Here is a 137,059-nt window from a genome sequence, read left to right on the forward strand (position 1 = left end):
AGTGGTTCCGCGCTTCTTGTAACTGACGGAGTCGCGTAGGATTTGCACATGTGCTTCAGAAGCACAGCTGGGAGTTCCCATCGTGGCTCAGTGGTTAACAAACCTGACTAGTATCCATGAGGTTGCAGGTTCGATCCCTGGCCTGGCTCAGCGGGTTAAAGATCCAGCGTTGCCGTGAGCTGTGGTGTAGGTCGCAAGCTCCGATCTGGCGTTGCTGTGGCTGTGGTGTAGGCCGGCGGCTGAAACTGATTTGACCCCTAGCCTGGGAGCTTCCATATGCCTTGGGCGTGGCCCTAAAAAGACCAAAGACAAAAATATATATATATCTATCTATCGGCACAGCCGTTACTGGGTCCAGGGGGTCTTGAGGCCCCGGGGTTGTCCTGCCAAGTCTGTGGGAAGGAGCAGCGATGTACCGGCTGGGAGGTGGCTGCGGGTCTCGCCCCTTCTGAGAGCTGGTCACCCCTCCCCCGGATGTGATCCAGGGTGGGGGGCGTCCATTCCCGTGGGTCTCGGATTCCTTCTCCTTGGTGCCTCTGAGGCGTCGACACGTGGCCCCTGGCTTGGTGCCCCCAGATCCAATGGCAGATTTTTGCAGGGTCTTCAGTGCCAGGGCCAGTGGGCCAGGGATCACCCCTTCCGGCGAGAAATTAGGCAGAGTTCCGGGGCAGCGCTGCCCGGTGGGCCCTGTCCCTGGCGGGCAGGTGAGCGGTCAGACATTGCTCTGGAGCTGGAGGGCCGAGGGGGCTCCCTGAAGGTCTGGGGGATTGTCGGAGGCCGAGGACTGGCTGGGCAGAGAGGCTTCCAGGCCGTCCGAAGCCTGCGACAGGGGCTTGTAGAAGAGGCAGGCAGCGGCGAAGAAGACGAAGCCCAGGACCTGGGGGGGAAAGCAGCTGCTGGACCTTGATGGAGCCGCCGCCGCCGCCGCCGGGGCCCCGCGCCCTCCCCAGGACCCACCCGTCCTGCAGAGCTGGCGCCCAGCGGACCCCAGTATTATTACGGGGAACGGAAGGTACAATCGGACTGGGTGGAGTGGGGGGCTGGTCAGGGGCTGCCCAGCATCCGTCCAGGGTACGTGACCACATCACGACCCCCGGGGGAGGACTGTGAGCGGGGCCTTCACTTGGAAACAGCGTCCCTGGCAATGTGATGAGGTGAGGGGTGAGAGGTCAGTCTGGCTTGGGGGGACTCAGGATCCCGAAAGGGGGGCAGCCACGGGCGACGCAGGCAGAGAAGGGGCGGGTCCCTACAAGCCCAGGAGCCCCAAGGATGGCCGGAGAGGCACAGGACACAGTCCCTCAGGTCCCGAGGGAGAAGGGACACCACCAACACCTCGCCGGGGGACATCTGGCCTCCCGAATGAGAAAGAATGAATTCCTGCTGTTTGAGCGCCTGGTGTGGGGGCCTCACGCCAGCCGCCCCAGGAACCTGAGCCGGAGCTGGTCAGCAGTGGCGGTTACATCGCTACAGCCGCTGCACTGACCCCCCCCCCCAGTCACGACAGGGTCACAGGCGGTCTGAGGACCACAGGGTGGGCTCGCACGCCAGCCTCTGCACACCCGAGTGTGTGTGTGTTTAACGCATAAACGCTGGGTCTTCACGGGACACCCACTGTGTTTCCTGAGCACCCCCGGCTGTTGTGCCTGAAGCCAGAGTACGGAGAGGCTGCTTCTGCTTGGTGGCCCTGTGACCGCAGGGGATGTCGCTTAGAGGGTCCACGCATCTGCCCCCCACGGACATGAGCGCTGACTGCGGGGGCCATGCTAAGCGCTGTGCCGAGGTCGGGGGTCATCCTGGCAGACAGCCACCCCGGGGCCAGCCCGCTGCTCTGGCCGAGGGACCGGACAACCCAGGGACAGAGTGAGGGCCAGCTCCCCGCACAGGGCGCGTCACTTTAAACCGACCTGTCGCTCTTGTTCAGAGCCACACAAACCGCCTTCTCACGCGTGGCTCTGTCTGAGCTAGTCTGTGAGGAGACAAACCCGAGCATCACTGGGAGTCGCCTGTCTTGGCGGCTCTTCCCGAAAAGGCTCAAAGGCCAAGCCCACCCTCCACCCTCCACCCGGGGACGGAAACCACGACGTCCTCAAGGCCGGTCCCAGGACTCCGTGTGATCTGGGAAGGTCCGTGCCTTCTCCTCCCATGGGGGGACATTCAGAGTATAAGTGTGCTGCCTCTCCCCCGGTGACACAGGCCAAGGGAGCAGCAGGACGCCTCTCTTAAAGGCTGGAAAGCGGAGGGTTGGGCCAAGAGCAGGGCATAACTCGAGGCCCACGGAGGAAGGAAGGAGAGGGCCCAGCAGCCGCCCTTGGGGAGGGCGGTTTGGTTTCTCCAAAGCCTTAGCGGACCAGGGCCCCGGGCACACCAGCCAGCCCAGCAGTGAGGACCCCGGGAGGCAGGGGAGGGGGAGCGGCTCCTGGGGTCCAGAGAGGGAGCCCCGTGACCGGGCCTGCCGTCCCCCAGCTCCTTCCACTGGCATTGCTGTCATGGTCCCAACCACAACAGCTTCAGACGAGGAGCCTGCTTCTGGAAACTGGGCTACAGGGGGGACCTGGGGTCCTGGCAGGGGTCTGAGCTGTCGGAGACCCCAGGGCCGTGCCCGACCTCCGTGGGAGCAGACTCACCTTGTACAGCAGCCCCATGATGAGCATGTACTGGCTCATGGCCGAGTTCTGGTACACGAAACAGGAGCCCTGCTGGCCGCACTGGTCCTGCCAGAGCAGGCACGACTTGTCAATCACCCAGCCGAAGGCGATGGGCCCCGGGATGCCACCTGTGGGGAGAAGCGCCTCAGCACACGGACACGGCTGGGCCGCCAGGGCAGTGGGCAGTGCCCGAAACCCAGACCGCGCGGCCTCCCAGGAAGGTGGCATCGGCCATTGGGGTTTTCAGGGGATGCAAAGGGGACTTGCCACCATGCAGGGAAAACTCCCCAGGACTCTAGCGGAGCCTCTGTGTTAACGCGGAAGGGGTTCCCTCTGGGCAAATAAAGGACCACGGGTCCCCCTAGCGGACTGTTAGGGAATGGCGCCCTTCCCTGCTGGGGAGACGCACGCACACCAGCTTGGTGAGGAGGCGCTGGGCATATGCCCTTGTGCAGTGAACACACCGCACAACTGTACATGGCCCCTTCCACAGCACAGTACCTAGCGTTCGAACCACGATCCACTGGATTCCCAGGGCAAAGGATCTCTGCCGGTCACAGACGCACCTGCCACGGAAAACCGATGCATCAACGCCCGGGGAGGCGCGGCTGCTCGCCAAGTCTCACCCCCGTGCCGGTGGCCGAGTCCTGGGTGAGCCCCGGGCCGCATCACCACCTCCCCAGGTGGCAAGCACCTCACAGAGGCAGCGCTTTCCTGCCACAGCTTTCTGGGGCCTGGCACGTACCCCACGGGGAGCTGCTGAGAGCTGCCTTAGCTGCAAAGGGAAGGTTCTGGACCAGAGCAAACCCAGGCCCCAGGCTTACCGTAAAGTCGCCGTTAGTGCAGGAATGCTGCTGAGGAATGTAAAGATAATTACAACGAATATGAAAACCAGAAGGAGGGGCTTTCTTTGACAAGTTGAAGTGCATTTCCCTGCAGTAGCATGGCCAAACCCAGAGGACAAATTCTGAGGGACACAGCTACAGTCCCGGTACACCTGGGAGCACACAACAACAGCACTGATTACAGGAGGAAGGGGCGGGGCCTCCCAGGGTCCAGTGCGGCTGACGTGGGCGGTGGCCAAACTCACCTTCTGGCCGCCCGGGCGGGGCGGGGCCGCCTCAGAGCATCCCGCGTGGCAGGGCGAGTGGTACATGAGGCCGTCGGAGCCACACACGGGGGTGTAGTGTCCTGCCCAGCAGCCGCAGTGGGCGTTGCAGGCGGCCGTCAGCTCCAGGTGGCCTTCAGGCAGGAGGCTGCGGGCAGGAGATGAGCAGTGGTGGGGTGGAGGCCAGGGCCAGGCGGGCGCCCCGGGGACACGGGGACAGCCTTGGATCTGGTTCCCCTGGGCCCACGGCTGCGGGTTAACAAACTTGCTGGGTTTGCTCCACCCAAGGAATGGGGCTTCCCGCATGGCCCTCTGCTCCTGGAATCGCTGGACGTGCTGAGCACAGAGCAGATCCAGAGTCCTCCCATCACGCACCTCCCGGCCCGGCTTGTGAGGGCAGAGGCGGCGCGGTCGTGGGGGCTCGAAATGCGACACCGCATGCGGGCAGGTACGAACAAAACCCTCTTCTGGCACCGGCCGCGGCGCCACAGCGGAGGCCACTACACGTGGCCCAGATCATTCACCCGCACACACAGCCACAACCACAGACACACTCCTTGCTCGCCTCCTCGGCTCGGTGCTCTCTTGGAGCTGCCGGGACCCCAGCTCCCTACGTCCGCAGCACAGGGCCCTCTGCTCTCCACCAAGCCTTCTGCACTCTGGCTGTTTCTGACTCTCGCCGTCCCCCAGACGGCACCCTTGCACGCTGCTCTGACACTCTCATCCCCGTGAGGAATTCTTGGGAGGCAGCCGCCAGGCCCAGGGCCAGGTAGCCGGTCTGTTTCAGATACTCCCAGGCTGCGACCCCACGCGCTGTGCCCCTCGTGGTCCCGACGCAGCGACGTGTGGGGGCTGGCGCTGGGCCACTTTCCACGACAGCGCGCACAGAGGACACAGGCAGCTGCCGTACCGTTTTATAGCTGGGGACTGGGGCTCGGTGTGCGCGTGCCCAGTGTCCTTGCTGTTATGACGTCTCCAAGGACGCCACCCCCTCCCCCAGGGACCGCTGGTGACCCCAACAGGCATGCCACCTGGCTCGTACCTCCCATTGTAGCTGACAGTCACGCCCGCCATGGGCACGTTGGGGCAGTGTGTGAGGAAGGCCAGGGTGGTCAGCCCGCTGGCCAGGGTGCAGAGCAGGCAGAACTTGATGGTGCCCGAGCCACGCAGCTTGAGCTTGTTCACAAAGAAGCCACCCAGGAACGTGCCCCCGCCGCCCGCCGGCACCACCAGGTACCCTGCGCAGAGGGAGGGGCTCAGTGACGTCCTCAGAGCCGCGGCAGCGGGGCCACCCACGCGCGCAGGGTCTCGTCTCCACTTCACAGGTGGAGCGCTGGGCTCTGCACCCAACGTGGGGACCCTGACCAGGCCTCCCGGGGGCCACTGGGGGAGCCTTGGCCCTGGGGCCTGGGGTGGCCACCGGGTCAGCCACTCAGAGGCCCAGGGATGGGCGCACGGTGGGCAGGACAGGAAGAGGAAAGGTCACTGCCCCGCTCGGGAGGCCCCAGGACGTCGTCCTCCCTGGCCCAGCACAGCCTCTGCAGAGTCCAGCCCTGAGGGGTATTCGGAGAAGCTGGTGGCTGTCACGCGTAGCGAGAGGGACTCGTGGGTGTGTGGCTTCCAGGCCACCCCGGGGGAGGGTGCAGATGGGGTGGGGTCTCCAAGGAGTCGGGGAGACCTCAAAGCCCCTGGGCTCAGTGAGCCCCTCTCCCCAGATGGAGACAGCTTGGCGGGGCGGGGGGGGGGGGGACCCAGAGGCCATGGCCGGTCGGAGAGGGGCTGCTGGGGGAAGGGGAGGCAGCTGTTGTGGATGGGTCTGGGTGGGGCGGTCAGTCGAGAGCCAGCAAGGAGGGGTGAGTGGGGACATTGGTCGCAGGGTGGCCCCTAATCTGCGGCTGTCCTCCCATGCAGGACACAGAGCCCAGGGGGCCGGGATTGACCCCATGTCCAGTGACCACCTCCACGTACCTCCTGGCTGGGGACGGCCAGGCCTGAGGGAGCCCGGCGGGAGTCGCCAACCAAACCCTTTCCGCCAGGAGCCAGAGATGACAAAGGCCCAGGCTCTGGGGGGTGGCTCCGGGGCCTGCGGGGCGTGGTCAGCACGCTCCAGTCCGCGCTTCCCAACCGCCCTTGGGAAGGACTGCGCCGCCTCCCATGGGGGCCGGCCTTGGCGAGCGTGAGCAGAGCTGCTGTGTGAGAGCCAGAGGCCTCCGCTGGGGTCCCCGCCTGGGGGATCCCACGCCCAGCGCTGCCTGGGCTCCCCGAAGAGGCTCCCTCAGCCCCTCGGTCTGGAGAACCAACCAAAAGGCGGGGGACCCCTCCCAGGCTCGGGGGTGTTCTCACCGAACAAGGTGGCGGCTTCCGAGGCGCTCAGGCTGAACTGGGACTCGAGGAACTTGGGGCCGAACGTGGACATGCCGGCAATGAGCGTGGCCTCGGTGGCCCCGGCCAGGCAGAGCAGGATGAACGTGGGATTCTTCAGGAGCAGCCAGATGGACCTGGAGGGAGAGGGGAAGGGCGCAGGGAGAAGAGACAGGGGCCGAGTGGGCCAGAGCCAGGACGCGAGGAGGCCGGAGCTCCTGAGGCCACGGCCCTTCCCACCTGAGCACAGAGCCTGGTCTCAGAGGGGAGTGGAGTAGGGTGCGGGGAGCCAGGCACCCCGCCCTTACTCTTGTGAGGCTGGGCTGTGGCGGGCGGAGCGCGGGCGCCAGGACCCGGAGCCTATGGGCTTGCTGCGAGAGCTGCTGTCCAGAGTTCTGGCTCTGGCCCGGGGAGAGCCCCGAGTGACCGTGACACTGTTGAGTCACCGGGGGCAGCTGCGAGGACCGGCAGAGGGGCCTGAGTTGGGAGCGGAGGCTGGGGGAGGCGACTGTCCCCAAGTCCAGCACGGGGACCCCTTCTCAGTCACTAGCTGGTGAGGGGGGTGACGGGAAGCCCTGCAGACTTGGACCAAGAGGCCCCTCCAAGGAGCCCCTGGGTGGCCTTGGCTGGCTCCCCGGCTTCCCTGGGTGTGACTTGGGGGGCTGTGGCCAGTGGGGTCCCGGCAGTGCCCCTCGCACCTGCCTGACAGCTCCCCAGGGAACCCGGCCTGGCCCTTTCTGCACGGCGCTGGGAGGAAGGGCCTTGGGCTCAGTGTCGGGGTGGGGACCCTCTGTGCCCCAGAGGCCATGGCTGACCCTGCACAATGGGTTTCAGGAGCGTCGGGCGTGGGCTGTGACCCCATCACCCGTGTCATCCCTGCGGCTCTGCGGGGAGGCGACCCCCACCCAGTGTCGCAGCGGAGGTGCGGGCATGGCGCCAGGCGCTCACAGCAGCCCGTCCGTGGGATGAGCACAAAGGTTCTGGAGGCCCACACTCGGGGTGAACCGGGTCCTGCGTCCCTTGGGGTTGGGGGCCTAAGCCGTGCTGACGCCTGCGTGTACTGTTTAAAAGGGCCAGATGCCAGGGGCTGTTAAAATGCCATGTGCAGCACAGAACAAAACAACAGCAGCAAAACAAACTCCTTTCTGGGCCATGAAGGGGCTGAGCTGAGACCAGGACATGGGGGCGGGCTGCAGAGAGGCCCAGGAAGGAGCTTGGCTCTGCCCTTCCCCACCCAGCCCCTCTCAGCCCCAGCCGGCAGGTCCTGGACCCCTGGGCACAGTGTTCTCCGGAGCCTGGGGTCCTGGCCGGACGGGCTCCCGCTTGGGCGCGAGACAAGGCACAGCCTGATCACCAGCGACTGGCCGTGGTCTGATCCGATCACAGCAGCTCTGACAAGGGCCACCTTTGTCCCGTTCTCTGTGTCTTCAGCAAAAGGCGTCATGAGCCCCCCGCCCCCGTCCCCCTCCCCACAAACCCCATGATCATCCTCCAGCAGGAGAGAGCCCCCCCCCGACCGGGTCCAGCCGTCTGCGCTGACGCCTGCCCGCACGTGTCAGAGCAGCTGGCACACCTTGACATCCAAAGGCCCGTCCTTTGGAGGACGCAGCCCGGCGGCACAGTGGATTCTGCACAAGTAGGTGCCTGGGGAGGGGAGCACGATTAGCCTTTGTGTCCCAGCAGGGGGAACCCGGGCTAATGAAGTCACCCCCACACCACGGCGTCTCAGGGTGACCTCGGAGCCTCGTCCCCATCCTGACTCAAAGGGGCACCTGAATCCTTCAAAACTGACTTTCAACCTCAAGGACTGAAAAGGCTTCTTTCTGGTCCACAGCCCGAGTCCGGCATCCATGAAGAAGTCTCAGAGGCAACACTGTCCCTCATGGGCGCTGGCGGTCGGGGCTTTCAGGCCCTGGGGAGGGGCGGGGTGGAAGGGGGTGGAGGGGGCCCCGGGTGTGGCCAGTCCCTGCCTGGACCTGCCCAGGTTGCTCGGCGAGGCCCGCAGGAGGTGACTGTCCCCAGAAGTACATGAACTTCCCATTTCTTAATCTCAGCCGACAGGCTGCTCAGCTGAAATCCCATATTGAGTTTGCTCGGGGAGCTAGTCCCGCCCTTGACAGAGGGCCCGTGTCCTAGGGTTTATTTATCAGCAGTTGGTTTGGGGAACCAAGCCTGAGCATAAACCGCCTCATCTTGGCCTTCGTCCAGGTCCACGGGGGACCAGGCTACTGCCGTCCTCGGCGCTGCTCAGAGGGGACGGGGGGCCCTGCCCTGCCTGGGGCAGCTCCACTGCAGGTGTCAGGAGGTGGGCCAACTGCCCTCGCACGGAAGCCCCCGCACCCTGGCCGCGTGGCCCCGCCAGGCTCAGAGGCAGCTTCCGAGTGGGCGGCTGTTCAGGGCAGCCAGGGGCCTCCCTGACGCCACGCCGCCCTCCCCATGTTGAAGAGAGACAGCGGGGGCTCCTACCTGCCACTCACAGACCCCGCCCCGCATGGCCGGTTCCAGGCTCAGGAAACTCCAGGGGCAGGTAGGTGGGCGTTTGCCGAGGCCGAGGATTTGGGGGTTGGGGGGGAACCATCCAAGCTCCTCCACCTGCCTGGGAGAGCCCCCCACCGAATTGCCCGAAGAGGGGCACTGACCCCCCGCGGCCCCCAGGCCCTATACTGTCCCCCTGAGACCCTAGAGGCCCAGCCTCTGTTTGTCCCAACCTGCGCAAAGCAAGACCAGGTCCCACACGAGGGGAGGAGGGGTGGAGCCCCGTCGGCACCTGCTGGTGCCGCCTAATGGGGGGCAGCTCATGGGGAGTGGCCTGGGGGGTCAGTCTTGCCCTGGGAACCCTGGGCACGCTGGCTGCGCTCAGGCACGGGGATTCGCTCCGTGACCACAAGGCGCCAGGTGCAGCCGCCAGAGCCTGCCATGTGGGGGCGCAAAGAGGCCCCGGTGTGCTGGTGGCCGGCGCAGTGGGCCGGGGGGTGGGGGGCAGGTGCCGCCGGGCTGAGGCCCGGTTTCCCGTCAGAACCACCGTTAGTGGCCCTGAGAGGAGGCTCTGTCCCCTGCACCTTAATCTCGTTGCCCAAGTTTGGGGGCCAAGACCTGAAGCTCTGGGGTCAGAAGGAAGGTTAGGGGCTGTGTGCGCCCCTGATGTGGCCCAGGAGGGGGTCACAGGATTCTCCCAGCTCAGGATCAAGAACTCAGCGTACATAGGGCCCTAAAGGGTCTTTGGGACACAGACACAGACGCGAGCCCCCCACCCGGGTCCTTACAGAGGCAGGTCTCTGATGGTTTTCCCGAAGTCAGGGTTGCTGGCTGCCTTGTGGCTGCTGTCCTTTAACTGGTGAGTTTCAGATGCTCTCATGACCACGTAGCGCTGGGAGCCTGGGAGGACCAGGATGTTGGCGGGGGACAGAGGCCAAAGGCCCCAAGGGGCCCCCCGCCAGGTGTGGGACCAGCTGCAGGACAGGGTGCCTGGCCAGACATCCCTACTGAGGCACCGTGGTGACGCGCTGGCAGGGATCGGGGGTGGGAGAAGCCCCCGGGCTCAGCCTGAGACCAGAGGGAAATGAAGGGATGGAAAGGCCCCGCCTCCATTGAAACAAGCCTCTTCTGTGGGTCTCTGAGCTGGGAGAGGCCACAGGGGCCGAGGGGGCCCTTGGGTCGGGCCGCCCCGCAAGAAGGCAGCCCCGCCCAGGAGATGAGGGTCCCAGCCACCCGCCCGCCGCCCCAGGACCCGGAGGAGGAGCAGGGGACAGTGTCCTGTCTCCCACAGGCCCGGGACGCGAAGCTTACCTGGCAGCTGCCGTGGGTACCCGAGAATGGGGACTGCGATGAGGAAAGCCGCGGCTCCGGCGCCCAGGAAGCCGACCCACCAGGCGCCAACCCAATGCGGGCTCTCCGTGGTCAGCTCTGTCCTGCAGGAAGAGGCACTTGGGATCAGAGGCGCTTAGCGCCTGGAGCGTACGAACCCTCTGCCCACCAGTCGGAGAGAGGCCGAGACCGAAGGCTCTGCCTGAGGCCCTGCCCTTATGCCTCACCGCCACCCGGTCTGGGGCTGGCCGTGGGCGGAGGGCACCCGGACCAACGTGGGGTGGGGAGGATGGCAGCTTGGCCACCGGCTGCCAACCCTGAGCTGCCCGCCCAGCCCTTGCTCTGGGGCCCAAGAGGCTGCCTCCCCTGGAGGCCACAGCGGGGGGCCAGGCGGGGCAGGCACACCTGAAAGAGTAGGAGGCACCTGCCCCAAAGCTGGCAGAGGTGGCACCTGGCCTCCTGAAGCTCAGGGGGCAGAGCGGGGGCTTGCCCGCCACCCCAACCTGCACACAAGTGCATTTTCCAAAGCAAAGGTAAGTCGGGAAAAGCATGGGTGGGCAGCCGCGGTGGATGGGAGCCTGGGGCAGGGCGGAGGCAGCCGGAGGCCTGGGGGGGTATACAGGGGATCAGGGAGAGCCACTGCCCAGCCCAGCGCGGCCCCAGGCGGGGTGGGCCAGACGGGATCCTCTGCCTGACCCCTTCATGCCCAGCGGCCCAGGTCCCAGAGCAGGGAGGGATGCGGCCCACCTAGCCCTCTGCACAGAACATGCCCCTGGACACTGATTTTCGCCAAGCTGAGGCCACCCCGACGCGCGGGCAGCCCTCTGCCGAGAGAGTCCGGAGCTCTAGCCACGTCCCCGCATGTCCCCGCAGACAGTTAGGAGAACCGCCCCGACGGAGATGCTGAGACACCCCCTCCCCACGGAGGACGGAGGGGTCGGCCCCCAGAGCCTGGCCCTGAGGGAAGGACCCCCCCTGCCCCTGTCCCTGCCCCTGTCTCTCTCCTGCTCAGATGTACGAAAACTGGAATCATGAAAGGTGAGAGGAAACGGAAGAGCCACACGTGACAGGATGAGAAACGTGCTCTCGCCGCTCCTCCAGGTCCTGACACGGTGCCTGAGCCCCCTGAGCGTCCTGGGGGATGGGAGGGTCTTTGGTTCAGTGAGGCCCCTCTTGGCGCACCCCCGCAGGTTCCGACGGGGCCCGGTCCTGTGATTAGGAGCCTGGAACTTCCAGTCCCACCCCGACCCCTGGGGGGTTGTGGTCAGCGATGGCCGATGATTAATCAATCCTGCCTAAGCAATGAGGCCCCCCAGAAACCTAAGGACAGGGTTCAGAGAGCTTCCAGGGCGACCGCATGGAGGTGTGGCAGGGAAGGCGCCCAGAGCGGGCCCAGAACTCCAGGCCTTGCCCCATTGGGTTGTCCCTGGGTGTGAGGAACTGGCCCTGGGCGGGTCGTGCTTTCCTGAGTTCTGTGAGCTGCTCCAGCAGATCGCCGGGAGGCGGGCCACGGGGCTCTCCGATTTGCAGCCAAGTTGGGCAGGAGAGTGGGTGGCAGGGACCTGCCCCTGGGGGGGGGGGGGCTCTCCTGGGACGGCCCCTCACCTCTGGCCTCTGAGCTGACCCCAGAAAGTCAGCGTCAGAATTTGGCTGCATCTGGGACACCCGGCTGGGTCCCGAGGGGGCGTTGGAGCCCTGCTTGGTGTGGGCCCCTCCTGGCCACATGCCCTCCTGCCCCCCGCAAAGAGGCTCATGTTGGTGGCAGGAGAGTCCACAGTTTGTTGTGGTCTTAGCCCCAGGAGGCCGTCCGTCCACGCTGCCCCCCTCAGGCCGTGCTCCCCATGCGCCCACAAGTCCCAGGTCCAGCAGAGCAAGGCCGGGACCGGGACCTGCCCCTGCTCCCCCGCAGTCCCCCTGCGCCAACGGTGGGGTGGGCGTTTTCTCCGCTTGACATGACACGAACCCGGGGATGGAGCCCAGGGCACTCACCGTGTGCCTATTTCGGTGTAAATATTCAGCAGGGCACCTCCGACCAGGTAGCCGGCTGCGGGGCCGAGGATGGCTGCGGTGTAGAAGGTGGCTGGAAGGGAAGCAGAGCCGTTGGGGATGCGTCACGTCCTGCTCCGCCGCCCCGGGGCCCATGGGTGGCTGACACTCCGCAGCCCCCCACCCCCGGGGAGAAGCCCCCTGCATCTCTGCACCTACACCCCAGCTGGAGCACGAACCCCTTTCAATCAGGGTTTTGTCGGGTCTGATGTCGGCTGGTGCCAGCCTTTCCAAGGGGCCGCTCAGACACCCCCCAGAGCCGCTGCAGGCGTGTTTGGGCTCTTTCCCGCCCCAAGGACCAACGATCCTGAGAACTTAACTTACGGGATGCGGGCGGCACCCATGCGGTGCTGCAGGCTCACCTGGGGCCCCACGCCCTCCCCCCCCCACTCCCAAGCCTGTCCCCAGAACAGCAACCAAGGGATGTGGACGGGCTGCTCCAAGGTGGACGGAAGGCAGGGGCAGCTGACAAAGCCTGGCTGGGCTGGAGCACCAGCCCCGGCCCTCGGCTGACCCGAGTGCCTTCCCTGGCAGGACCTCGCAGGAGGGGCTTGGGGAGGCAGCCGGCACAGGCTGAAAACTCAGAAATCCCACCCGAGATGTGGGAGAGGGTCTCCGGGGCAGCGTGCGGCTCAGCCCCGCGGGCAGCATGGCAGCAGCACCCAGCACGGGTCACCAGCCAACCCTACGCCTAACGTCCCCTGGGCTCTGGGCCCCACGAGGTGTGCTCAGGGGTCAGGCTGCGGCCGGCCAGCACCACCTCCCTCACCGGAGGCGTCCAGGTGACACGCAGGGCAGGGCTCGCCTGCCACCTCACCTGGGAGCACCTGGGGCCACCCGGGACCCTGTGAGCCAACAGGGAGATGCCCGTGGGGGGCTCGGACGGGGCCAGGCTCCGAGGAGGCGCCCAGCCCGCGCCACTCACCGAGGTAGACTGGCGAAGAGCTGGACTTGACGTTCTCGTCCAGGTAGGTGACGCCCAGCGTGTAGAGCGGCGTGGCCCCCACGCCGTGCAGGAACTGGCCCAGCATGAAGACCAGCCGGTAGCCGGACAGGCTGGACGCGCGGCCCCCGCACGGCGTGCTCTGGTTGGCGCGGCAGGTGCCCACGACCTCGTCCCCCTGCACCTCGTAGGGGCCGGTCGTGAAGTGGGGCAGCGCGAACACCAGCGAGCCGGCGCCCATGACCAGCACGCCCCAGCCCAGCCAGCGGGGCTTGTGGCCGTGGCCGCCGAAGTAGCTGACGAAGGTGAGGCAGAGGCAGGCGGCCACGTCGTAGGAGCTGGCGGTGAGGCCGCTCTGGTAGCTGTGCAGGTCGAAGCGCCGCTCGATGGACGTGATGACCGAGTTGATGAAGCCGTTCACCGTCATGCCCTGCAGGAAGGAGGCCGCGCACAGGAACAGCAGGAAGCCGCAGGGCGTGTTGAAGACCTGCAGGCACGCGGGCGCGAAGGCCCGCCAGCCGCACGCCTCGCCCGGCCCCGCCGCCGCCACGTAGCGCACCTCCCGGGCCGCGGCCTGCGGCCCGTGCTTCTCGGGCTGGCACAGCGGCTGGCTGCTGGAGTCCAGCGGGCCGTGGGCGGCCGCGCGCAGGGCACCGGGGCTCAGGGGCGAGCCGAGCGACGCCCGCCTGACGGGGGGCGTGTGGTCACAGCCGCCGTTGGCAGCCAAGGGGGGCCTGGGGAAGACTGGCTGCGGCATCGAGACGAAGGGCTTGTCCCCCGCTGAGTGCTGGGGCATCTCGGAGGAGGCGCGGCAGCGACGGCAGTGCAAGAGGACAGGCGGTGCTCCGGCGGCGGGTCGATCTGCGGGAAGGGGTTCTGTGAGTTTCCCCCGTCCCCGGGGGCCTATGGCTCTGCCTGCGGGGTTCTCAGCCTGGCAGAGGTGGCCTTCCTGACCAGCCCCCTCCCCGAATCCAGACTCACGCACGCAGGGCAGCCCCCGTCTGGTCGCAGGGCAGAGCTGGCCTGGGTGAGGCCGTAGAGCAGGGCTGATGCAGAGACACAGCGGGACGCCCAGGAGGCCGCACGCTCCCCTGGATCATGCGCCCCCCACTTCCGCCACGGCCTCAGCTTGGCCGGCGAGAGCTGTGTGCTCTCTGGTGCTGACCACCCAGCGCAGCCTCAGTTCTTCCTTAAACCCACGCCGTGCCCTCCCGGTGCTCCTCAGCAGGAAAGGAACTGCGTCTCAGTCCAGAGTGTGGCGGGTGTGGGGCATGAGGACGGGGACGCACGGCTGGCCCACCCTGTGCCCCCAGGATCGCCGCCGTGCTGGGCTGGCATGGGCGGGAGGGTGAGCCAGCGCTGGGCCTCACTCGCAGTGAGCTGAGTCTCTTGATGCAGAAATGGCTGCAGTCTGCAGCCCTGTGGGCAGGTTGAAGGGAAGTTGTGCCAACACGCCTCCTTCTGCAACCTGCCCCAGCCTGTTCCTGGTGCCCGCTCTGGGCCCTTGCTGCCCACTCCTTCCCCACCGACCAGAGGAAGCTGGGCCGGGCTGAGAAATCGCTGCATCTCCAGGCTCCTGGGGGCTGCCCTGCCCCCCCCAACACCCCCAAACCTGAGAAAGGGTGGCACCTACTGCCGGGTAAACGGGTCCTCTGGTTGCCCCGAGGCTGCCTGGGAGCCCAAGTGGCAACAACCACACTGCATGTTAAGAGGAAAAATGCTGATTTTCCCACCCGGAATAAAGAGCCGGCACACGCCGGGTTGCCGGGAAGGAAAACACCGGATCTTGGTTGTCCTCACAGCCCCTGGGCCCACGCGGGGTCCGCTGCTGACCCCATCACTCCTCCCGGGGTGCCTCTCGCCATGGGCTGAACTGTCTCCCCAAGGAAGACGCATTGGAGGCCCCAGCTCCTCAGGATGTGAGCGACTCAGAGGCAGGGCCTCTGAAGCGGTCAGAGTGGGCCTGGTCCACTCGGGCCAGTGTCCCTTTCAGAGGGGGCCCTGGACACAGACACGCCCTCGGGAGGACACACGGTGGCCACTCAGGGCCCAGAGGTGGCCGCAGACCAGACACCCACTGTGCAGCCACCGCACGGGGGACACTGGGTGGCAGACGCCGGGAGGTGCTGCTGCAGGGGCGTTGGCGCTGCCCCACAGCTGCCTCAGGTTGAGTCTCGCGGACTGAGTCCTTCAGGCACTGATGTGCTGGGCCCCGGACGGGGACAGCCGCGGTTCCCACCCCGAGGGTGAGCTTATTCAGGAACTGTCCTTGCACGTGTCACCCGAGATTGAGATGGGGTCACCTGGCTTGGGGCAGGCCGCAAATCCAGGGTCTGTCCTTAGGAGAGAGGCCAGGTGGCCACAGAGACTGGATGATGTGGCCTTGAGCCAAGGACTCCGGGGCCACCAGGAGCAGGGGATACAGGAAGGACCTGCCCACCCCCGACCTCGGGCTCCGGCCACCAGAATTGGGGAGAAAGCTGTGCTGTCTTAGGCCCCCGGCTTGTGGCCCTTTGTTCCAGCAGCTCCAGGACCCTCCGCAGCCCCTGGGGAGGCCTGGCCTTCGGGAGGCTGCAGGCCTGGAGGGAGGGGCAGTCTGAGCTTAGTGGACACTCAGAGCAGGACGTGAGCCCAGCTGGTTCTCCCCCTCCCTGGCCCACGGGGCGTTGAGGGGACCTCGGGGGTGGCCTGGGGGAGCTGTACCTGGCATGGGCCTTGCTGGCAGAGAGCAAAGAGGGCTCTTCAGCCATCGTGGCCACAAGCGCCTGGGTGGGTGCTCAGACGGAGGATTTTTGGCTTGTTGGCTGTTTGTTTGTAAACAAAAGACTGGCTTTCTCTTGTGTTAACCACACCCAGGTCCCGGAGGCAGATTTGTGTTTGGAGGGGATCTGGCTGCACCTCCACCCTGCTCCCCTGACACCACCGCTTCGAGCCTCAGAGGCCAGGGCGCCCCAGCTTTCTGCCGGACCTCGGCCTGCTCCTCGGCCCCCTGGGCACAGCCATCTCACTGAGGCGGCCGGTGGGCTGGTGGCCGCTACCGTTCCCGGTGCAGGCTGGAAGGGCGCGCCTTCCGAGCTAATCTCAGCCTCAGCCGGGCTCCTCTCTGGCTGCCCCCGGGCGATGCCTCAGGAGGCCCCCCCGGCGATACCTGTGCTCCACGCTCACGCCAACATCACGAACGTGCAGGCTGCGGGCATGACGCTGCTGCACCCTTGGCCACAGCCCACGTAACAGGCGGCGGAAGCCGGCCCAGAGGGGTCAGTGATTTTCCCAAGGCCGCGCAGCCGGCCAGGGCCAGTTAGGACGAGGCCACATGGTCCGGCCAGAGCCCACGTGTGCAAGTCACAGTTGTCCTGGCCAGCATGGTACTCAGAGAACCGTGACCGACTGTGTGGCATTTACACACGGGCCGACTGTTTACTTTGGAAACTGGCACTGCCAGGCTCTCGGAGGCCTGATCTTGAGGCCGAGCGTGGAGAGAAAAAATTCCACCTCAGCCGTTCCCCTGGGGCCCAGGGCCACGCCCGGAGCTGTATTTATAGAGTGGCCGCCTCCGTGTACCCTGGTGTGCCAGGCTCTGCGCAGAGAGCTGGAAGGAAGGCGCCTACAGAAGGAGCAAAATGTCCATGCTGTGAGAACAGCGCCAGGAATTCCGGGGGCAGAGCAAAGCCAGACAGCGGCACCTGTCTGCAGACCGGCCCCGAGGCCCTGTGCCCAGATTCTGTCCAGCGCACACACTCGATGCGGGCGATCGGGCCTCGTGGCACAGCTTGGAGGGCGAGAAGCGTGGGCCCTGGGACAGGACGGCTCTGCCTCCCACCAGCCCGCAGGGCAGACGGGCTCAGGAGACACAGGAAACGGAGACTTCGCCCAGAGGCCGCCACGTCGTTGTGCTGTGGGGGGGAGTGCCCCCAGTGCTTTGTCTCCGCACATGGACACGGGCACCCGCGCCAAGACACCTGCGTGTGCACCGACCTGGGATGGAGCCAAAGGGAATGTGCCCAGGCAGGTGCTCAGAGAGGTCTGTCTGGTGGCCCGTGGGGACAGGGAGTCAGTACTGGGCTGGGGCGTGTCACTGGTGGGCGGGTCTTCCCAGGAGAGAAGCCGGCACCTGCTCACCCTGCCCCCGGGGGCCCTGAGCTCGCTTAAACGCCCCCAGCCTCCCACCCCGCACAGGAGAAACACAGGGGACCCGGCGGGAGGATGGAGCCCACAGCAGGGCTTAGGGGACCACGGAGGTGGAGTTTGTGCGGCTGGGAACAGCCACGAAGAAATACTGTCCTTCCTCTTTGAAGAGAAAGCCCTTAGCAAGACCCCACCTCCGGGCGGTGGGCCGTCCAAACAGCTCCACGTCAGCAGGAAAGTTTATCTGAGCCAAGCGCTCAGGTCTCTGACACAAACACACAAAGCTCAGTCTGCAATCGCACGCGTCACACGCTCGGCACCTCCCAGACGGAACAGCCTATTTTAGGTATTGGCCAGGGACCAGCGGCGCTCCCCACCTGCACAGGATGAGAGTCTGCAGGTGTCCTCACCTGAAAGCCCCGACGGCATGGAACTCCCGGCGTCTCCCGGCACCCCCACCGTCCCCGGCCCGTCCCCCACCCCACGGGAGATCAGAGCCTGCGGGTTAGGCAGGATGATTAGCGGGGGATAAAGTGCACCCGAGGGCCTCTGGCAGCAGCCGCGCACCTGGGGCTTCGGCGGGCGGGAGAGGGTGCCCATGTGTGTGTGCATGTGTGTGTGTGCACGCGCACTTGCGTGTGTGCACGTGTGCGTGGCTGTCTTAGCCCAGGTTTCCTCCGACTCCTGAGCTGGCCTGGCCCATCGGCTGAAGTGTCTGTGCAGAAGGCATCCAGGCCCTGCTCCCCTTCCCACCCCCCTCCTGCTCACATCCTCACAAGCCCCCCACCGCACTGTGGGAAGTCGGTGGCCCCACTGCGGGCGGCTGGGCACGGCCCCGCCTGGGGGACCTACGGTCCCAGTCTCAGGAAAGCATGAAACGGCTTTGCTGTTCACCCGCTGCCCGCTGCCCGATCCTCCCTGCAGGGCTGCGCGGGCGCGGTGCATTTATGCCGCCGAAACCGAAGACTGTCTGCAAAGCGTAGCGGGACACAGGGTCACTGAGAGTAATGGCTAAGCCTCCGGTGGTGGCCCTGGAGCCCCTGGGCCTGGCCCCCCAGAGAGTCTGGCTGCAGCTGGAGCACGCGTCCCCGGGAGGCCTGAGACTGGGGGTCGGCGGGCGGGGCCCTTCTGCAGTCAGGAGGGCTCCCAGGCTCCATCGCAAGCCCTCGGGGAACTGGCAGCCAGGGGAGAGACTCAGGTTTCATTTCTCCTTCCTCATGCTCCAGCCAGCAGATGCCCTGACCTGTCTGGTCCGAGGCCACCAGCCACAGCCACGCCGCTGTGACACGCCCCACACCCACAGGGCAGCCCCATTGAACTCCTGCGCCACAGCCCCCTGGGCCATCCTCCTCCCTCCTTGCGTCCCCAGCCCTGGCACCGGCCGGCCCCCCTGCCCCATGAGCCTTGGGACTCTCCAGGCCGCTGCATCCCCCACCCCCAACCCAAACTGCTCTCTCTTCCTCTGAGGGGGTGAGCAGAGGGGCTTCTCACTTCTTGAAGATGAGGCTCCAAGCTATTGATAGAGCAGGCCCAGGTGGCAGGGCCTGGGGAGACCACTGCTGTGCCTGGTACACCCCACTTTGCATGCCAGGTGAGCACACACAGGTAGGTGGGCAGGAAGCTGGCTGCTTTGCATGGAGGCTGACAATGAAGGCTTGTCTGGGGAGACCCAGGAAGACCCCACCCTCAGGGCGTGTCCTGGGTCTTAGCGTGGACATTCCTAGTCCCGCCCTGTCCCCGTGGCCGAGCGGGGTGTGGGAGGGCGGGGCGAGCAGACTCGCAGAGGCCTTTGTGGGTTTGGGGGTACAGGGGAGCAGGTTCTGGCCACATAATGGGTCTGCTGTGCCCATGGGCCCGAATACTAGGCTTGCAGCATCTGCCGAGAGGTGGACCCAGGGCAAAACATGGGGGGCCCAGGGCAAGCCCGGGAGGGAGGGGCGCCCCCAGCTGATCCCAAGCCCTCTGTGCTTTGGATGGAGGGCGATGCCTCAGGCATCCCCAAGGCCGGATGAAAAAGCCACTGAGGAAAGGCAGCCCCGTGGGAGAGAGGACCGGCTAGAAGCCCCAGCGCCGGAGCGGCGACTGTCTGGACACTGATAAGGGGACCCAGCCTGGCCTCGGTCAGCAGGCCCTGCCCAGCGCTTGGACTTCAGCCCAGAAGCCCCACCGGCCCCGCCGGCCGCCGCCTGAGTGAGCAGCTCCCGAAGAAGCCATGTGGTTTGTGAAGACATCCTCCCGCCCCCGGAAATACAGCCCAAGAGGCTAATTCTGCACCTGCTGGTGGGAAGGGGCTGTCCCGTGGCCGCCAAGAGGAACAGAGGCGCCTGAGGGAAGCGTGACGGCCAAGCCAGGGCAGCGGCCGGGGGAGCCCCCGAGGCGGTCCACAGGGAGCCGCATCCCGGGCCCAGCGTGCCGGCAGCTGGGCTGGTCCCCCTCCTCCAGCAGGGCCAGCTCCACAGACTCGCTCGAGAGCCCTGGTCACCCGAGGCCTGAGTCGGTGTCCCCCTCTCGCTCTTGGGGCAGAATCCCAGCCGGCCTGTTGGGTCACCCGCCACGCTGATGGGCCCGATGTTGGCGCCCATGCCTCCCGGACACTGCCGAGGCTGCTCGGCCGCCGAACGTCCAGGAACAAGAGTGCCTGAGGCCTGAGGATAATTTTTATGTCCCTCCAGAAGCAGACGAGGGCTCTTCCTCTGAGGACAGGGGGCTTGGGGGGACACTTTCGTGGCCTCTGTCCACACCCTAGCGGGACAACATGACTTCAAGACTGACAGCTCAGTGGGTGAACGTGGATTTCAGGGTGAGCGGAGGATACCTGTGCTGTTCGGAAGACAGACGTGGCCTGGGGCCTGAACTGCAACCGTGGTTTGTCAACCAAGCGTCCCTCAGCGGCCGGGGAGGGCCAGGCTCTCTGAGCTGTCACCGTAGTCGGGCTCTTGAACAGGACAGGACGCCGAGCCCTAGACCTCTATGCGCACGGCCCTCGGCCAGCCTGACCTCCAGGTGCCCGGCCACCTCACCATGGTGGTGGGGAGGGACTTGGTTGGGACTGTCTCCCCCGCCTCCACAGGGGCCGTGCCCAGGGAACCATGGATTAGGTCACAGCCACAGGAGGGAAGCAGAGCACGGGGGGGCAGGCACAGGGGACTGGGCCTGACCGAGAGGCCGCTCCCTCCCCTCGTCCTGCAGCACGTGGGAAAGCCGGGCCCTGCAGGCCCACAGGCACCTCCGGCCACCCTCGGGCGCGGACTACCCTGGCCACATGCTCAAGTCCCCTTAGGTGCAGTCCGTCTTTGGGGACCCTGCTCGGTGCCAGGCCTGCTCACCGGGTTTCCTTCTTCCCCAGGGACAGAGCTATGAAGTGTCTGGAATCCCAAACGGGAGGTCAAGCCGCGGCACCGCGTTCTGCCTGTGTGACCTTGGGCAAGGCACTTCGCTGGTCAGTGCCTCCCCTTCCTCATCCGTAGAATGGGGTGAGGGTAGCTCCCTCGCGGAGGGGGGTGAGCGTACAAGGCGGTGATGCTCAAGGCACGAAGCCCAGGGCCTGCCCTTCTAAGGGCTCCGTGAACAGCCTCTTGTCATCATGACCACTGCTAGAGTTCCTTCATCCCCGGACCCGCGGAAACCAGGGGCCCTCTCTCCTCTGAAGTCCCTTTGTCCCAGGCTGCACAGAGAAACTTTCGCAGCACTGCTGTGCTCACGGTTCACTGAGCCCTGCTGGCTCCCGAGAGCCAGTTTCTGATTAGACAGAGGAAACCCAAGGTCCCAAAAGCACCATGAGGAGTGGCCACTAGGAAGCTGGTTCCCTCACTGTGGAAAATTACTACCATTCCTAGAGGCTCCAGGCAGAAACCAGCACCATCACCAAGTCTGACCTTGGCAGAGGGAGCCTCCAGCCTCCCACGGGGTGGGGCCGGGCCTGTCTCCCCTCGTGGCACTGACCCCACTGCCTGGCAGTCTTTCCCCACTGGGTTCCGCATTACCCAGGCTTGCTTGTGGGGTGGGAATCACAGCATCGGCCTCTAGTGTCCCCAGTCTCGGGACAGGTGTCTCCACCAGAAGCCAAGGGTAAGCCCGGACCATGTTTCCACCCTCCTTTGCCCTCCGCCTGCACCCCGGCAGCGTGCCTGGTAACCCACCCACGGCTCTGTGCCAGGCACCGGGACTTACTGTGGCAGGGTGGGGAAAAGGGTGCCGCTTGAGTAGCCAAGGATGGGACCACTCAGTCCCTCCCGCCCAGCGGTAGCCTGGCCCTTGCAGACCGCTCTGTCGCTCTCCCTTCCCGGTGGCATCTGGAGCGCGGTTGGCGCGAACAAAGCCTGGCCGCCAGCGAGAAACTTCTCTTCATGATCATTTCCTCCTTGACTCAGCAGCAGCCGCATCCGCCGCAGGTCGGGGGCCCGCCGGAACCCTGCGGCTCCGGGAGGCGTAGCTCTCTCTGGCCTGACCCGCGTGGCCTGCGCCTGCGTGCGCGCCCGGCCACCTGCCCCGGCCACCCGCCCTGGCCGCTCGCATCATCCTCGCCTGAGCCCCAGCCCCCAACTCATCCCTGTCCCCTCCGCCCGCCGCCTCCTCGGAGGCTCCCTGACTGGGGAGCTGGCAGCGAGAGGGGGTGCATTTTGCGGCTGATTCACCCGAGGCGGGAGGGCGGAGGGGCGCGGGTCCGAGCGCGGTCCCCCTTTCCCTTCATCCCCCGCCGCAGAGAAGCTCGGGGCGCCCTGCCGGTGCCCAGCGTCCCGCCCCGCCCGGCATCCCCGCCGCGTCAGCGCTGGCGCCACCTCGATCCCCTGGCCCCCAGCCAACGTCTGCGGGCACCTGCTGCACTCCTGATATCAGCAGGTGAAGGCTCGGCGCGCCCACGAGTGTGCCCCTGACCGTCCGCGGCCCGCGCTGTCCAGAGCACTCACCGTCCCGAGGGCCCGGCAGCCGCGCTGCGCACCACGCTCTGGCTGCCGCTCCGCGCCCTCTCCCGCTTCATTCATCCCCTCCTGGGCCCGCCCCGCCGCTGGGAGGGGGGCCTCGCGGCCTCCCCTACTCCGGCCAATGGCTGCACAGAGCGAGATGGGCCCCGCCCCCCGCGCCCCGGGGCCCGCCCACTAAGGTGACAGCTGCGGGAGCGCGCGGCGGGGGCGGGGGCGGGAGCAGGCGGGGCTGGAGGGGCAAGGGGCGGGGCCTGGGGCTGGAGCCGGGCGTTGGGCGGAGGGCAGGGCGAAGGGCAGGGCGCCGGGCGGGCGCGGGGGGCGCGGGGGGCGCGGGGCGGGTGGGGGGACCCTGGAGGGGCGGAGGGGCGGCGGCCGCGGCGGCATCCTGTCTGCGTCCCCCAGGTCCCCACCAAAGGCGAGCCTCGTGCGCCCTCGGAGCCGGCGCTGGCCGCGCGCCTTCCTCTGACGGACCCCTCCCACCCCCAGGAGACCCCTATGTCTGAGCTGCTGGCCGGGAAACCAGAGCGGTGAAGTCCGCGCCCAGGCGGTGCGGCGCCTCAGTTTCCAACTGACTCGGAATTGAACCCGGGCGTGTGGGACGGAGACCCGGGGAGCGGGCGTGGGAGGGAGGGAGTTGGCCACCCTACCCCTTCGGAAAGGCCGCAGGTGGCCTGGTGGGGGCCGCTGCGGAGGCCCAGGGGTGCCCCGGACTGGGCGGTAGAGGGGCGGACACTGCAGGGCTGGCCCCAGGTCCAGGCTGGGCTTCGCGCCCGTGGGCGTTGGGGGGGGGGGCGGGTTTGGGGACGTGCCCTGGGTGCGCAGCGAGGTGTCACCCCGGCCCGGGGAATCCACTGTTTTCCACCCGTGGCCTTTTCAGTAAAACGATCCTCTTTTGACGTCAGCGCTGATGTCAGGTGGAGGGCAGGAGACACCACCCTGGGCAGGAGGTCCTGTTTGAATCTTCCCAATATTCCTGCTGTGTAACCAGGAATACGTTGCTTAATCTGAGCTGCAGTTTCCTCATCTGTGAAGCAGGAGTGGTGGAGGAGCTTCCTTACAGGGCTGCTGCCCACAGACGGGGGAGAGCTTGGCCTGTGGGAGGCTCAGAGGAGCCAAGTAGTGACATCGTAACAGCTGATCACAGTTCACTCCACAGTTTTCCCTTTTTTATTTTCCTTAAAATGAATTTACTTTAAAAGAAGCCTACAAAAGTCAAGTGTGTGTGCGTTTGAATCACGAGATAAGTGGGTAAGGGAGCGATGACCAGAGCCTGGTGGGGGGGGGGGCAGGGGACGGGGGACGGGGGGGACCACCAAGGAGGTGCAGGAGGTGGGTCCCTTCCTGGGCCGCTGGGGGAGGGGGAGCCCAGGCGGGAGGTGCCGGGCTTATGGGAAAACGTCCCATTCACAGTCATTTCTGAAATGCTCTTCTTCTGGGCTTCTGCCTGCTCTGGTCCTGGGAGTCCCTGGCGGTGTTCTCAGGGCCCCTGGCTGCCTCCACGCCTTTGCTCCCGGGAGCTGGAGCAAGGTCTGTAGCCCCCTGAATGCTGGCCTCCACCCCAGCCCTGCCCTTGAAGAGAAAAAACCCAACCATTTTTCCCTGACAGGGTGAGGACATGCTGGGGCACCACTGTTCCACCTGCAAGAGGGGCGCCCTCCACAGAGCCCTCCCCACGAGGAAGGGGGTTTGAGCTGCCCTGCAGACCTGGGCTCAGTGTGGAACCTGCTGGGATTTCCAGGAGAGCCCACTGAGGATCCCCTCTGGTAGGTGGTGAGCTCCCCGTCACGGAAGGGGTGAGCAGATCAGCCAATCAGCCTCTGGCAAAAGCATTTTCAATGTCAGAGGCAGGATCAGACTCGAGGTTTACAAACTTGATTGTGGGTTTTATTCCTTGGAACCATTATTTACACAATTTTTGGGAACAATTTGTAGCTTTTACTGAAAGAGCAAGTTTATTTTAAAGAAGGCAGATCTGTGTCATTACCAGAGAGAGGTTAACATAAAAAAAAAACAAAAAACAAAAAACAGTTTAAAAGAGAAAGAGGTATTAGATTCTAGCAAACACTGCCGTCTGCGGAGCACCCTGAGTCGCAGATTTGCGCTTTCCTTGTGGCAAAGGGACACTGGCTAGTGTCAGAAGGTGCTGGCGGTGGGCTGTCACTTAGGGGGTCTTTTTCTCGGATGGGACCAGCACGGGGGAACAAGTGGGGGAGGAGCCAGGCTCACCCTGGGGGCGCCGCCTCCACCATCCACATGCTGCACAGGAAGCACTGGTCCAGGGCCTATCGTGTGTGGCCGTCTCCCCACCAGCCCCTCCTGCAGGACCCGGCCACGGGGACAATTTGAAAGGTAAATCGGGACCAAACATGTCAGATGCATGGATGCAAAGTGCAGGGCTTGGGTCCCCAAGGCCAGTGCCAGGCTCGGGCACCTCCAGAGGCCCCTGGGAACATGTGCTGGGCAGCCTGCCACGGGGGCAGCGGTGTGCCAGGTGTCAGGGGTGACTCTGGCCCCCAGCACTGTGGGGTTGGCTGAATCTATCCTCCGTCTTGGGCTGGAGGAATGAGGAGGGGCCAGAGGAGGCCTAGAGGTCACCTGCAGAGCACAGCAGCCTTTGAGAATGAGGGCAGCCTGGTAAAGTGCCCTGGAACATTCTGAACTCGATAAGTTCTCTCCCAGTGGGGCTTTGTCTGCATAAGGAGTCATTAAAAGGAAGAAAGCAGGAGCCTAGGTCCCGCTGGCTGCTCCCCTCTGCTGCCCGTGCGGGCAAGGCTCAGAACAGGCTCTTCCATGTGTTACGGTCACTCACTGTCCTCTGGCGTCGTGCTCGAACCCCCCCGCCCCCGCCGCAAGAACTGAAATGGGCCAGCTGCTGCCTGCTCCCCTCTCCCCGTGGACCTCAGCTGGCCTTATGGCGAGGGAGTCTCCTCCTGAGATCAGCAAAGTGAGAAGAGAGACAGAAACTTTCTCCAGGTCGTGGGACAGGTTCACGGCCAAACAGAAAGCCCTGCCCCCCCACCCCGCGAGACTTGACACCCCAATTTGGGGATCTGACCTGGAAAGCAGAACACCAGGCACGGTATCCAAAATGACCCAGCTCAGCTAGTTTGCTCTGTTTGAAGACGGCTTAAAACCCTGTTTTGCGGTCATTTCTATTTTGGTGAAATTTGCGTATATATTAGTGGCCAATGTTCTTCTTCTTTTTTTTTTTTTTTTTTTTTGCTTTTCGGGGCAACACCCACAGCATATGGAAGCTCCCAGGCCAGGGGTCGAATTGGAGCTACAGCTGCCAGTCTACACCACAGCCACAGCACCACCGATCCTTGACCCACTCAGCGAGGCCAGGGATCGAACCTGCAGCCTCAGGGATCCAGGTCGGCTTCGTTACCCGCTGTGCCACAATGGGAAGTCCTCGTCTTCCTTTTTTTGACTTCCCAAGGTGTCGATTTCGCCTCAGTGACAATTGACATCTTGTCCCAGAGTGAAAACACGTTGGAACAAAATAGGCTGATTTCACTGTTTTGCACAAGAGAGAGGATTTTACTGAAAGCTGGGGGGTCGGGCTCAGTTAGAGAGTGAGGCTGGGTGAAGGGTTGCCCTCTCCTGACCGCCGTGTCCACAAGAGGAATCCTTATTCAGGGCAGTCCAGGTGCGGGCTGACAGCAGGTAGCACCAAAGAAGAAAACCCGAGTCCGAGCAGTCCCAGGACTCAGAGCAGAGTGCTTCAAACTTCCCAGGAGGCAGAGCTTCACGGGGGAGTAAGGTTGTCACGGGTGGGAGGCCAGGGGCCCCCGGGAGGGTCCTTGGTGGCAGGGGTCCTTGGGTGGGAAAAAGTGCCTTCTCTTCTCAAAGTCGTAGCTGCACCCTAGGAGGGAGAGCCCCTCTGGAGCAGGGTGTAGACGCTGCGGAGCAGATGGCTCTGGACACCACGCGGCCTCTTGCTGACCTCTCCCTGGGGACTTTGGCAGCCTCCTGCCCTCCACCCGCTGCTTAGCGGCATGCTGGGCACACACGAGCCCTTGGTGCCAGCCTTCATTGTCTTCAGGGTCTCTGCATTCCGCCCGCGCTGCCCTGCTAACCTCAGAGGGGACCTGACATGCTGGTCTCATCGGGCCAGGATGCTGCCAGCTCGGCCCAGATGCCTGCTGGCTGGTCTGGGCAAACGGTGAGGGGCCGACGCGGGGCCACGACCCCCCCGCCCCCGCAACTGCTCCTTGCTCTTTGTGTCTCCCCAGCAAGGAGACAGAGTTTCAATCCCGTCTTTGTCTTTTCTGGAGTATCTGTGGCCTTTGAAAGCAGCTGCTGGGGAATCCGATTCCCTTGCCGGGTCCGGGCAGTCTCCCGAAGGCTGGAGGATGGGGCCGGCGCTCCCTGGGGTTACAGATGCACAGAGTAACGCAGAGCAACGCAGAGCAACGCATGTCTGACGTGCCAGCACAGGCCACCCTTCTGGCGGCAGCAGCGGGAGCTTTGGACCAAGGGTGGGAGAACAGAGGCTGCCATTCACTTGCGTCTGGCTTCTCCCGCCCGTGACAGCTCGGGCTCTAGCGTCTGCGCAGGCAAGTGTGGCATCGTGTTCTCTCTAGAAGCCACCAGCTGGAAATGGCTGAGAGCCCGGTGTCAGAGATTAGGCCGGGGTAGAAAAAGCGTCTGGACCTCCTGGCCCCCTCCTGGAGCCCTGACCTCTGAGGACACCCGGGCACCCTGACCTCCAGGGAGGGCAGACCCAGCAGAGCAGGGAGAGGCCCAACTGCGTGCTGGCGGCTCCACGGCACAGGCGTTGCCAGGGCTGCAGGAAGTGTCGCGCCAGGCCCCCGGCGCCTGCTGCGCCCAGCCCTTGTCCAGACCATGACCATGGCCGCCCAGCACTTCCCTGTAAAATTCATTTGAATTTCATTGTGGACCCACTTGTGTGGTCTTTCTGCAACCACCTCCATAAAGAGGCAAACATCTGCCAGGCAGAGAGAGGGCCCTGGATGTGCCCAGGCCTGCCCGGCGCCCGCCCTGCCCGTCTGGAGGTGGAGGTGGGGTCACAAGGTTCATTTGGCAGAGACCTCCCATCCCAGGAGGACCCCACCTCAGGTGAGCGATTACCTGCGTCTCAGATGTAGCTTTGCCTTCACAGATCCACGGACAAGGCGGAAAGGTGCCTGCCAAGCCTCCCGCTGCTCGCACGCAAGCCCACCCCCCGTAGTGCATAATAATGTTATTCCTAAATCCTCAAATTGCCTCTGACCGAGGAGAGTGCAGTGTTTGGAGGGGAATTTGTGTTAAGGACATGAAATGCAAACATTCAAATTACCCACACCTGGAGTTCCCATGGTGGCTTAGGGGGTTAAGGACCCGACATAGTGTCTGTGAGGATGTGGGTCTGACCCCTGGCCCCGCTCAGCGGGTCAAGGATGCAGCGTGGCCACACACTACAGCTTGGATCTGGTGGGGCTGTGGCTGTGGTGCAGGATGGCAGCTGCAGCTCTGATTCGACCCCTAGCCTGGGAGCGTCCTTATGCCACGGGTGTGGCCCTAAAAAAAGCAAAAGCAAAGGCAAAAAAACAAAAACAAAAACAAAAACAAAAAAAATCCAGTAAAACAAAAAAACCCCCAAATTATCACCAGGTATTTGCGGTGCTGCTTGAGCATGGTCCCATGTTTTACTTGGTTAGAATCTTGGCAAACTGAGCAGGCAGGACCTTTCCCTGCTGAGACCCTGCCCGTGGCATCTTCACCCCAAACCCCAGGAGCACACGTCCTGCAACTCATGCCAACCAGCAAGAAGGAACAACACCCCGGGAAGGGACAGACCCAGGCCCCCAGAGGAGCTGTGAGGTGTCCTCGGCCTCTGGGCCCCCCTGCACCCCTCCCGCCTGGGTCCTTGCCTTGTTCGCTGGCCTTGTCCTGAGTCCCCCACTGGCCTGGTGCTTGTGCTCCCACCAGCTTCTGGGGCCCTTGATGGCTGGCCCCACCCTCCCAGCACTCCCTCTGCCCTGTGCGCTCCAGCCTGGACCCTCCCCCTGCCCCAAACGGGGGCCGGGGGGGGGGGGGGGAACTGCGTGTCAACCCCCCACCCCGGTGCCTCTGCACTTGCAATGTCCTTGAAAATTTCCTCCTTTGCCAACTATGCAAATCTACCCCGCCTCCTCCAGGAAGTCTTCTAGAACCTCTTCCCTTTCTTCTTTTCACCCCTGGATGCTGAGCTCTGCAGCCCTGTAAAGAGGCTCCCAGTGACCCCTCTGCTCAGAATGGCCTGATCAGGTCCCAGAACCTGGAATGGCCCCTTCCTACTGACCGCACGCACTGAGTCACCAGGACCAGCTGAGCCTTTGGGGCGGCAGTGGCCTGAGCCCTTGACCCACCCCATCCAGGACTTTTTCAACCCTCGGAGGGGCAGCCAAGGCCAGACGTCCTGATCAGCCCCGCTCCATCCGCCCAACAGGTGCCCAGGCCTGAGAGCCCTCCCGGGGAAAAGGCGAGACAGAATCCCAAAGGAGAAGCCAAGTCGGGGGCTTCGACTCAGTGACAGAGCTGCGATCAGGTGGCAGCCACTGCCCCATGGCCAGCTGTTCTCAGCAGGGAGTTTGCTGGAAGGGAGCAGCTGCAAAGGAGGGTCAGCCCTGGCTCTGGTCACAGCGGGTGGGAGATCCTGCAGGTTGCAGGAGGGAGAGCCAGGCAGGCGCTGAGGACGAAGGCGGAGGTGGCTGCTCGCCAGCCCCCATGGGACTGACTCCTGGGAGGGCCTTGAGTTTGCAAGGAGACAGAACTGCCATGTCTGGGAACGAGTGCCGCCAGCAGGGAGAAGGCCCCGCGGGAGGCCCTCAGCCTGGGGTGACCCTCTGAGGACCAGCTGAGACTCCGGGGCTTTGCCAGAGGGTATGTGTGCCCCCGAGGAGGCTTGCTTGGGGGCAAAGTGGCCAGCCTGGCTCTCTCCCAGCTCCTGAGCAGAGGGTGGAGAGCGGCCGGGCCGAGGTCACTGAAGGGCTGCTGGCGGGGGCCGGGGGGGGTGTGATATCAGGAGAGAGAGCCCAGGAGCAAAGAAAGAGGGGTGCCTCCCAGCCGCTAAGTTCCCTGCCAGGGAAGCGTCTGCTCTCTGCGGGACCGGGAAGCCGGGCAGCCACCAGGACCCTGTCCAGCTTGTTCCAACTTGCTCTGCCCTGAACCGGCCGGTCCAGTGGGCCAGTCCCGTGGGCGGGCGGATTCGAATGAGTTTTCGGAGAGGGTGCATGATATCTAAAGGCTGCGAAGGAGCCTTTCCCAATGTCCTCATGCTTGGGTGGCCGGCAGCCAGCGCCTCGTGGAGGAGCTGGGCCCTTCCCCACTGCGAATTTTCATTTTCTCATTCCAGAGTAGAAATGTGATTTTCTGGCCCACTGAGAGGCCTGAATGTTCCGTTATCCCCAGGAACACGGAGAGCCAGAGGGGATTCAGAGAGTCGGCTCAATTTCCGGACCCCAGATGTCTCCACCCGCCGCAGGAAGTGGGGTGCCCTGTGGCTCCGGGGGCCCAGGGTGCCCGTGTGCGCAGGCCCGCCAGGCCTCCTCTGGGCTCAGCAAGGCCTTACAGCCACCCCTGCTCCTCTGCTCACCTGGGCTGGGGCCAGGCCTGCAGGACCCCCTCTCTGCAGCCACACCCCCAGAAATCCTTCCTGCAAACCCTGCCAGACCTCCCAGCTGGGCCAGCAGACCCGCTGAGGTCACTTCTGAACCCGGGCAGGCCGTGCCTCGGCCAGGTCCCCCCATCCTCCAGGTGTGCAGACTCCACACCTGCCTCTTGACATGAAGCCCACCCGCCCCCCATGCTGCAGCTGCTCCTCTCCGCTCCACCCCCAGACCACTCGCTTTCGTCTGGTGGAGACCCCGCCTCCAGAAGCCACACCCTGGGAACTTGTGTGCGCGCACACACACACACACACACACCCCACACACACACACCCCCGCCCTCCGAGGCATGGAAGGCCGGTTCTTTGCCATCCCTCTCCGTCCCCTTGGCCTTGATCTGGCATTGCTGGGGCCCAGGCTGACCTCTCTTCTCTGTCCACGTGTTCCAAACCTGTGTCCCTACTAGCCGTCCTCCCGGTTCTCCCCAGGAGGTGTCCCGGCGGGCCTCTCCAGGTGGCCCAGGGCTCTGCCTTGCTCTCTCCTGCGTCCACGCCTTGCTTCAGACAGAGCCCGACGTGGCTCCTCCACCAGCACCCAGTCCTTCTCAGGTCACTCGCTTTCCCCTGTTCTGCCCCCGGCTCTCCGATGCAGGTTCTCTTGTTACCTCCGCCTGCCTCCGTCCCCGCTGGCCCCCTGGCCAGATCCGGGTGCCTTTGTGCCATGCTAGCCTCCTCCATGTCAGCTCAGGGCTGTGCCAGGGGCCGTGCAGACAGGCTCCTGCTTCGCATCACACATATCAACCAGCCTCTCTCTTCCGCCCGCCGTCCACACCCTGTGCATTGTCCCAGCTCTGCCCTCCCCAGGGCCCCACCGCCAGGGCTCCCTGGAGACCCCAGACCCCTGGGCGGGGACGTCCCACGCCCCTCCTCAGGCCCCGTGACCTTCCCCCACCAGCCTTTCTGCCCCCTTGGCTCTCTGTCTGTGTCTCTCTCTCTCTCTGCCTCCTCTGTCTGTCCCAGACATTTTATTTATTGCGGAACCAACGTCATAACCTTAAAGGATATTTTGAAAAAGGAGGACCACTGGCTCCCGGCCCTACGGTGCTCGCAGCGGCCGAGTTCCGTGTCCCTGTGGCCACGGGCCCCGGCCAGTGTCGGCCACTCTCATGTCATGCAGCTCGAGACGGCGTCCACCTTTCCTCCCCGTCACCAGTGTGGTCCAGCTTTCTGCTCCTCGCGCTCTTGGGGAACGTCTCGAGGTTCTGGAGGCGCCGGCCCGCCTCCTCACCTGCAGGGCTTCTCGCCCCTCTTCCTGCCCTTGGCTGGTGGTGCCACCGCCCAGCACCTCGCTGGGTTCTGGCCCGGCCGCGACCCTGCCCCCTGCCCCTCCCCCATCCCTGTTGGGGTGTCTGCACCTCCCGCCAGGAGTGTTCCATCTCCCCGGCTCCAAGCCAGGCTCCACCCGTCACCCCTTTCCTTCTGCTTCCGGGGTGCCAGGCCTGGAACCTGCACAGAGGGTGCCCCACTCGGCTCCTGTGCCCTCTGGGGGCACCCTCCTGGGTGGGTGGGGGTGCAACTTCCAGGAGAGGCGGCCTCCCCTGGAAGTGGGGCGGGCCCAGCCAAGTGCCCAGAGGGCCAAGTACCCAGGGGGAGGACCAGGCTGATGGCTTGGGGGCCGCAGCTCTCAGAGGCAGAGAACAGAGAGGCCGACCGCCTGCCCCCGCACCCCCACCGGTGCCCGGGCCGGCTGGCCACCCCGCTGGGCTCAGCTGTTCACGGGGAAGTTCCCTTCTCCTGGCTGCTTCCCCTGGCTGGGCTGGGGGTGCCTGGGCCCTCCAGAGGACCCGCCCCGAGGCAGCCGCCCCTCCCTGGGCAAGCCCATCCTCTTCCCCGGAAGCCCCCCTCCCTGACCCTCGCCAGCCTCACCCCCCCGCCGAGCTGCAGCCGCTCTGCTTTAGTCGGTTCCTTTCTCCTGCTCTCTCTGAGTTTGCAAGCGACGTGGGAGCCCGGCTCCTGCGTGGGCCGGGGCCGCTGGGGGAGGCCCAGTGGTAGCAAGGACCTCAGTTTCCAGGGAATTTATTCAGCCTTTCTCAAGAGCACACCCACCTGCCCCCCTCTGCCCTCTGGGGCCTTTTAAAATATGCCCACATGATTGCTGGCGGGAACCTCAAACGGGGCAGCCGCTGTGGAAGGCAGCCTGGCGATTCTGCAAAAAGCCCCCCAAAGAGGATTAGCATAAGATCTTGCAATTCTGCTTCTGGGCCTGTTACCCCCAGGAGGAATTAAAGCAGGGGCTTGAAGAGGTATTTGCACGCCGGTGTTCATAGCAGGTTATTCGCAAACACGGAGACATTGAAGAGACCGCGTCCCTGAGTGGTTGGAGGCTGAATGAAGCGTGCAGGTGTAGACACAGGCCAGAACCCGCCTGCAGGCGGTGGCGCGGGGTAGCTGTGCCAGGCGGGATTCCAGATGGCAGCTTCACGCTTGGCTGAGCGAGGCGGGGGCTGCCCTGCCTGCTTAACACAACTTCTGGTGACAAGTGACTCACAGCCTCAGATCAAGGAAAAACCCAAGAGTGTTTAATACCTATTTTCCCTGTAACCGTCATTAACTGTGTCTCCACATGGCCTGGGAGGGTTAACTTCCTTCTGTTGGGGCCATACCCACAGGGACAGTACTGGCTGGGAATGTCCCTTCTTCCAGGGCCCCGCTGCTGTGGCGACTCTCCCTCGTCTTGTGGGAGAATTCTGAGGATGGCGGCAGCGGTTGACGGCGGCAGCGGTAGTGGAGGCGGTGGTGGTTGGTGGCGGTGGCGGTGGCGGCGGTGGTGGCGGTGGCGGCGGTGGCGGCGGTGGTGACAATGGTATAGGGAGGGCCTCCCTGCGCCAGCCCCCCTCCCAGCACACGGCCAAGAGCTTGAACTCCATCTGGAGTGTGACGGAGCGCCCCCGAGATGATTCAACTGCTCTGGGACATGACCCAAGCGTGTCCTCAGGGCATGTGTCATCACACGGTGGCAGATTCATGGGCGCAGGGGACCAGAACAAACACGAGGAGGTTGGGCAAGCAGTGACGAGGGCAGGAGGGCTGGTGTGCAGGCAGCAGGCTGAGAGCTGCTTTGGGGGCAGGGCCCAGGACTTGCTCTCGGCGCAGATGGGACAGGTAAGGGCGAGGCAACTGTGAGATGAGGCGGGGAGAGCAGATCTGGGCCAGAGACGACTGCGAGACACCTGGAGGTGACAGCGGGGTTGGCAGCTGGACACACAGCTCTGGGTTTTGCGGACAGACAGGCCTGGAGGCGAGAAACGGGACATCATCGGTGGAAATTAGGTGGCACCAATCTGGGGCCTGGGCCTGGGGTGGAGGCTGGCAGAGAGGAGAAGGACGCGGAGCGGGGAGGGGGCGTCAGTGCACCCCTGTGACCCTGGCAGCTGCCAGCAGCACCCAAGAAGCTTAAGTGGAGCTTCTGATTTCTTCCTGTTACGTCCTCCTCACCTGAGCCCCTGATCCTTGGTCTGAGGCCTCAGCGGGCCTCCTGTTGTCTGGAGTGAGGAGGGAAGGGCAGCCGGAAATGGCCAGGTTGTAGGAGGAGGGCCACCTGCCACCCTCATCCTCGCGGGGACCCGCGCCCAGAGCCCCGCACCCTGCACCCAGCTCTGGGCAGCCCCTCCTCTCTCATGCCCCACATTTAGCCCTGCTGCCTCTCTGTGCAAAGTCCTGGTGGCTTCGGGCCTGGGGACATGGCCTGGGGGCAGCGAGGTCCTGCCTGCGACACCCCACCCACCTCCCGTGGATAAGGTCCCTCCCAGTCCCTGGTGACCCACCTGCCTGGCTCCGGATCCCCGGGTCTTAAGCCTGGACTGGCCAGGACGGCGCCCTGTCAGGCGGGCCGGCCGTGGCCTGGCATTCCAGGACGGACCACACCCTTGGCAGGACAAGGAAATGGATCCCGGCAGCTGCAGAGCTATTGTCCTGGCCCCTTGGCAGCCGGGGGTGGGGGTGGAGGCAGCCCGAGGGCCTTTCCGTGTCCTGTTTTGCTTCGGCCTGATCTACACAGTGCGAAGTCATTACCCCGGGGGTGGGAACCAGGGGCCATTCCCTGTGCGAGGTGACAGAGCGGCCCTCCAAGGTGACAGTCGAGGACGTCGGATGCCCTCTGGTCCCCAGATGGTGACCCTGCCCCGGGCCCTGGGCGGGGCTGCGGGGTCCAGTCCCTGAATCCCTTTCTGGGCTTCTGTTCCCCTTCACGGGAAGCGGGGAGATGGGGTGTCATGAAAAACCAGGCTCCCAAGTGGGGGGTTTGCATTTCACGTCTCTTCGCCCTTATGGCTGGGAAGGAAAGCAAAGCGGGGCCCCCCCGCGGGCCTGGGCCCTGCTGACCTCCGTGGGCTCCACGGACTCTATTTCAGTGGCCAGCAGGGCCTTGGGGATGTGGGGACACAGTCCGAGTTGTCCCCCCCTTGTTGGCTCCTTGCAAAGACTCAGAGTTTGGCCCCTCTGGACGTGCGAGGGCTTGGCGCTAAAAGCCTCGCGCTGTCCTTTAGGGCACCAGGTTCCAGCTTCATCTGCTATTTCTGGTAAAGCTGGCAGAGGTGTGGTTTCGATGGGCATTTCCCCTTTCAATAGTGACATATTTAGATACTAATAAAGAACTTCCCTTAAAAATATCCAAATACAGAATTGCAGAATTTGCCTGGAAGACGGTCTTGTGTTGGTCCTTCTGGGGCCGAGCCGGGTTCAGAGGTGTATTGGCCAACAAAGGCCCTGTTGTGCTGCTGTGATGAGCAGACCCGAGGTCCAGGGGCTTCGGCTCCAGCGGCCCCTGAGGGTGTGGGGCAGGGACCCAGGTTGTGGGGGGCGGGGAGCAGGGGAGCCTCACACCTGCTGATCCCAAGGGCTCCCACCTGAATCTCACTTTCCAGGGGGGCCCTTTACTCCCAGCGCAGGGAGGGGACCCTCTGCCATGTGCCCTCTAGGTGGACATGGGCTTCTGGCTTCTGGGTGGAGCCTTCTCTTTGAACCTCTCTTTGCTTCTGTCCGGTTCAGGGTTCTTCTGGGGGGAGCCGGCAGAGCTGAGACACACGGCTGCTGTCAATGGGCAGAGCGAGTGGGAGGAGCCTCCATCCTCAGACCCTCCCCCAGACGCCCCCCACTCCCATATGCTGCCAGCAAACTGGAACAAGAGCCGGGCACCTCTGCAGCCTCTCTTACCCTGGGGCCCTGAGCCTCTGCCCACCCGAGCCTCCTGCCCCGGTTATTCTGCAGCGGTCAAGGCTGCTCACGTGGGGCCAGAGACAACGAAGCTGGTCTGACCCGTGGGGGCGGCCAGCCCGCCCAGCCCCCACCTGACACGGGTCCGGATGCACCCGGAGAGGGTGGGGCGCTGCAGCGCTGTCCCCCACGGTCCCCAGGCTGCCTCCACCCCCCACCACAACCGCCTGCTTCCCTCATCCTGCTGAGTCACGGCCGGGCTTCCGCTCCGGGCGGTGGTGACTTCTGGTCAGAAGGGTTTCTAGTTAGGCTGTCAGTGACTGAATGCCCTTCCTGCCCCTTGAAAGGAAAGTTTTTGCTCTGGAAAATTACTGGGCCCGGAAGCAAGGATGTTTCTGCCCTGGGGGCGTTTGCGAGAGGCGTTTCTGGCTGCTCTCAGCCTGCAGGAGCAACATGGGCTCCGGGAGCCTCTGCCAGGACCACTTGCCCAACTCTGTGGCGGCAGGAAAGCTGGGCCTGAGACTGTCCTGGGGACACAAGCCAGGGTCCAAGGAGAAGCTCAGCCCTTTGTGACAGGTGCAGATGCTCAGTCCCGAGTTCAGATGCACGGACACCTTCCAGAAAGCGCGGCAAACCCCAGCCACTTCCTGAAGCGGGTTCAGGGGCCCCAGAGCCCCGCCCTGGGGAAACGCCTTTTCAGAGCACCTGGAAGTCGGGCAAATCTCCAAGTGCGTGAAGCATCAATTAGGTCATCGGAGGAGAAAACGTAATTGCCAGCAGCCTGCGTGAGGCGGGACCTTAGCCTCACAGGCGAGGCCGTCGGCGTCAGGGTCTACAGATGCCACCGATCCGACTATTGCCTTCTCTCCGACGGAGGAGGGCCGCTGCCCCTCGAAGCTCCTTGGTGTCTGGATGGGGTGTTTGTCACACCTGTGCGCGTGCCACACCAGCACATAGAGTCCAACTGTCCGTCTCCGGGAAGGTTCCCGAAGGCCCCAGGGCAGAAGCCCCTGGGCTCAGCTCAGCTCCGTCCAGAACCGCAGGAGACGTGACTGAGGGACCTGCGCAGGCTGACGGGGCTTCCCGCGCCAGGGGATTCCAGGCCACGTTCCCACAAACAGTCAGCCTGTGGACAAGGTGTGCAAGGATCTAAACATGCCTGTGGGGACGGCACCCCCCGCCCCCCCGTTTGGGCTCCTCCGAGGTCCAGGGCCCATGAGGTGGGCGGACAGGCTGCCCTGGGTCCCGGGGCTCACCCTGCTGGCTCCTGGTCACGGGCCTTCCTGCTGTCGGTGCTATGCTGGTGGTGGAAGGCATCTGTTTCCACCCCGCCTTGCTTGTCCCTTGGGACACTGATAAAGTTACCTTGTGGCTGTTAACCCAGGCGGGCTGCCTGCAGGAGGGGGCTGCCCACATGGCCTTTGACACCCAGGGCCACGTGCAGCCCCGGAGCAATTTATCCATCTCTGAGTCAGACTAAACAATTTAAACTATCCTCGATGCAGTTACTGACAACTTTGAAATGTGTTTGAAATAACTCGGGTAAATGGGTGTCCTCTTTTGACTATAAACTTTAGGAAATTGATGGAGTCCCCTGAGGCGCGGCAGGTTAAGGCCCGGATGTGGCCCTGGCTGGCGCTGCGGTGCAGGTTCCATCCCTGCCTGGGGAATTTCCGTATGCTGCAGGCGAGGCCAAGAATATTTTTCTTACGAAATTTAAGTGCAAGCAATAATTTCTGGCAAAGCTTTAGTTTCTTTCCTTTTTTTTTAAGATTTAGATTCTGAATTTAGATGTGCTGTAAGCATAAATCACACAGGGTTTTTAAAGACTCAGCAGAATTAATAAGTCTTTATGTTGGAAGTTCCCATGGTGGCTCAATGGTAACAAGCCCAACTAGTATCCATGGGGATGCGGGTTCGATCCCTGGCCTCACTCAGTGGGTTAAGGATCTGGCTTTCCCGTGAGCTGTGTGTGGTGTAGGTCACAGATGCGGCTCGGATCTGGTGTTGCTGTGACTGTGGTGTAGGCTGGCAGCTTCAGCTCCTATTTGACCCCTAGCCTTAGAACCTCCATATGCCGTGGGTGTGGCCCTAAAAAGAAAAAAAAAAATCCTTGTGTTGATTATAGGTTGAATTATGATTTTTTTGTCTATGTTGGATTAAAATAAAAGACAATATTAAATTAATTTTCTGTTTCATGTAAAATTACACTTACAGCTCTAGTATATTTTTGTTGGACTGTGCTCGACCAGAGGCACAGAAGTTGAAAAAGCAAAAGTTTTCATGCACCACCTAGTGGCAACTTGAGAGGGCGGCTGGCAGCTGTGAGCATCTCTGCGGGTGTGTGTCTGCGTGTCTGAGTGTTTCTCGAGGCACCTGTGGCGCTGGGCACAGCGCCGGGCACACAGCCGTGTGAAGCCTGCAGTCTCTGCCTCGAGGGCACCAGTCTGGGCTGCGGTCTCTGACACTGTGAGGGGAGTGGACACCCCAGTGACCCCTCCTTTGCAGAGGGGGGCTCACCTCACCGGTTGGGGTCCAGGGGAGAGGCTGGTCTCCATCCAGAGAAGGAAGTCCTGCCTTGGGCTTGCGGGAGGGTGGCCTCCCAGGGCCTAGAAGCTTCCTCTTCTGTGAGCTGCACAGCTGGACCCAGCAGAGCTCAGGGGGCCTGTGGGACAGTCCTGGCCCCGAGCCTGGGGAGGCAGGTTCCTGGGGGGTTGGGCAGGAGGGCCAATCAGGGTGAAGGGCGACTCCCCACAAGGACCTCACGTGGGGCGTGGGGCCTTTCCAGGCAGGGCACGGGCCCCTCCGGTCACTAACGGCTCATGACCATGGCCTCATCACCCTTAAATCACGGCCACTCCTTGGGGCTCAGAGATCCCGGAATTACTCAGGGCCCATCCCTGGACTCAGGAAGCGGAGGTCACAAGGGGTCACGGGGCGGGTGTGCGGGGTCCTGCCATCTGCAGGCAGAGTGGAGACTTTTGACAAGCCATGACTCTTTCTTTGGGGACCTCTCCAGGCTTGTGTGGGGCCGAAGGGCTGTCCAGGTGGGCTCCGTTGGAGGGTGCGGGCAGGGGCCCTCGGGCAGGGGCCGCCGGGGAGCCGGGCAGTCCGGCCGTGGCGGGGCCGCCTTCCAAACCCCTCCTTCGGGGACCCTGTGGGCATAACTGCAGTGTGGCGTGCCGGGTCTCTTTTCCAGCCCGCCTCTGAGCCCTTCCCGGCGGGGACGGTTCTGCGGTTTGTCCTCTGCAGTTGTTTGGTCTCTCATTCCAGACCTCTGGCTCGCACGCTCGGGTCTTCTGCTTGCTGAGTGTCGCGCGTGAGCGTGGTCGGAACGCGCATTTTTCGACGTGCAAGCCGGAAGCATGTTCTGAGCGCAGCGTCTTCCTGAGATTTCATTCTGCAGGGGACAGAGTCAGGAAAACCAAAGCTCCCCACTTCTAGCAGCCGGCCAGGATGGAGGCCACCCCCCACCCCAGCACTCCGCACGTCGGGGGTTGGCGGCACCGTGGAAAATAACAGTAACGGCCACACGTGGGAGCCGCGGGCCAGCACTGAGCGGGGACGCTCATGGGGATTGATGTATTTTTAGCCCTCCCAGCAAGCCCCCAGAACCCGGGCTGTCTTCTCCCCACTTTATAGGCGGGGTAACCGTGTCTCCCAAAGGAAACCAGTGGCAGAGCCGGCTTTGAACCAGATCCGTGGTCCCCCCAGCTCGGGGGCAGGCAGCCTCCAGACCTGCCGCCCTGGATCCGGGCCTGGGGCTGGACCACGCACAGCCCACACCTGCTCAGCAGCTTCGCTGCTCACCTGGGGCTCCATCCTGCCTGCAGTTCCTACTAACTCCTGGCACAGCTCCGGGCTCTGCCCCTCGACCTCGTCCATCCCGCCCCAGGTGGGTCTGGCTTCCGTCTGTAACCCATGGAACCCTACTTAACCCTATTTCCTGGTTCTTCCTGGCGACATGGCCCGGGGGACACAGCCCAGGTGGAGCCACAGCAGGAAGGCCCCTTCAATGTGTTTTAAAACAGCTTGTCAAGCACTCGGGGCTCTAGAAGTTCCCTTCATTTTCACGCATAAACATTTACTGCAGCGCCAGGTCCGTGGCGAAAGAAGGGCGGGCTTTGAGTGTCCTCTTTCACGGAGGGAATCACCGGGGGCCCGTCCCACAGCCAAGACACACGGCCTCCCAGGCCCTGGGCCCCCCCGCAGGAGACCCCCAGCCTGACTGCCAGATCTCCCCCCCCCCCGCTTTGCTGGTATTCTTGTTTTGTTTAACTTCTATTAATATTATTTTTTATTATGGTAAAAAATACATACCACTTACCCTGTTAGTCACGTTACGTGCCAGTTCTGTGGCACTCAGTACCTTCACCATCACCGGAAATTTCCATTTTCACAAGCGAACGCTCTCCCTGCTACGCCCCAACCCTGCATCCCAGCCCTTGGCCCCGCCGTCAGTTTTCTGTCTGTGGATCCGACTCCTCTGGGGCCTCCTCTAAGCGCAGTTCCCGCACTTAGGATTTGTCCTTCTGTATCTGGCTGACTTCACCGAGCATCGTGTCCTCCAGGTTCATCCAGCTGCAGCCTGTGTCAGAGTCTCCTTCCTTTTCCTGGCTGAGTAATATTCCACGACCTGGATTACGTTCTGCTCGTCCATTCGCCCATCCCTGGACATCTGCGTGGCTTCTGCCCTCTGGCCGTCGTGAGAAACCCTGCTGTGACCATGCATGTGCCAACATCTCGTCACCGCTCTGCTTTCATTCTTTGGGGTCAATACCCGGGAGTGGAGCTGCTGGGTCAGCTGGCAAATCTATGCCTGACTTTTTGAGGCACTGCCATCCTGTTCTCCAGCCTGGCGAGTCTTTATTCTTTAGCGGACTCGTTCAGTCCTCATGGTGTGTCTGGCTTCTTTCACGCAACCCTGTGTTTGTGGATTCGTCCTGGTTGTCGCAACAGTGGCAGTGTTTCTTGGCATGGCCGTTCTGTGGGCGATCTGCAAACACACAGCGACGCATCTGTTCATGGAGTTCCCTGGAGGCCTAGTGCTTGAGGATCCAGCACTGTCCCTGCTGTGGCGCCTCTGCGTGTGGGAGGCGGGGGCACAGCCAAGACAGCAAAAATAACGGTGTGTCCTTTATTTTTATTTTTTATATATATTTTTTGCTTTTTAGGGCCGCACCCATGTGAAGGTTCCCAGGCTAGGGGTCAAATCAGAGCTGCAGCCTCCAGCCTACGCCAGAACCACAGCAACGCGGGATCCAAGCTGCGTCTGTGACTGACACCACAGCTCACAGGAACGCCGGATCCTTAACCCACTGAGCGAGGCCAGGGATCGAACCCGCAGCCTCACAGTTCCTAGTTGGGTTCGTTTCTGCTGCACCACAATGGGAACTCCAACAGCTTATCCTTTAAACAGCTCGTGGACACTGGGCCGCCCCCAGTTCAGGCTGCTGTGAAACCTGCTGCCTCCATCTGTCGCCCTTGCCTGGGGGCCTGCGTGAGGGCGGCAGGGCTAGTGGGTCCAGCTTGCTTGTGCCTTTCCTGGACTTTTTCTTCCTTTTACAGCCATACCTGTGGCATATGGAAGGTCCCGGGCCAGAGGTCGAATCAGAGCTGCAGCTGCCGGCCTTTGGCACAGTCACAGCACCGACGGATCCAAGCCGCATTGGGGACCTACACCCCAGCTTGCGGCAACGTGGGATACTTAACCCACTGAGCGAGTCTAGAGATCGAACCCGCAGCCTCACGGAGACAATGTTAGGTCCTAAACCCGCTGAGCCACAATGGGAACTCCGTCGGCTGGGTTTTTATAATAGCTCCTTGGGAAGGAGCTAAGTCCTGCTTAGGTAAAGCCAAGACTGACGGTAGTCGCACCTGTGACCAAATACAGCCAGAGCAGATTCTAACCTGTGACAAATCATCGGTGGGGCAGACGCAGCCACGTCCCCAACGTCACACGTCAGGATGAAACCCTGAGGCTGCGTCGCTCGCCGGGCACCCCGACGCTGTGAGCGCAAAGCTGGGGTTCCGACTGGGCGGGTAGCGGCTGTCACGGTACACGCAGCCCTTATTCACGTGTGAACCGCAGGCTCGTTTTCCTCGCCGTCGCTCACATTACCTTTTAAAAAATCAGATTTAATTGCAAGGAAAATATTACGACAGGAGCCCTGCCCTGCCGCCCCGCTCTGTCCTCTGTTATTACGGTAGTTGACTTGCTGGATCCGGTGTCGCCTGTGTTTGCTGGTCTCGTTCAAGTGTGCACCTCTTCGCACCATGACTCCAAATAACTCAGTCGGAAGTGATTTAGAGCAAAATCAGCAGGACCAGAGAGACACGAGTCAGCGCCGTAGCTGGGAACCTGCCCTGCTTGGGTTGTCATTGCTTCTGATTTGTAGAGAGAAAGTTTAGGGAGGGGCCGTGGTCACCTGAGGGCATCTGCAGGCGTGGCCAGTGCCCACGTGCCCAGAACCATCTGTTTATTGACTCACCCATTGGGTGTGTAACTCTCGGCTCCATGTGGCTGCGTGTAAGGGGTACCCTGCCATGCCCAGAAGCATCCTGGTACCGCCTGCTCAGCGCCTGCATCCTGTTGACCGTAATTCATCTAATTTACATAGATCGCTTCCAGCTTTGGGATTACGGATAATGTATTCTTCCACGCAAATCTTCCCACAGATACATACTTCCTGAGGACATACTTCTATCATTTTATTGGGATGCCGGCCTGTCTCCCGGCCCTCCAAAAATGACACATGCCAGCTTCTCCTACAGGCCGGACAGGGCTGTGTCTCCTTTTCTCTGTTTTTTGGCCGGAATCGGCCTTCCAATTGTGCACGTTAGTTGCCAGTCGGACAGAAGATAAATTGAACGTCATCAGTGCCTTTACTGCATTTCTTTTCTTTCCCTAATTTTTTTTAGGGCCACACCAGTGGCATATTGTAGTTCCCAGGCTAGAGGTTGAATCGGAGCTGCAGCTGCCAGTCTACGCCACAGCCACAGCAACGCCAGATCCGAGCCGTATCTGTGATCTATGCCACAGCTCACGGCAATGCCAGATCTTTAACCCACTGAGAGAGGCCAGCGATCGAACCCGAATCCTCATGGATGCTAGTCAGGTTTTGAACCCACTGAACCACCACAGGAGCTCCCCATTGCATTTCTTTAATTCTGGCAAAGTTGAGCATTTGTGGCGAGTTGATTTGTGCAATTTCTGAGATGCCCATTCAAGTCTTTTGCCCATTTTCTGTGGGTGTGCCCGTCCTTCAAAAACCTATTGCTTTTTCAGAGGGCTGTTGGTGGCAATTTGTATTGAAACATTCCTAGCTGGCCTTTTTTTTTTTTTTTTTGTCTTTTTGCTATTTCTTGGGCCGCTCCTGTGGCATATGGAGGTTCCCAGGCCAGGGGTTGAATCAGAGCTGTAGCCACCGGCCTACGCCAGAGCCACAGCACTGCGGGATCCGAGCCGCGTCTGCAACCTACACCACAGCTCATGGCAACACCGGATCGTTAACCCACTGAGCAAGGGCAGGGACCGAACCCGCAACCTCATGGTTCCTAGTCAGATTCGTTAACCACTGCGCCACGACGGGAACTCCCGTAGGTGGTATCTTTAACCATACAGATGTTTCAAATTTCCACGTTGTCAAATCCAACCCTCTCCCCCGTGGGGTTTGGAAGGGCCTCCTCATCCCAGTTAAATAAAGGGATTCATCTCCAGTTCATCTGGCCAGTGGACGTGGGTGTGTGGTAATATTTGTTTCAAATACTTTATTGAAAGAATTAGTTGAGGTGTTCCCTCTGTGGCACAATGAATCAGCAACATACCTGCTGCACTAGGCTCCAGGATCAATTCCCCCCGGCAGAGTGGGTTAAAGGATCTGGTGTTGCCACGGCTGCAGGGCGGGTCACAACTGCGGTTTGGATCTGATTCTTGGCCCAGGAACTCCAGGTGCCGCAGGGCAGCCAAAAAAAATAAGAAAAGAATTAGCTGAGCATCTTGCATTAGTGACCAGCAGACGGAATTTCATTATGTGGATTTTAAATGGGTAGAAGCTGGGATTTCCTATAGCCCTTTGTGAAACCCCCTGCACACAAAGTTTGTCCTGGTTCGTCTTGATGGAAAGATTGTTTTCCCTTAATTGGTCGTATTTCACCTGCCAGGAGGTGACTCCCCTGAGGTTGGGGTTGGTTGCAGAGCCACTGCTGACCCCAGCGAGCGCACACAAGGTCTCAGAGAGGGGAGCCCACGGAAGCCACAGAAAGGCCAGCAACAGGATCCCCAGATGCGGCAGGTGTGGGTGTGGCCGGGTTCCCTCGGGAGACCTGACTGCTCGGGCTGCTTCTGCTGAAGGCGGTCAGCCCGTGGGGCCACCGGGCGCGGTGCGTGCCCAGGAGGATCTGGGACCGGCCTGCCCCGGGCGCCCTTGTGCCTGACGTTCTGCCTGGGAGGACGCCGCTGCCCTTGATGCCGGGCGGCTCAGAAAGGAACGGACTTTTGGGATTTCGTAACTCAGACCACTTTGGCTTCTAGGGTTGAAAATTCATCACCATGTGAACCCTCACGGGTCCCCGGGATCGGGAGGCCTGCCTCCCGCGTGCACGCGCGCGCTCGCTCGCTCTGCCGGAGAGCCCACGCGTCAGCAGTTTTCCGGGAAAGCCGTCTTTTCATGTTTAGCATCATGGGCTGATTACTGTAATGCTGGCCAGACAGGGGACACGGGGGGTAGGCGCCCTGCGAGGCATCTGCTCTGCTCCTCAAAATCCTGGTCCTTTGATGACCCCTCGGGGAGAAAGCAGAGGCCTCTCGCTGGACGCTGCTCAGCCCCATAGCTTCTCCTGGGAGGGCTGGGGGCATTTCTGGGGTCGTTTGGCCCAGGTTTGCGCTGGCATTGGACATACGCTGGGGGAGGGGCCTTTTGAAGTGGCTCATGCTCCTAATGACTGGCTCTCCATCAAATGACCCAATGCCACCCTCCAGCTTTGGAAGGTTCCTTCGGCCTGTGACAAAGTTTGCAATCACTCCTTCCCGCAGAGTTCTGGGAGACGACGACGGGGACCGGAGTGCCCCCCGGCCCCTCCTGGCCCCTCCTGGCCGGAGGCCTTGGGGAGTGACCCCTTGTTCCCTGGGCCACCCCCCGCCCCCCGCCGCCGCCCTGTAAGGACTTGCCTCAGTTTCCTTCCTGGTCCCCGCTTCCATGGGCCAGTGGGACCCTGGGAACGTGACACAGCAAAGGCTCCAAGTGCACTCTGGGGTCCGGGCTGCATTCCGGCTTCCGCATCTCTGGGGGAAGGACAGGTCTCAGAGAGCCTGTTGCGCCCCGAGGGACCAGAACCGGGGTGAGGGGGGGTCTGTGGTTCCCCAGCCTGGACCCAGCCCACCTCAAGCGGCCGGCAGACCCAGGGGGGAGGGTGACACGCGGTGACCGCGGACTTGGCCGAGTGTGGCTGGGACACGCATGTGCCAGCCTCTGACGTTCCTGGGTGTCTGCTGGCTTCCCTTCCCCCGACTCCAGGTCCAAGCTCTCACCTTCATCACCTGACACGAACCCCCCATATGCTTCCTCCCGCCCCTGCCGCCTCCCACCCAGTCTCTGAGCCGTGATCTTTGAAAGGCACAAGCTGCTGAATCATATCACGACCCCCCTGCCCGCCTCTCCAGCTTAAAGCCCTTTATGGATTCTCTCTGGCTCTTAGAAACGGACCCAAACCCCTGTTTCTCTTCGGCCCCTGACCATGTGGGCTTCCTGGCCTGAGCTGGGCTCTTCCCTCCCAGTGAACCTCCACCCTCCTTCCAATCGCAACCAGACGCCCTGGGCCCCACCCTTGCCCATCCGCAGAGGCTCAGGGACACGCCCAGCTCTCCAGGGGGCCTCCCCATGCCATCTGCCCAGCCGGTGAGGGCAGAGCCCTCCCCTGGTGCCCCAGACAGTCTCCTGCGTGGCCTCCTCACTGCCCTGTCCCCTCCACTCCCTGGGGCTCCCTGGCACCAGCTGAGCCACTGGCCAGGACGCAGCTCTGGGGGGGCTCGCCCCCCACTTGGGGGCCCCTTGGTGCCTCCTCCCACCCCCGGCCCTCCAGCCCCACTAACAGTGGGGAGACCCCCACTTCTCTTTTCCTCTAAGGCTGTTCTCTGCACAGCACCTGATTAATTTAAACATTTCATTTTTCTCGTGGCCTGCAGGGCTTTAAATCAGTGACTCCGGGGCCTCCCTGCCCCTTTCCACACTCGACGTCCACCCCGCAGACTCCATCCCTGCAGGCCCGCCTCTCGAGACAGAGGATGCGGCCGCTCCCTCCGTCTCCCTCGTCAAGCCGGGTCTCCCTGACCTCACCAAGGTCATGTGCCTGCCCCGGACGGCAGTCAGCCAGCCCTGCCCGACTCCCGTGGGCTGGAATGGGGCCGGGGGGAGCTCCCGGGGGGAACTCAGGCCACCTCCTCAAGAAGGGGGTCCCTCGCCTCGGGGAAGGGATTCCCGCCCCCCCACCCCCGTCCCCTGTGGCCTCAGAGTTAGACTCTGCGCTGAGAGCCCCGGGGGCAGGAGGTCAAGCAAACAGCATTGTTGGGTTTCCCGGAGGTTTTACTGGCCCGTCTCAGATCCTCACGTGTTGGGAGAGGCAGTGTGGGTGGGCTCTGCACTGTGGCCGTTGTCACCGCATTGGAGGCAGGCCTGTCCTGGGGCCAAGCGGCCAGAGCACAGGAAGGGAAGACCGAGCAGCCGGGCCAGGCTGCGTCCGAGGCCCTTTAATCCATCGGGAACTTGGGCGGGAGGTGAGCTGGCTCGTCCACTTGGATGCGCCGAGGGTGCGGCCAACCAACACAGCGGAATCCGAATTACGAAAGTGCACGCGTCCGTGTGGGATGCAGCGCGGGCTTCGCCGTCCTCAGGAGGCAAATGTTGAGCTGAAATGGACCACGGCTCAGAGCACTGGCTCTCGACTGGCACTCGGCTGAGGGGGCCGGAGCTTCGGCCACCCACAGTGGGGACACGCCAGGGTCGTGGTTTATGCGCAGGGCGTTTTGGTTTTTGGTTTTTTGCTTTTTAGGGCCACACCTGTAGCATATGGGGGGTCCCAGCCTAGGGGTTGAATCGGAGCTACAGCTGCCGGCCTGCACCACCGCCACAGCAACGCCAGATCTGAGCCACATCTGAGACCTACACCACAGCCACAGCAACGCCAGATCCTTTAACCCACTGAGTGAGGCCAAGGATCAAACCCACATCTTCATGGATACTAGTCAGGTTCTTAACCTGCCGAGCCACAGCGGGAGCTCCTGGGCAGGGGTTTTTGGAACTGTTGCAAATATTACGGATCCACCTGTCAACCCCGTCTCCCCATCTGGGCTCCACATTCTCAGAAAATGAGAGCCGGTGGCTGGCTTTCCATGGGCAGGGCCTGGGGAGGGGTGGTGAGCTCTGGGGCTCCAGAGCTTAGCGAGGAGGATGCTGTGGTGGGGCGGGGTCCCCACATCTCCCCAGAGCCCCCACATCCCCCCGCCCAGGAGGCAGCCGGGGCTGAGCTGGGGCTCTGCCAGCCAGCTGAGTAAAACAGCTAATGAATTCCATCCGCTAAAGCGGGGCCTGCTCTCAGCTCAGAGTGCTTTGCTGGCGCCCCGCCCAGCGCATGCGAGCGCCAGGGTCGCAGTGAGCGGCCTCGGAGAGCGGAGGGAGCGGGATGGCCGCCACCGCTGCCCCCGAGGGGTCTGGTCGGCGGCGCTGCTGTGTTTACGCTTTGTTCTCCGACCGGGGGTGTCTCTTGACAGCAGGACCTTCATCAGCCCGCGATCTGTCCGCCTCCCCGACCAGCAGCACCTTCCTCTCCTTTCAGAACTTCCCTGCAGCTGCACTAAATTAAAGCCAAGTAGATCAGTCGCGGCGTTTAGGCAAAGGTGTCGCGCATACGCGCTCTGTTCGGTGTTCGGGAAACGGTGGCCGAGAGGCCTGAGCGGCATTTTGGATTCCGGGAGCTGCCGGCACGGGTGCGAGCAGCACCTTCCAGAGGAGGGCGCTCACCTGCAATTCCCCAGCGCGGGGAAGGTAGCCATTCCGGGGCCGCCCAGCGCCTCGACGACTCAAGGCACAGCGTGGCATCAGAGGAGCGGTTATGACAAACCACAGGTCACATGACTCCCAAGGGCCAGCATCTCGTCCCCTTCAGCCTGACCACTCGCACCTGGAACCGTGGTCCCCTGGGGGCTGCCTGCAGGCTGCCTCCTTCCCGACGCTGCTGTGAGCCGCCCCTCGGCCTCGGGAGGACAGACCTGCTCCTTCCTGCTGGCCCAGCACTTGCCAGCTGCGGCAGAGACGGGCCGCGCCTGAGAGGCACAGAAGCGCTGCAGGGGCTGGGGAAGGTGACCTCGGGCCCCAAAGGGGTCCTGGGCGGGGGCTGAGGGGAGCTGCCAGGGGTCTGGGGCCAGGGGCTGGTCCAGGTGGCCCCATCTTCCCACTCAGGGCCCCTCTGTCTCGGCCTCTGACCACCCCACGTGCTCTGCTGCTCTGCACAGCTCGAGGGCAGCGGGCAGTCTCCTTGGAGGGCGTAGGGCCTCGTCCTCAGAGCCCAGCCAGGCTGAGACCCTCACCTGCTGTCACCGCCCTCCCTGTCACTGAATCAGACTCTGCAGGGGAAGCCAGTGGATACCTGGGCTGGGAGGGGACTGGACGTCCATACCTGTGGTTGTGCCCGGGCTGGGGTCCAGGGCCAGGCTCCACACAGCTAAGGGGGCAGGGCCAGGGCTCTGGCCTGGGAGGGCGGCGTGTCTGAGCGGGTCTGGGCTCAGCCAGGAGCGCGTACAGTGTCACCCTGCTCCCCCCAGTACTGAGCAGGGAGGCTCTGACCAGAGTCTCGTCCAGAGTGAGCCCTGGGGTGTTTCAGTGTGGGGGTGTGGGCACCCCTCCCCCCAGGGGCCTCAGTAATCAGAGAACCAACTCCCACTGCACGCCCTTGTGGTGGGGTGGGCAGGTGCCTGTGTGTGGCCCTGGCCCCGTGGGTGGTGTTTTCCAGAGACGGGTCTCTCCAGCTCTGGCCACCTCCCCCGCCCCCGCCTGAAGGTCTCTGTCCCCTCTTCTGGAATCTGGTGGCCCTGTGACCATGGTAGAAATGACATCATCCCGCTTGAGTATCGGCCATAAAAGATGACTCAGCTTTCGCTGGCCCCCTGCGGGGCGGGAGCTCAGGCCACTTTCCGAGCCCCAGGCGAGTGGCCCAGACAATGTTCAGGCTGACGGAGACGCCCCAGACCCCTGGGCCCCCAGGCGCAAGTGCTCCCCGACCTTGAGGAGCAAAGTCAGGCGTCCCACGTGGCGTGTGTGAGTCCCCAACACAGACTTGGAGCTCAGCAGACAGGCTCAGGTCACAGCCCAAGTCTGGGTGCTTCCAATGCAGCGTAACAGAGACAGCGTGTACGGGCCTCCCAGCCTCTGCTGGCGGGTCCTGGGAGGGTCCCCAGGGAGACCGGCGTCACGGTGACTGCGGGGTGGGGCCCGGGCCTGGCCCTGATTTGTCCCCATCTGGGTGTGGCGGGTCCTGCATGGGCAGGTGCCTTCTGCTCTGTGGAAATAGCCGCCAGCGCCCCCTCCCAGCCCGGCCAATGGAGCCGTCTCGCTCCAAGCCCCCCGCCCTGAGCAAGCACACTCAGGGGAGGCGCTAACTGCAGGCCATTAAGCTGTCACGGCCCACGTGTCTCACGTCCCCTTCCTGCCCGTTACCCATGGGCCGGTGTGCGTGAGATGCCTCTGCTGCCTGTCTCCTCCTCCCCACTCAGTCACCGCCGCAGTCCGGCCCAACGGCCCCCACTGCCAGCTCTGAGCTCATCAGCTCTGCCATCAATTATTCACCCCTGGAGCTGGGGCGTGGGGTGAGGAAACAGGTCCCACGAGGGCTTTGCCGGCCCAGGCGGCTAAAGTAACTCAGAGTAAGGTGGGCGGGAGCTAGCGTGGGCTACAGAGCCTCTGCTCCTAACTGGACATGTGGCCGGGTGGCCCCCAGCTCAGACTCAGAACCCAGCCTTGGCCCCCGTCCTCACAGCCGTGGCTGTCTGTGTCCCAGGATGTTCGTCCAACTTCGATGCCGAAAAAGACATTGCCTCAATGTGCTGATAGCACTCCCTCCCTGCTTCTGGCCTCGCTCGGCCTCCCCCGCTAGATGCAGGACAGCCCAGCCACTGCCCCAGATAAAGAGCTACCCACGGAGTCTGCACCCCTCCCTGAGCCAATCGCACTGCCCGTGTGCCCACCCTCACCTTCAGGGCTGAGAAGGTCTCCCCACCAAGCTTCTCTGTCAGGAAACCCTTCGAAGGAGCAAGAGAGGTGGCATGTCATAGAAGCCCCAGCCCAGCGAGGGCCCGTCCCTCCCTCTGGTTCTGAATGAAATCTGGACACAGAGAAAACGGCAGCTGCTGAGGACCCGGGACAGCAGGCAGAGCGGCTGAACCCACCTGCACCTGCACGTGGTCTCTGGGATTCCCTCGCGGCTCTACCCAGAAGGGACCCCGGTCTCACATCAACACATCCCCAACTTTCCAGCCAGAGGAACCAGGAAAAGGGGTCCCTGCACAACAGAGTGGGGGGAGGCCTGCGAGGAGCAGAGCCGGACAAGAGGGTCCCCTGATTCTCTTTCTGGGAATCCGCACAAGTCTCAGAACGACTCCAGAGGGTGTGTGTCAGGGCAGACCCACGCGAGCCACAGAGACACGGGAAGCGCTGCCCACAGCAGGGGGGGATGGCTGGCCTGTAAACACAGACATCAGCATCTCTGGACGGTTAAAGCAGACCCAGAGTCTGTATGACAGGGAGTTCATAGCATCCAGGACGTAAAGCTCAAATACTCAACAGAGCCAGAAAATGACCAGTCTCTGAGAGGAAGATAATGACCCTGGGGGGAGTGACCGCTCACAGCAGGCATCACAGCTGCTTCGTGAGAGCACAGACGCACGCGCACACACACACGAGCATGCATATGGTATGAAATAAATGAGAACTCGTAGCAGAGAAGGTGGAAATACAAGACGTAAACAAATGAGTATTTTTAAAAATCTTAAGGCCACACGCATGGCAGCTCCTGGGCTGGGATGAAACCTGAGCCATGGCAGTCAGAGTCTTACCTCACTGTGCCACAGTGGGAACTCCCAAACGAGTGTTTCAGAACTGAAAATACAAGATCTAAAGTGTAAAAATTCACTGATGGACTCTATTCATAGCGGAAAGGAGCTGAAAGAGGAAAGTTGTGAATTTGAAGGTCAATAAATAGAAAATATCCATCTGAAGAACGGAGATAAAAAGAACTGAAGAGAGGCTCAGGGACCTGTGGGGACAACATCAAAAGTCAGCGTCTGCTCGGGTTCCAGGAAGAGAGGAAAAGAGATTGGGGTAGAAAGCGATCTGAAGGGATAGTGGCTGAACGATGCCAAGTTTGGTGAGATGTAACAATTGAGAACCTGAGAGAATCCCAAAGAGCACAAACCCAAAGAATCTACACCTGGACCCGTACGCCTCAAATTGCTACAAACCAAAGAAAGCATCTTGACAGTAGCTAGAGACAAACCGCACATCACAGGCACAGAAAAGATGATTCAAACAACTGAGAATCTTGTCTGAATGCGAGGGAGGAGGCCGCGGAGGCCAGAGGGCTCTTTCAGGAACCGTGTGCGTCAGGAACGAAGGCAAAATAGAGACAGGCTCAGACGAGGGAACTCTACGAGAACAAACGCCCGAGATGTTCTCTGCCAGTAACTCGGAAAGCAGAAGGAAATGACCCCGGAAGGAAGAGAGCCTGGCGGCATCGAAGGGAAGACGCGAATGTGACCCTCTGCATAAGGAGGAGAGGCTGCCTTTCTTCCTCCTGGGCTGCTTAAGCGATAACCCTCTCAGGCGGGATGTTGCACATGCAGACGGCGCACGTGTGACCATGACAAAGCAAAGGCCAGTGGGAGCGGGGTGGAGAACGGACCTACATGTTGCAAACTTTCCAAGGGGTCAAACTGCTTTAGGCTTCAGACCAGCTTTGGGGAAAGGGACGTGTTAACAGTCCAGGACGTTGGTTTCTCTCTCCACTGATTTGCATTTCGGTTGATTTCTTAAATCGATGATGCAGAATTTACAGGTTTTTAGATTTATTTTACCATATTTTATTTTATTTTTTTAGGGCCGCACCTGCGGCACATGGAAGTTTCCAGGCCAGGGGTCGAATTGGAGCCACAGTCTCCAGCCTTCGCCACAGCCATGGCAACGCCAGATCCGAGCCGCAGCTGCAACCTACACCGTAGCTCACAGCAATGCTGGGTCCTTAACCCACTGAGCAAGGCAAGGGATAGAACCCGCATCCTCATGGATACTAGTCAGGGTCTTAACCCGCCGAGCCACAATGGGAACTCCTTTTAGGTTTATATACAAGTATTTCATGTGCTTTTTGTGTCATTATAAATGGTACTGTTTTCAAATTTCAGTTTGCAGCTGCTCGTTGCTAGTAAGATTGATTGCAAATACACTGATTTTTGTTAGGAGACTTCGTATCTGATGAGTTTGCAAAATTCACTTATTAGTTTTGTAGATTTTTGTCTATCCTTTGAGACTTTGTGTACAAACTATGATGTTATCTGCGAGTGGGGGCAGTTTTATTTCTTCGTTCCCAGTCAGTATGTCATTGGTTTGTCTGTTGCCTTTTACACGGCCTAGGGCTTTCACCCTGTTTTTGTTTCGTTTTGTTTTTTGTAGATGCCTTTAATCAGGCCGAGGAATCCTCCTATTCCCGGTTTGCTGAGGGTTTTCATCACGAGTGGAGGTTGGATTCTTTCAGATGTTCTTACAGCATCTACGAGATGACCACACGGGCTGTGACAGGAACACTGAACATCAAGCCAGGTGTGCAGGGATGTCTCTGCCAGTTGTGACACACTTACGGCTGTTGCTGGACCCATTCCTCATGGGAGGGGTCCTTCTTGGCCTGCTCATCCCCACCTGCTGACTCATGAAAACTGACATTACCTCAGCGGCTAATCTGCAGGGGCTGCCCCCGCTCCCAACACTCCCACTGGAATGTGAGCCCCTAGGGGTGACAACCTCCTCTGTCCTGTTGGCTGAGTCCACCCAGGTCAGTGCTGCCCATTGTACAGATGAAGAAACTGAGACCCACAGCAGGGAGGGGAAGAGGGGATTGAAGCCAACCACGGGGAGCCCACAGGCTCCCCCTGTCTTCGGCCGGCGGGGACGGCTCACCGCTACCTGCGCAAGTGCTCACAGGAGCATCCTGCCCGACTCCGTCCACACCCCCGGCAGGATGGGGTCCTGGAGGGAGGCCGCCCAGCCCAGGAAGGCTTCAGACAGCTGCTGGGGGTCCAACAAGCTCCTGCAGGCTGGGCAGGGCCTCCCCAGGAAAGGGGGCCGGAGCAGGGGAAGCACTGGCGCCACCAGCTGGGACCCCCCCCAAGGAACCCACCTGTCTTCCCAGTCCCATGCCAAGCCCCCAGCCAGCCCCCAGCGGGCAGCCCTCCCAGCCCCACCACTCCTTCTGCTTGCCCAGTCCTGGAGGGGCTGTGGCTGCTCCAGGTGGCTGAGGGTGCCCCTCACTAAGCCAGGGGCCAGGGGAGAACAAACCAGCGATATTTACCAAAGGGGAGAGCTCTGGTTTTTTGTTTTGTTTTGTTTTGTCTTTTAGGGACGCACCCATGGCATATGGAGGTTCCAAGGCTAGGGGTGGAACCGGACCTGTAGCTGCTGGCTTACACCACAGCCACAGCCAAACAGGATCCGAGCCATGTCTGCGACCTACACCACAGCTCACGGCAACGCCGGATCCTTAACCCACTGAGCGAGGCCAGGGATCAAACCCGAATCCTCATGGATACCAGCCGGGTTCTTAACTGGTTGAGCCACAGTGGGACCTCTGAGAGCTCTGTTTCAGAAAAACGCCCTCCCAAGTGTTGTGGCTGAGCTGCCTTGCCGCCCCTCCTGGGAGGTGCATCCTGCTCCTGGAGGCCCTGGGGTCTTGATGTCGCAGCTGCAGCTGCAGTATCCACAGTGGAGCCTTAGCTTGGCTCTGTGGGGCAGGTGAAGGGGCAGGTGCAGCCCAGGGCAGGCAGGGAGCTGTCTAGGCCTCAGCCTCCTCAGCTCTGAAATAGTCACCGCCCTCTCCAGGGGTGTGGGGGCAACTCAGAACCCACACCGCCCCTCCTCCTCCTGCCTGCCCTTTCCTGGCTGCCCGGAGCCGCCCCACCCGCCTCCGGTCTTGGCCGGCCTGCTGAATTATTCACTTGGCACGGGCTGGCCCTGGCAGGACGAGGCAGGGGGAGCATTCTTCTGGACCACGGCCCATCCCTCTGGCGCCCTCTGAAGTCATCTCTGGCTCCAGCCCCGAGCCTCCGTCCGCGCTGTTAATGGACCCGCAGCGCAGGCCGCCTCCCCCACGGCCACTGCAGCTTGGCCGGCCCCTCCCTTTCCGGCTGCCCAGCTCTCTGTTCGTGGCCCACGCTGGCCCGAGTCCTCCCGCTGATGCCTGCCAGCGCCACCGTCACTGCCCCGGGCACAGCCTTGCACACAGGCTCCTACCGGTCACTGTGCGGGCCCCGACTCTCCACTGCCAACCCGACAAGGACTTGGGACAAAATCAGCCTCCAAGGCTCCAGGGCTGGGACTGCACTCAGCTTTGCCTGTTTTCTCAAAAAGTGCTTCCCAGGGGCATGGAGACAGTGGCTGTGGGTTTGCTGTGGGGGGTGTGAGCACGTATGTGCGTGCACATGCTGGTGTGCACTGCGTGCGTGTGCACATGTGCATAAGCGTGTTCTTGCACGTGTTACTTTGCACTCAATATAGCTTCCATTGCCCTCTGACTCCTCTGTGTACACGTGCGCGTGCGCGCACGTACACACACACACACACACACACACACACACACGCCCACACACAAAGGTCCCGGCCCAGTGGGACTCGGTGTCCAGGCCCCGGGTGTGAAGGCCTGCTCAGCCTTGGTGCCCCCAGATTTGGTTTCAGGGCTTATCCTCATGTGCCATTTGCTGCTGGTTTATCCAGAATCACCACCACCCGCCCCCCCCACCAATATCTGGGTCCCTGTAAAGCTTTGGCACCAGTGCCACGCATCTCCAGGCCTGTGGCAGCCCTGTCCTGGACCCCGTAAGCAGGGAGATACATATTTAGATATAAAGAATTCCCAAGACTTGGAAAAATCGAAGGGTCTTAGGTCCACCAAAGGATGACTAGATAAAGAGGTGGTAAATATATACTTGGAATACTACACAGCCATAAAAGCAATGGAATCCTGCCGTTTGTGGCGACATGGACAGACCTCGAAGGTACCATGCTAAGTAAGATAAGTCAGACAAATACCATATGATGTCACCTACATGTGGAATCTGAAACCACAAGACGAACAAACAAAAAGACACAAAGACAAACTCACGGTTACCAGAGGGAGAGGGTTGGGGGACAGTGACAACGGAACGGGGGGCGGTGACCACTCTGTAGTATGTACAGATATCGCACTATAGTGTACACACATGATGCTTACACACTGATAATAAGAAAAGCCCTGGCAGATTTGCAGGAAATCGGCTATTCACGCCCCAAATGACAGAGCAAAGCTTGTCCCTGAATAAGTCACCGCCTGAGAAGCGGGGACTCTCGGCAGGTCCGCAGCATAAGCTCTGCCTTCGAAGTGATTTACAAGCCCAGGCCAAGCCTGCTGCCTGTCTGCGCTGCCGCTTCCCGGAGAACACAGGGTCCAGCGGCCGCTCTCCGTGGTGCTGAAAGTGAGCTACGGGAGGTCGGCGGCCACAGCCACTCCCCTGGGCAGCCCGTAGCCCATCCCAGGCCACTTCGGACAGTTCCAGCATCTCCCACCCACACAAGAACAGCTCTGGCCTGAGTGGGCGTCACGTGGGGCAGGCGGGGAGCCTCCAGGAGAGACCCCAGCAAGGAGGAACAGGAGTCGGCAGCAGACACCCTGCGTCCCCTCCTTGGGGGTCCCCCACTTGGGGCAGCATCATGGGTCTTGGCAGAGCTGAGTCCTGGGTGCCCGAGGTGGTCCCACCCACCTTCTCGCCCCTCGCTGCCCTTCCTCCCCCCTTCTCTCCTCCCGGCTCCTCTCTGCCTTTGCCGGCATCACCTCCACACACACTACGTGCCCAAACCTTCGTCCTGGGCCTGCTTCCGGGACCCTGATGAAGGTGCCTGAGACCCCTGCTTTTCGTCACCTGAAGGGGCTGGCTCTGCAGCCCGTGTCCCCCCCGAGTCTTCTTGAGAGGAAGTCCTCACCTCTGCCCTCTGGCCCCGCAGCGCCTGCAGGGCCCAGTCTCACGGCCCTTGGCTCTTCCCAGAGTGAAACCCCAGGACACTCAGTCCCATGAGCAGGGGAGCCAGAGCCTTGGCACATGGCAGCCTGCAGGCCAGCAGGAGGGGCCGTGGGACTTGGGTGCCAGTTGCTCCCCAGGACGCCCTCACTGGCCAAGCCCCATCGTGGAAACTCTGCTCCCTAGTGGCTCTGAGGGCCTGGTAGACGCGCCCTCAGGGTGGGTTTCCTTAGCGCATTCAGATGTGTGAAGACGCAGGATTAGATTTCCACGCTCAGCTGCAGGAATGCGTGGTCCAGGCACCTGTGAAATCCCGGAGCAGCACTGACCTGCTCACCTGTCTGTGTTTCCAGAGCCACACAGCAGAGCCCCGGGCAGCCTGGACGTGTTGGCCGCAAGGAGGAGCCTGTGGTGAGGGCACCTGGGGCACGGTCAGCCTCTCTCTGCCATCTCCTCCAGGTCTGGGCCTGAGCACCCCTTGCCTCCAAAGGGCCCCGCTGGTCCCTTGTCCTCACACTTGACACACAAGGAAACAGGCCCAGAGGGAGGCAGAGCGTGTCTGGGTCACGCAGACCCCCGGGGCACTCTCCTCTGCCTCGGAGAGCCTGGCTGAACTGGGCTGAGGAGCATGGCAGAGTCACCTCTGCCACCTTGGGCCGAGAACCTTCTGGAAGCCCGCTGGGTGCGGTCACATGTACATGGCACTAGTTAGGCCCACAGCCACTTCTGACTGGACAGTGGGCCACCTTGTCTGCATGGTGACCTGTCTCCTGTGGGGGACATGCGTGAGCGGCATGCGTATTTGAAAGTGTGTGTGTGTGTGTGTGCGTGCAGCTGTGTCACACATGACCCGTGGCACAGGTGGGCCTCACACCCCAGCCCTGGGCTCAGGAAGTGTGGGTTCGGCCATCACCCCTCCAGTAACCTCCCCTCCCCTTCCCCGGTCCTCCCCTCCCCCTCCCCGGTCCTCTCTGGTTTAAACGCATCCCGTCCTTGGGACACCCACAGAGGCGCCGCGTCCCAGGACCGCCCTCCCCCCGACCACTCTGACTCCCCCCCACAGTAGTTGCACAACAGACACGGTGCCTGTGTCTCTGAGCAGGTGACAGTTAAATAATATAATTGTCGACCCTGCCATTTGGGTCCCATGCCTTTCTCAGCTCATCCGTGTGTGTCCAGGTGAGCCCGGGGGAGGCAGGGCACGTCCACTGTCACCACAGGATAAGCCCTCACATTGGTGGGGCCGAGACCTACAGGGGGCATTCATTGCTGGTGCCCAGAGAACATGGTACACCCTGGTCCCTGTGCCCAGAGGGGACCTCAAATCCCAGGTAACGAGCGGTCTGGAGACAACCAGGCCTCACTGCTCCGAACCCTTACCCATCACACCTCATTTCCCGCATCCCCTCCTCCAGGAAGTCCTCCCTGACCACTCACCCACAGCAGGTAAGGGATGCCAGCCGCGAGCCCCCCATGTGCCCCCCATGTGCCCTTGGCTGTGAGCCTTGGGGCCGCAGAGCTTCTCCGCGGTGCCTGGCACAGACCTCCTCAAGCATTTCCTGGGTGAGCTAAGGTGTGGCAGAACTCGGCGGTTCCCAGGCTGGCAGCCTCCCCTGGGGACTCCGGGGCCTCTTGGCAGTGGGGCCCAGAAGACTCCTGTCACCCTGGGGTGGACAATGGTGGCCTCCCGTGGCCATCAGCTGGGTCTTGGTGCCCAGGTCTTTGGTCAAACCGCTGTCCAGGTGTTGCCTGAAGCTATTTTCAGATGTGGCAAAGCCTCCGACTGCAAGCAAAGCGGGTGACTCTCTGCGAAGTGGGGGCCCCATCCAAGCAGCTGAGGCCTGGGGTGCAAAGATGGACCTCTCCCCTCCAGGCCCACTCCCATCCACATGTACCCGGGGCAGTGGCCCTTTCGTGGGAGGGAGGTGCCAGTGGGGGGGTGCAGCCCGGAGTGGCCCCAGGTGGCCTTGGCTTACGGTTCGCCACGTCTCCTTTCAGCCCAGAGAGGCAGCGGTGACACGTGCCTCCGGAGCGGGAGGGGCTGTCCACCCCCACCCCCCGCCCCCCAGTTCCTGGATGAGTATTTTATGGGCAGCCTGGCTCTGTGGGTCTGCATCACGGGCACTCACGTATCACACGCACCCTGGGCGGCACACTCTGCGGGAGAACTAAGTGCTTTCTTTTTAAACAGCCCTAAGGAGGAGCAAAGGGAAGTTAAGTGAGAGCCCTGCGTGCCCTTGTGGCGTCCTCCAGGGGGCGGGAGGCTGCTGCTGCCTCTGGGGGTGTGGGCGTGCGTGTGCGTGTGTGTGGGGGGGGTGGGTGCACACGCGTGTGCTGGGAGTCTGCGGCTCACTGGGGCCTTGAAAAGGAAGGGTTCTTGCGGGGGGGCACTCAAACCTGGTTTCTCAGGACCCGGGTAGCACCTCCCTCCTCGCCGGAATTGTGTTCCAAAATCACTCACGGCTAACTTTTAAATAAAAGCAGGCGCTGCAGCTAGTTTAACACTCAGACTGTGAGAAAAGTGCCCAGACCCCTACTTGGCCCGTCCCCTTGCCCCTCCCCCAAGTTGCCCGCCTGGCAGTTTCTCCAAAGCCTGGGGAGCAGCTTCTTGGTCAAACTTGCTTTGAAGCAAACCCCCCAGCTGGACCGCACAGCCTCTCGGGGTGCAGGTTCCCCAAGTTTGGGATCCATGTCTGCATCCGGAAATCTTTGCAGCAGCTGCCGAGGCCTTGGTGTGGCTGTACCAGCCCCCACGGCCACTCCAGCTGCAGGACCTCCCCCACCGCCAGGAGTCCCATCCTTGAGGCCAGTTCAGGGAGGGATGGTGCCCTCATGGAGAGGGGGCCAGGCCTGTGGAGGTGGGGTGGCACCGGGGAGGCGTTCACAGGCCTCGGGGTCCAGGTTCTCCTGCCTTCTGCCCAGCCAGCTCTCCCCACCAGGAGGGGCCGGCTTCTCCTGCCTTCTGCCCAGCCAGCTCTCCCCACCAGGAGCCGAGCGAGGTTCTCTTTGTCCCCAGTGACGTGAGGGAGCACAGCTGGCTGGGACGCAGAAGTCAGGACATTTGTTACTTGGCCACTGTCCCCAGCAGACCCAGTGCCAGGCTGCAGGGGTGCCACCCAAGCCCATCACACTGCCTCTGCTCCTCTGCTTCTCCTGGAAGACCTCCTGCCCCAAACCCAAGCACTACTTAGGACCCCAATGCCTGCCCCCCCCTGCAAACACCACCTGCTCAGTCCCAGTTCTCCACCTGGTGTTGATGCTGCCCAAGAGGGGGGCGCCCCAGCCCAGCCTGCATCCCAAGGTGTCAGCCACTGGGGGACATGGCCGCCACTGGGGGGGGACCCGATACCGCCTGCGAGCCTCCCTTGCCCCCCACTACCTGGCTGGGATGAGAGCCAGCCTCCAAGGAGACTCATTGTTCACAAAGCAGCCCAGCTCCCGACCTCCTGTCCTCCCTGCATCCCTGAAGACTCACCCCTCCCAACCCCAGGAAGCACTTCAGGACAAAGCCTCATGCCCCTCCGGGATCGTGCTGAGATGCCAAGATGCCAAGGGGACACTTTGCTCGGGAGTGAGAGCAAAGTGGGGTAAGGGCATAAAAGCAGGTTCCACGCCTTTTGTTCATTGTGACGGCTCTGCTCCAAGTCGCACTGCCCCAGAGGAGTCAGCCCCGAAGGCTGAAGACAGGAGCCGTGCGGGCAGCTGTGCAGCTCCTGGGTGTCCCTGTGTACTTGGGGGGCCCCACGTGCCCCCTGCAGGGACAGGCTTCACATGCCGGGGTCCCTCCTGATAGTCACCCAGGAGCCATCACTTCCCAGGGAGGGGGGCCCAGAGAGAGAAAGGGGGGCGGGGGCGGCTGGACCATGCTGCAGAGGGCCCCTCGGCTGGAGGACAGGAGCTGGGCACCTGCTGGCTCGGCTCTCTGGCTGGAAACTTTGGTTTGGCCATTCCGTGGGCGGTGACCTGCCAGTCTGCCAACCCTGTAAGAGGGCTAATCGCAGTGATCTGGGTGAAGGGGTCGCCACGAAGAGGGACAGAGGTGACAGTGGCAGGAGGGCTCCGGGCACCAGCCTCCCCAGTGTTCCCCAAACACCAGCCTGCCAGATCTTTTAAAATAACCCCATGCCGGCCACGCCCCGCCTCGCCAGGCCAGCGGTGGGGCTAGGGGATGGGGGATGGGGGGAGAGGAACCTGGCAATTTTTAGAATTTACTCTGCTGCTTCCCAAGGAAAAATGAAGCGAAGCCCTTAGGGGATGACAAAGCTGATCCAAGCACCTGCTTTTGCCAAATGCCGCACTCCCGCCAGATCTGAAGCCTCCGCAAGGTGACCCAATGGCGTGTCCGTTCTATAGGTGGCAAAACAGCGCCTCGGAGGGCTGAGGACCCCTACCAGGGCCTGGGGACCATGAGGCGAGGAACTGGAACTGGAACCCAGGCTGGCCTGGAGCTCACGCACCCACCGGCCCCGGCTGCCTGGCCATTGGGGACACCTGTGCAGTCAGCTCAGGGACACGCCCAGCTATGCTCTTGGATTCCATCCTGGGCACACCTGGAGGGCCCCCGTGTCACATGCCATTTGGTGCAGCTTTTTCTGAAGGGTGGGGCACTGTGCCCACTGCTCCCGGCTGCCCTTTGGCCCCTTGGAGCTGTGCAGAGTGGCCATTGCTAAGGGAGCAGCACAGACCAGCCACGGCAGCGGTTATTAGCATGTCATTATTAATTATTAATATATCAATACAATTAATACAGTGCCACATGAATAATGCACACGCTGGCACTCCGTCGGTGGAGGGTGTATCCGAAGTTGGCAGGTCTGTTTTCAGACCAGGGAGTCCCCAAATATATCGAGTCTCTGTGTTAACAACACCCTTGTTCCAAGTTGCGGCCAGAACCATTAGCGAGCAAGCATTTTAATTCACTTGCTGAGACGCAGATTAATGGCCCTCCCCCTCTTCCACTTGCGGACAGAGCCGGCCTCCTCTCCTTTGACAGATGCTTAACCCCCCCACCCCCGGGGCTTGGGGCACTGGAGGGGAGTGCAGCAGGCTCCTGCCAGGCCCCCTCCCCAGGGTTCACCCACAGAGCTGGGCTCGCTCGCCTGGGGGCCTGGAGGTGAGGGCAGCTGCGTGGAGCTGTCCAGCGGCAGGTCCTGAAAAGGCATGAAAGCGGCCGCGTTTGTCTACTGTTTAAGAAAGCGCTGTGCCCGCATCCCCTGGCCTGACATGGCTGGCCTTCCTGGGCAGGTTTTGCTCAGGCACAGAAGGCAAATTACTGCCCAGGGTTGCTCCACGGAGCACGGGCCCATCCCAGACTTCTGACCCCAAGCCGTCCTCAGGCCACTGCGTGGTCTCTCCTTAAGCAGGGTTGGGTGGGGACCTGCCATTTGGGAGGACAGCGTGGGTGAAGTGCCGACGAAGCTGCTATTTTTGTTATTGTGCTATTATGACGGGATTGATTGGAAGCTGTGCCAAGTTGAGAGCTGGCGTGACCTTCTCAGAGAGCGGCAGGAGGTCTGTGCTGAGGGGGCACCCACTTGGGATGGATGAAGGTTTGGGGGAGGGTCTTTGGGAGGGGGGGACTCTGCTGACCTGGAAGGAGGGGTGGGAGACCACGACACCGTCCCAGGAGGAGAGACCCGGCCCCGCGGACTTAGGTCCCAGGGGAACGTGAATGTTCTACACCCCAAGGGGCTCCTCAAATCCCTTTGTCCCCAGGACCCCTGCCTGCCAGACTGTGTGAGCCAAGCAGGGGTGCAGGCAGCAGTGTGCCGCCCGTGGGCCGTCCACCCTGGGCACTGCAGCTTTGGTTCCTCAACCCCCACCCCCGGAAGGAGGAATGCAGGCAGCCCGGGGTTAGAGAACAGGTCTGGGGACCTCCCCCAAGGTCCCAGCCCAGGACTTAGCCGAGACCTTCACAAGCCCAGGCAGTGTCAGGGCAGCCCACGGCCTCCCTCGGGGCCTCACTGTGGGCCCCCCTGGGCTCACAGCACTGTCCCTTGGGGAAGAGGCCAGTCTGCATGTGGGTTCACATGAGACGCAGCTCCTGAACTTGGCCCCGCCTCTGCTCTGCTGGCCCCGCCTCCCCTCCCGGGCTCTCATCTCCCGTGGGATGCTGGCCACGTGGATGGGGGTCCAGCCTGCAGCTACCTGGTGGGGGAGGCAGGCCTGCCCCACAAGCTCGCCCTGGCTCTCAGGCTGATTCCCGACGGGGTGGCCCCTGTCATCCAAGGCGGATGGTGGCATAAACAAGTGACAACAGGAGGAGCCCAGGCCTTGGAGCCGAGTCCCTTGTTCTTGTTTGCAGGAATGACCTCTCCACAGGGCTGTTGGGCTCTGCCCACCTGTGTGTTTTTGGTGTGTCCAGGAATGAGGGGCAAAGGTGGGTCTGGGCCCAACCTGGTGTTGCCCCCCCTCCCCGGGAGCCCCTTCTCCCCTGTGCTGGTCAGAGCCCCCTCCTTCCCCGATGGAGCGAAGTGTGCAGCCACGCCCTCAAGGTGCCTTCTTGCTGTGATCCCTCTGCCTCACCCCTTCTCCTGATCAACCAGGGCCTGGGGGAGCGTGGTCCCCGCCCCTCTGCTGCCCTCAGGAGGAAGTGGGGGCCCTTCCAGTGGGACCACCAGGTTGGAACCACTACCTTGGAAATGGAGCTTCTGTCAAACCTCCCGGAAAACCTTGTCCAAAGGCAAGGGCAACCCCAGATACCCCAGAAGCAGTTCGGAGCCCCCAGAGCTGCTCTGCAGGCATCTTCCAAGTGTTGGGGGAGGGGGGCACAGAACCCCTAGCAGACAGACGCCAGAAGGGCTGGGCAGGCGGCCTCTCCCTGGGAGCTGCTGCAGCCCACCCCACCGGAGCCAGCCCCCTACACCAGCAGGACGGGGAAGAAGAAAAACCCGCCCGGGGAAGCCGCAGTTCAGCTCATGCGGGGAGAGCGGCTTGTGGCTACTGATCCGTCTTTCTGTGCATGACAGGGGCGCTTAGCACAACCGAGAGGCGCAGACTCTACGTCGTCGGCGCGTCTCTGCAGCCACGTCAGGCTTACACTTCAAAGAGGCGAATCATCCCATCCGCCACTGTGCCCCCGTTGGTGCCGGAAGACACGGAAAGTCTTCCTCTGGAAGCTTCTGGAGGGTCTGGCCCTGCTCCCTGAAAGGCCCCTTCCGGCGGAAGAGCTGAGTGCTGCCGTCCGGCTTTGCGTGGCGGGGAACGCCCTGGGATTGTGTCATTTGCTTTTCACTCTGACCTTGATCGGGAACGCATGGCCCGCCTGTCTCCCCGGAACCTGCTGATGGGCCTCGCTCACCAGCCTGAGAAAGCCCACCCGCTCGGGCGCCAGTCAGAGCCCCCCACCCCCTCCCCAGGAGACGCCCTGTGTCTTCAGATGCTCGACCCCCGGGGAGGTGTGCCGGTCTATGGCCTCCTGTGGGTCTCTCTCACTGTGGACCCAACACGGTCCTGGAAAATGAGCTAAAATCCACTCAAACGAGCCCCTCGGCAGACCCGGCAAGGCCCACCCAGGTCTCAGCTCTGTCAAGTTAACAAAACGTTTGCTCCTTGTTGCTGACATGCGCGTTCTGATACTTCTGCTCTTGCTTATTTTTAGAAATAAAGGCCAAAGCACAGCGAAGCAGCTCGACAGCCACCCACCACCGCCGGGACGGCCTTGCTGCGGAAGTGACCACCCCCTCGGCCAGCCCAGCCCCGTGCCCGCGGCCCTCAGCACACTGAGGGCGCCTCCACGGCCAGGGAGCCCGGCCCTGTCACCCACACCCTGCCCCTGTTGGTAACAGCTCCCCTGGCTTTTCTCTGGGGAGCCTGGGTGAGTCTGGTGGGTGGCTTCCTACTGCCCCCTGGGTCACATGACCCGGGCCTGGCCAGTAAGTAGCCGCCCGGGCCTCTGCTGGTCCTCCCCCTCCCCCCCTTCCTGCCCCTGCCCCTGCCCCTCCCTCAGGAGCCCCTGGTTGGAGATGCCCCTGGAGCTGCCAGGGGTCCCCTGTGCCTCCACCTTCAGAGTGAAGCCATGGTCAGCAAGGCCTGGGCGCAGGGCACAGGTGGATACGGCACAGGGCGGAGCAGAGCAGAGGGGGGATTGTCCCCAAAGGCTCGGACACTGGGGGCCAGAGGGAGGCAGGGGGCCGGGCCGGGGGCCAGCGGGCAAGTGACGCAGTGTGGGGCATGCGTGTGCTGCTGTCATCCAGCCAACATGCCAGGCGGGATCCTGGCCGCAGCATCTCTACAGCCTAAAGCCGAGGGTGGCTCCTCCGTTTTTAAAGATCAAGGGGGGTACAAATCAAAAGAATATCTTTTGACCTGTAAAGGCTCACGATTTGTAAATATCTTGCAACCTGTAAAAATGACACAGAATTCAAATTCTGATGCCTCAGTGCACCCGTGTGTTCCCTTGCTGACCAAGGCTGCGGGGGGCTGGCTGTCAGCCCCTGGCCACCTCTGCTGGCATGGTGGGGGCTTGTGCGTGTTTTCAGCTGCTAAATCCGCAGCACCCATGGGGTCACTGATGGTGAACAAAGCAGAAGCTGACCTGGGCCAGTGCAGTGCTTCCCGCAGACCTGACCACAGGCAGCCTGGGCGGGTGGGCGGGGAACCAGCGCCCCTCCCCGCTCCAGAGCTGACGGCTTGGCATTTATGTTTATAGGGCAGCTGAGCCAGGAGCCCAGCCATCTGGGGCAGAAGCTGGGCTGGACCCTGGGGTGACCCTCAGCTGCTCTGGGGCCCTGCCTGCTGGGTGGGGACCCTCTGTGGCAGTGGCTTCCGGCTGCAGTGCCATCCCAGCTGGCTAGGTCAACGTGGGTCAGAATTAGAACCACAGGTGACCATGGCAGGTGGGCAGCATGGGGCGTGGCCGGGTAGGAAGGTCAGGCTGGGCCCGAGGGGGCACCAGGTGCCCGCATCCACAGCCAGGGCCACAGCCTCACTCGAACCACGGCTCATATGCACAGGGCCTCTGCCAGACTGGGGCTCCCTGAGCGGGCGCCTGGACAGAACTGGCCCCTGGCCTGGGCGCCCTGTTTGCGCAAAGCCTCCCCCGGGGACAGTCCTCCTGCTGGACTGCTGACAGCTCCGGCCACCACGGAGATGGATGTGACCTGTAGCCAATCAATCGCAAAGCTGATGGATCAGCCTCGGGGGCGGTAGCCAGCTCTGCGTGTGGGGGTGACGGTGGGGGTGGCAGATGGCAGGGCCAGGGTTTGCCTTTCTTGCAGGGGGGTTGGTGCCCAGCGTCCTCCGCGGGTGCGGCATTCCACACAGGACTGAGAGCTGCCTCGGGCAGGAGTGAGGCAGGAGGCCGGGCGCCTGGCTCTGCAGTGTGTGTCAGGGGTTCTGAAGCGGGCTCCCCGGTGTGGGTCCAGGCCCCATTTCTCTGTCTACCCTGGAGCCACCATCAGGAGCCTGGCGCCCCACCAGCCGGCCATCCCAGGGCCCGGGGTGGCCAATGCGATGCCAGGACACGCAGGCCCAGGAACTCAGTGGCCCTACCCCCGCCACCACCCTCCCCGTCCTCAGGTCACCCACGCCCAGCACTGCGACAGCCTCCTGGGCAGAGGGGGCTTTGAGGGGGCAGAGGTGGGCCGGGTGGGTTCCGCCCTGTATGAACAGGCAGGATGTGGGCGCCAGACCCCAGGCCCCTGACACTCTCTCAAGCAACGCTCTGCTGTGAGAACCAACATTTATTTTCACGGTCAACTGCCAAGGAGCGGGGGCGGGGCGGCCACCTTCCGCGGCCACCTCCCCCCCCAAAGGAAGGCCCCTCTGAGGAACCCCCCCCCCTCCAGGAGGGGCTGTCCTGGTTCCCGGGGCGGGGGCTTGGCTTCCTTGGGGCTGCCCGGCTGTGCTGGGCCCCGCGTGGCCGCCGTGTGGCCGCCGTGTCCTCCAGCCGATGGCGCTGTCAATGCGCAGCTACAGCTGGTTGAAGGGGACCAAATCCATTCAACAGTTGATTTGGTTCCATTTTACCAGCTTTAGCAAAGCATTTGGGTCCCGGATCCGTGGGCAACAGTGACCTCGACGACGAAGGCAGCTTCCGTGCGACGTCTGGACGAGGTGGGGGCACACCGGCACCCAGGCTCTGCACCCCCACCCTTCCCTGAGCACCCCCGGCTGAGGGGCCCCCACGCTGTGCCAGGTCGGGGTGGGAGACAGAGGGAAGGGCGAGGGCGGCGGTGGGAGAGTCACATCTGTGCCCAGGAAGACACACACCCGCCAGAAACACACAAACACAGACACACACCCGCCGGAAACACGCAGACACAGACACACACCCGCCAGAAACACAGACACATCCCAGACACACACAGATATACACACACCCAGACACACACACACCAGAAACATCCAGAAATGCACCGCCAGACACAGACATGCCCAGACTTAAACACACAGACACACCAGCCAGCCATAGACACACAAACTCATCTTCACACAACATCCACGCCCACTCACACTCAGAAAGCACACACACTCACACGCTCACAGCCGCACTCTCGCCCCTTCTGCTCGCCCACTGGGACTCACCTCAGGACCCCAGGTGCTGGGGGGCGGGGGGCACTGAGGGCCCTGGTTCCCGCCCTGACATCCCTGCACCCCCACCCCCTCCTGCCCTCTGCGGTTTGCTCGCCGATTCCTCAGCAGCCCTGCCCTTCCTCCAGCGCCCACGGCACCACCGCCAATCCCAGCCCCGCGGCAGCGCCACGGCCATCGGGACCTGGGCATACATCCCGGGGGCCCAGGACTCTGAAGCTTTGGGCCCTTATTCCCCACCCCTGCTCAGCCCACATCCTCAGCTGGAGCTGAGGCAGGACAGGCCCTGCCTCGGCCCCGGCTGACCACGAGCCCCACCTGCAGTGGCCCAAGCCCAGCCCGGCTGCTGGGTGGATATGGGCTCGCACGCTGCGGTGGCTCTGAGCAGGCTGGGGCCCGACATCCCGGGAAGCCACCTGTGTGGCCGTGGGAGGTGAAGCAAGATGGAGGGACACACAGAGGACACTCATGGGGTGAGGTCCCCGGCTCCCAGGGGCAGCCCCTGGTCAGTGGGAGGACAGCACGGCCGGCCCAGGCCACGTTGGCCTCATGACCCCTGGTGACCCAGAGGGAGCAAATTTCTTTTTAGAAAATGAGTTTTCCTGCCAACACCCAGTCACCAGGAGGGATGACACGGGGGACTGGCAACTTCGGCCCCGCCAGGGACGTGACATCATGTGCGGACTCGCCTCTGAGCACAGGCCGGCCTGGCCAGGGAGGGGTGACCGCACTGCGCTGGCCCCAGCCCTGCTCCGCCTGCTGTCCCGCCCCTGGGGGCCCCTCTCTGTCCCTGCGTCCTGGTGCTGTAGCCACAGGGGCTCGGGCAGCGGTGGCCACACAGCCCCCTGCCCCCAGGCCTCGGCCCCCACCACGCCGGCCGCCGCCTTCCCCCGCTGTCCCTGCTGCTTCAGTGACCTCAGAGCCGAGCTGTGCTCTGCCACAAGGACCCCTCTGTGCGTGGCCCTGGCCTTCTCCTCAGGAACCCCTCCCCAAAACTCGTGGGGAGCCCAGGGGTGGGTGCCGGGTCCTGTCAGCCTCTCGGCCCAAGACCAGCCCTGGAGGCAGGGGGCTGCTGGACCCCAGCTCTGCGGATGCTTCTCTTCCTTTGACTCCAGGAGCACCGAGGGCGGGGGCAGACTCAAGGGGCCCCGGAGCAGCCCCCCCGCCCCCCGCCGTGAAGGCACCACGCAGACCAAGCCACCGGGCAGCATTTGTCACCCATGTCGATATGCCTAATGAAGCGGAAGATCTGACAGAATTGCCACACCGGGGCCCCGAGCCCTGACACCACGAGGGGACCCGGCAGGGGACCGCGGCAGGTGCCTGGCGGCTGTGCCATTACCATCGCCCTGGGATGCGCCATGCCCAGCCCAGCCTCGGGCGAGAGCCCAGAGGGGCCTGAACCTGGCCGCACCCCCGACCCGCGCCCGTGCGTCCCCACCGCCCATCCGCTCAGATTTCTCTGCACGGAGCCGCATCTTGAGGGATTTCCCCAAACCCCCAAAGCGTACGGAGGCCTTTGCCTCCACGTCACACCCTCCCGCTCCTGCCTGGGGCTGTCCCCACACGCCCCTCGCCCATTCCGGGCCACCTCTGGCCTGCTGGGTCCCCACTCCGGGCCCTTTGGAAACCCAAAGCAGGAGAAGGCACGTCGCCAGGCCCCGGGCTTGGTCCAGGCTCCCCTCGCAGCCACGCCCTTGTCAGGGGACGTTCTAGCAGTTCTCCGCTGAGTGAGTGGTCACCCCGCTGGACCGAGGACTTGAAGGGCACACGGTCAGGTCCACAGTGGGATCCACGCGAGGGGGGCCCCGGCCGGGGTGTCTCTGATGTTTGCCCTGTTGGTCATCTCAGCTCACTTTGGCAGGTGCTTCCGCCCTGCTTCCCGGGGCCTCATCCACCATCAGGGACCCCAACTTCCTGGCAGTGCTTTATCTTTTCAATCAGATAAAGGCCAAGGAGTTCCCGTCGTGGCTCAGTTGGTTAAGAACCTGGCTAGATGTTAGAATCCATGAGAATGCCGGTTTGATCCCTGGCCTTGCTCAGTGGGTTAAGGATCTGGTGTCGCTGTGAGCTGTGGTGTAGGTCACAGACGCGGCTCAGATCTGGCGTTGCTGTGGCTCTGGTGTAGGCCGGCGGCTACAGCTCCGATTTGACCCCTAGCCTAGGAACCTCCACATGCTGCAGTGCGGCCCTAAAAAGAGAAAAGAGAGAAAGGCCAAGGTAATGTCCCCCAAGAGCCAAGCTCCTGATTAAGCCTGTGGCTCAGAGACCAGGTGGCCCACGGGCCTGCCCCCCAGGAGGCCCCGCTCCTCCTTCTCAGGCCCAGCTCTCACCTCCCCTGACCTTGGAGCCCACAGTCCCCCACCGCGCACTGGGCCCACCCGCTCCGGGGCCTCGGACCCCAGGGCCAGGAGGAAGCACCAGGGCTCAGGCCCGAGGCCTCCAAAGAAAGCGGGGGAGCCACCAGCAAGCACTCTGGTGACTCGAAAGGGGCGCAGCCACTGCCCAGCGCGCTGGTGACTTGCAACCCTGAGCAAATTCTGCACCTACGGCGACCCATGCCCACCGCTCACCCCCTCCCCCATCTCCCCCAGAAAGCAGGCTTGCCCCAGGGCAGGGCCTGGCAGAGACAGCCGAGTTCTGGTGACTTGGCCGTGTGCTCCGGCGGGAGGGGTTTCGCTCCCAGCCCTGCCCCTCTGCTTCGCTCTTTACCAGGGTGTGAAAGAACGAGGCTGCGGCTAATACAGTTTCTGCATTTCATGAACCAAACAATTAAATAGGTTTTAAAACATCTGCTGGTGGGATCATCCCACACCAGGAAGTACACTCAGCATTTTTAAGCAGCCACGGATACGAGAGGCGGGTAATCGCTGCCGAAAGCACCAGCAGCCCTGTTACAATCGATAGAAAATTAGACGCTATGAAAATGCAATATGGGTCCAATTAGTTATAATTGGAGCAAACAGTGACGTGGACCAAATACTGGAGCAAGGACCGTGTGTTCCCCGAGACTCGCCGCCCGCAGGAGGCTCTGGGCCGCGCCTTCCCCAGCGGGGTGGTGACACGCCAACACGGGGGCCAGAGGGCGGTGGTGCTGCTGACGATACCCCTGAGCAGGGGCCGCCACCTCATCCAGGAAGCCCTCCTGCATTTCCTAAGGCCTCAGACCCAGAAGGCAGACTCCATGTGCAAGTGCCAAACTCAGCACGACCTCACCAATAAACGTCACCCCCTGCCGCCCCTGCACCCCGGGCTGTCCCCAGATGGACCTTCGGCAGAGCAGAGGGTGACCTTGGGCCCTGGAGGCGTACACACCATGCTGGGAGCACTCGGGGGCCTCCTTGGCTGCCCTGAGCCCCAGCTTCCCTGCAGGGGACTGCCAACCCCGTGCAGACCCAGTCACCATCCCTCCATGCCCTGTCACCACTGTCACAGCTCAGCGGGGAACCCCTGGCCATGTGCCCTCGAGGGTGGCCAGGCAGCCTCTCACCCATGCTGCCCCACAGCCCTCACTCAGGGCCTCAGAGAACAGCATCCGCCTCGAGCAGAAACCCCCCAGGACGGCCCCCAGGGCATGGTGTCACTGGCCCCAGGATAGCGGGCACCGTGGCCAGTGGCCTCAGCGATGTGGCCCCAACGTCTGCCCAAAGATAAGCAACAGCCCAGGCCCACCTGCAGCCCCAGATGCTGTGCTCAGAGGCCACAGGGCGGGGACCAAGCTGCGCCTCCACCCGGCCATCACAGAGATGGGGGGAGACTAAGCCCCCCTTCCCCCCACTCCCACACCTGGGGGCAGCCCTCCCTGCCAGGTTCCCTCCCCTCCTGACCCAGGAGGGATACCTGGATCCGTGTGGGGTTTTTTTACATTTTCAACATTAAAAGTCTAGTATTTCTTTGGCGGCAACATTACCTATCAACACTCAGATTCACCAATAAATTAATTTTTAATTCTGGATTTTGGTTAATTATTAAAATAAATAGCAAAGAATTACGGTTAGTCTTGGAGGTGTGAGCGGCCTGGCCGGGGGCTGCGCAGAAGGAGCCCTTCCAGGGGTCCTGCTCAGGCTGCGAGGCCCGCACAGGGGTGTCCTGGGGGAGACCCACCGGTAAAAGGCAAAAAGAAACACCCCCCAAAAAACAGCCCTGTTTCTCATTATCGCCAGCGCTGACCCGGCCAGACGCCGAACGAAACGCACTCAGCCCAGCTCCATAACTTTTCTGTCTATTCAAAAAAATGTATTATTTCTCAACACTGATAAAAGTTTAATACAGAGTTGCCCGGGTTTTTAATAAACTTGTCAACAAAAGAGCAGAGCAAATTGATGGGCCCCTTCTAGAGATAAATTTCGCCTCAAATAGACCCAAAGAGCAGGGGACAGGGCAACGGGGAGGCGGGGGCCAGGGGACGCGTGATTGTTTTGCTGTTCTTTGCAAAAATGGCAAGATAGATTTTTGTGTCTTATCATCTCAAAGATGGGGCGGGGGGTAAAGCTGGTATAATTTGAAGAAAGAGCTTCGTGGCTGAGGACCAGCTGGGCGAGCCCTGAGGTCGGGGGCGGGGGATGGGGGGCAGCTTCGGAGCGAATTAACGCGATGTGTCCAGACAGGAGAGGAAAGCCACTTGTCCCCTCCTGGGAGCCCCACTGCATCGCACCTCTGCAGAGATGGACCTGGCACCGAGGGTTCAGGGCCCAGGGATGGCCATGCCACTGTCCCCGATAAACTAGTGGGAGGTCCGGAGCGGCCACCCGCCAGCCGGGGATGCCGCGGAAGGCCCGAGACCCACATGCAAAGAGCCCGCACGTATCTGCCCCCAAACCCTGCCCACGTTCTCTGCACCTCCCAGCTCGGGGAGGCCTCCAGGATGGGAAGAGCAGTCCAGGCCACAGGACTGGCATCTATGCTCGAGGGGGACTCAGCAGGCCCTATCTTCCCTCACTCAAGGCCATCTGCTCCACTGGCCTTGAGGTGGGTTGGCTTGAAATTCCACTGTTAGAGATTCACTTCCTGGGCTAAGGATGGTGGGAAAGCAAAATCCCCTGGGAAGGGGACTGACGGGCTGTGAGGCCTCCGGGGCCTGTCGCCACGTCCAGCACAGGCGGGAATGGCCAGGGACAGATGAGGAGGGACCGCAGGAGCAGGGACTCAGGAGACCCCAGCACCAGCCTCCACCTGGAGCACTGAGCTCGTGCACCGGGGACCAGGCGGATGGCCCTGCCCGCACCCCCACAAAGCCCCAGCCCAGACTGGGGTCCTGGCCCTGCTGAGCCCTTTGGTGGGCAAAGGCCCCACCAGGCCCCGCTGGATTTGATGCCCACAAAGGGGGCAACAGAACACGGCAGGGGCAGTGCGCAGAGCCTCACGGCCTGTCCTGTCATCGTCACTACAGCTGTGACCTCGGGCACTTGGGGTGGGCGGGCGCGAGGGGCTGCCCTGGGCCTCCCACACCCAGAGTCACCGGAGTTCAGCCTCTCCAACAGGACAGCTGAGAATGTGGCTATTTATACCGGCCGCAGCGGCCGGGCGGCTGGAGGGACACGCAGTCCGGTCGCCATATGTGGGCATGACCGACGGTGCGCAGGCCTGCCAGGGGGACGGCGCCCAGGACGGCGTGTCCGTCCTGGGTGTCCTTCAACCTCCTGAGTCCCCCCTGGGCACCCGTGACAGGTTCTGGGGACAGCTGCCCCGTCCCCTCCCTGCTGTTAAAAATACTCTGGGCGACTGTCCGATCCGTCTCACACTGTTCTTCACACACTGGCGCACGCGCGTGCGCGCACACACACACCCCCGCCTCTGGCCCCAGCTGTCCTCACTGGCTCCCTCCCCGAGCTATTGGTTTGACCCCTAGGGGACCCCAGACTCAACCAGCTGGTCCTTTGGGCGGCGCCCCGGATGGAGAAAAGCCTTCCTGCCCAGCACCTGTGTAGCAGGTGGCCTTTGTTCTCCGCCCGGGCTGGACACTGGCGCCTGGAAGGCGCCTCTCTGCCCAGCATCCCTGCCCTCACTATCACATGCAACCAGTCAGACCACCTCCTTAGCCCAGGAAGCAGCAGGGCCTGAGACTGAGGGGCCCCTGGAGACCCCGGTGGCTGGTCCAGGGAGCTGACACCTTTGCAAGGTCGGCCGCCCCCAGTCACTCCCCCCAAGGGGCAGCCGCGGGGCTGTCGGGGTGGCCCTCTTGTCTCTGCCCTTGAGAGGCGCGCCCTGCATGCCGCTGCAGCTGCGTCTCTGCACTGCAGCAGCCCGCACTGCTCCACCCCCAGCCTCTCCCTGCTGGCGCCCCAGGGCCTTCCCAGGGTCAGTGCTGGCTGAGCGCTAAAGGCAGTCCCCACTGGGCAGCCAGGAACACGACCCAGGGCAGCCCACGCTTTGCCTGGCCGGGTCCTGGGCCTCTTGCAGGGCCAGCTGAGAGGCGCAGAGCGGGATCCAGGCTGGAGCAACCAGCGCAAGCCTCTGCTGGTGGGCAGAGGGCAGGACAGCAGCCAAGGCCGGAGTCCCTAAGAAAGCCTCCGGGGCTCCAGGCCCGGCCACCCCAGGGAGCGGAGCACGTCAAAGGCAGGGAGCAGAGCTGCAGCGAGGCTGGAGGCCCCCTGCAATCGGACGTGCAGGCAGCCCAGCGAGGCTGAGTCAGCACAAAGTGCGGGACTGTGGTTACCCTTTACGAAGGTGGCTGCATTCCTGCAACGGGCTGGCCCCGCCTCTGGCCCCGCCCACTGGCTCACTGGCACCGCCCACTCCCCCCACCTCGCTCCTGGCCAACCGCTTCAGGCCCCCTCCCCCCGCCTGGCTCTGGCCCCTAAAATTCCTCCCGTTCCCTCATTTTTCATTTAGGGCATTTTGGGGGGAAATTTGCAATTCAAGCAGTGTTCCCTTTGATTGACTGGGGCTGCAGCAGCTAGAGCATCCGTCCTGCAGGTCAGTCTAATCATCTCACCGGCAGTTTGTTCTTCGGTGCATTTTTCACGTGGGGCGGACAGTTTTAAAAGAGCTTGCTAACGCCTCCGCCCCACGCAGCCGCTCTCACCAGAGCACACCCCGCGCCCCGTTTTGAAAGCCTCCTGAACCTGACAAACCATCAATCACCCCAGCACCACAGGGTCCCTCTTCGGAAGCCGGGTCGCGATGTCTGCGGACCCCTGGTGCCAGGACAGAGACAGACGCCTTGCCCACTACACATAACACACACCAGCACGTCCACGCAGCACGACGGGGCTGCCCCGCCTCCGGACTCTCACCCGACTCCCAGCTGATCTCCTCCAGTGTGGAGGTTTCATTTGGAGCATGGCTGGAGTTTGTGAGCCATAGATAGAAAATGCTAACTAATCTGGCCCTGGCTTGATCAGCTCCACAATTCTCGGACCCACCTGCTTCCACCCGGGGGAACCGGGGGAACCGGGGCCTGACGAATTCCTGGGCTGTTTCCAGGAAACCCAGGAGCCTCCCCAAACCCAGGTCCCCAGGCTGGCGAGCAAGCCCCTGAGCGTGAGGCTGTCCCACTTTCACCCCACCTGGCACCCCCAGGCTCCCTTCCCTCTGCTGGAGGCCCAGCGCCCCCGTGGCAGCATGTCTGGGGTACTGTAGTGTTCAGCAAAAAGCCCCTCTGGGCAGAGCACAGACACCTGTCCAGGCTGCACCCCCCCGCCCCCCGCCACTGAAAGGCCCAAAGATCCCACTGAGAAAAACACCATCCTTTTGGGGGGGGGGGTTCCCTCCTCAGCTCCTGCCCTGGGAAACCAAGAGTTGGAGCTTTGAGAACAGAAAGTCCCAACCTGGCCGGCGTCGCTGGAAGACAGCAAGACCCCTGGGCGGGGGCACACGCCAGAGAAGGGGCTCTGGCTTCCACGGGCAGCTTCCAAGTGGTCCCCTTCTTAACTTGGCTGAGGTCACTCAAGCTAAGAGGCCGCCGCTCTCTCCCTGCAAACTCTCTAGTTCTTCTGCTCAGTCAAACCTAATTCCAAAGCACCAGTGCTTTTGCCTAAACACCACATCCTGCAATCAAGGCTTAATGCGCAGCGGACGGAGCGAGGGGAAGGGAGCTGTGTCTGCGGCTGGCCGCGCCCGGCTGCTTTCCTCCCTGCGGCCGGAGCTGGAATCATCAGGGCAGAAACGACCTTCCCGGCCATGCTGGGCACTGACCCCTCTGGGCCCAGTGGCCGGAGGAGAGTGGTGCCCAAGGACAGTCTTGCTTCCCTGTTGTGGGGCCGGAGGTACCAGAGGTGGGGAGATTCAAAAACCGGGAGGGACCCCAGATCCCCAAGCCCTCCTGGCCCACGGGCCACTTGGAGTCAGGGAACCTGGCTGCCCCCAGGCCTTTCTAGTATTTGGAGGAGGAGGCCTGCCCACCCCCCCGCCCCAACCCCTACCCAAGGGCCAAATTTCTGCCAAAGGTCAGGGTGCAGGAGGGGCCGGGGCATCTGCCGCGGGCCGGGCAGCAGTGCCAGGGATGGCAGGAGAGGCAGAGAAGACACCCACTCTGGAAAAACAGCCCTGAGGGCCATGGAGGCCGTGTCCGGGTCAGGGAGCTGCCTCCCTGGCTGCAGACGCCTGTACTCCGGAGCCAGAAACTGGGGGGACAGCACCCTGCCACAGCAGCCCAGCCCCGTCGGCGGTCCCAGAGCCCTCTGCCCTTTGCTGGCGGGAGACGGCCCCGCACTGCGGAGCCGGACTTCAAAGACCAGAGACAGCATCGGCCCCCGTCACCTGGGCGGTCACGGTCCAGCCAAGGGACCCACTGGCCATCAGCCCAGCAGCATCCTGACTGGGACTAGCTGGTGGCAGGGCAGGAGGGATGGGACCTTGTCTGCACCACGCTGGCCTGACGTCCTTTACAGAACAAAGTGCTTTCAGCTGAAGTCGCTGAAGGCAGGAGAGCTGTGCGGGGCTTGGGGTGGGGGTGTGGGAGGCTGGGGGCCACACAGACCCTAGGAAGGGCTTGGGCCACCCAGCTCTGGCCCTTTGGTTTCTTTTTTTTTTTCTTCGTTTTTTTAACGGCTGCACCTGCAGCATATGGAGGTTCCCGGGCTAGGGGTCAAATTGGAGCTGCAGCCGCCGGCCTGCACCACAGCCACAGCCACGCCAGATCCAAGCCTCATCTGCAAACCTACACCAAAGCTTGAGGCAACGCTGGATCCTTAGCCCACTGAGAGAGGCCAGGGATTGAACCCACATCTTCATGGTTACTAGTCAGGTTCTTAACCCACTGAGCCACAGGGGGAACTCCCCCTTTGGCTTCTTAAGCACCACGGGCACCTGAGGTGCCCTCCAGATGCTGGGCCAGGGTATTTCAGAGGAGGGAGCAGGGACCCCACAGGAGGCTGAGCCACCGCTCTCCTGCCTCTGCCCCTGCCACAGCCTGAGAGCAAAGACTGAGTGCCGGTCCCTCCAAGCGCCCCTCCCACGGGGCCGCACACGTCCCCTCCCTCCCTCCCTCGCACTGGCCCATCCTTTGGGCCACAGACTGCTTTGCCTCTGAGCATTCTCTGCCAGCAAACGTCCCTTTCGCAGGTGGCAACAAGTGACAGCCCAGAACCACACGGCCCTGTCCCCCCCCCCCCCCGCTGAGGCCCCGCACCCCAGCCCCCGCACGCCCCCCAGCGGACCCCATGCCTGCCACAGGCCGCCTTCCCTCTGCCGCAGTCAGCACGTTGAATATTTAATGTCTGATGAGGCTTCCACCTGCTGACACAGGCAAAGTGACAGAACAATACCGGCAGAGGACAAGCCGTCCACTGACGCCCAGGCAGCCTGCCACCCAGGCCTGCCCGCCACCGCTGCCTGTCTGTCTGTCCCCCGGGCGGCCCCGCGGGCCCGCTGCCCCTTCTTCCGGTGAAGGTTCCCAGCCTGAAATACATACTTCTTTACATTCCATAGCTTAGCAGGTCCATATGGGCACATAAAGAAGTATGTCCCCCAAGCAGGTACGTCAACCGGCCCAGTCGTGGCTCGGGGAGGGGCCCCAAGAAGCCTGCACAGAGGCCCGGCTTTTCCACGGATCCCCCCGGGAGCCCTCCTGGTGCTCAGAGCACGCCCCCCACCCCCGCAGCTCCGACCGTCGCCTGGGGTCCTCGGCCCCCTGTCCCTCTGACCTCGGAGCCCCCCACCACACAGCAGGCAGCGCACTCCAGAAAGTCCCAGGAACCCCTCCGACCCCCCCACGCTGGTTTAGTTTTGCATCAGTGACACAAGAAAGGACCCAGGCGGCCACCTCCTTCCTCGCCCCCAGAGGGACGTGCCATTGCCTGCCAGGGACAGGGCCCGAGGCTCCGCCAGAACAAGCCCTCTGCACCTGGGCGCCCCCCACCCCGTGCTGGCCAAGTGCACAGGGGGTGTCAGAGAAGAGACGGCAGCCAGTGCGGACCCCGCCAGGGAGCAGGTGGCCAGACCAGCAGGGAGCCCGGCTCCCCTCTCCGTAGGCACAGACGACCCAGAGGCAGACAGGCCTTACCTGGACAGCGGGGTGCCTTCCAGGGCTGGTCCCAGGCGATGATCTGGCCTCCCAAGAGCCAGCACCCCCCCAGGGCCGGGCTCGCATCCCGTCTTGGAAGATGTGTGTGAGAAGGGCAGTGGCAGGTGGACCCTCCGTCCCCGGAGGGCGGCTGGGAGCTGCTGGGAGGTGGCCCAGGCTGTGGCCAGCTCCCTCGGCGCCTCGGCCTGGCCACAGAGCAGACACCCAGCCCGGTGATGGACTGATGCCGGCTCGGCTTCCCCCTTCGGGCAGCCTCCTCCTCCCTCCCGCAACCCATCACTTCGCCCTTCTCCCCCCACCCTCCACTCCTGGCGCATCACCACCTGAAGCGACGCTTGCGCCAGCGGCGGCTCCCAGGGGCACCCAGGGCGCTGGTCCTCACCTGGCTCTTTGTGGCGTGCACCCAACCTCCGCCGAGCCTGATCAATACCAATTTACAGCCAAACGCAGGGGCCGCCTTCCTGTTAATGAATTTCCCCGGTGCTCACCGCTTCTAATGAACCCGTTAAACAGGGTTTAAGTAAACTTAGCAAGCCGCACACTAAGCACTTTGGAACAGTTTGTTGTATCGATATTTTTCCCACTGTGTTTCAGAATTTCTCCGCAATGGAGACATTAAGGCCCCCCTTGCCCATCACCGGCCACGGCCACCCCAAAGCCAGGAGTTTGAGAACCAGGGAGTCTGAGAACACTCACGGCCCTTGGGGCCAGGACCCCAGGCAGTGGAGCCACTCCAGCCTGAGCTGTGGCTGGGAGGGGACAGGAACCCACGGGGTGTCAGGAGCAGCGTGGGACAGAGGCCTGGCCATGGCCCAGGTGCGGCCTATAGGGGAGGAGGAGGGCCTGGAAGGGGGTGGCCCTGGAAGCTGGACACTCGCTGGGGGTGGGGGCCCAGGCCAGGTGCCGACACGGAGGGTCTGCCCACGGGGCCCGGGTCCTATGTGGCAGGGCGCTGACCCTGGCCTGAGCACAAGGCTCTGGGCCCGAGCAGACTTTGGACTCTCCCTCCGTTGCGACGAGGCCTCCTGGAGTGACCCTGCCTGTCCCCCCTCCTGGGGCAGCCCAGCCAACCCTGCGTGGATGTGCCCAGAGGGGGCGTCCTTTGCCAGCCGGGGCAGGGCGGTGACTGCAGAGCCTGCCCTGTGCAGAAGCATCTGAGCAATTTCTCAAGCCCCTAGGCTTAGCAGCTGCACCAGGCACCTCAAGGCTGGAGTTTACACGAGGTGGGTGATGACACGCGGTAGGGGCTCCAGGGGGCACCCCCCCCCCCCGAAAAGGAAAGAGCCACCAGGCAGAAAGATGCGGAGGAGCAACGTCCCATTTCTGTGCGGCTGCTGCCACTTGTCATTTTCGTGGAACCAAGGATAAAAAAGGGCAACTAAGACAGCTGCCCTGGCCCCCCACTTCTCTTCGCACCCCCCGGAGGGTGGAGGGCGCGCCCTCAAGGGAACCTGCATGCTAATTGGAGTCGGAAGCCTAAGTTTCCCGCTGCCTTCTGATAAATGAGGCTGGGGGGCGTGGCCAAGGCTCGGGCCTGAGGGACCCCCCCCGCCCCCACCCCCAGGCATTCCTCTGGGTGGTGTCCAGGGGAAAGCTGGCTGTCCCGAAGGGCAGGAGAGTCACCCCAGGTCCAGCCAGAGCCCCCACGAGCATATCCATCCACTCAAAAAACGAACCGCAGCCACTTCTCCAAAAGTTTCCTATCTTGATAAAAAGGAGCATCCAGCCACCACCAAGGAGACCCTCCTGGGGGCAGTGAGCCAGTGCCCGGCCCTGTGCCAAGTACAGGGCTCTTTGCCTGTGGAGGTGGCTGTCAGAGACCACCCGGCTGCTCCCCCAGGAGCCCCCAGTCTCCGCCCACTTGCGCCCCCGCTGTGCACGCCCAGCACCAGGACCCTCCCTACCCTGACCTGGGCTGTGAGAGCCGCAAAAGTCCAGAGTCCCCACCTGGGCAGCCTCGCCGCGGCCCCTGCTCCGGGACCCTGTCCCCAGCGCCTCCACGGTTAATGCCGCAAGTTCCAAGGTAAGTTTCACCACATTCCCATCGGCGCTGCGCTTTGTTGCAGCTTAAGCACGCCCTCTCCCCAGCCCTCGCGGCCCCACCCCCGCCCCTGGACCCCTGTGCACGGGGGCGTCTGGAGGCGCCGCTTCTCTGCAAAATGCCCGCATGTCAAAGTTCGCGCATCCCAGTTGGACGCGCCCTCCCGGCCCTGCTGGCTGCTGGCTCTGCAGTTTTCCAAATGCGGACGATGCCACGAGCCAAGAGAAAACTCCAAAGCACCCCCGGCTGGAGCCACGCGGCGCCGGCACCACGGCTCCCACCGCGCCGCGGGCACACCCCCACCGCGACAGCCAGCAAGTTTGCGGGGGTTGTCCGGGCGGGCTGAGCGGGACTCACCGCGGAGCCCCTCCAGCCGGGCTGGCGACAGCGGCCGCGGGCGCAGGGTCGCGGCTCCCGGATACGATGCGCCCCGTGCGGCTCCCAGGGAGATGCTGCAGCCGCGGCAGCGCCATCCACCTTCTCCCCGAGCCAATCGCGAATGCAGGGGTGGGGGAGGCCGGAGCTCCCGAGGCGTCCGCACTTGGGGGGCGGGGGGGAGGGGAAGCAGGAAGAAAGGAGACACCAGGCACCCCCGCTCCGCACCCTTGCCCTTCCCCCAGCCCTCCTGCAGCAGCAAAGACTTAGCAGGGAGGGGATCTTGGAGAGGAGAGAGAGAGGAGGAGAGAGAGGGAGAGAGAGGGAGAGAGAGAGAGAGAGACGGAGAGGGAGGGAGAGGGAGGCCCGGGTGGCAGGCTCTACAGAGTTCAGAAGAGCGACCTTTCAGCCCGCACACCTTGAGCCCGGCCTGCCGGGCTGTGTCTGCAGGTCGCTCCTGCGCCCCGGCCGGGGTCGCCCAAGGCGGAGGTCAGGTGAACAAAAGGGACGCTCCCGCCGGGTGCAGGCTCACACAGGCCACCGGCCGGCTGCCCGCGAGCCCCCGCACCGGCGGGGGGAGGGGGAGGGGAGGGGGAGGGGAGGGCCGACCCGAGGGGCCGGAGCGGGCGCGGCCCCTCGGATCGGGAGCCTCACCTTTGCTGTCCTTATATACGCGGCCAAGCATCCCAAACACGCGCCCGGCCAAGTGGCCCCCTCGGGCTGTGCTCCTTGACCATATTTAGTCAAGCAGGGGAAAAAATAGCCTGTCAGCTGGGCCGCGGCTGGCCGGCCACCGGGAACAGGGTGGGAGCGCCAGCGCCATTGACGGCCGGTCCTGGGCCCCGGGCGGCTGTCCCTGGCCGCTGCCCCTCCCAGCCCCTCCCCACGGGCCTCCCACCGGCTGTTCCTGCCCCGCCGGCCCCCGGCTATTTTTAGCCCAGCCCAGTACAGAGGCGCCTGGCGGCAGCGGGCAACAACCTCTTGGGCCACACAGCCCGCTGGCGGGGGTGCCCCGGGGAGACCCAGGTGGCTCCCAGGACACAGGCAGGAAGCAGGCCTGCCGCCTCCTTCCCATCCTCAGCCTCCAGCAGGCTCCGCCTTGCCCCTTTTCCCAGAATCAGGGCCCCAATCGGGTGGTGAGGGAGCCACCGCGCTTCCAGAAGCTCCCAAGCCAGCCCCGAAATGACGACAGGTCACCTTGGACAGCGGGCCCCGCGGTGTGCTTGCCACACTCCAGCCAGGCCTGCGCCAGGGCGAGCCTGAGAGGGGCGCCCCGTCCTGGGCTCCTACCTGCGAGACGTAGCGGCGTGTGCCGGGCGCAGCCTGCGAGACCAACCTTGCAGGGCTGGGACACAGAGGCGACTGTCCCCCACCACGTGCAAGCTGGGCAGGTCTCCTGGCCTCTCTGGGGTCCCCCGGGACCAGGACAAGGGACTGCAGCAACCTGGGGCGACTGCTTTCCCAAAGGCCAGGTGCAGGGTTCATGCGGGGCGGGGGAGGGGCAGTCAGCAGCCCTGCTCCCAACCAGCACGCAGGCCCTGCTGCCCTGCAAAGCCACCTCACAGCCTCCTTCCCGCCCCCCGCAGGCCCGGCCCCTCCAGGGACACTCAAAGCAGGCTCCCCTCTGCCATCACCCCAAAAGAGCCAGGCCAGGCCCCAGGGCCCAGGGGCCTGGCCTTGGGACCCGGGTGTGGTGGGGACATTCTTTGTGGATGACCCTGGGGTCCAGCCACGCCCCTGCAGGGTAGCCCAGAGCAGGTCAGGGATGGCCTGGGGTGGGAGTGGGGGGCACCGTGGGGGGAGGGTGCTGTGGGACAAGCACAGTGCCAGGAGAGGAGTGGGGGGCCAGGGGAGGCCCTATGGGCAGGCCCTGCTCCCAGGCCCACAGGCCCAGCCGAGGGAGGCGGGAGCCCAGGGAGATTTCAAGCTGCAGGTGCATGCCAGCTGCCCTGCAGCCCACAGTGGGAGAGGCCCTGCACACGCCTCCCAATCCCTGCTCCCCCAGCCCGCCCACCTCCTCCCAGGGCAGCAGGGACCCAGGTGGGACTGCCTGTCCCCGAGGCTGCCCTGTGGTCATGCTCCAGGTGGTGGGGGAGGGGTGAGGAGCAGCCGGGCTCACAGACCAGGTGGGCACAGAACTCTCCTCCCTGGGCAAGGGCTGCTGTGGCGGCCGGTCCCCAGGTCCCCAAGGCCCTGAGGACAAAGCCAGAGGAAGAGCACTCTGTTCATTTACCCGCACCACCTGCAGGTGTTCTGGAAGCTTCTCTGTGGACTGGCTCTTGGTCTTCAAAGCAGCCCTAAGAGGTAGGTACCCTCTAATCCCCACCTTACCGGGGAGGAGCGGGGCTCAGACAGGGAGCTGACTTGCCCAAGGTCACACAGCCTGGGGAGAGCTGGACGGCTGCCTGGGCCCTGCCGCCCTCCAGAGCCCCCTCCCTGGGGCGGGGGAGACAGACCCAGGGTCACCTGCCTTGGCCGCCTCACTGGGAGGAATGGAAGGCGGCCACGGCCCTCCTCAGGCCCTCCTCCTCAGTGTCCTCAGGAAGGTGGCAGGTGACACGGTAGCGTGTCCCATGCAAGGATGGATAAAGCAGCGGCCAGAGAGCCCGAAGGCCTGCCTGCCTCCCTCCCTCATTCACCAGCAGGGGCGTTTCCGTGGAACATTCCACCAAGGCTGGTGCTCACCCCCGAGGCCACTCAGCTCTGCCTGTGGCTGCTGAGACCTCAGAGGGGGGCTGGTGTGGCTGCAGACCCGCATCTTCCATTTGCTGTAATTTAATTAATTTTAGGGGCAGGGACCCCGTGTGAGCGGTGGCTACTGTGTAGGGCAGTGGGAGAGCGGCTGGGGAAAGGAGCGGGATGTGGGGCTCCCAGTGGGGCACAGAGTGGGAGCAGCTTGGAGGACGGAGGCCCTTGTAGGTCAGAGGTCAGGGAGCAGAGGCGCTGCCTCGGGAGAGCATGTGGGCAGAGGGCACCAGGAGGGCAGAGGGCTTCAGGGAGGGTGGCCGGAGGGTGGCCAGAGCATGGCCTACCAGGCAGAGGTGTGGGAACGCTGCAGGGGGCAGGGAGCTGGGGGCGCCACCAGGAGTCCCCGTGAGGCAGGTCCAGCGGGGACAGGCCCACAGGCTGCAGCCAGCTGGTCCACGAGAGTTTGGTCACCAGACCTGCTGAGGTGGTTCCAGAGAAAGAGGGGGCTCCTGGTGAGCCGTCCTCAGGGTGCTTTTCCTGCAGAGGGGGAGGAGGCGGGGAGGAGAGGAAAGGGTGGGCGGGGCCTTCGCCTGGTGGGCGGGGCCTCTGCCCCCGGGGCTTGGAGAACGCCCCACCTCCTCAGCAGGGGGAGCCTGAGCGGCCTTGGGGGTGGGGGTGGGCTCCCTGCTCAGAGCCTGCTGCAAAGCCCATGGGGGTCCCCAGATTGGCCTGGGGGAGCAGTTCCCAGAAATGAGCCCCCGGAATCGGGTAGCTGGAGGCAGGGCAGTTTCTGGGCCGCAGGACCTCCGCCCCTCACCCCTGAGCCGGGGGCGGGGCGGGGGGGGGGGGGGCCGGCGGAGCGGCTGCGCTGGAGAGCAGTGATTTCCTGGAAGCTCGAGGACAGTAATGGGGCCTGAGCGCCCCCGGGAGCAGTGGCTTCTGCCTGAGAGCATTTCCTGAAGCTCTGTCCCTGGGGGTGGGGGCGGGGGCGGGGCAGGCAGCCCTCACACCTCCCACCCCCTCTGCCAGCCTGCGAAGGGGGGATGCAGAGCCCCCGGGCCCCACTGGAACCCTGGGGGGGTGCCCAGGGGGGGAGACCCCCCCTAACCTCTGAGCCTCTGCTTCCTCATCTGAGGCAGGTGGTCCTGGGTGGTGAGGAGGCCGAGTGTGCCCACAGCCTCAGCCTGGGTGCCACTCACCAGAGAAGCTCCTGAATGGAGGGGTGGATGGATGACTCAGTGGAGGGGCTGATGGCACCCTCAACCCCTGGGCAGCACGTGTTGGGGCGGGGGGAGTGTGTGTTCAGCACAGGGGTGGGGAGAGGCTGGAAGGCAAGGTGGGGACGGTGCCCTGGGGCGGGGGGTGGCGCACAGTCAGAGGAGAGGCCCCTTGCCCTGCCTGGGCACCTGCTCCGCAGGAGGCGTCCAGAGCCACGGGAGCATCCATCCCTGGTCAGCCCTGTCCCCTCTGATGAGGCCCTGCTGCCGCTTACTTTGCTCTTTAAGCAAAACAAAACAAACCTTACATTTTATTTGTTTTATTTTTTTTCCCTTTTTCAGCCACACCCGAGGCACATGGACATTCCCAGGCCGGGGACTGAACCCACATCTCAGCCGAGACAATGCTGGATCCTTAATCCACTGCACCACAGTGGGAGCTCTGACACTTTATTTATTTTTAAATTTTATTTTTTATCTTTTTAGAGTCACACCCGTGTCATATGGAGGTTCCCAGGCTAGGGGTCCAATCGGAGCTGTGGCCACCGGCCTACACCACGGCTCACGGCAACGCCGGATCCTTAACCCACTGAACGAGGCCAGGGATCGAACCCTCGTCCCCGTGGCCACGAGTCGGGTTGTTTCCGCTGCTCCACGGCGAGAACGCCATACGTTTTCTTTTGAAGTTTCACTTGTGCTTTCCGACCACAGCCAGCACCCTCTCTGCTAAGATGAGCCCAGCGGACCCTCGAAATGGGCGCGGAGCACCCGAACAGAGTCTGCGTCCAGTGTGTCCGGAGTCCACGGAAGAGGCTCCCCGTCCTGGTCCCCAGGGAGGTGACCGCGGCGGGACGCTTCCTCGCACCCCCGGGACGGCTGTACAAACAAGAGCCCCAGGGGGAAAACAGTGTTGGTGAGGAGGTGGTGAAACTGGAAGCTCAGGTGCTGCTGGTAAGGGCACATCAGGGGGCGCAGCCACGATGGAAGGTGCCCTGGCAGCTCCTGGGAAGGTTCAGCCGCCACACCCGGCAAGTCACTCCTCGCTCGGGCCCCAGCTCAGACAAGGACCCGAGCCAGCCAGAGGGGGAAAGGGCGAGCCGGCTGCCGATGGGGACAGACACGTCCCGAAGGGCTGTGTGTCCCATGCCACCCGCTCCCGAGGCAGGCGGGGCCACGCAGATGGAGCAGCGGTTGCCGGGGGTGGGGGGGGGTGGGGTCGGGGGCTGACCACTGGATGGGAACCCGCCCCTTTCGGGGAAGGAAAACATTCTGGAACCAGAAGGGGGGCTTGCTAAATGCTGCGGAAGCATTCACGTGAAAACAGTTAATTTTGGAGATCCCGCTGGCTCGGCAGGTTAAGGATCTGGCATTGTCTCTGCCGTGGCTCAGGTCGCTGCAGTGGCCCCGGTTTGATGCCAGACCTGGCAACTTCCGCATGCTGTGTGTCCAGCCAAAAAATAAAATAAAACAGCTAACTTTATGTTAGGTGAATTTCACCTCAAGTGAAAAACAACCAGAAAAGACGAAAACTACGGCTTCTCCCCACCGACCCCCACCGCCCAGACACAGGGCCACCCAGACCCAGGCACAGGTCCCCAGGCTGTGAGCTCCCACTCTCTTGGGGACCTGAGTGGTGGAGAGGGGACCCCAATTTCACCTCGCCCAGCACCCTGATTTCCAGCTCCACTGGGGCCAGGGGTGGGGGTGGGGGGGGTGGAGACGGCTGCTGAGGCTCTTGGCTAAGGATGGCCATTCGAGAACCACAGTCCCAGATTTTGGGGGCCTGTGAAGAACATTGCACTGCTGCTGGAATATTCCCTGCGGGGTGGGCAGAACCTCGGTGCCGAGGGGGCCTCATCCTGATCCCTAGAACCTGTGAATGCAGCGTCTCTGCCATCTGGATGGGGGACCACAAAGCTGGAGGCGCAGAGGAACCCCTAAAGCAACACCCCTGGGGGCTCAGCACTCAGCTGGTGGAGTCCATATCTGTGGACTTCTCAGAGTCTTTCTGTCTTTCCTTCTTTTTGGTCTTTTTAGGGCCACACCCACGGCATATGGAGGTTCCCAGGCTAGAGGTCTAATCAGAGCTGGAGCCGCAGGCCTACACCACAGCCACAGCAACTCAGGATCCGAGCTGCATCTGCAACCTACAGCACAGCTCACAGCAACGCTGGATCCTTAACACACTGAGTGAGGCCAGGGATCGCACCCGCATCCTCATGGCTACTAGTCGGGTACTGAACCCGTGCACGACGGTGGGGCTCCAGTGTGCACTTGGAGCCCCAGCAGCCCAGCCTCAGCTGACGCCCCCCACCCCGGCTTTGCTCAGCCCGCACCCCCACTGCCCTACCCCAGCGCACAGGCACGTGGTATGGTGGGGGTGGCACGGAAGAGGCTGTCCGTGGCGGGCAGGCCCACGGAGCAGAGCCTGGTGTGAAATGCCCCTGGGACGAGGCAGGAAGACTGGGACCCCCCCGAGCCCTGGTACTGTGCCCGGGAGGTCACCTGCTGCCAGACCTCTGTGCCCAAACCCTCAGGTGCACGTGAGCACCCAGGCTCACACACACACACACACACACGCAGCAAAACAAATGTGCACACATTACCGTAATGGCAGTGGGGAAACCTCCCTGACAGCTCGTAAAGAAAGTTATATTTCACTGCCATGATGTCAGCAGAGAGCAATTTGTTTCCAGAGCCATCCCATCCCGAGGGTGACAGCTTTACCGACACAGAGATGGGATGCTTCGGGGACCTGGCCCCATGGTACCACCTGGAGCCCCGAGAGGGTGAATGCAAGCTTTGGGTCAGCTGGGTAGCCTTGGACCTGCCCAGAGCTCCAAGGGGGGAAAGGAGCCCCCAGGGCTAGGGGCACTGCTGAGAGGGGTGCTGGGGTCCGGGCTGAGCTCCGAGCGCAGAGGTCACCCCCTCCCTCTTCCTCCACCTCCCTCTCTTGTCCCTGCACCTAATGTGTGTGGTGGGGCAACAGGGGGCTTCTCCACCTGCAGAATCCCCTCCCCTTCCCCCACCCAGGACAGACCCCCTGGGCTGGGTTGCTCTGAGCCCCGCCCCATGCCCCGCCCCCTCCTCCGTGCTGCCCCCTCCTTAGCCCTGAGGACAAGGCTGGCTCCAGATTCCTGCAGGAGTGAGGGGCTGGGAGGCGAGGGAGGGGCTGGCCGTGTCCCCTCTCCCCTCCGGAGTCCAATCACCCTTTTCCGGGTCTCCTATCTCCAGGGAGAAGCGAGGCCCTGAGCACAGGAAGCTGGAGATGGGGCGGGAGGGGCTGTGGGGGGTGTGTGTGGGATGGGGGGTTCTGGGGCCATTTCTGGCTGCATTTTAAGAAATCTTGCCTTAAATGTCACAGCTCATCACAGCAGCAAGCTTTCCTGGCTCCTCCAGAGACCAGCCCTCAGAACCAGCTGTGCAACCGTGGGGATCACAGCCCCGCGGCAGGTCCTGGCACTCAGCAGAGCGGGGCCCCTGGGCAGCAGTGGCCCTGCCTCCCATGGGCCGCCTGCCCTTCCTGGAGGCTCCCCGTCCTGCCATGGTCACCGTGGGGTGTCCCAGTCACATCTGGGGGCAGAGGGAGGCCTGGCAGGGGCCTGATCTGCTCAGAGTGGGAACATGGCCTTGGTTGGGGGGGGACCCCGGGAGGGGGGCAGCGTGCTGGTTTCCAGCCAGCCCCCAGCTCTGCCGGCACTTCAGCAGGTGCAGACACAGAGCGGAGCCAACAGGTCCCTTGGCCTGGCTCTCGGGGGAGCCCCTTCTTACTGAAATTCACACTCCCCTGCATACCCCCCGTCTTCCACCTCCGTGTGACAGGAGACCAGCCTTGGACTTACGGGGTGCGGGAACTTTAGGCCGTTGACCTACAAACCCACCCAGTCCCCAAACACGTCCCCTTGATGTCGTTAGAAGTGGGGCCAGAATGTCCCCAGGTGGGTGGGCGTCCCTTTACCTGCGCGAGGGCTCCAGAGAGCTTGTGCAGAGCACGCTTGGCAAAGCGAACCCCTTGTTCCGACTCCTGGATACCCCCTGGCACCCCCCTTCCCACCCACTCTGGCAAAGGCAGGGGTGATGGCTGTGGGGCACCTGCTCTCAGCCCTGCCCCCGCTGCGGCTCAGAGAACGTCCGGTCTTTGAGCTGGACCGTAGGGGTCTGGGGCCGCCCAGCTCAAGTGGCCCTGTGGACGCCTGGGGCCCGGGCCATCGTCCAGCACAGGCGTGCAGACCTCCCACGACCTCCCCAAAGGCCTGATTCCTGAGAACGTCCCTGATGCCCCTTGTTCATCCCACAAGGTCGTGTGACCTCGGCTGAGGCCCTCCACGGGGGGCCCACCTCTCCTCCTGCCCCCAGGGCCCAGCCCGGACCTCAGCCACAATTAGCCAGTTCCCTCCCGCCGCCCTGTAACTCTTGGGATTGTTATAAAGCTCTTTAACCAAAAGCAGGGCACAGCAACGCCTGTGCCCTCAGGGACCCAACAGCTGCCCACATGCAGCCGCCTCGCCGAAGCCTATGGTCGACGGGGTGACACAGACACCCACCGGCCGCTTCTCAAGGCCCGTGTAGGTGCGCTCTGTGGGGTCCTGCTTACTTTGGCACAGGTTTCCTTTTTTTCATTTCCCACACGTAACATTTATAAATGTCACGGCATACCCAGGATGCACCGTGCCAGGGCGTGTCCTCCATGAGGGTGGCAGGGCAGGTGGCCCCGCCGCGCCTGCGGGGGACGCTCATGCCTCCACAGGGAGCTGGCCCTGCGGATCAGCCTCCCTGCACGCCGCCCCCCCGCCACTGAGGCCGAGGCCCGCCTGCTCTGCCAGGCTGTTACAGCCCGTCTTGCCCAGGGTTGACCTGCCCATGAGGGTGAGGCTGGCTCCGGGACTGACCCGGATGTCACCCATGTGGCTGTCCTGCCCCCAGGAACTGGGTGCTTTGCTTCAATTCTTCCAGTGACGGCGGCGGGCGGGGGGGGGGGGTCCCTACTCCAGAGGTGCCGGCCCCTCTCAAAGGCGGCGCTCCACCTCAGGGAAGCCTGGAGGTGATGGTGGAGGTGACACAGCCGCGATGCTGACCCCACTGTCAGGGTGTTGAAGCCCAGCAGGTGCCAGGCCTAGGATGAGCCAGCACCCACGTGACTGCCACCATCCCTGACAGCTGGCCCCCAGCAAAGCGTCAGCGGAGGGAACAGCCACTCTTGACACCGCAGACACCGAGGGGCTGCAGGCCCCGCCCAGGCGTGTCCCTCCCTCTCCAGTGGCCCGTCCTAGCACGGTGGCGGCTTGGCCGTCCTGCCCCCTCAGGGGCCACGTCAGACACGTCCACGGGGGCTGATCACAGACGACACGCCCCACGTCTGGCTCTGCCCCAGTGAGAAGTCCGGGGCCCGGTGGACCAAGGCCGCCCCCAGCTCCAGCTCGGCCACTAGTGACAGTCAAGGGACGCTGGTGCAGGCAACCGGCTGGTGTGGGTCCGGCTGGGTTCAGAACAGGGTTCCCGGCAGCGGCCCCGGAGTCACGGGCGAGGGCATCTCTACGCAGGTTCCCACCCCCACTCCAGAGCGGGGGCCAGGGGTGCCACCAGGAATCTTTGTTTCCACAAGCTTCTCCGGGGTCCCCTCGCTGTCACTTCAGGACGGCTTCTGGAGGGACAGCTTGAAGTCGCAGACCAGGACACAGAGCACCAGCTCTGGAAGAGCCGAGCCCCCGACTGTCCTCCCATCCCAGGGGGCGCTGGGGCAGCCTCCCCCACCCCACCAGGGGTCCGGGGGAGCCACGGGGTGGGGGGGGGGTCATGGGTACCATCACAGGGCTGGGCAGCCAGGCTCCCCCCAAACCCCTCCAGGGGGAGACGCCCAGGGGTGCCCACTGGTGTGCCTCTGTCCCTTCTCTGGTGGAGCACCCTCACCCCAGGGGGACCGTTCCCTCAGTGATTCCCCTTTCCATGAGCAAACATGGACCCCCCCCCCGTGTTTGTTTCAGTGACTTTCTCATGGGGCTGGAGTGGTCTGTCCCACTCACCCACGGCCTCATGGGAAAAGGGGTCCAGCCCAGCCCCCCAGGACCCCCAGATACTCAGATCTAGTCTAACCCAGCACCCCAATAACCAGTGTGTCTCTGAGCCTGGCTGGCGGCTCTATGCTGACAGTAACAGGCCTTCCTTGCCTGCCCTGAGGCAGTCCCCGCCTCCGCCCCAGACCCAGCTCCCTCCTGCCCCTCAGAGCCCGCACCCCAGCGGCAGGGCTCCCCAGCTCTTTCTTGACGACCTCATCTTGGTGGTCCTCGGGGGTGCAGCCTAGAGACAGTGCTTGGGCTCCGGCTGGACGGGACCCCCCACCAGAGGACGCTCCGTGTGGGTCCCCCCCAGGCCCGGCTCCCTCTCTGCTCCTGCGTGTCGGGCCCCCAAGCCCCCGCCCCCACATCTGGCCGTGGCTGCCCCCCTCGCCGGGAGCACCCCGCTGGCCTCTGTCCTGGCACAGTTTCTAAGCGTCTGCAGCAGCAGGAGCTCCCAGGCCGGGCGGGCATGCGGCCGCACTCGGGTCCCTGGAGGAGTCTTGCTTTCTTGACAAGGACCCTCTGACGGGTGTCTATGGACGCTGAGACCTGTGGGCCCTAAAGGGAGCCGTCCCACTTAACAAAGGGGACCCCGCTCCGTCCTGTCCTGACGAAGGGCTTTGCCACGTGGGGAGACGCTGGAGGAAGTCAGATTCAGGTTCCCGAAACCTTGGAGAGACTCCTTGAATTTATTATGTGACCTGATCGGTTCTTGAACCCGAGTCCTCACGTAGCTCTAAGAGTCAGCGCTGTGACGGCGAGTCCCGAGGCCTTGTAGGCTGCAGGTTAAGCTTCCCCTAGAAACACTTCCAGGAACTTGGGCAGGAAATCCTGAGTCTCGGGGAAGCAAAGCCCGAGAGGTCCCCAGGGTGGCCTTTAGGGCCTCTCTGTCCCCTCGGCCCAGGCTCTCGGATTTCACTGGCCAGCCCTCCCAGGGAAACAAGGGCTCAGGGTCCCCAACTTCCTTGGAAAAACAAACCTGTGGGAAGCAGACCTCCTGCCCCACCATCCCCGCCCCTCACATGGGCAGGACCAGTGAATGTGACGGGGAATCCCTCCCAGGACAAGGGTCTTCATCCATCGACTGCAAGTTAACCCAAAAGAATATTTTACTGGGTGGGCCAGGCCTAATCAGGTGAGGGCTTCGTTTTTATTTTAATTTGGGGGGGGCACCCACAGCATGTGGAAGTTCCCAGGCCAAGGATCGAACTTGTGCCACACAACCACCCAGGCCACTTCAGTGACAAGGCCAGATCCTTAACCTGCTGACCTGCAAAGCAGCTCCACATGAGACCTCAAAAAGGAAAAGCATCAGACAGTGTCCTGCTGGCCTCAGAGACGGAACCAACAGCCAGGCTGTGACCTGTCCATGGGGACCACGGGGCGAGGATCTGCAGGCAGCCACCAGCCCCAGCCACACACCACATGGGACGCAGGCATGGATTCTGCCCACAAGCCCGACGAGCCTGGAAGAGCCCTCAGCCCCAGGCGCGCTGATTCCGCCCCCGGAGGCCCTGAGCCGAGGAGCCAGCCCCGCCGCACGGCTCTTCGGAGCCATGGGACCTGTGAGGGAATAACTGGTGGGCATGTGGCCCGCAGCACAAAAACTAACACAAAACTGAATCTCAAACTATAAAACCTCAGGTCACATCTCTGGCATCTCAACCCTATCGGGGCAGCTGGCGTCCGTCCTCGGCCCCTCCTCTCCGTGTGGCTGCTGGGCTGTGTTGAGAAGGATGCCGAGAGTGCCACGGGGGTGGTGACACCCCGGGGTGGCAGCGCATGGGCCGTATGTCCAGGCTTGGCTAAACTGAAGGCTCACGGTTGGAGTGGTTGTGCAAGAGTTGAAACCTCCTGCCTCCTGCCCCAGGCGGCAGCGAGGGTCCTGCCCGGGCAGCAAAGCTGGGGACCGCAGCTGCGGGTGGCCCCAGTTGGGGTGGCGTGGGGTGCCCCTACACCCTCCCTTCCTCCGCCCTGCTGCCCTCAGGTCGCCCGGCCCACGGCCCCTCCTCCCCCACATCTTTCATCACCCCATCACCTCCCTGCACGACACCCCGTCCCCTGCGCTGAGCTAACCTCACCTGGGTTTCCAAGACGGTCGACCAACTAGCCAGCGCTGTGTTGGGGTCACTGCCTGATGGGCAGCATCCCCACAGCCCCGGGGTGAGGTGAGGGCAGCACGGAGGGGGGCCCTGCAGCCTGGGGGAGGGGGGCGGGGGCGGCTCTTATGCAGCAAGGCGGGGGGTTGGGGGGTCTCTGCAGAGCACTCGGCCCGGGACCAACAGCCCCCCCCCGCCCCGGGTCCGCCTGTGGGGGGGCTCCGCCCCCAGGGGCCCCCACCCCCGAGGCAGCCTCTCCCAGCCCCAGGAGTGACCTTCGCCAAGGCTGCGAAGCCCGCAGCCGGCTCTGCTGAAGCACCCTGCGTTCACGGTTATGAGCTATTTTATTGCCCAGTCAGTAAAAACCTTCTGATTGTGTCATTGCAGAGGCAGGCGGTTGCCAAAAAATATAAATTTCCTTCCGTCCACCACTGACCCCTCCACCTCCACGCCGGCCTCTGTTCTGGTCCCTTCCCTGTGTTTTCATTAATTAGTGAGACCCGGTGGCTGTGCCAGGCTGCCTCCAGCCCCAAGGGCTCCTTTCTGGCGCAGGGGCGGGGGTGGGGTGGGGGCTGGGAGACGCGCAGGTGGTCCTGGCTCTGCGGCGATGGGAAGCCGCCTGCAGGCTGTGCCTCTGACCCCGGCCATCCAGGGTGGCACATAGCAGGTGCTGCGTAAACCTTCGCGGGCCCACAGCAGGGCTGGTGGGGCACGGTCGATGGTGGGACACCAGCCCGGCTCCCCTGCAGAGTCATCCCTAGACCCCTGCCCGTCCTGGCCCCACCAGACCCTGCAGGACCCCTCTCTGGGTGGGAGACAAAGATGAGGAGCCTGCTGGAGGCCGGCTGAGGAGGTGGGTCCTTCCTGCAGTGACAGTCTGGCCGGGACTGAGGGGCTGCCGGGCTGCCATGGGGGCCCGGGATTCACACACCACCCCCAGAGCCCCACTTCCCCAGGCAGTGACCCCTCTCTGGTGACTCCCATTCGCAGCTCGTGCTTCCCAGAGCAGTGATTGCGTGTGGCACCCCCGCTGCCGCCCTGCCCCCGCCCTCCCCCGAGATCGGGTCAGGCTTTTTAATTAGCCCCTCCAATAAACATGTCAGAAATCCCCTTAAAAATACATCTGCCTCCCAAGGCCGATCCGAGTGACCATGTAAGCAGCAGCTTAGCGGCCAGGCCTCATTGCCTGAAGCTCCTTACGCCAACAGCACTGCCCAGGAATGGAGGAGGCCACGGCCTGCTGGGCCCCCAAGGTGCGGGGGGGCTGGGCCCCCAGGTTCCCCCCGGGACAGAAGGACAGAGCTGTGGTCCGCAGGCTGCAAAGCCTGTTTCCGTAGCAGCTCAGGCCGAGCCCCTCTCCAGGCCCAGCGGCTGGTGGGCTCACCTCCACTCTGCCCCGCCAGCTGGCATTTGCATCTTTTAGGCCCCTCGGCCTCCACCCATGTCTTCGGGCACCTCCTGGTGTCCTGGGGAGGGGGGCTTCCTCTGCAAAGAGAGTGGCCACTGGGCTGGCGGGAGGGTGCCACCCTCTCAAGGCTTATAGGTGGCCTTGCACCTGTCTCTCCAGCCCCGCGGTAGGTGGGCACCAGGCACAGGGCGTCTTGGGGCCAAAGACAAGATGCAGAATTCACACTCAGAAGGTGGCCGTGTTCATCCTGGTTTCCCAGCCCCTGCCGCCTGGGGGTCTGGAGGTGGGATTGGCAGAGAGGCTGTTTAACTTGGGCCCCCCGACTCTGGGGGGTGTGGGGGCCTCGTTTCCAGAACCCTCTCCACCTCCTAGGAGGGTCCAGAACCTTCTCTGTTCTTCCCACCCCCTCGCCTGCGGCCGAGCCCCAGCCAGCGGGTGGCCCCCCACCCTCCCCAGGGTCCACAGTGGCACTGTCCCCAAGAGGGGGCTGCTCGCAGCCTAGGCCCCCGCAAGTGTAGGGCGAGTGTGGGTGTCGTGACTTGTCCTGGGGCAGGTCCCAGTTTGGGGTGAGGGCCTTCTCCACCCACCTCTGCTCCTTGAGCGTCTCCCAGACCAGGAGGAGGAAGATGCGGAAAAGCCCAAGTGCCCCCAGCAGAGCAGAGGGACCCGGCGGGGGGCAGGGGCCCCGCCCGCCCCGGAGCCACCAGGGCACCCAGACCACGCTCCCCTCTGAGCCTCAGGGGAGGCCGGCAAATGCAGGGGAGGCCGGCAGATGTGGGTGAAGGCGGATGCGAGGGAAGGCGGAGGCTCGGCACCCACTGAGCGCCTGTTGTATACCTGCCCTTTGCACCCGCCACACAGCATCTTCATGGCAAGCCCGTGACGGGTTCCGGTTTTAGGTCCAGAGGGCGCCATGGGGGCCACATGCTCGTTCCCGACAAGGTCGGAGGGGCTCCCACCAGGTCCCCCCAGCTCACCCCCATGTACCCCACCACCCACACTCGGAGCCCCCACGTGGGCTCTCCAGCAGCTTCCTGAGCTCCGGAGAGCCTGCTATTGACCCAAGGCAGATAGGACATTGACTGGCTGAAAGATGAAACCCAAAATAGCCCCAGATGCCAGTAAACAGGATCCTTGACTGTTTAGGCAGCTCGTCTCTGGTCGCCTCCAGGAAGCTGGGAGCCGGGGGGAGAGGGCATGGGGGCTCGGATCCGTCCACAACGCGGGGCAGGCCTGGCGGGGGCCCCCCTCGGTGTAGAGCCCAGAGCGAGGTCTTGCCTCCCAGGAGCCCAGGCCCCTCGGGCCCCTGGGTGCATCCCGAGGCAGCGGGAGGAAGGGGCAGCGGGAGGAAGGGGCAGCGGCTCTGAGGCCCAGCGTGTGCTCCTGGCGCAGCCAAGTTCTGACTCAGTTCTGGGCAAGTCCGGCCTGCACGTCTGCTTCCTAGTCTGTGACGTGACATACTGACCCCGGAGGACTCGGACGGTGGCGGGGGAACCAGAGCCCGAGATGCCTCTGGCCGGGGGCCATGGTTAAGCACAGCCGTTACTTTGAATGCAAACCTCTAACAAAATTCTCGCATGTTCTGAATGTCTGGCTGGACGTGTGGGGAGGCGGACACCAGGCTGCCTGGGCGGTTCCGGTGCAGAAACACGCGCACGGCAGACCCCACCCCCACACACCGGCCGCTCCTAACAGATCAGGGCGAGTATCTTGGGAAATTCTACGGGATTCCGAGTGCGCTGAGGGCCAGCTTGGGCAGAGCCCCACCCCAGGGTCTGGCCCGGGGTCTGCGAAGTACAAAGAGCACAACAATTTGGAGCCCCCCAGAGGCTGAGAGCAAAGGAGGGGGGAGGGGTCACGGGGTCATGGCCTGGATGGGAGCTTTAACCCTTATGCTAAGGGCGCGGGACCCCCCGGGGGTTCAAGAGGGGAGAGCAGGGGGGGGGAGCTGGAGCTGGAGGGGAGGTGGGCGGGGCAGGGGGACCCCGAGTGAGGCCTTCCCAGCACCGCCCCAGCACCTTGCCTCTGGGCCTGTGGCCTTGACACTGTGACCCAGGAGCTCCTTCCTCTCCCCACCCGCCCCCTGCTCCCCAAGCCAACCAGGGCCTGGAGCCGGAGACCCACGGAGGTGCCAGGTCTGAACGCAGGGGCACCCCCACACCCATCCTGGGCCCAGCACCCCCGGACCTGGCACCGAGCTTGGCAGGGGCAGCTCCGCCTGCACGTCTCACACGCATCAGGCCTGGCTGACGTTTCTCCCAGATACAACTAACTTTGACATCCCAAAGGGCATTTCCTGTGGCCAAGGTCATCCCAGGGCCGGCCGTGGCCTCTCCGCTGGCGCGTGTGGTGCCGCCTCAGCCGGCTGCTTTGACGAACGGGGTTTCAGAGACCTGGCTGCAGAATCGAAGGAGGAAAGAGAAGCTAACACGGCTTTTCTGGCAGAAAAAACTGCTGCTGCCTTGTCAGCTGCAAACCAGCCGGTGGGAGGAGGTTGGCAAAGCCGCCTCAGAGGCCAGATTCCGCAGGGACCTGGGGCTGCAGGCGTGGGGGGCTGCCGGCTGCCCTCACCCACTGGCAAGGACTCGTGTCAGCCTCTGGGCACAAACTCCTCTGTCCCACCCCAACCAGAGCCAGGCCGCGGGGAGCCTGGGGGAGTGGGGTGAGCAGGCCACCCGCCCCCCCACCCCCGGCTGCAGAACAGTGATGGCGTGTGCGACCTCGCAGGCGTCAGAGGTCAGTGACCCGTAGCCCGGGACATGTGTGTGCTCACGGGGCATGTGACTGTCCTGGGGCCACTGCAGCAAAGCCCCCCAAGACCAGCTCAGTCCCCGAGGCCAGGAGTCAGAGGCGACGGCAGAAGGAGCTGGTTCCTTGTGCAGGGGGCCCCCGTCCAAGGCCTGCCTCCGGCTTCTGCCGGGTGCTGGCGTCTTTGGCTCCTTGGCTTGCAGAAGCCGCCCCCTGATCACTGCCTTCATCTTCGTGTTCTCCCTGTGAGAATCCTGTCCCAGGGTCCCCTTTGCATAAGGACACCGGTGGAGTTGGATTTGGCGCCGCGCTTCTCGGCCGTGGCCTCACCTCAGCTAATTGCACCCGCGAGAACGCTATTTCCAAGTGCAGTTGTGTTCTGAGGTCCTGGGGGGGAGGCATTCAGCGCACGGATTTTCAGGAGCCACGATTCACGCCACAGCACGAGGACCGGGAGGGCTGCGGTGACAGACAGTCCCCTAGCACAGAGAAGCCTGCACAGGACGAGTCGAGGGTGATGCTCGTGGTGGCCAAAACTCAGACGCAACCAGGATGCCCTCCAGAATAGATGAGCGGTGGTCCCTCCAGAGAGTGGATGGTTTCTCAGCACTGATTGAAATGAGCGATCAAGTCGTGAAAGGCACAGAGGACCCTTAGATGCATTTAAGTGAAAGAGGCCAATCAGAGGAGGCTACAGACGGGGCGCTTCCAGCTCTACGATGTTCTGGAAAAGGCAGAACCGTGGAGACACGAAAGGGATGAGGGGCTGGGGAGCTGAGCCGGCAGAGCGCAGGGACATTAGAGCAGCGAGAATACGCTGCAGGCGGTTATGACAGTGGCTACGTGGCATCAGCCACTTGTCCAAGCCCACGGAATGCACAGCACAAGAGCGAGCCCTGGAGTTCCCATCGTGGCTCCGTGGGTTAAGACCTGGGCTAGTATCCATGAGGATGTGGGTTTGATCCCTGGCCTCGCTCGGTAGGTTGAAGAACCGGTGCTGCCACAGGCTTTGGTGTAGGTGGCAGATGTGGCTCAGAGCACTCACGGCCGTGGCTGTGGCTGTGGTGCAGGCCGGCAGTGGCAGCTCTGATTCCACCCCTAGCCTGGAAACTTCCAAAGGCCGCAGGTGCGCCCCCACCCCAATGCCCGCTCCAAAAATGAGGGAGCCTTGAGGTTCACCCCGACTCCGAGGGAGGATGGCTCCGTGTCAGCGCAGGCTCGTCAGTTATAACAAGTGTCCCCGGGGGGCCGGGATGGTGGGGGTCCCGGGCAGGTGTGGGGACAGGGGCCACACAGGAATTCTCTGTACTTTGGGCACAATTCTTCTGCAGAAATAAAACAGAACCTGTGACCTGGGTGACTGTCCCTGTCCCCACCTGGGGGCTGTGTTCAGCTGGCCTGGTGGGAGCTGGTGGGCAGTGAGCTGAGCCACCGAGAGGCAAGGGTGGGCATGGGCACAGGCATGACCAGCGGTCGGTGGCCCCAAGGAGAGGGTCTCAGGCCAATGCCACCACTGCGTGGCTCTGGGAGGGGGCAGAGAGGTGGTGAGGGCAGCTGAAGCTGGACAATGGTGGCAATCGGGCCCCCTTGCCTGACCCTCTCACCAGCCTACCGGGCAAGGAGGCCGAGCCCGCAGACCCCCCCGTCCCAGGACAGCCCACTCCCACCCCACCCCCAGCGCTGGGCAGGTCCCTCGCTGGCCGGTTCTCAGGGGCAGTGTTTCCTAATCCAGCCCAGCGGTGACCTTTGGCCCAGGCAAAGTGACCTGGTTGGCAGACATTCAGCAGGGACACAGCTGTCACACTGTCCTCTGGGAGGCTGGTCGCAGACGAAAACCAGGTGGAGGCTCAGCCATCACAGCGAGGCGTGGTTAGGGCAGCGTCCAGCGGGACACAGCCACACTCCAGCCACCCGCCTGCCCACCCGGCCCACTCACGTTTGGCCCAATCAGTTCCCTAAACCGGGGGACAGGACAGGCAGGAAGTAGAGCAGGAGGCCCCTCTCACACGCACAGAGGCCGACCTGCCCATGGTCAGCAGCCCCCAGGCTGCCCGAGGCAAGCCCGGGCCCCTTCCTCAGCCCCGTCCCCAGCCCCATCCCCAGCCGGCCTGGCCTGCACGCTCCCTGCTGGCATCGGATTGTCTTAAGAAGCCCCCGTCTCTGAGGCCCCTTCTTTATAGATGCGCCTGCCAGAGGTGAGGGGACCCAGCCCCAACCCCAGCAAAGGCTGGCGCGCCCCTTCCCACTTCATGATCTCACGGGGCACCCGGGGGGGCCGCCACCGTGACATCGGGCAAAGGGCACACTCTTGCCCAAGGAAGATTTCTTCTCGCGTCCCACCACAATTTTAGTCGGAAGTTGCCAAACGCAAACGTCATTTTTACTCAGCATTTCCTGCCCAGTTTGCTGTGTAACTGGCTTCCCTTGGTGATTTAGCAGAGAGCGCTGCAGCCCATCCAAAAAATAAATCTGATGGAGAGAGCAGGAGCAGAAAGACGGCAAACCATTCACCCTTCTGCCTCTTAAAGGAAAACTGTCTCCAAGTAAGGGAACTTGGTTGTCATGGTGACTCAGATGTGACGCCAACCAAAACATGGCCCATGACATAACAGAAGGGTGACTTGAGCCTCGTTGAAACTTTCAACTCTGCTCTGCCAAAGATGCCCAAGAGAAGGAAAAGACGAGGCAGCTCCCGTCATGGCTCAGCGGTAACGAACCCGACCCGTCTCCATGAGGATGCGGGTTCGATCCCTGGCCTTGCTTAGGGGGTTAAGGATCCAGCATTGCCGTGAACTACAGTGTAGTTTGTAGGTGCGGCTCAGATCTGGCGTGGCTGTGCTTGTGGTGCAGGCCGGCAGCTGTAGCTCTAATTGGACCCCTAGCCTGGGAACCTCCAGATGCCGTAGGTGTGGCCCTAAAAAGCAAAAAAATAAAAAAGGAGAGAGAGCGAGAGAAAAACAAAAGAAGATAAGCCACAGTCAGGAGAAAATAGTTTCAAAACACACATCTGTCTACCAACAGGGCTGCTTCGGGGTCTGGGCTCTGTGTGCTCTTCTGCAGACTGCCCTGAAATTGGGGTCACAGCCACTTCACTGGGCCTGGTGCCTGTGGAGGAGGGGAGCCCGGGACGGCAGCAGGACTGGAGAGCCAGGGTCATTCCGGGGGGGGCTCCGAAGAGATGCTACCCAGAGTGGGGGCAGCAGCTTGGGAGACGCCAGGCCTGGGCTAAATGCGGCCCTCCCGCTCCTCGGGAGCCCCCCAGGCCCCGGGTTAAGTGGCCCCCCAAGGAAGACTCTGTGAGCTCCCCCAGCCAGGCTGCCTCCTCCCTCTGCAGCCATCAGTACCTAGTCCTGCTCCGGTGTGTTTCGGGGCCTTATCATGCAACGTTGCTCACGCATCTCCTGTGCGGCCTCCTTCCCTGTACTGTGCCCCAGAGGCCAGCCAGGGTCAGCATTCCCCACTGTCTCCCCAGTGGAAGGTGCCCACTAAAAATGTGCCCAGGAGACAAAGGCATGCAGGCCAGCCAGGCCTGCGCTCCACTGGCCGCTCTAGGCCAGAGGTGGCCCGATATGCTGGGCCCTAAGGGACACTGGCTGCGGGGGCAGGGGGGTGCCGCACCCTCCGGAGTGATTCTCGGGACTTGCAGGCGCAGAGTGGCCACACCCCAGGAAGATTAGGGAGCCTCCCAGCGCCGGCCAGGCCCTCCCGCCAGGATCAGCCAGCACAGCTGCCTTAGGACCCTTGATCCCCAAAGCATCTGAGCTGCCAGGGGGCCTCACAAACACCCTCGCCTCCTGCTCCGCCTCAGCACGGGGCAGGCTGCACCCTCGTCCCACAGGGTGGCCTGTCCTGCAGTGGGGGTTGACACGCCTGGGAGGCTCGGCAAATGGACCGGTGGCCTCAAGTGGGGGTGCCGTCCAGTCCCGGGGAGGGGGGCCCAGGGCCGGTCTTGCCCTGCATCCCGGAGGGGGGCTAGAGAACCCCTGGGCAAAACCCCAACCCCAGCTAGAGTCGTGAGATCCACTGAGGGCCTCAGACTCTTCTGCAGAACCGCCTGTCCCTGGAAGGACCTGGCAAGCAGCGCAAGGCCCAGCCCGTCTCCCCGGGCTCTCTGGCCGCGCCCGCTCCCCGTCTGACAGGCGATGCCTGCTTTCATTTGCTCTACAAATATTTGGGGGACACGTGGTCTTTGCCGGGACCACCAGGCGCCCCGCACACGGGGGACGGGCTCCCGTGATGAGTGCTCACAAGGCCAGGCTGGGCGCACAGAGGGACACGGCAGCCCGCCCCTGCCCCGTCTGTGCCCCAGACAATTACACCCCAGGGCGGGAACATCCTGGAACTTGATGCCGGCAGGGGCCGAAGCACCCCCTCCCCACTTCATTTGTGATTGGCTCCGTCAGTCAATAACATGCTTCTGCACCTGCTCCGTGCCTGGCCCTGCGCAGGGCGGGATGCTCCCATCAGCAAGCAAGTTCCGTCTGATGGGCTCCCACTCCAGGAGCCCGCGGCCGAAGCTAGTCTGTGGAGGCACCTGCTCTGGCCTGCCCGGGTCGGCAGCCCTGCACACCTGGGACCCCCCCCCACACACCTGGGCACTGTTGTGCAGGAACCGAGGGACCGTGGCCCCCCAGGTGGGCAGACACTCCCCTTTCTCCACAAGCCCCACTGCTCCCTGATGCCTCACACCAGCCGGCTCGCTTGTTCACGCCCCGCCAGCCTCTGCGGACTTTGGCATCTGCTGCGGGCCCAGCCCAGGGCCTGGGAGGTGCTCAGGGGGGCCTGGTTGGGGCGTGACAGGCCCCATGGTCTGGCCATCAGGGTGGGGGACAAGGCCTGTGAGGGACGAGGTCATCCAGGACACCAGCTCCCTGCCGGGAGCTTCACGCAGGGTCTCACAGACCCACGTGGCAAAGGCACCAGGGCCCTGCCTGAGTCAGCAGAGGGACCTGGCTCAGGACGGGGCAAATTTAGGATCAATGAACTAGTTTGGAGCATTTTTTCCCTTTGCGGCAATAAGATAAATATTTACAGATTTACACCTAACTCAGGGATGAGAGGAGCTCCCAGTTTATGGCTGTAATGGTATCATTGGCTCAATTAATGCCCACTAAAATTTTTATGCCACTTGTGACATGTACACAGCGCCTCTGAAGTAAATGGCTGGGCCCGCAGCATAAGGAGCCCTGCATCTGCGGGGTTTACTGTCTCATAGATCGTCCTGAACCCCGCCTTCTGCTCCCACCTGCCTCTGCCTGCAGAGGCTGTCTTCGTTTTGCTGTTGGGTGGAACTCGTGGCTTTAAAAAAGAATCGCTTTTGGAGTTCCCATCATGGCGCTGCGGAAACGGATCCGACTAGGAACCATGAGGATACGGGTTTGATCCTTGGCCTCCCCCAGTGGGTTAAGGATCTGGCGTTGCCATGAGCTGTGATGAAGGTTGAAGATGCAGCTCAGACCCTGTGCGGCTGTGGCTGTGGCTGTGGCTGTGTCTGTGGCTGTGGTGTAGGCAGGCCGCTGTAGCTCCGATTCGACCCCTAGCCTGGGAACCTCCCTAATGGGGTGCAGCCCTAACGAGCAAAAAAAGAATCACTTTGGAATAGGCTGTGTACTTCTGTTGGATTTTTTGTTTTGGCTCCACCCTCGGCATGTGGAAGTTCCCGGGCCAGGGATCAAGTCTGAATTGCAGCTGCAGCCATGCCAGATCCTTAACCCACTGAGCTGAGCCTGGGTCAAACCCGAGCTCCTGCAGAGACGACACAGATCCTCAGCCTGCAGTGCTGCACTGGGAACTCCATTTTTGTTTGTTTTGTTTTGTTTAGAATCTTCCACACAGCATGTGAGACCATGGAGTTAAACCAGAGGCCTTCATTAATTAAGTGTACTGTTCACGACTTTGTATAAATAACAACAAAATCCTCTTAAAACATTTATACTCTTACAATAAGGGTCAAACTGATATTTAGATAATACAAGAGGATACATAAAGTATGCTTTAAAAACAAACAAACAAGCAAGCAAAACACGCAGGTTCCAAGACCCCCAGCCCTGGGACCCAAGAAGGGGCCCTCAGGACGGCTGGGCCAGTGCCCACTCCTGTGCGCTCACCCGGCGGCCCCCAGCCCAGCCCAGCCCAGCCCAGCCCCCAGCTCAGACCAGCTCAGCCCCCAGCTCAGCCCCCAGCCCAGCCCCCAGCCCAGCCTCCAGCTCAGCCCCCAGATCAGCCCCCAGCCCAGCCCAGCTCAGCCCCCAGCTCAGCCCCCAGCCCAGCCCCCAGCCCAGCCTCCAGCTCAGCCCCCAGCTCAGCCCCCCCGCCCAGCCTGAGGCTGCACTGCCCCAGGCCCCTCCACGCTGCCCTTCAGGCCTCCACAGAGGGGGTGTTTCTGAGGCCCCCCAAAGATCCCCGCTCACTGCCCCCCCCCGGGATCCCCCTTGTTTATTTCACCCCGCTTCTCTCCCTTCTGAATGGAGCTGACACCACGGGCCTGACTGGGAGGAGAGGTGGCCTCGGGGACAGGATGCTTCTGGTGGCCAGGTGCCACCGGCCCACCTCAGCTGCACACTGGACCCTGCGGCCATGGGGCCACCTGGAGGAGGGCAGCCCCCTGAACAAAGTCTCCCCGGACACAGCCCAGGGCAGCAGCTCACAGTCTGAGAGCCAGCAGGCCGGTGGAGTCCCAGCTTTGCCACCTCCAGGGGGCGCGGCTGAGCCTCTTGGAGCCCCTGAGGAGACAGCAGGGACGGTGACCCTGGGCCACAGCTGCCGCGAGGTGGCCCACCGGGGGTAAGGCAGGTCACACCTGAAGCACTTCATGCTCACCCTGCAGGTGTCCCTGCCTCGGAGGCATGCCACCTGGCGAGGGCCCGTCTGCAGCCCCCAGCTTCAGACCAGGCAGCTGGGCTCGGGAGAGGGGGCAGCGCCAGGGACCCTGGGTGGGGGCAGTGGAAGCGCCGTCTGCTCTTGGTGGCCTGAAGCACAAATTGGGAGTCGCAGGGCCAGGCAGCCCAGGGCCCACCCGCCGAAGGAGGGGCTGGAGGGGGGGGTCGGGATGGGAGGAGCCTGGCAGCAGCGGCGGGGGGCGGGGGGGGGGAACGCCAGGAGAGGCCTGGGGCGGGGCTGGCGGGGATGGGGGCCCAGAGCTGGGCTGCTGTTATCAGAGGCCACTGCTGCTCTTAGAAGGTTTTATTTCCACTCTTTCAAAGACAATGTATACGCATATTCTGTTTTGCTTTAAATCTAGCAGGCCAAGGGAGGCTCCCTCTCGCCCCACGGAGGCCCCCGCGCCCCGTCCCCAGAACCAGCCTCCCCCAGAGCCTGTGGGCGTGTTGCCCCCACACCCGAAGCACCCACGATGGCCGGGTGCCTTCCTCTGCGCTTTGTGGGGGGGCTCCGGGCCTGTGAGAAAGAGCGATGCCAGCCAGGGGACCGGCCTCTCCGGAACCAGAGGGAACTGTCTGCCCTGCCCGCAGAGCCAGTTCCGTGAGACCCTCTGAGGTTCTGACGAAAGCTCCAGAGTCACCCACGCTCAGAAGGCTCAGAAGGCTGGAGGGGGACCGCCACCCCCAGCAGGCCCAGCTCCAGCCGGCACCCCTCCCACAGCCTCCCGGGGCAGTAACAAGGGCGGCCCCTGACCGCTGAGACCCAGTCCCGGGTTCCGCCCTCCAGGAGGCAGGTCCTCTGGGGCCACCCTCGCCCGCGCCTGGCCGCGGCCCCAGGCATGATTTCAGAGTTATATTAAGGAGCAACAGTGGGGTGGGAACGGGTGTCCGTAACCAGATAAGACCAGCAGGACACAGCTGTCAGAGCAGCCGGATTTGTGCTGCCCCGGTCAGCTGATGGGTTCCAGTTACAGCCTCGGTGGCCCGGCCGGCGCGTGAGTTGCCGTCCACACCGGCGGCTGCAGGGCTTGATCGGGAGCGTGGTTTTCCTGAAGAAATGCACTTAACCACACGCAGGTTAAAAATAACCACAGGCCAGAGCGCAGAGGTGCCTGGCCGGAGAGTGAGTGCCTGCTCCAGCTCAGGCAGAAGCAGGGAGCAGCAGGGAGAGCGGTCCCACCGGACAGGCCGGGCCAAGCCCACCTGGGGTGGGAGGGATCCCCGCACACCTGCCCGCCAGGGCTCAGTGGCCACACCGCCAGCCAGAACCTTTGGGAGGGGCTTAAATGGCCAGAGCCTCTGGGAGAAGGCCACACCGGCCCAGGAAGTGTGGGGTGGCCGCCCAGGACTCCTTCCCAGGCGTGGCGGACAGGCCACCCCAAGGCTGCAGGCGCCACCACCCGCAGCCGGCCTCTCAGCTGTCAAGATCACAGCAGGCAGGAACCCGGGCGTCCTGGCTCTCCAGCTGGCCAGCCCAGCGTGTCCTCTGGCTGCTTTCCTGTCGTGCCCCAGGGCCGGCCAGGCTGCCCGCGGGCAGTGGGAAGGGGCAGCTTTTTTGGGAAGTCTGTGTGGTGTGTGCTGGCCCCGGCCGGCCGAGGCGGGAGAGCAGAGCGCCTAGTCACCGCTATTTAAAGGCCAGGAATGGACAGGTGCAGGGGGTGGGGGTAGGGGCCGGATGCGGGGGAGGGGCTGGCATGCGAGGGGCCCCCCCGCATGGGACAGGACGCACCCTGGAGGCTCCTGGGCACCCCCTGCACATGTCCTCTGGGCCTAGATGCCCCCCCCCAACATGCTGTGATGGGAAGGAAGAAACGCCAGTGCCCACCCACGATGATGGTCCCGGGTGGGTCGGGACGGAGCTGGGGGGGCAGCAGCCGGGACAGCCTGTCCCTTCCTGGGTCAGCACTGCAAGGAAGTTGAGTCAGGCTGGCAGCCCTAGCTCACCCAGGCCGGCCTGGAGGCCCAGAGGCAGTTTATAGGCCCCCCAAAATCTGGAAACATTTGCTCCCATTGTGGGGGACGTGGGACGCTTTATGGAACTGCGGAGTGGGTTTAGCCTTCCCCCCGCGTCATTCATCCTCAGAGGTGGACTTGGACCCTCCCGGGTCAGGCCGTGTTTCCACCACACTGGCAGGAAGTGGACAAGTTCTCCGTCTGAGAACTCAGTTGCCTCATCTTTACGATGGGAGGCTGGTAGCACCCCTGCCCGCCTTGGGGAGGCACGGCACGGCCAGCAGGCGGCCCAGCACCTGAACCCAACAGGCACACCACAAACAGTGGCCGCTGCAAAGCTCCAGAAAGACAGAGCAGGCTGACCTAAGTCTCACTAAAGTGTAAATGACTGCTACAATCCCCCACCCTCCAGAAGGGGCTCCCGGGAGGCAGGCGAGGCAGGGAGAACAGAGGAGCTAAAGGCAGGGGCTCTGGCTCTGTGGGTCTCACCCCTGCCCCCACCCTAACTCCATCGGGCTCCCCAGACCCGCTGGAGCCTGACTCAGGCCTGGTTGGGCTGCGGCAGCAGAAGAGACCAAGGGCCTCAGCCCGGGACACGCGCACACACACACACACACACACACACACCCTGGGTGCTAGGAGCCTGGGCTCCGTGGTGGGGACTGAGGGCAGCTGGGGGTGGGCCAATGAGGGTTTCGTCCTGCAGCTGGGGGCGGGGCTCCTGCAGGGGGCGGGGCAGTGTCTCTGCCGGCTCCTTGCTGGACAGGCGGGGGCCTGACTGTGTTTGCAGTCAGCTCCTTCTGCAAAGAGCAATGGCCTTGTACCACTTGCCCCACTGGCTCCACTCTAAGCTGACTGAATACAGATCCCAGGCTGGCACATCTGGGAGCCATCAAGCTCCCCCAGGGGTGGGGCTTGGCTTCCACACCCTTCGCGTCTCCCAAAGCCTGGCCCTACCCAGATATGGCCCCGCCTCCCCCTTCTGTCCCCAGAAACCATGACCATTAAGTCATATCCACACACCTCACGGGGCAGGGCCACCCTGGGAGCCGCCAAGAGGCTCCTGCAGCGCCCCACCCCCTCCTCAATGCCGTGTCCCTGCTGCTTGTGGGATAGACTGCAGAGCCCTGGGGACCTGAGGTGGCTGGTGCCCTTGTCCCGAGGAATGGCTGCGGCCGCCTCCAGGTGCCCTCCAGGAGCCCTAGGGCGGCCACAGCCCCTGTACGGCAGCTCCGGCCACACCTGTGCCCGTTCGGCTGTCCCAAGTCTAAAGCCACTGGGGAAGGGACGTGCTGGGCTGCGCTCACAGCCAAGGGGGCGGCCCGTGGGGAGGGGAGGGCCCCTGACCCCTGTGAGCATCCGGAAGCCGCCCCCATCCCCTCTGGGCCCTGAGGGGCACAGCCAGCCGCCCCCCAAAGGAGGTGGCTCATTCACCCGGGAGCAGAGCCCTGAGAGAGGTGAGGGCTTGGGATTTTCTGTGGAGGGGGGTCAGGGAGCTGTGTTTGGAGGGAGGAACACGGGGCCAGGTGAAAAGGGGAGAAAGGAGAGGGGACGTGGGGGGGAAGATAGAGGGCGAGCACCCCGGTGGCAGGCATGTGTGGGGGCCAGCCTGCCCCTCTGCAGTATAATTAAAGCGTCAGGCTCCCGTGCCAGGTGGACGGCTGGGTCAGCATCACCAGGCCTCATGGCCCTGTGCCCACCTGCAGCCCCAAGAACGGAGCCCAGAGCCGCTGGGGTGGGTGGGGGAGCCCCTCATTTCACAAGAGGCACAGCCCTGTCGGGGAAAATGTGCCCAGGTCACCCGACGGACGAGGCCCAGATCCTGGGAGGCCACTAGCCTCACGGCTGGCCGGTGGGGGGGACAGAGGTGGGCTGACCGGACCTTAAACCAGATCTGCCTCATGACACAGAGCCCCTCGCCGGCACCACGGCAGAGCCAGCAGCAGGTACCACACGGGGGAGGGCACAGGGCCGGCTGGCTCTTCGCCCCCTGGGGCAATGCCCATGGTCGCTCCCTCTGGGAGAGCCAGATAGCCTACACCCATGCACGCCTGTCCCGCAGCTTCTCCTTAAAGTCGCAGCACACGTGCACACAGGGGACTGGGGTGCCAACTGCAGGCTCTTACGTAAGGGACAGGCCACCAAGAGCATCGCTTTCTAAAGGAGCAGCCTAAGGAGGCTTGTGGTAGAAGACACTGGGGTTCGAGCCAGGAGATGGGGCAGCCCCGAGCAGCGTGGGGGGACCAGGGGGACATGCGGAGCATCTGGGCTGGGGTGGACCTGGGGACAGCCAGTGTGGCCACGGTGCAGAGAGAGCAGACATTTCCCTGTCACCTGTTGCCACTTGGCCGGCCTGAGAGGCTGTCCGCTGCCTATACCCCCAAACGCTGGTAGGAATGGGCTGCCCCCCACAGGTGTCCTGGGAAGCAGAGGAAAGGGGGGCTCAGGGGAAGGAGAGGCCTCGGGCTCGGAGCTAAGGCGGGAAGTCTGCTGAGCGGGCTGCAGAGAAACACAGGGCTGGTACGACCCCCAGAACACCTGCGCTGCCCCCAGCCCCCACCCCCTGCCGGAGCAAATCAGAGACAAGCCGGGGCCCTTCCAGAAAGAGCGGCGAGAATGCCAGGCAGAATGGAATTCCCACTGGACACATCAGGATGTGGGAGAGGCATCTCCCGAAAGGAGAAAGGAAAGTCGTGGCTGGAAGTTAGGAGAGAAGGTGAGGGAGCCGGCGGCACAGCTGGGACTTGAGGCCCGGGGAGGGCTGGCGCCGTTTTATGGGCCTCAGGTCCTGGAGGCCACCACGCAGCACCAGCTCACCGGTCACCCGCCTCTGGAAGACGTGTGTCCAGCATCTGCCCCCGGCCAGGCGAGCCCCGCCACCCAGGCCCACCCAGCCTGCGCCTGCGGGGCCAGCTCTGGTCGCAGTCCGCCCTCTGTCATCTTACCAGGCCGCACAAGACCTCCCACGAGGCCAGCAGGACACAGCTTGGTGTCCCCAGGCTTCCCTCGGGGACACAGAGAGCTGAGGGGCCGGTACAGGGAGTCAGGGCGGGCCTCTCCTCCCTGGTGGGTTAGGACCCCTCAGTGCTCTCCCGCAGGGGAGGGCTCACCCGCCGCTCCCACACCCACCTCCCCCAGCAGCTTGCTGGACGGCTGTGTTGGGAAGGATGCGGAGGCCGCGAGCGGGCTCAGCAGTGGAGCGTGGGGACGGGTTGGTGATTGACTGATGATGGCTGACGAGGACACAGGGAGGGCACTGGGGCGTGAGCGCCAGCATCCGTCCTCTCCCCGTTACGGGTGCCCCGTTTCTGAGGGGAGATTCAGCGGAGCGAGTGTTAGGAGGGCAGGGAGCAGCGGCCTCCCCCCCCACCTCTGCTGAGAGCCCAGGAGACAAGGCCTCTCCCTTGGACAAGCGGCACCCGTGCCCTGAGGCGCTCTGCCTGTATCCCTCTGGGGCCACACACGCTCCTGCACCCGCTCCTCTCATGCCAGGTGGACGCGGGCGTCTCCGTCGACTGGCTGCGAACCAGGGCATCCACGTGAGGCCTTCACACAGGTGTCCCCGCGCCCCCCAGCGGATCTCAGCGCATCCAACAGACCGTCAGACACGGGCTGGGCCCACGCAGCAAGCTGATCGAACCCCAGCCCGGAACAACCCCCTGACTCCACCTTCCACGGCTCCAGAGCCTTCTTTGGACAAGTTTACGAAAATGACACACACAAATACAAATAAACTGAGCCGTGGCCCCTGAAGCTGGCTTGGGGGGGGGGTTGCCAGGACCCCCCCGCTCGGTCTCACCCCCTCCTTCCCCAAGATTCGATGTGCAGAGTGGCCTCCGTCCCGTCGGGGGCGGGGGGGACGTCGTCAGGGAGACGCCCGACCGCAGGGACCTCAGCCGGGCCGTCAAGGTCGGCATCCATGGTGACACGCTGGGTCGACAGCAGGGACGTGATGGGCTGAGAAGCTCATGCCGCGTCTGTGGCCCCCCACAGGCCCATCATTTGGTCTCACCGCGAGAAAATCACAGACCAGCCCAAATGGAGGGACCTTCTCCCAAACACGTGGCCAGTCCCCTGCACTGGTCAAGGTCATCAGTGACAAGAAAGTCAAGACCCCGTCCCAAGCCCGTCCCAACCCGGAGCAGCCTGAGCAGGCATGAGGCCGCCTGGGGTCCTGGATGGGCAACAGCGACCCCGCAGCAACTGGGGCCCTTCCGAGTGAGGGTGCGTTGACAGTGGGTCATTGCCGTAAAGACAGTCACGCCGAGCCTGTGGACACTGCTCATTTAAAAAAACCACAGAGTTCCCTGGTGGCTCAGCAGGTTAACGAATCCAACTAGGAACCATGAGGTTGCGGGTTTGCTCCATGGCCTCGATCAGTGGGTTAAGGATCTGGCGTTGCCGTGAGCTGCGGTGTAGGTCGCAGATGTGGCTCGGATCCTGCATTGCTGTGGCTGCGGTGTGGGCCAACAGCTGTAGCTCTGATTAGACCCTGAGCCTGGGAACCTCCAAATGCCGTGGAAGCAGCCCAAGAAAGACAAAAAGACAAAAAACAATTAATTAATTAAAAAATGTAAAAACCGGAGTTCCCGTCATGGCGCAGTGGTTAACGAATCCGACTAGGAACCATGAGGTGGCGGGTTCGGTCCCTGCCCTTGCTCAGCGGGTTAACGATCCGGCGTTGCCGTGAGCTGTGGTGTAGGTTGCAGACGCGGCTCGGATCCCGCGTTGCTGTGGCTCTGGCGTAGGCCGGTGGCTACAGCTCCGATTAGACTCCTAGCCTGGGAACCTCCATATGCCGCGGGAGCAGCCCAAGAAATAGCAACAACAACAACAACAACAATAACAACAACAAAAAAAGACCAAAAAAAGTAAAAACCGCAGAGTTCCCTGGTGGCTCAGCAGGTTAAGGATCTGGTGCTGTCGCTGCTGAGGCACAGGTTTGACCTCTGGCCCAGGAACTTCCATATGACGTGGATGCCACCGAAAAGCTGCAGTCTACTTTTTTTTTTCTTCTTTTTTTTTTTGTCTTTTTGCTATTTCTTGGGCCGCTCCCGTGGCATATGGAGGTTCCCAGGCTAGGGGTCTAATCGGAGCTGCAGCCACTGGCCTACATCACAGCCACAGCAATGTGGGATCTCAGCTGCGTCTGCAACCTACACCACAGCTCACGGCAACGCTGGATCCTTAACCCACTGAGCAAGGGCAGGGACCGAACCCGCAACCTCATGGTTCCTAGTCGGATTTGTTAACCACTGCGCCACGACGGGAACTCCATTCTACGTTATTTTAATTAGTTGCCAATTTAAGCAATCCGAGAGATTTAGCCCGTTGACCTGGGTTTCTGGCCCCTCTGGAAGCGGGCCCGACGAGAGGCAGTCACCTCTGAGAGGCCGCGTTTCCTGGGGAGCCCCCCGCCGCCTGCACACCCTGGGTCGGTCACCTGTCTCTGATTTGCCCGGCCCCTCCAGGCACTGGGTCGGTGGCCTCTGCACTTACTCGGCTCCCACTGAACAGGTGGGGAAACTGAGGCCTGGATGGGGGCAGGGACAGGAGGGGGGAAAGCCATGCCCCCTACGCTGCCCGGGGCCCACGGAGATACATGGATGGCCCTGCCCGTTCTTCCAGCTCCATTCCGCAGCAAGGATAGCTCCTAGGACAATTTTAAAAATCACCACTCATAAATTTCCAGGCAAACCACATTTCCTCTAAAAAAAATAGTATTAATGGAAGAAAAAAAAAAAAGACACGCTGTGTAATTTCCCCTGATTTGTTCCTTCCTGTCCTGCTTGCAGTACAATCTTACCTCTGAGTCCAAAGCCGAGCCTAGCCGCTCCTGGCCGTTCTGGGACCAGAGGCTCCCAGGTGACACCCCCTAAGCTGGCTGCCCCCCCACCAGGGTCTCTGCTGGGGCAGTGAGCACAGGCCAGTGGGCTGCCAGGACACAGAGCACAGCCGCAGACATGAGCTCAAACCCAGTGCCGCTGCTCTGATCACAAAGGCGGCAGCTCACCTGTCCCTGGGCGGGAGGCCAGAGGATGAGGGCAGGTGGAGGATTCGGGCCAGACCACCCAACACTGAGACCACGCATCCGTGGGTGCCAGGAGCCCGCTGGGGCAGGGAGGGTGGTGGTCACTTCCAGGCCCCTCTGCGGCCCCATCGCCCAGGGCTGCTATCCGGGGCGCTTGGAGACCCTGGCACCAGCCACTGTCAGGCAGTGTTCTCCAAACAGGATGTCTCACCTGAGGCCAAAGGCTCAGGACACAGGCAGACCAGAGAGAATCGAGCCGGTCTGGGGACCAGGGGTTCCCCCTGCATGTGGCCCCCAGGCCAGGCCAGGTGGAAGGACAGGCCCGCATCTGGGCCCCTTGGCCTGCGTCTGCCCCAGGGTGAGTCCAGGTCTGCTCTCCAATCCTGGCCAGGGCGCGTGGGGCCAGAGACCCTGTCACCAGCAGGTCCACGTAAGCCCATTTCTGCAGGCATGCCGGGGCCGCCGGGGCAGAGCTCAGCGCAGAGGTAAGCCTTGGCCGGCTGCGCCTGCACCTCCAGGAGGCTGTTGATGACACGAGTCGAGGCCGGGCTGTGTGGGGCCGGGCATGTGGACGCGGGCTTGGCCTCAGAAGCGCTGCATCAAGAACTTCTTGTCCAGCTTGGCACAGCATGTCTGGAGCTGCCACCAGCATGCCCTGTGCCCAGGCGTCTCCTCGAGGGGCTCTCAGGGCCCCACGGGCTCTGTGGGGACGTTCGGGGGACTCAGGCCAAGACCTGCCTTAGAGACTCCGGGACCCCTGCCGTGAGCAGCCTCCTGGAGGCTCCAGAGCGAGTTTCACTGATTCCCTGGAGCCAGCCCCGCCCGGGGCAGGCCAGCACTGGCCCTGGGGCCACCCCGGGTAAGCCCTGGAGATGGGGCTTGGGGGGATGTTGTCACCACACTTCGGCTCAGTGGGGAGGCCTGTCTGATGGGGGAGCCGTGTCCCCACCTCTCAGCCCCCTCTCTGGGTTCCAGGTGAGACGTCAGGGGTCAGGAGGGCGCCTGGGGCGGCAGAGAGAAGGGCAGGTGTCCCCTCCCCCTTCACGTGACGAAAGCAGCCGGGGAAGGGCCCCTTTGTGACATAAAGGGAGGCCAGGGACCTCTTTCCCGGACACTCAGCCCCCACCCAGCATCCAGGATGTGCTCTGGGCCCCTGGGAGTGGGTGCATGGCCAGTCCCCCCAGGATAGAGGGGACCTCAGGCCCCTTTCCCACAGAGCCCCCTCCCTGGAGAGGACACTCAGCCTGTCAACCCTCCTGGTGGCTCCTGCATCTGGTTCCCTGCCTGACACCCTGGTCAACAGAGGGGCCTGCTGAGCCCTCGTGCTGCCCCCATGGCGCCCTGAGGTCACAGCCCCTAGCTCGGGGGTCTCTGATGAGGTGACAGCTAGAGGAGCACCCGGCCGCCTGGGGTGGGTGGAAGAAGGACCGATGGGGGAAGAGCAGGTGCCAGGGCCCTGGGGTGGGAGCCAGCTTGGTGGAGCCCCATGGAGCTGCCCCCGGTGCCAAGGTCGAGATTCTCCCTCGTCTGGCGAGGGGTCACCACCAAGGCTAGGTGGCCCTTGGGGTGTCGGGAGCTGGGGGAGGCAGCTGGGGCTCGGCATCCACCCCAGCCGGCATCCTGGATTTGGATGGGGACGGGGGGGGGGGGTATCTGCAAACCTCCCTGCACAGCCTGGAGAGCCTGGTGGGCGTGAAACTTTCAGCTGAAAAATATTCCCATCACCAAATTCCTGTTGTGGCTCAGTGGTTAACGAATCCAACTAGAAACCACGAGGTTGCAGGTTCGATCCCTGGCCTTGATCAGTGGGTTAAGGATCCGGCGCTGCTGTGAGCTGTGGTGGAGGCCGGCAGCTGCAGCTCCAATCGGACCCCTAGCCTGGGAACCTCCATATGCTGTGGGTGTGCCCCTAAAAAAGAAAGGCCAAGAAGACTCTCTGAGACAGGTGTCAGTGACAGGGCCCCCCACCCCCCACCCCAGGGTCTGTCCCAGGATCTGCCAGTGGCTTCAAGTTTGGCACGCTGGGGGAGGGCCCTGAGGGGTCAGAGGCTCCTGAGGCCACCACCCCAGAGGTCCCCCCACTTCACACACCAGCGGCAGCCTGGCCGTGTGCCCTGGCCCCTAACACGAGGCCACACGGCCACAATGCCTGCATGGACCTGCCCCCACCCCCACAGCCCCCACCCCCAGACCAGCTCCACCCCAGTCACACAGCCACACAGGAAGCATTTATCGAGCACCCACTGTGTGCCACGAGGGCCACCACAGGAGGCAAGGGTCCATCCTCCCTGTGCACAGGGCAAAGGCTCGCACCGGGTCACCCCATGTGCCATGTCCAGAAAAGCAGGGACAGTGCCCCCGAGGGCCAGGTGCCCTCAGCTGGGCCCTTCTCTGCCAACAGCGCCACATTTGGCAGCTTCCCCTCCCCCACATGTCCCCAGCCCCCCAGTGTGCGGCTCTGAGCACATCCTGGGAGGTCAAGGGGTTGTGGGCAGAGCCCCCCGGGGTCGTGACAACCAGCCAGGTGGGCACGCCAGGGCGAGGTTGTGGAAGGGGTTGGAGTGATCGCCAGCAGGGGCCAGCCCGTGGGAAATTACAATCCTTCCCATCCACGGGTGTCTTCCCAACAGCAGGGCCAACAGGAGGGGCAGCGCGGCTCCGGCCACAGCCTGGCTTGGCCCCCAGGAGAGCGGGGCTCCCACCCCGGCAGATCCCGCTCTCCCCCTGGAGCAAAACAAGCCGGTGGCGGAGAGCCCACCCCAGCTGGAAGGGCTGACCCTGCTGGGCTCCTCCTGCTCAGGCGGCGCCAGTGCCTTGCAGCCCCCAATCCACCCCTTGCGCCCAGGCCCCCCGACTCCAGGCCAGGGCACGGTCGGGCAGCAGGTGGCCCCCCCAACCACACTCGCCCCAACCCCTGAGCAGCCCGCAGCCCCCAGACCCAGCTCCAGGCTCCGCCTCAGGGGGCTCGGCAGGGCTGGGCCTGGGGTAGCACTGCCTGCGCCCTCTGGGGCCCGGTGCCCGCGCCTGGTCCAAGGCCCCGATGCCGCACTGCCCGCCCAGGTCGCTGCTCACAAAGCCCTGGGAAGAATGCAGAGGGTACCGGGGTCACAGAGTCAGAGAAGATTCCGGTCGGGGCCCGCAGCCCGTGGGTGAGCAGCTGGGTCCATGCCCAAGGCTGGTTCCCACCCAGACGGGGGACAGTCCCCAATTTACAGCTGAGGAAGCCGCGATGCCACGTGACAACAGAGCCGGGGCTCCCAGTCCGTGGTGCACGCGCACAAACCACTGCTCAAACACACACTCACTCGGGGGACACCTCTCCATGCTCAGAAGCACCCCCACTCGCACATGCTGTAGGACACTCCTGCGCTCACACACGGGACACACGGGTTCACAGAGACACACATCACTCACACTCGCACACTTGGACAGACGTTCCTGCACACGCGTGAACACACGGGTGCACACGGACACACAGGTGTGCACACTCACGCTTGCACCCCCCCCTCACACCTCCCGGGAGACACAGCCTCGGGGCGCCCCCTAGTGGTGACGTCCCCGTGAGAAACTGCATCTCACCAGCCGCTGGGGCGCAGGCTGCCTCCCCCACCAGAGCCCTGATGTGGCCCTGGGTTGGGATCCAGGGGGGGCACGGCTGGGACCCAACTCTGAACCTGACTTGCTCTCAGAGCCCCTGCCTCCCAGACAACGTTTTCATGAATAAAACAAGTTGTTTGCTCCCATAAAACACGCTTAAATCACATGAATATGAGGATTATGGAAATACTTAAATTCATTTTTCCCAAGAATGTCCTCGTAAAGTGGGGACACTGCCCACGAGGTCACCCTCAGTGTCTGGGCCTCGACGGGGGGTGGGGGCGGAATCTGGGCATGGCAGGACCGCCCCCGCTGACAGTCAGCCTGCGCCCCACATCCGCTTCTGCCTCCACCTCCATGACCCAGACCCCTCCGTTGTCACCCCCCAGTCTCCTCAGACGCCCCTCCCCTCCCGCGCATGGGTCCCAGGCCGCCCAAGCCCCCGGGGACTGGTCATTGACAGCTGCCATCCCCCTGCCGTGAATGAAGATAAGTGCATTTCAGAGAGACTCTGGGCTTCCAGACCAATGGGCGAAAGGCGGGCTGCTCCCTGCAAAGTGTCCCTGTCACTTCCCCCTCCCCCAAAGCCTGGACAAGACCCCCACCGCCCACCCACTGAGTTAGAGCCCTCAGTAGACCTGGATGAGCCGAGCCCACGCTCCCAGGCCGTCTTCTCCCCTGAGTCTCGCCGAAAGATAAACTGACTTACTCCACAGAAACGCTTTGCTGAAAGAAGTGATTCCTGCTCCAGTGGCCCCCGCATGTGTCTTGGAAGGAAGGCTCGGGCCGGGCAGGCGAAGGGGCAAAGAGGACCCTGAGGGGACCCTCATAGTGTGACCTTCCTCTGGGGTCCCTTCCCTCACTGCTGGACCCCATCCTCCGCAGAGCCTCATAGGGGCCACTCTGAGCCCCCTCATACGCTGTTCCCTCCACCCCAACGCTGTTCCCCCTCTCCCGGCTCACTGCTGCTCAGCTCTCCTCTGCCAGCCCAGAGACCCATCGCGGTGTGTCATTCTCTCACCAATGTCAACCTGCCCACGGAGCTGTGGCTGCCCCCTGAACAGGCCATCACGGTGTCCCCAAGGTCTGCCCCTCGTGCTCCTCATTGCAGGAGCTCAGGAAACGCTGTGGAGTGAATGAATGAATGGATGGATGGAACCCGGAAGTCCTCAGTGGCCATGGACAGAGCTGGATCCCGGGCGTGGAGACACGAAGCCTTGCGTGTGATAAATGGCAGTGAAGTGGACACACACGCGCGCCCGGGCCGGCCTCCTGGTCGTGATTCTGCTCCATAGCCTGGGAGGAAGTGACGGCTGGAGGAGGCTGGGCAAGGGGCACGTCTGTCCTGTCCATGTCCTATCCTCGCATCTTCCTGTGAGTCTGCAGTTATTTCCAAGTAAAAGAATATATATGTCTCTCTCATTTATTCATGTACATGACTCTATATAGTATTTTAAGCATCACATCTACAGGGGTGGGGGGGCCAACCTCAGCCTCCAGGGAGGGGGCCAAGGTCGCCTCCACCCTCTGCCCATGCAGGAGCAGCAGGAGCCCGGGCGTGACCTCAGGGAACCCCAAGACGGACCCCCGGGCTGGTGTTTCGGGACAGTGACACCGAGGAGGTGACGGCGATGCGCCCAGCAGGAGCTCACCGCACGTTGGTCCACGTTTTCCGTGTTCCTGGAATCCCACTGTCCCCGGACATGCAAGCCCGTGGGTTGTGGGGAGCAGCCGGGCCTTCTCCTGTTCTGTTAAGACACTGATGTTTTTCTTTTGTGTCCGCCCCACGGCACGTGGAGTTCCCGGGCCAGGAATCAGATCCCAGCTGCAGTTGTGACCGACGCTGCAGCCGTGGCAATGCCAAACCCACTGTGCCAGGCCGGGGATGGAACTTGCGTGCCAGCGCTCCAGAGACGCCGCAGATGCCTGGGGAGCAGAGCGGGAACTCCGAGCCCCTGAGTTTACACCAAACTGCTTTGGTGACGAGGCTTTAGGTGTCTCGTTCTCGGCAGGCCCCCTCCTGAGGGTTAAATCCTGGGAGCCCTTCCTTCCTGGGCCACACCCACCTTGGGAACAGCAGCTGGCTCCGGGTGACTGCCCTACTGGTCCCAGGGGCCTCACCCTGCAGCTGCCTCAGTGGTGGCGGGGATTCAGAGCTGCTTTGGGGGAGCAGATGCTGAGCTATGACCTCCAAGTGAGCCCCAAAGTGCTCTTCCTTCCTGGGGGGTGGGGGCGGGGTCCCACCTGAACCTCCCGTGGCAGCAGATGTCAGCAGGATGGCAGGGCCTTTACCCAAGGGGAGCGAGCCAGGCGGGGCAGCTCACGGCCTCCCCCAAGCCTCCCCACTCCCACCCCCTGCACCGAGGTGACTGCACCCACAACGGCTCCTCCCCATGAAAACGTCCCATGAAGTAAATGCACGTTTCGTCTAGGCATGCGGCAGTTTGCCTGGCTTGAATGTGTCATCAAGGAATGAGGATCACGGGGCCTGTTCATTTTCTGAACACACGGCAAAAAGAAACGGCATCTCTGTGGCTCAGGTGCCACGGAGGCGCTTCTGTCTCCTCTTTGCACGGAGGCTGGCGGCCCTCCGTCCCTGGACAGGCCTCCTCGCAACCCTGCTGCCCCGCGCGGCCGCGAGGGGGCGCCCACGTCCGCCCTCCTGCCAATCCCTTGGCTGCAGGCGGACGCCCAGCCCGGAAAGATCCGGGCCGGGCCGGCCGAGGGAAGGGGCCTCCCACCCAAGACCCGGCGGGGTCCCCTGTGGCGTCGGCAGGAACCGGGCGGGAGGTCTCCTTGACCGTGGACCTGAGGGTCGGCCTGCTCCGCCAGGCCCTCTCCGGGACGCGCCGTCAGGGAACCCCCCCCCCCCCCGCCCCCGCCAACCGCGCAGGTGTAACAAGGGCGCCGCCCCCTCCAGAGGAAGACCCGCCCCCGAGGCGGGCGCCAACCTCGGCAAGGAGCGCCCTTCAGGTGCGCCTGGCACGCAGCCTCTGGGTACAGAAGTCCCTGAGCTGACCCGCATCGCCCCCACACCCCCAGGGACAAGCCCTCCTGCAGGGGAGAGGGGCCGGGCCAGGACTCAGGACCCGCTCCCTAGACCTCGGGTGGCCTGGGGGAGAAGAGCACTGGGAGCCATAACGGCCATCCTGGGGCCTGGAGGACACTCCCGGGCCCGGGCCCGGCTGGCCCCTGGAACACGAAGCATCACTGAAAGCTGTCGGTGGCTGCTGCCTGGGCACTTCCCAGGCTCCTGTCCCTCTGTCATGGATGACGTCTGTCATTGGCACACAACCTGGGCCTTCCCAGGGCAGGCAGCAAGGGAGACAGAGTGGGGCCTGCATTTGGTGGTCTGTGGTCTGTGCTCTGCTTCAGAAATGGGAAAGGCCCTCCGCCAGAGTGGCCAGGGCTGGGGAGGGGTCTGCGGGGGCCAGTGCAGGCAAGGAGGGCTTCCTGGAGGAAACAGCACCTGCAGGTCTCCCCAGCAGCACAAGAGGGTTCCCTGGGACCCTGACAGGTCTCCTTGCTCTCCCCGCAGGGGTCACCGAAGATTCTGGAGGACAGGGTGCCATCCTCGGCCAAGGTCTGGCCACCCCAGGGGGCTGAGGATGGTGGTATGGGCACCCCACACGCCCCCAGGCTGCTCCTGGGCCGGGCTTGCCCCTGAGCTCTTGGTGGCCAGGCAGTGACCCTCCCGCCCCTCCCCAGTGGGACAGGCAGGTGGGCTGGGCATTCTCGGCAGACTCCGTGCGCTGTGGGGCATTAATTATTGGACACTTGGAATAATATGTTCCGGGAAGTTCCGCAGCTATATTTAGCCCGGTGGTTTTATGCCAAAGGCTGCTGGAAGGAGGAGAACCAGGCCGCACCCTGACCCCTTGTCCGCACCCGAAGGCCAGGGCCTCCACGCTGAGACCTGCTCTGTCCTGGTCTGTAAAGTGGACACTGACACGCCCATCCCAACGGGAGCCCACCTGCCCCCAAAGAGTCTGCACTGGGAAGCTGGTACCCGCAGCTACCTGGGCCGCACATCGGGTGTGCTACGTGTCCGGGGTGGCCCCACAGCGTCTAATCCCGCCTTCTGAGCAGCACCCTGTTGGCATCGGCGAAGGCACAGCGACCCCAGAACCCAGCGGGGAAGGCGTGGCTTCAGGAAGCAGGTGCCAGAAGAGGGCTGCGGAGCCTGGTGAGGGGTGGTCCTTCTACCTCCCAGGGGGCTGTGGGCTTCAGGCTTCTCCTCTTAAGGAGTCAGACCCTCCACTGGGCCCCCCAGCCCCAGGCCAGTCACCCTACAACTGTCCTGCCAAAGGGCAGGGGCTCAGTACCACCCCTGCTGCTCGAACCCTCCTACTTCACACTCCTCTCTGCTCTGGGCCCTCTAGGTCTCAACGCCCCCTCAGGCAGATGTGACAGGGGCTGGCTGGGCCCACCTGGGAGAGAGAGAGAGGCCACCCCTAGCAGCTTGCCAGTCCCCCCGCCCCCACACTGCCATAATCAGCGGCTGCTGTGGGACCCCCCAGCCTCCAGCGCCTGCAGCAAATCAGCTGAGCCCGGGCCCCGCAGGCACCAGGGGTGCCACCTCCCTCCTGGGGTCTGCAGGGCCGAGTGGCTTCCCCGGGGCCTCTGCAGGTGCTATGCCCATGGCAGCCCTCCCGGCCCTGGTTCTCAGCACCAAAGTCCCCTCCTCTGAGAGGCTCCCTGACAGCCCATCTCATGTAACCCCGCCCTCTGTTCCGTTTCCTATGTGACCTCCGCACCCTCAGCCACCATCAGGTTCTGTCTGTTTCCTGGTCACGGTCCCTCCTGCAAGCCCACGAGGGCAGGAGAGGGTCTGCCGTCCTCTCTCTGTTCTGCCCCCGCACCTGGCACAGAGCAAGGCCCACACCTGCAAGGGCCTCTTGTTCACCAGTGGGCAGGTGCATCCTCCTGGAGCAGCCCTCAACCCCCAGGCCTGGGGAAGCTTCAGGAACGGCCCCTTCCAGGGGCAGGGCTAGCGCCCAGGCCCCCACCCTCAGCACCAGGAGGAGGCCCGTCCACCTTCAGGAATAACAGATTCCGTGGCTCCAGAAACCTCTGTCCTAGGGAAGGATGACAGGGTCAAGTGTGGGGTCATCAGTAGAGGCGGCCTGAGTCCTCATGGCTGGTGGCCTTTCCACCTCCAGGCTCCAGCCTCCTGCTGCCGTTCTGCTTTCTCCAGAAAACTCCTATTCAGCCTTCGAAGCCCAGCTCAGAAGCCCACTGCTCTGGTAAGGCCCTCTAGCTGCCACACTCACATTGGCCAAGTTAGGGAACTGGCTCAGAGCTCTGGCCTCAAGGTCAAGGTCACACTGAGAGAGAATTTGTACTCAAACCTCAGCAGCACCCTTGGCAGGGGTGAGAGCAGAGGCAGCCCCTGGGGAAGCTCCAGCAGGATGGGGTTCTGGGCAGGGAGAGGCACTCTGCTGGGGGGCTTCCTGGAGGAGGGTGCATCCAGAAGGGCGAAGAGAAAAGGCAGAGGCAGGGCCATGAAGACGCCTGGCAGAGATTAGGGTGACACACAGGCACTGAGAGAGGGAGCAACAGAGTGGGGGCAGGGGGGACACACTGCAGCTGCCCCTTGGGAGGCTGGAGGGGCTGGCAGGGGACTCCCCTGCCCAGGTGGCCGTGGGCTGGGCAGGCAGGTGGGCAGGTTGGTACCCTCATCTCACCCTCAGGGGCCGGGCCAACTCTGTGAGCCCAGAGACCAAATACCTGGCCCGGCCACACCAGGGGGAGGGGTCCTGCGGGGGCTCCAGTGGACGGGCAGCTCACATGGCCCCTGCCTGGTCCGGGACACCCCCCCTCCAGCCTAGGTCTGAGTCCCCCAGGGCATGTCCTTGTGGGGAGACACAAGCAACCCATAAATAATGGTCCAATGACAGCGCACTACCACCCAGCCTCCTTCAGCCTGGGGAAGGGACCCCCACAAACCCACCTTGCAGATGGGGAAACTGAGGCACAGGGCGGGCCAGTGGGGGGGGGGGGCCGAGGCAAACGGCGGGGGGGGTGTGGTTTGAGGGTCACTGTGGCTGCGAGTCCACGCCATGAGGCGCGAGGGGTCTGGGATGGGCCCAGGCAGGGAGTCCGCTTCCTCCAGGGCGGTGCCCAGGGGCTGGATGTCTGTCCCTGAGCTCCCCCCCCCCGCCCGTAAACCCAGGACGGGTGGTCCCCCAGGGGCCCTGCCCCCACGGCAGCTCTCCACGCTCCCTGCAGGGGGTGGGGGGCAGGGAGATGGGGGTTGGGTAAGATCAGGAGCAGGGCTCTGACTTTACGGCTGGGCGAGCCGTGAGTCACCGCCGGTTACAGGCCATACCATGCGCCACCTGCCTGGCTGGGGCACCCCAGCTGCAGCCAGCCCTCTGCCCCCCAGGCTGCAGTCGGGGTGCTGCCAAAGGTCAGGGCGCTCTGCGCCCGGGAGACGCCCTCTCCCGGGCACAGAAGCCAGAACCGCCTGCCCGCTGGGCCAGGGCTTCCCACCCAGGGGCGCTCAGCGGGGCGGGAGGGACCCCGAGCTCGAGGTCTAGAAAGGCCCAAGTGAACCCCAAGTGGCCAGGCTGCTCCAGGGCAGTGGAGGGGGGCGTCCATCTCCCTCCCCGTCTGGGAGAGTAAGGGAGGGGGCTTAAGTGTCCACTGAAAACCTTGGGTTGGGGCCGGGAGGCCACGGGCCTCAAGAGCAAGGTCGCCGCGTCCTTTGGCCCCTCTGCAAAGGGACCTGGCAGCGCTGACTGAAGGGACGCGTCCTCAGGACTGTCCCCAGCAAGCCCCCTTCTGGGGGTTTATAAAGCTTCCCAGCCGTGCCAGCAGGCACCCCGCACAACAGTCCGCGTGGGCCGAGACGTCGACCTGGACGCGTGGGAGCTTCCAGCCCTGCCACCGCCCGTCCCACCGCAGAGCTCCGCGCAGCTGCTCAGAAATCCGTGCTGTGAAGTGAAGTCAGCCGCACAATGAGACACCAACATCAAATGTTTCCCCTGACATGTGGAATCTGAAAATAGGATGGACTGAACTTCTCTGCAGCACAGATGCTGACTCACAGACACTGAAAAACGTATGGTCTCCGGAGGAGACAGTTGGGGACGTGGGGGGATGTGCTTGGGTTGTGGGATGAAAATCCTGTGAAATCAGCTTGCGATGATCATTATACAACTACAGATGTGATCAATTCATTTGAGTAATAAATCAATAAATAAACGATTCGTGAAAAAAATAAAAAAATAAAGTGTACAACTTGAAAATTAAAAAAACAAATGCATGCTGTGTAGAGGGAGCCGCATGGATTGTTCAGGAAAAAATTAAGCTAGTGGCAGGAGACACAGATTTGTCCAAAATAAATCGAATGAGCTCCTTTCCATAGACTGGGATGCATGTGTTTGCATAAAGGGGTGGGCCAGTGGGGGCAGGGAGCAGATGCTGGGGTTTGAAGGAAGGGCTGTGCGGAGGGGGACGGCTAAATACCACTGGTTTTCTTTCAGAAACTGTTACTGTGGACATAAATTACTTTTGTAATTAAGAAAGGCCAAACGGACATCCTATGGAGAGCTGTGTTTTGACCAAAAAACTTTTTTTAAAACTATAACAAAAAACAAACAGAAACCCCTGATTCCTTTCCGCCGGGTACACGTGATCCCCAGGCATCCTCCCAGCATCAGCCACTCCAATTCCAGCCACTGGCTCATAATAGTCACTCTCCATGTGCCTCAAAACCCTCTGCACTGAAAGCCCTTTCTGCTTACTTCACTCAGCAAACTCCTACTCATACCTCAAAACCCTGCCCAAATGTCCTCTCTTCTATTAGGCACACTTCTATGATGAAAAAACCCCTGGCTCGGGGTCAGACTGACCTGGAGGCCTCTTGGTCTTTCCTCGATGAGCCCTGCATTGGCCTCCAGCTGAAAAAATGGGGCAGTAGGGCCTCTTGGCAGGGATGTTTCCTGGATGGACGGAGGGAGCTGTCTGCGTTTGATGATGTTGATGGGATGATGATCACGGTGAGTGTGAACCATGAGCCAGGCCAGGTCGAGCTCCCTAGGAGGCTGGGCTCATCACCCCACTTCTTAGTTTAGGAGATTAAGGCTCACGGATGCCCTGACAAACAAAAAGAAGGAAGTGCTGGACTCGCTCCAGGTGGACACAACACACGTGTTCAAAAACTGGTGGGTTGGGGTCCCCAGGCTCTCCTGTTAACTGGTCCGTGGCCATAGGGTCAGGCACTCAGGGCCACAGTCAGGAAGGGGACGGTGGAAAGATGTCTCCCGTGCCCCACAGGGTCAAGCGGAGCTGTGCCAGCCAGAGGTCAAAGGTCGAGCTTCACTTTCTTCCAGGGAAGACGCCTCAACCTGCAGGGGTCCGTCCTCAGGAGGGAGGCCAAGCCGGCGCCAACCCTGGGGTGCCCTGGGATCAGGAGGCTGGAGAGGGCCATGTCTCCTTGTGCCTTGAGCCAGTTCGGGCCGGTTCATTTCTCTGGACTCAGTTTCCCTCTCTGTAACACCACAAACTCTTCCGGCTTGTTTTTCTGTGCATCCAGGTGGACGGATCCTTCCCTGAAGCAAAATCGCTCCAGGCCTGGGTCTGGATCTTGGGGACCCCTGGAAATGATGGGATACACAGAGGGGTGTATTCAGCAATGAGGTTGCAGTGAGGGGGGATCCGGGAGCTGAGGGACCCACGTGGATAGGACTCTTGCCCCCAGGCGGGATGACCCTCCCCAGAGGAGCCTCCTTACCACCACGTGGCCCCAATTTGAGAAAGATGACGGGAGGGAGAAGTTATTTCACTGCATCTCGTCCAGCTCCGTCTGCAACTGCCCACAGGGGCCAGGATGGGGCGGGGAGGGAGGTGTTCCCCATCCAAGGCCAGATTACTCAGCCGAATAAGTCCCGAGAAGGCTCTGGCCAAAGCAGGCACGTTTATCAGACCTGAGCAAAACCAACAGAGGAAAATGCCACGAGCAGGGCTGGGCAAACACCCCACCCCACCCCTCACTCCACGGCCTCTGCAGTGCCTTTGCTAAGCCTCGTCCTCACAAGGGGACCGGCCCTGACTTCATAGGCTTATCTGCATAAAAAATATTCACCTCCTTGAATCAATGGAGCAAACGCTGCCCGCTGTTGGCTACGTGCCTTATCAGCCCCACAAGTGAGGAAAGTGTGAACAGACTGTGAGCTCAAAGGAGGTTGCTCGCTGGACAAACTTGGCAGGCTGGGTACATCCTTCCGCCTGTGCACAGAAAAGATGCCAGCAGCAGGGACGCCCCGACACCTTCTTCTACCCTCCCACTGAGACCTGACCTCCTTGGCCAGGAAAGGCCTCTGTGGGGCTGCTCCTTACTCCATAAGCTGTAAACAAGCACCTTTTTACCTGGCAGACCCACATAGAAAAGGGTCAAAAACAAGCGATGGCGCCTCTTTGCAGGGGGAGCAGAGCCCAAGGGTGTGACAGACATGCACGTGATAAATGCATAACAGGCGTGTTGTACGTGTCATATTGCTTAGTCCAGCATTGCTGATGTGTGTTTGGGGACTATCAGTCCTGTGAAACGAACCTCCAAAGAGGGCTTGCTGGCCAGTGCCTTTGAACAGGGCTGGATGCCCCTCTCCCAGCCCCAGCCCAGTGCTCATCAGCGTGGGAAAGGCTCAAAGGTCCTCTCAAATATGGTCTTTGTAAGCCAATTTCACTTTGTTTCATCCTCACTCTTTTTTATTTATTTATTTTTTGGGTTTTTTTGTTTTTTTGTTTTTTGGTTTTTTTTGCCTTTTCTAGGGCCGCTCCTGCGTCACATGGAGTTTCCCAGGCTAGGGGTCGAATCGGAGCTGTAGCCACTGGCCTACACCACAGCCATAGCAACGCGGGATCCAAGCCGCGTCTGCGACCTACACCACAGCTCACAGCAACACCGGATCCTTAACCCACTGAGCAAGGCCAGGGGTCGAACCCAAAACCTCACAGTTCCTGGTCGGATACGTCAACCCCTGTGCCATGACAGGAACTCCCCATCCTCACTCTTAACCCAGACAAGGAATGCCTACGGAGCCCCATCATCTTGCCTTTGGAAATCTGCTCCTTGTCTTTCACTCATTCAAACGGTGTAAGGCCCAGACAGGGAGACCCTGAGGTCTGTCCCCGGGACAGAGGAGCCACAGCTAGCCCTGGGGTTCCTCCAGGTCACCCCGAAACCTTCCAACTTCAGGGTCGCCTCTTGAAGGCAAAGCCATGGAGACCCCTCCCCACCAAGCGAGGGACTATGCTTTTAGCACATGCTGGTTGAGAACACACTTAAAGACCCAAAATTGCAGCTAATCGAGCCACTTACAATGGGGTGTGGCTTTATGTGTGGCTTCAGTGGCACAGACACAAGGGGGCACGTGGGCTTGTGCTCTCCCACCGACCGTGTGCACAGAGGGACCTGTGGGGCCCGGGACAGGCTGCGAGCCTCTATGACTACGCCCTGGCAAGCCTGCCATGTTCTGAGAGCTTTAGAACACCCCCTGGCCAGCCCCTCCTAGGGGTTAAGACACCCAGGGTCCTGCTCAAATCGATCTCCAGAGTCCAGGTGAAGGGACCTTCCTGCGAGCCCTGCGGAAGTTCTGGTCTTTCAAGGAAATAGTGTCTGCATCAGGGGCAGCCACAAAGGGACCATGCAGGGAAGGGGTGAGACAGGAGGGAGGGGTGCGGTCTGCGGCAGCTGGGCACCCCCGCCTTTTCTGAAGGTGGAACTCTCGCCTGGGGATATGTGCCCAGTGGTGCCACAGCTAACTACCATTGTTTTCAAGAAAAAAGATATCTGGATTTTTGTTTAAACTTTTCCCATTTTTATTTATTTATTTATGTTTATGGCTGCACCCGGGGTATATGGAAGTTTCCAGGCTAGGCGTCGAATCAGAGCTGCAGCTGCTGGCCTACGCCACAGCCACAGCAACGCCCGATCCAAGGTGTGTCTGCGACCTGTACCACAGCTCTCAGCAAGGCCAGATCCCTAACTCACTGAGCAAGGCCGGGGATTGAACCCACACCCCTGAGGATACCAGTCGGGTTTGTAACGCGCTAAGCCACAGCAGGATCTTTCCAGAATTGTTTCCATTTTCAAAGCATGATGGGGCAAGAGAGCGCAACTGCCTGTTTGCAGCCTCTGATCTCAACGTTTCTCAGACCGGATGGAGGTGCCAGGGACGCAGGGCGGCTGCTCCTCAGCCCCCGTCACGACTCCCTGGACCCCTCCACACACCCCAACCCTGGCGTGAGCTCCTGCACTATGCTGGTCTCCTGGGCCTGCCCCTGGCTGCCAGGCTCACCCTGGGGTCCCCGGGCCTGGCCTGTTGCAAACCGGGCGGGAGCATCAGGCGAGGACACACACGCCCCTCTTTGGCCAAGCCCGGTTCTGGGGGGCTCTGACTGGAGGACACAGCCCCAGAAGAGGGTGGCCTCCAGCCCTTTGCCCCCGGGCTGGCAGAGTGGCCCACCCGGCAGACACCCCCAGGTTCAGGAGGAGGAGGGCCTTGGGCCCCAGGGGGCTCCTTTCTGCAGCGCCAAAGGAAGGGGGGGTGGGGGAGGGAGCGGCCCCGGGTCCTGGTGCCCCTGGTTCTGCCTATCAGCACCCTGGGTGGGGTCTCCAGCCCAGGAGATGCCCGCAGCCCCTTATCTTCTCTGCAAAGGAAGCCCAGCCCGGGCAGGGGGACCCGGGACCCGGGACCCGGGACGCCAGCCCATGACTGCATCTCCCCTGGCACGATCCAGCGGCAGAAAGGTTCCAGCTGCGGCGGCGGCAGCTGCTCGGGAAATTCTTTGCACATGAGGAATGGGGCTGGCCCGCTCTGGGCGGGGGCTCGGAGGCAGGCGCAGCCTGGGACGGTTAGAGTCGGGCTGGAGCCAGGCAGCCGCCCTGGGGTCTGCCTGGAGGGGTGCCCGCTGACCTGCTGACCACCCCCCCGACTGAGGCAGCTCAAGGTGAGCTCTGCACAGCATCTCACCTGAGGGGCTGTGGGGACCCCGCTGCCCACGAGGCCTCCCCCTCTGGGCGCTGGTGGCCAGGACAGAAATAGCAGTGAGGGGCCCTCCCACCTTGCCGTCCAGCCTGGGGATTTTTCCACCAGTGGCGTCACTTCCCAGCTTCCTCGAGCCGGCCAGGGTGCCTGGCGGGTGTTTTCCCTCCCCTGAAAACCTCCCCCTTCCAATCCCACCCCCCCGCAACCGCCTCCCCCAATGCACAGCTCAGGGGAGTGACATGACCTGACAAGGGGTCATGACCTCATAAGCCAGGATGGACCCAGCGCTGCCCCTGACCCGGCTGCTCACTGCCTAGTGCTGGCGGGGAGGCAGGCCCGGGCCCCGCACCCTGAAACACCACCGCCCCCGTTCCCAGGAGCAGGACCCAAGGTGAAGGGCACAAGGGACAGGGCTGGGCCTGACACCTCCAAAGTGACACCCAGCAGGGGCCCCGACCACGGCCTCACACAGGCGAGGTTCCTGGGGTGCTTGCGGGCAGCAGCTCCTGGCTGGGCCCCGCTGCCCTCCCCACAGGACCTGGGCCTTCCCCGCTGCCTGTGAAGGACCCGGGAATCTGTCTGATCGCGGACATGGCCAGGGGCACTGCACGAGGTGCAGGTAAGTGGGCACATGCGCCCGTGGGTGGGCACATATGAGCTCGGCCCTTTGCACCCTTGCTCCCAGGGAGAACAGCCCAGACCCTCAGAAATGCAGCCCGTGGGCCGGCCTCCAAGCAAGGGCGCTGGAGTGAGGGCCCAGGGCACCTTGGCACTCTTTTCTCGCCACGGCTCCCACTCTGCGCAGGCAAAGCGGGTCTGTCTTTCTGCAAAAACAAGAAAGAGAGGCTGGACCCACGCGTGGCCCAAGGGCACCCTTGCACTCACTCCCCAAATGTGTGTTCCTGCCGCCACTGGGGTGGCTTTAGCCAAACGCTATAAAATGTTATTTATTTCCCGTTGCATTTATATCTATCTGTTCACTGTGGAAAATATGGGAAATGCAAAAAAAAAAAAAAAGGAACAGATTAGGCACACATGGTTCCAGCCAGCAACTGCCCTCTGCCGTCCAGACTCTCGGACGCGTTCGGAGCCCTTTGAGGTCCCTGGCTTCTCATCTCCGTCCCCTCCTGCCAGCAGGAGTGGGGCCGATGGCGCTGACACTCCCTGAAGGCTGTACACTGAGCAGAGACAGTTGGGATGCCATAAACGCCTGCTCTTGGCCGGGAGACCCCACCGTCCTGCCAACAGAGGCGGGTGGGAGGTGGCTCCTGGGCCCCCTACCCCGCGGGGCCTGGCGGGAAGAGCCCGGGGGCAGGCCTGGGGCTCCAGCTCCTCCTCCAAGGACCCAGGAGCTGCCCAGCCCCGGCAGACACCTGGCTCACAGCATCCTCAGAAAGACGGTGGAGAAAGGGCGGGGGCGAGGGCAGGGCAGAAGCAGAGAGAAACCGGGGGGCTGGGGGGTGGGGGTGCGCATCCAGGACCGAGAGGGAAGAGGGGAAAGCAGGGAAAGCGTTTTGAGGATGAGAGCAAACGGAGAGAAATGGGGTGTCGGCGCCACCCCAACATCCGACGCGGCCGGCGGCTGGACTCGAAAGCGAGAAAGTGCCCTCCTCCCACAATAAACCCCCAGCAGCGGGTTGCTGGTGGGGGCCGAGGTCATCCCGCAGCCGCTCTGTGTCCCCAGCGACACTGCCCTGGGACACTGGTGGGTGGGTGGGTGCGGAGGCTGGCGGTGGGGGTGGGGCCGAGGCAGCTCCCGATGGAGGCCCCCCCATGGCGCCGAACCCACTCCCATTTGCCGAGAAGGGGTGTTCCGGACACCGCGTTCAGAGAGGCAGTTGCAGACGGCAAACCAGCAAAATAGAGCAGGTGGGCTTCTCACTGACCCATCCACCCGTGATCCAAAGGCAGGCCCGGGACTGGCCTCCCAGGGGTGTCTGGGGCTGGAAGCCCCCCTAACGGGGCACAGAGCAATCACTCGGTGCTGGTCCAGCCCGGGAGCCCGAGCTGCTTCGATCCCTGTCCAGGGGAGGTAACTTACGGGGGCGCAGGCACCACCCTGGCCGCCCCCCATCCACCTCCCAGCCTCGGGGGGCAGATGGACTGCGCAGCCCTCTCGACCCCCGGGCCAGCGAGGAAGGCGGTAGCCTCCACCCTGTAGGCCGAGGGCCCACGCCTCCTGGCCTCAGAGACATGGACCCTGAACTCCCAGGACCGGCAATGCGGGGGCCACCCAGTTAAAGGGGAGCGTCAGGGGAGCCGCGAACACCTCCCTAGTACATGCGCGTCCTGGCTGTTGCACGTGACACCCAAACATGAAACGCGACTGTGGTTTATCTGACATTCAACCTGAACTCTTCCCCGGGTGGGGGGGTTCTGGCTCACTCTGCCCCCCCACCCCACAAGTGGGCCTTCCGCTCGAGGCAGCAGGAGGGAGAGGGGTCATTCACAAGCTTTAGGGCCAAGGCCACCTCCGCCAGTGTCCCACGGGCCATCCAGACGACAACTCAGTAGGAAAGGAGGGCAATCGGCTCTATCGCCCACAGGTGGGGTCCCACGTGTGCATTTTTCCAGCCCTCTCCCCCCGACCCGCCGCCACCTGTGATGTCACTTCAGAAGCGGACCGGGACAGTGGCAGGGGACAGGCCAGGTGTTCTCTGCCCGGGGTTCCCCTAGAAGGCATTCCGTCTCTGAACATAGAACTACGCAGGCACATGTTGCGCTTGTACAGGTCCACGCGTGTGCCCGCGTGTGCAAGTGTGTGTGTGTGCATGCATACAAATATGTGTGCGCATGTGCACACGTCTGTTTCTCGTGTGCAGTGGTGTGTGCGTGGCATTGGGGTGGGCCTGCCAGTGTGTCTGTGCACCTGTGTGCATGCGTGTGTGGGTGCTTCACACATTTTTTTCTTGCACGAGTACAGAGTAGCTCCAGGAAGACCGAACAGGACAGGCCACGTGGGTGTCTCTGGGGACAGAGGACCAGACAGAAGGCGCAGCATGGACCAACCTCACAGACGTGATGCTGCCGAGGGGAGCAGACGCAGAGCCTCCCCGACGGAGTGAGAAGGCGGTGGCCGGGCGGCCTGGGGTCGAGGGCCCACCCTGCACTCGGCCTGGGAACCCATTACGCAGCCCTCGTCCACCGGTGGGCTCCCCGCCAGCAGAAGTGTTGATCAAAATGAAACCAGGAGGAGCTCCCCGGTGACACAGCAGGTTAAGGCTCTGGCGTGTCACCACAGTGGCTCCGGTTGCTGCTGTGGTGCAGGTTCAATCCCCAGCCCAGGAAACAAAAGTGCAATGAGGTAGAAGGGACAGGAAAAGCCCCACAGACGGCACCATGGTCCAACGGGGCGCTTGCGGCTCCGTGTGACTCTGCACCGGGCCTGGGCTGCCAGGTGGGCAGGCAGATGTGTGGGTGAGCAGGAGGACGTAAAGGACACCTCCCATCCTGGCCTTCTGAGGTGCTCGGTGATGCCAAGAGGTGCCCCCCTTGTCCTGCTGTCCCCACCTGTCCTGGGATCTCAGTGCTTCATCTGGTGACACCAGAGGCTGCCCCCGTGCGGGTTCAGGAACTGACCTGAGGAGGGGCCCGTGTCTGGTGGGAACTGGGCACCATGTCTAGGGTACCACTACCCAGCACAGGCAGCGGCCACACCACCCCCGCGCTCACTAGGCCTCTGGAGCAGCCTCTCCCCGCCCCCAGAGCACAGCCCAGAGAGCCTGGCCTCTCCCCAGCGGTGGCCTCAGCAGCCGTGGCTGAAGCTGAAGGGTAGGGGTTCTTTCCAGTGACACCATGAGGCCCTGACCTCAGCACCTCCCACCTGGATGGCCTTGGGGAGGCTAGTCAGCCCCGCGCCCTGAACCTCTGAGCCCAGAGAAGGGTTTTGAGCTGCCTCCCCGAAAGGAGGTGCAGCCGGGCTCCTGGTGGCCGCTAAGCACGCCAGCAACGGCGCCGTGATCACTCCTGCAGCACACACACAGGAACGAAGGGTGCCCGTATCCTGGTCCCCAGGAACCGCCCCCCAAAGCCTGCGGGCTGCTGCACGGGAGGTTGACGGAGAAGCTCCGCGTGCGGCCCCCTGGCCATCCTGGCCGCCCAGGACCGTCCACTGTGCGCTGCGGGCGGGGCAGGGTCGTGCCTGCCCCTCACCCAAGAAGGTCTGCCCGGGGCCCCAAGGCAGCGCTGAAGCTCACGTCCCAAGACCCCAAGCCCTGGGCTGCTTCTCATGGATTTAGAGCAACTTGCATTTCTGACAGCAGGGGATGCCGTCCTGCAGGACAGGGGTGAGGGGTGGCCGTCCCGCCCAGCAGAAGGTATAAGCCCTTTGGAGAGGGGACTTCCTGCACAAACCAGGGAGGGGAGGAAGTAGACAACAAGCCCAGATCCTGAGCCGCCGTGCGGGGCAAAACCGAGATTCCAGAGGATGAGCAAGGAGCCTCCTGCTTGTGGGGTGTCACCGGCCTGGGAGCCATGGGGGCGCCCCTGAGAGTGGGCTACGATTCCGCGGGCAGCACGCGGTTCTCATTTTTATCTCCTCTGACCAAGTCAGGGACCCAGGACTTCGTTCAAGGTCGGGCGGGCGGCTGATCAGACGGGGCGGCCTTCCATCACTGGTGTCAGGCTGGTTTATTACCCCAGGCCCAGCCCAATTGCCAGGCATCCAGCGTGACGTCACGACGTCATGGGAACAAGGGGTGCAGCAGTGAACAGCTGATAAACACGAGGGGGCTGCCTCGACCCGGCCATCCGTCCATCTGTCCATCCTCACTGGAGCTCAGGCTCGGGGTCGGGGTGGGGCCCAGAGCCCCCAGAGCCCCCTGCCCCCGTCCCCCTCCCCCTCCCGGGTGGGCTCCCTGCCCCTGCTCTGTCCCTCCCGGCCCTCCCCCGTGTGGCAGGACGTCTGCCACCACTGCAGTCACCCCACTTGAACGTGATTTTGTCTCCCTGAAAACAAAGTCGCCGGAGTCCCTCCCCAGGGGACCCTCTCTGCGAGGGTCGCGCCTGGGGACCTGGCCGCGGGTGTAACACTGGGGGATGTCAGGAAGGGCCTTTGAAACCAGACCGGGTTACATAACTGATACGGCGGCCCATGGACTGTTTTCATTTCCTGCTCCCCTTTCTCGGCAGCCAACTCGAGGCCTGGCTGGGGCAGCCACGGTGCAGGCTGTTTAGACGGCCCCGGTGCCTCCCATTCGCTGAAGGGGGGGAGGCTGGGTGACGAGGGCCCCTCCCAACGACACAGACTGGCTAAGGGCTGCAGGACCTAGAACAGGAAGGGCCAGTCTTGGACTGGATTGGGGACAGTGGAGGGCAGAGAGAGGGGGCCAGTGAGAAGCAGCAGAGCAGAGCAGCATGGCCCGAGAGTGCCCAGGGGGGCTGGGTTCAAATCTTCAGCCTCTGCCAGGCCCTGGCCCTCAGACAAGTCCCTTGTGCGCAGGCCCTGGTTCTCTCGTCTGTGGAGTGGGCGTGACGGCTCACAGGACGCGCCCAGCTCCCCGGATGGCCATGCGCTTTAAAGGGGAGAAAGCACAGAAGCGCCTGGCCCAGCCGGGCACGTGGGGGGGCACTCAGGAAATGCCAAGCCGAGGTGGCGACGGTGACGACGACGGTGCCGCCGCGCGGGGGTCCCGCCCCCCCCAGGCAGTCGCGGCCTCTTGCTCCAGCTCTGGGCTCAGCGAGACGCACCAGCCGGAGGCACAGGCGCGTCCAGGGCCAGCCTTGGGCTCTCGAGCTGGACCATCCCCACAGGAGGGACACAGTACGCACACCCACGTGTCCACAGCAACTCCTACATCCGCTGGCGTCCCAGGCTCCTCTGTCCCTCCCCCCATGCTGGGTTCTGCAGCTCTGGTCGGTGCTGAGGAGGCCCTGGCCCCCCCACCAGGATACCTCCTCCTTTTGCCCAGAGGCTCAGGGGCCACACAGCCCTGTGGAGGTGGAGGGACAAGGGCCCCCCAGGTGCAGCGGACAGGGCAGGGGGTTTGAACTGGCTTTACCTACGGGGGGGGGGGGGGAGGCATGAGGCTTACCTGAATAGCGAGGAAGGAGGCAGCATGGGGCGGGGGGGCTCCCCCGCTGGGCGCCCCCATCCCCACCCCAGGCCCACAACACAGACAGCCCAGCCTCCCCCCCTGAGCCACCCACTTACAGGAAGGATAAGCCCTGGGGGTTGGGGAAGGGGAGGGCCAGGCTCAGCCCCACTCCTGCTGGTGATCAGACCATGCCATCTTAGGGGGCGGGTTCCTGGGCCCTGCACCCCTCCCCAGGGTTGGACAGATGGGCACTGCCAATCCAGAGCTCACAGCCCCCCGCAGCCATAAGGCAGTGTGTGCATTTGGCGGGGCCTTCCTGGGGCCGTGCCCGCAAGGGGACCAAGGTCCCCGGGCTGCCCCAGGCGTTCAAGGAGAAGCCCGGGTCCCTGCTGGGAGCAGATCCAGAGGCCCTGACCCCCCGGGTCCCCTGCCACTGGGTCTGTTTTGTTTTCTGCCCATACACGTGTCTGAGTTAACAGCTTCCGAGCTCTGGGGCTGAGAGGAGGTGGCTGCTGGGCAGGTGGCCAGCGGCCAGGAGTCTGTCGGACCTGCCTGCCCCCCAACTCCCCAAAGCCTCTCGGGGCCCTGGCCGTCACTTTCCCCAAGGCCCCCAAATGCAGCCCTGGCATCAGGGAACTCAGCTCCGCCTGGCCACTAGGGGGTTAACAATCTGAGGTGCTCTCTGCAGGGCTGGAGTTGGGTCCCCACCTCAGAGGTACATCCCCCTGGCCAGGGCCCCAGAGAGCAGGGCTACGGAGGAGGTGGGCAGGGGGGTCACCCATATCTGACCTCAGGGGGCAGAGATCCCTTCCCAGTAGCACCAGGGCCCCAGCACACAACCCCGCAGCCTCCACCTGGCCCAGCTGCGGTCCCAGGGCCCAGCCTCCTGCTCCCTCCCTGAGCATTTGTTAAGGGCGCCCCCCCCCCACCCCCGTGCCTGTCCCAGAGAGAGGCTTCCGCACCTAGTTCCCCCAGCTCCTCTCAAACGCCAGGGCGAGGGGCAGGCACTGTGGTCACCTCCGCTTTGCAGAGGAACGGAGATGCAGAGAGAATAGCAAGTCGCCCATGCTCACACAGCTTGAGCAGACAAAGGGGAGCCCAGAAGAAGGTCGGGTCTCTTGAGTCAGTGCTCCAAGCTGCTTCCCCAAAGCCTCCCGGTGAGGCTCAGTGTCAGATGGGAGGCAGGGCAGGAACACAAGACCACAAAACATGTTGAAGCAGAAGGGAGGGGAGAGAGCAACTTCTCAGAGGCCGCAGGGAGGAGGTGACTTCCAAGCTGGGCATTGAGGGATGTGTAGGAGTTTGGCAAGTAGAGACGAGGGCAAAGGAAGGGTCCTCCCAGCTGGAGAGCAGCATGGGCAAGGCCTGGGGGGGGAGCAGGCTTGCAGCTGGATGGGCTGGCAGGGAGCACGAGGTCCTGGTGGACGGCGGCACTCTCTTAGGCAGCCTGGCAGGGGCACTTACACAAAAGGAAGGCAGTCCTTTGGCATTAGAAGCGAGGCTGGTAAGGTGTGGGGAGGTGGGGAGGGAACTGCGTTGCAGTTTCAGCTGAGATACTTTTCTTTCTGGTTCAAGGAGGGGTGATAAAGGGGTCCAGACATAGTCACAGACAACCAGTGCCCCTCCCACCCCATCACTGTGCCCAAGGTGGCAGGCGGCAGCAGGGTACCCACCTGGTGGGCTGGGCCAAGACCTCCAGCAGCCACTGCTTCCACCGCTCCAGGGCCGAGAGCTGCACATGGAGACTCACCGAGGGGCAGCACAGCCCTGGGCACCCAGCGGGCAGCCCTTTGGCCAGTCCAGCCTGGGAGGAAGTCTTCAGAGCTTCTGCGCCACCCCACCGCCACCTCAGGAAATAGCCTCAGCCTTTCAATTATTAAAAAAAAAAAATACATGTCCATTTTAGCGATTTGTGAATACAGAAAAAGCAACAGGAGGAGTTCCTGTCGTGGCTCAGCGGTTAACGAACAGGACTAGTATCCATGAGGATGCAGGTTCCATCCCTGGCCTGGCTCAGTGGGTTAAGAATCCGGCGTTGCCGTGAGCTGTGGTGTAAGTCACATGATGCAGCTCGGATCTGGTGTTGCTGTGGCTGTGGTGTAGCCAGCGGCCACAGCTCTGATCAGACCCCTAGCCTGGGAACCTCCATGTGCTGCTGGTGCGGCCCTAAAAAGACAAAAAAAAAAAAGAAAGCAAAAAGAAAAGAAAAAGTGACGGGAGACAGCCTCCTCGTGCCCATTTTGCATTCTTAACTTGTTCTAATTACTTTGCTTACTAGCTGTGTGACCTTGGGCAGGTTGACGAACCTCTCTGTGCCTTGTCTTCCCTGTTCGTAATGGGAATGGTAGTAACATCCTATACCATGAGATTGGTGTGAGAACCAAACGGAAACATCGCAGGCAAAGCACAGCACCCACCTGACCTTGGATCCACTCTTCAGGACTTTACCGATTTGATGATTTTATTCCAAGTTAAAAACACAAGTCCTACCAGCCCTCTCCCCTTCCCTACGGTTCCAGCAGGGTCCCAGGTTGGCTGTGGATCTTTCCTTTTCCTCTGGACCTTTTTGGGGGGATGGAGGTGGTGTCCCAGCAGGTTGAGACTCCGCTCCGCCCCCAAGCCCTTACTGGTGGGGTTCTGGCGGGCATCTTCCCACATCATTCAAACCTTCTCAGTACCCTGGGCTCTGGAAGCCGCAGACACAGCGAGGGGTCCACCAGCTTCACGCTGCGGGGGGCTTGGCGCTGCCGGCTCTGCAGGCGGACCTCGTGGGTGTGACCGCGCTGTGGTGCGGGGCACGGGGGCCCTGGCACAGCAAGTTTCCAGAGCCTGAGCAAAGTGGGACCTCTCTCTGCTCCCCCGGGGCCAACTGCAAAAAAAGAGGAAAACAGATCTACCGGGTTCTGCAGGGAGGGACCGGTTTGGACAGCGGCCTGAGGGGGAGCGGAGCCAGCGAGCGGGAGCAGGTACCAGGGGAGGCCGTCGCAGCAGCTGGCACCGGGGCCCAGAGAGCAGAAGAGGAAGAAGGGACCCGCGGTGCGTGGTTATGGGGGGCGGGGCTTGGAGCAGGGGGTAAAGAGGCCGCTTAAGACCCCTCTTCCCCTCCCAGTGGCATGCGTCAAGGCTTGTGAAAAGTCCGAGCCCTCCTGGAACATTCCTGTGGGGTGCCCTGCCCAGGGTGAGAGTGGGGACCCTGAGGGGTCCGATGTGCGCCCCGAATTCCTTCCTGGTGCTGGAGCACGCGGACAGGAGTGAGCGCCAGGCCTCACCACCCTGTCGGTCCGCAGGCTGAAGCGTGGTGCCCTGGAGGTGGCCCTGGCCACAGTCAGCGTCCTCTGACCCTGGGTGAGCGAGAAGGGGCTGATGACGTTTCTGCAAACAAAAAACATTCTTCGCGTCCTGAGCCCACCCCACTGTGTGGCCCAGCACCTGAGAGTCCACTGGGGAGGCTTGGGTCACCCCATTTCACCAAGGAGCTGGCACCATTGGGGCCACCCAGGGAATGCCAGGGGCCACCTCCAGACCAGAGTGGCCTCCCACCCCTGCATTTCTGGCGCATGGAGGAGACTCTTTAGAAATACCCCTCACCACCACCCAGGGAAAAGTCCCACCTAAGGGTGGAGGCAGGGAGCTGGGCAGGGACCTGGCCTAAAGGAAGTGGAGCCTGCCAGCCTGACCTGCGCCCCCCGCCAGGAAGGAGGAGGGAAGCTGCCTTGCTCTGTCAGAAGCGGGAGACTGTGGGACTCCCGCGGGACTTGGCGCTCGCGGTGGTGGAGGTACATGCGCTTGGAGTCCAGATCCCTGCTCTGGGCCCCAGGCACGGGGCGCAGGGAGGGGTCCCCACCACCACGTCGGTGATCGCGCGGGGCGAGGGTCACGGACTCATCCACAGACGGGGCACCGGACACAGCCCAGCCCGAGCGGGAGCCTGGCACTGCCGAGAACCGAGGGCTGGAGATTTGCCAACCCCCGGAACAAATTTAGCCAAGTCCCCGCGCCGGGACTCCTCCGCGGCCCCACCGAGCCCCGGGCCGGTTCCCGTCGCCTGCCTTGGCCGAGACTGGGCGCTGGGTGCCCCGCGCCGGGCGTGCCGTCGCCTCTCGTCGCGCGCCGGGCCTGCCTGGGTCACGTGGCACCGCGGCCCCAGCCCCGGCGCTGACCCCGCCCGGGGGTGGGGGCGCCGGGAGGGAAGGGGCGGCGCGGCCCGGGCGGGCCGGGGCGGGGCAGCGCGGAGGGGCGGCCGCAGCCCCGGGATTCCCTGCGGAACGGCTCGGGACCCCATCGCCCAGTCTCCAGCCCGCCTGTCGCCGCCCGCCGAGACCGCAGCGCCCTCCGGTCCTCGCGACCAGCCGGTGAGTGCCCCGGCCCCGCTGGCGCCGCGCGCCCCTCCCCGGCCCGCGCCTCCTCCCTGCGCGTCGGGGGCCCAGCGCCCGGACCCCGCGCCCCGCGGACCTGCCGGGCCTCTCCTCTTCAGCGCCCACCGAGTCCACCCGGGAGCCTCCGAAGCCCGGGCTGCGGAGGAGGTGAGCTCTGCGTTCCGGCTGCGCCTGGGCTGCCCCACGGGCCACCCCGAGCCGGCCCCTGCTCCCGGCCGTTCGGTCGCGCGGGTTCCGGGTCGCGCCCCAAGAACCGCTGGGCTGGGGCGTGGGGCGCGCAGCCCGAGCACAGCACCTGCGGGGCCCAGGGGCCCCGACCTCGATACCCGTCCGTCTTCCCTGCAGGTCAAGGCGGCGCGGGGAAGATGTACCAGAGCCTGGCGCTGGCCCCCAGCCCGGGTCCGGCCGCCTACGCGGACTCGGGAAGCTTTCTGCACACGCCGGGCGCCGGCTCCCCGGTGTTCGTGCCGCCGGCGCGCGTCCCCTCCATGCTGCCCTACCTGCCGGCGTGCGAGCCGGGCCCGCAGGCCCCCGCGCTCGCGGCGCACCCTGGCTGGGCGCCGGCGGACTCGTCGGCCTTCGGCTCGGGCAGCCCGCACCCGCCCGCTGCTCAGCCGCCCGGGGCCACCGCCTTCCCCTTCGCGCACAGCCCCCCGGGGCCCGGCGGCGGCCCGGGGGCCCGGGAGAGCGGCGCCTACCAGGGCGCGATGCTGGCTCGAGAACAGTACTCGGCCCCGCTGGGGCGGCCAGTGGGCCCCGCCTACCCCACCGCGTACCCGGCCTACGTGGGCACCGAGGTGGCTCCATCTTGGACCTCTGGACCCTTGGACAGCAGCGTCCTGCACAGCCTACAGGGACGGCCGGCTGGCCTCCCGGGCCGCAGAGCCACATTCGGTGAGTGCGGGACTCGGAGGTGGGGCCGCTGACTGGAGTCCTGGGTGCTGGCCGCACCCTCCGAAATGCCCCCTCCCAACGCAGGACTTCCCCAGCCAGGTGGGACACCAGCATGGGCTGGCTCAGCTCTCCGGGGACACGTACCCTGGGGGGAACAGGGCGGCTGCCCCCAGGTGACAACGCCATCTGAATTCCCTCCTACACCTGTGTGTTTCTGCCCTTCATTCTCCCGAACCCAGGATTCTAGGATCATGCCATTCAGACCTTAGGTCTTATAAACGTCCTGGTGGAAATTTTTGGAAATGATTTTGTTCAAGTTCAAAATACCAGCCTATTTAGGTAAACCACCCCGTTCATCTCCTTTAGAAACTTTGTGTGTTCTCCTTGGAGAGCCCGTTTCCATCGGCTTCCACGCCTGTAAAGTGGAGCATTGCCCCCATTCCCCCTTCTGAGTAGTGGGTGTCACTTTCTCACCCCAACCCCCCAAACCCAGGGCCGTGACTCTTTTTTGCTGCTCCCGCCTTGGCCTACCCCCACCCGCCCCGGCTCCGCAGCGCAGGAAGCGGGATCCACGCGGCCCCGGCGCCCACCCCAGCCGGGGGTGGATCGGCCCCCTCCCC

At 63.1% G+C, this 137,059-nt stretch overlaps 3 protein-coding genes and 1 long non-coding RNA gene across 9 annotated transcripts in view; 2 read left to right on the forward strand and 2 right to left on the reverse strand.

Moving 5' to 3' along the window:
• Positions 1-259: 259 nt before the first annotated feature.
• SLCO4A1 (solute carrier organic anion transporter family member 4A1) lies at positions 260-22,014 on the reverse strand. Of its 5 annotated transcripts, XM_047770692.1 has the most exons (13): positions 21,940-22,014; positions 12,890-13,768; positions 11,908-11,998; positions 9,901-10,022; positions 9,378-9,489; positions 6,097-6,251; positions 4,796-4,991; positions 3,736-3,901; positions 3,470-3,642; positions 3,147-3,211; positions 2,625-2,773; positions 1,905-1,966; positions 260-877 (listed from the first exon to the last, which is right to left on the reverse strand). In XM_047770692.1, exons 2-13 carry the CDS (start codon positions 13,701-13,703, stop codon positions 631-633), a joined length of 2,352 nt encoding a protein of 783 aa, XP_047626648.1. In that variant the 5' UTR covers positions 13,704-13,768; positions 21,940-22,014; the 3' UTR covers positions 260-630. The 5 variants fall into 5 exon arrangements, with proteins under 5 accessions (XP_047626648.1, XP_047626650.1, XP_047626646.1 ...); XM_047770694.1 differs by lacking the exon at positions 1,905-1,966; XM_047770690.1 differs by having other exon boundaries at positions 3,470-3,901.
• A 10,336-nt stretch (positions 22,015-32,350) lies between these two features.
• Positions 32,351-78,791, reverse strand: LOC125122412 (uncharacterized). 2 transcript variants are annotated; one of them, XR_007133779.1, is made up of 5 exons: positions 78,449-78,791; positions 42,584-44,039; positions 37,277-38,156; positions 33,370-35,882; positions 32,351-32,837 (listed from the first exon to the last, which is right to left on the reverse strand). It is a non-coding gene; the product is annotated as an uncharacterized LOC125122412 (long non-coding RNA). The 2 variants fall into 2 exon arrangements; XR_007133780.1 differs by having other exon boundaries at positions 32,351-35,882.
• A 22,405-nt stretch (positions 78,792-101,196) lies between these two features.
• LOC125122351 (collagen alpha-1(I) chain-like) lies at positions 101,197-135,696 on the forward strand. Its single transcript, XM_047770536.1, has 18 exons — positions 101,197-101,462; positions 106,649-106,721; positions 107,003-107,049; positions 107,326-107,432; positions 109,933-110,026; positions 110,207-110,400; positions 111,522-111,582; positions 111,983-112,065; positions 112,252-112,637; positions 114,131-114,222; positions 115,743-115,928; positions 116,032-116,111; positions 116,677-116,721; positions 117,033-117,173; positions 125,670-125,753; positions 134,279-134,347; positions 134,863-135,579; positions 135,644-135,696. The coding sequence occupies exons 1-18, from the start codon at positions 101,197-101,199 to the stop codon at positions 135,694-135,696; spliced, it is 2,778 nt and encodes a 925-aa protein (XP_047626492.1).
• Positions 135,623-137,059, forward strand: part of GATA5 (GATA binding protein 5) — a 9,470-nt gene continuing 8,033 nt past the window's right edge. Inside the window, exons 1-2 of the mRNA XM_047770696.1 lie at positions 135,623-135,692; positions 135,891-136,439. Of these exons, the coding sequence (XP_047626652.1) occupies positions 135,911-136,439 (529 nt within the window). The 5' untranslated portion in view covers positions 135,623-135,692; positions 135,891-135,910. The remainder of the gene's footprint in view (positions 135,693-135,890; positions 136,440-137,059) is intronic.

The sequence above is a fragment of the Phacochoerus africanus genome, chromosome 3 (assembly GCF_016906955.1).
Source record: "Phacochoerus africanus isolate WHEZ1 chromosome 3, ROS_Pafr_v1, whole genome shotgun sequence".
Taxonomy (NCBI): Eukaryota; Metazoa; Chordata; class Mammalia; order Artiodactyla; family Suidae; genus Phacochoerus; species Phacochoerus africanus.

What these genes read in the sequence shown, in the direction of transcription:
- LOC125122351 (XM_047770536.1), top strand. Translation starts at nt 101,197, where the DNA reads ATGCTTCTGGTGGCCAGGTGCCACCGGCCCACCTCAGCTGCACACTGG. An exon ending in CGTCAAGGTCGGCATCCATG is followed by an intron (nt 107,433 to 109,932) that starts GTGACACGCTGG and finishes AATCCTGGCCAG; the next exon opens with GGCGCGTGGGGCCAGAGACC. An exon ending in CCCTGGGAAGAATGCAGAGG is followed by an intron (nt 112,638 to 114,130) that starts GTACCGGGGTCA and finishes CTGCCAGCCCAG; the next exon opens with AGACCCATCGCGGTGTGTCA.
- SLCO4A1 (XM_047770690.1), bottom strand. Translation starts at nt 13,703, where the DNA reads ATGCCCCAGCACTCAGCGGGGGACAAGCCCTTCGTCTCGATGCCGCAG. An exon ending in GGAAGCCGCCACCTTGTTCG is followed by an intron (nt 4,992 to 6,096) that starts GTGAGAACACCC and finishes CCCTCTGCGCAG; the next exon opens with GGTACCTGGTGGTGCCGGCG. An exon ending in GCTCTGAACAAGAGCGACAG is followed by an intron (nt 878 to 1,904) that starts GTCGGTTTAAAG and finishes TTTCCCCCCCAG; the next exon opens with GTCCTGGGCTTCGTCTTCTT.